The 113,060-nt window shown below is 44.3% G+C and overlaps 5 protein-coding genes across 8 annotated transcripts; 3 read left to right on the top strand and 2 right to left on the bottom strand.

The window, feature by feature from the left end:
* The first annotated feature begins 6,303 nt into the window (after positions 1–6,303).
* On the top strand, positions 6,304–40,074 carry LOC131264190 (sodium/hydrogen exchanger 3). Its single transcript, XM_058266478.1, has 21 exons — positions 6,304–6,840; positions 10,496–10,802; positions 19,034–19,491; positions 19,576–19,696; positions 19,826–19,964; positions 20,363–20,580; positions 20,668–20,751; positions 20,822–21,030; positions 21,124–21,249; positions 21,361–21,542; positions 22,191–22,326; positions 23,498–23,512; positions 25,199–25,255; positions 25,325–25,402; positions 25,499–25,571; positions 26,934–27,041; positions 27,985–28,044; positions 29,762–29,824; positions 29,903–30,064; positions 32,222–32,558; positions 39,732–40,074. The coding sequence occupies exons 1-21, from the start codon at positions 6,304–6,306 to the stop codon at positions 40,072–40,074; spliced, it is 3,813 nt and encodes a 1,270-aa protein (XP_058122461.1).
* A 4,883-nt stretch (positions 40,075–44,957) lies between these two features.
* LOC131266999 (intersectin-1) lies at positions 44,958–57,909 on the bottom strand. Of its 4 annotated transcripts, XM_058269724.1 has the most exons (15): positions 57,794–57,909; positions 56,096–56,682; positions 54,020–54,754; positions 53,145–53,557; positions 52,975–53,072; positions 52,725–52,900; positions 52,254–52,638; positions 52,015–52,188; positions 51,706–51,954; positions 50,482–50,699; positions 50,218–50,407; positions 49,707–50,144; positions 49,482–49,611; positions 49,220–49,393; positions 44,958–48,342 (listed from the first exon to the last, which is right to left on the bottom strand). In XM_058269724.1, exons 2-15 carry the CDS (start codon positions 56,254–56,256, stop codon positions 48,332–48,334), a joined length of 3,552 nt encoding a protein of 1,183 aa, XP_058125707.1. In that variant the 5' UTR covers positions 56,257–56,682; positions 57,794–57,909; the 3' UTR covers positions 44,958–48,331. The 4 variants fall into 4 exon arrangements, with proteins under 4 accessions (XP_058125707.1, XP_058125704.1, XP_058125705.1 ...); XM_058269721.1 differs by lacking the exon at positions 44,958–48,342 and having other exon boundaries at positions 48,572–49,393; XM_058269722.1 differs by lacking the exon at positions 44,958–48,342 and having other exon boundaries at positions 48,572–49,393; positions 57,798–57,858.
* A 1,374-nt stretch (positions 57,910–59,283) lies between these two features.
* On the top strand, positions 59,284–98,380 carry LOC131264189 (uncharacterized; the record flags this gene model as incomplete). Its single annotated transcript, XM_058266477.1, has 8 exons — positions 59,284–59,386; positions 60,422–60,890; positions 71,134–71,185; positions 97,093–97,151; positions 97,237–97,393; positions 97,462–97,642; positions 97,712–98,020; positions 98,159–98,380. Coding segments are annotated over exons 2-8 (1,107 nt in total), but the record flags the coding sequence as incomplete, so codon positions are not given.
* A 2,267-nt stretch (positions 98,381–100,647) lies between these two features.
* On the top strand, positions 100,648–103,431 carry LOC131267519 (putative SERF-like protein). Its single transcript, XM_058270417.1, has 3 exons — positions 100,648–100,880; positions 101,625–101,727; positions 102,034–103,431. The coding sequence occupies exons 1-3, from the start codon at positions 100,874–100,876 to the stop codon at positions 102,104–102,106; spliced, it is 183 nt and encodes a 60-aa protein (XP_058126400.1). The 5' UTR covers positions 100,648–100,873; the 3' UTR covers positions 102,107–103,431.
* A 49-nt stretch (positions 103,432–103,480) lies between these two features.
* On the bottom strand, positions 103,481–111,155 carry LOC131264188 (centrosome-associated protein 350-like). The gene is made up of 4 exons (XM_058266476.1): positions 107,489–111,155; positions 107,199–107,425; positions 106,756–107,076; positions 103,481–106,685 (listed from the first exon to the last, which is right to left on the bottom strand). Exons 1-4 carry the CDS (start codon positions 110,936–110,938, stop codon positions 103,805–103,807), a joined length of 6,879 nt encoding a protein of 2,292 aa, XP_058122459.1. The 5' UTR covers positions 110,939–111,155; the 3' UTR covers positions 103,481–103,804.
* Between the last annotated feature and the right edge of the window lie 1,905 nt (positions 111,156–113,060).

Below are 113,060 nucleotides of genomic sequence, written 5' to 3'. Positions count from 1 at the left end.
ATAATTCCAGAAAGGCCCGGGAAGGAATGTGGCGCTTTTTTTATCTCCCTGTACAAGTCATTAGTTCGACTGAGACGCGTTTTATTTCTGCTTTTCTTGACACTCCTACGATTTTGTTGTTGTTGTTGTAGCAACACGACAATCAATTTGTTCCCATCAAGAACTACGTCTTGTGTGTGTGTGTACGTGTTTGGTGATTCGAAAAACCACTCGCGACCGTTATCAACTTCCGGGCGCGTCCTCCCGAGACGCGAGATGTGGCACGGGTTTTTTTGTGAGTCTTATCACGCGATCTGCAAAACCGAACTGAAACTACAACGTTGTTTGCATCCCGCCGTGTTTGTTTGTGATTTTTGTTTCCTCTTCTCTGTCGTATCAACAAGCCTCTACTACTTTGTATTCCAACACCAGCACCGAGCTCTTTGAAGTTCGGAGTACAACCGGTTCTAGACGGGGTGATGACAAACCTGTTACGACTCCAAAAACACGACCTCGAAAACAACACTCGGTGTATTCCGTTCGTCCCTATCTCTGGCTTGACACTGTCCCTTCGATGGTTTTGCGATCGGCCCTGACCTTGATCTTGGAACGCCGTAACCGAGGTGGGAGTTCCCGGGCGCATCCCGTGGCCTCCTCCAGCCGAGCACGACCGCTCGAATTTATCAAGCTTCCAATCGGAGGGGAATGCATTCAGCATTCTGGCAGTACCCTCCCTCTCGAAAACACCCTCCAAGGAGGCAGCATTTTAGGCTCACCACATCCGAGCTATGCATGTCTGACGGCGAGGAATTCGCCAACGACGAAGAAGCTTCGCTCGTGACGTGCACCGGAATGGTGAGGAACTAGTATCGTTTGCACAGGGGGTGCGGGTCAGCGAAAGGGCAGAGGGGCGAACGTCGATGTTCTCCGTGATGTTAGTTTGCACAGATGCGCCATTAGTGGCACGGGCACGTTCTCCCACCCCACTGGGAGATGTGCGCCCTCCGGAATGCAAGGATTTTCGAGAAGCTGGAGATACGGTTGTTGCTTAGACGAGTTAACATTCCTTGCATTTACGGTTATTGGACTATATATACTGCGATGCAGATAGATAGAATTGTTGCACTACGATCACCCTTTTAATCCAAATGGTTTGTTCGTTCGCCGTTCGAACAATGTATGTATCTACTAGATACTATCTAGAACCATTTTGTTTTGCAAGACAACCCTTCTAACATCTCAGAAGAGATGCCTTTCTATCGAGTTTTTCGATGGCCTTTAATCCATCCCATGTGGCGAACAATGCGGCTATAAATCAGTCAAGTTTCAATCACCCACGTGACCTGCATTCCACCATGTTGCAGTCTTGAACTTTACCCTCTCCGTCGTTTGAACCTTTCGCGATAAAATGGTTCTCCTGTCGTTGGCGTTCCGCTCACGTTTAATTATCAGATAGTCGATAATGATCGATTTCAAACGAAGGGGAGGCGCGTGATTTAGCCGGCAATTCTTCAAACCCAACTCTGTTTATTTAATGCATGCAAGAAAGGCGATATTGATCAATCATTTTAACGCAATCGGTGTGATTATTCGCGTATCGACGTGAAAAGAAATGTTCTCACGCTCCGTTAGGCCATCAGCGCTTATCGGTGTACTTTCGTTTCTCATACATTATACCTGCGTCGAAAATCGACACCCAAACCGGCGAAGAGAGGTTTTTTCCCTCCTGCTCCTCGTATAGAGTGCTAAAATGTTTCCGATTCGCTAATGAGTTTCGGATATAGATCGATGCGAAGAACCGTGACGCTCCACCGAACAACCGGTAGCAATTAATAAACGATGGAAATGGGGAAAAATACCGAATCCGACCAGACACACCGACACCTGTCCCGCCCCCGGTGGCCTGCGCTTTGCTCTGTGCCCGTCAGGCAAAAACGTCCCACTTCGATCCTTATCGTCATCGGATGGCCCTTTTTCGGAGCGCACGTACGGACGTCATTGAGGAGTATTCTTCCCTTTTGCCGGGTTTTATAAATAATCGAATGGCAAAGGAAGCAAAGGAGTGGGTGCGAGCCGGAACACTGTGCAGCATCGTGAAGATTGGTTTTATCGTTCGTCATCGACGTTGCCCCGCGTCGTTAAATCCGCTTACATACCGGGTGCACGCTGGCGTTGGTAGCCGTCAAACCGATTCCCGGTTCATAGTGTGGTGACAAATGGAGACCGGAGGTCTCATCAAAACGATGCCTGCCGGCGATGAAGCGCCGTGGAGGAGGAGGAGTACTCTGGAAAGACGTCAGGAAGCCTATGGCATTCACCTTTCCTGTCCCACGGCCATTGTGTGTATGTGTGTATCTGATGCGTGGCGTAAAAGGGTATTGTCTTTTGGGAAAGGTTTTCCCCTGCGAGGATAGCCTTTTTTCGACCGCTTTTGGAGGAATCTCTGATGTGGCGAAATTAAAAGCTCATTACCTCGAAACGATTCACGGACCTACGGGTCTTCCGTGGAGGAAATCGATAAGGGTTCGGTGAATGTGAAGTAATGTCTACTACACATCAATTCGAGGATAATATACAATTCAAAAATAACTATAAATGGCTGTACATTTAATAGAAAAAAATCTAGAATTCGGTTCTATATTTGAGTTCATTCCGAGTTTTGTCGACATCAATCACCTTTTGCTCGAAAGTTGAAAGTTTGTTTGCATTTTCGGCTCCATCTAAATGAAGCAATCTAAGCTATCGGCAGGTCGTAGAATAATTATATAGTCTATTTGCCCTATTGGTCCAACGTATTTAAAAGCATATTCTAATAAATTCTGGTCCTTTCCAGAACTTCTTTGATCCGATCAGCTGATCAGAAGTTAATGATTTCATATTAATCGGTGCTCCGTACCGATACTCGTAGTATGTCTCAGAAACCAAATTCTGGACAGTATAGCAAGGACATATGCTCCAGAATGATCATGGACCGCATCATTTTATCAACCTTTCACTTTTTTATTTTTATCAATTTGTTGTTTTCTTCTTGTGTGCGTTTTTGACAAGCCGCGTCAAGAAAAACGTCCTTCACTCAGAATTACCCAAAACGTTCGTTTATGTTTTGCCACTGCCTCAAAACTACCACTCATCCAAATTGCCACCAGGGATGTGTCCCCATTTCCTACCGCTTTAGTATTTCATTTTTTCCCCTTGTCGTAGTAAAATGATTTATATTGTTTTCAGTGAAGAATGATGGGTTTTAAATGAAAAATAGAGGCGCACCAAACGAAGCCATCCCGGTATGGTGAATCTATTTCAAGTACTCTGGTCCCTGTTTGCCTCAAGGTTGCGGTTACAAACAATATGGCAGGGCGAACGATGGGAGGAAATAGAGCCACATGCCCGCAATCCTACCCGGGGCCCCACCCCCGGGAGGCGAACGGGCGTAATGCAATTGCAAATTGAATTGCATTCTCTTTACCGTCGGCCAATCGGCGCCCGCGCCCGCTTTCATATGCACCTCCAATATTGACTCGACGGAATGGGCGCGCGGATGATGATGCCGGCAGGTTCCGCCAAGACGCCGGTGGTGAGAATAAATTGAAAAATTATCATCATCCCCCGTTAAGGGTGGCGGATGGGTGGGTGTAGCGCGGTTCGCTTTATGTTTCTACTTTTTTCGAAGGCACCCTGGGAGAAACAAATGCCGGAAAGCAGGGAGCGGGTAGTGTGTTTCCCAGCAGGAACAAAGTGGCACCCAACTCCCAAGCGAACCAGCAGTTGAAGGACCAAGCATGGCGTTAGGAAGTGGCAGCAGATGGTGGCCATCGTTAGTCCGGAGGCGAAGTGGGTGACCAGATGGACTGTCTATTGTGGCACAATGAAGTCGTTTATGTCGTCCGCTTGTCTGGTTTATTCGTTTCCCTTTGGGCCGCACGTGAGGCACGAGTTTCGAAAAAAAGGCTTCGGAGACGCAAGATGCGGCACAGAAAATAAACAACTGGGAGAAAGAAGCGGCACACAATTTCCTAGCGCATTACGTCGCCGGTGATTTATTGAGCGAAACAATGGGCAGGGAGAGAAAGATAAAGCGAACCTAAGGCCAATGTAGTTCCCGACTTGGGCAACTATCTGCGCTCCATCTGTCAGTGACAGTTCGGTGCAACGGATGCATTTGACGGGGCGCTTTAGTGACGGAAGGGAAAAAGGGGTGAGAAAGTGGGTTGATGCAATTGCACCTCCAACTTCGTCCTCTCCACCGTGGCACGTGTGTTTGCATCCGTCCATGCAATCCTCATCCAGGTTTTGCGTGGAATACGACCTAAACAAACGCAATCTGGGGCAGGTGGACTCGGCGGCTTAACAGTTGTACTACATTGTTGTCGAACGCCTTCAGGCGCCAAACCGAGGAGAGGGTGAGTTACTCACCCGCGAGCGATTATACCGGCAGCACCTTCTCGCTGATTATCCGCAAGCCTAAGTGTCATAACTAAACACTTCAACGCGAATTGGTTGGCGTGAAGAAAATTGTCTAGCAAGTGTGGATTAATGTTCCGCCGTTGGCTTTCACGGTTGCATCAGTTGTTATTCTCGGTGGCGCATGCCTGATAACGAAATAGTCAAGATCTTGTCACTTAACATTTCCCTTAGTGATGGTATAACGAAGAGTATTTTAATTAGTAGCATTCAGTTGAGAGTGTTTGCTGTAGTGATGAGGATAACACATCTTTTTAGAGATTTGAATCAGACTGAACAATCATCAAGGTGATCTTTTAGTTACTCTTTTGTGACATAAGACGTGAAAAATGAGTTATTAGTCAATACAGAGATTTCAATCCCAAGAGTGAGTAAAAGAGTTACTAGGCCAGAAACTCTTAGTCCAGGAAGAATCTCCAAGCGTGGATCTAGTGACCATAAAAAGGTGTCTCTTCCCTTTTTTTAATGGCTTTAGTTTTTTATTCTTTGAACATTAATGAATCACTGAGATTCATGAGCCTCTCATTAAATGATTCATGGACCTCGAAAACGATGGAAAGAAATCGCAGATTTTTCGGAAATACACAATACCAATTACTAAACTTTTGCTTAGCAAAACATTATTAACACACATCCTCTCTAGTTTATTTTCTCCTTTAATTACTCTTATTATTATTACGATTCCTTAATTGGGAATCGATTCCTTTGTATGAATATAAATCTCCACAGTGACTAGTAACTGTTTTACTTACTCTTGGGATTCGAATCTCTGCTACGGATCTTTTACTCACTTATTCACTTGTTTGAGATTCGAATCGCCATTAAGGATTCAGATAATTTCCTTCACAAAAACTGTCTGTGAGGATTTAAATCAATCAATTTAATAGTAAAATTCTACTCAGTACACATATTCTTAGTTTTTCATATATATTTTTATTCTTACTCAATTCAACAAACCTGTCCTTTGAATGCAGCGTTAACATCTACAAGATTTTCAATAAGCACTACCTAAACCCATTAATTCCAACTGCAACGGACGATTGCCAAAGTACTGGTACATCCTTCAGATCTGCAACCATCGACATCAAATGCTTGACTTGAAGTACGAGAACTTCATACGGATACAATTCACAAAAGAAAACTGTAACATATACGTTTCGCTCCCGCTAGGGCACAATCCGTTTCGAAGTGTTATTCCCCCATTCCCTGATGAAAGCTTTCGACGCCTAGAGTATTCCATTAACGGTGGTTCTAATAAGCTCTCTTCCATTCCGTTTCCTTTTCGCAGGACTCAAAAAGGCACTCGGACATATACACATCTTACGCCAGCAGCCGTACTTCAGCGGTGAAGGATAAGCAGCTCCTCATCGACGCTCTTTGTCGTTGTCGACGCCAACGGTGACACACGAAGCATTCGACAGGAAACCAACCCTTCACCAAGCCGAGAGGAAAGGGGAAGGATTATTGGTGGTGCGTTCGAGAGATCAAGCAAAGGTAGCACAAGGACGAGCTCCTCATTTGCTTGGTGAAGCCGTTTCGGTGTGTGTGTGTGTGAGTGTGTATTTGCCGGAGTGTGTGCCATCGGCTAGGATCCGAACAGGACGTTGGCACGGAACGGTGCACATGCAGTGGCGCAGTGTTTTACCACTTTTAGGTCCGCCTGAGATCGTTTGTTGTGTGTATTTTGCTTGCCGAGTTGTTGTTCCGTCGTGAAGAACGCTCGAGGGCGTTTCCGGAGCCCCGGTGCCACTAGCACTAGAAGTGTGAGTGTGTGTGCGTGTGTTGTACGTACTTACCAGTGGCACTACACACTCGTGCGGTCAGCACGGTGAGTGGTGAACGTCGTCCCGATTCCCGACGACGACGATGGCTGTGACGTTGAAGCAGGAGGTTAATTTATCTCGTCGGGCCTGCAGGCTCGACCGGTACGAGCAGCAGGCGGACGGTTCCGGCCGGAACCGAATGTCGACGCACAAAATGACGCTGGAATACCCGCGGCGAAGGCCGTGCAGTAGCAGCAGCTGTTGCCCCGTGAACCTCCTCCACCGAAGCAACACCGACCAGAGCGCTTATCCGGAGCTTGCGAAGAGTAGTCAACCAGGTGCTAATAACTACGTGCCGACCATGCCGCCAACGAGGGCGAATGTATGTTGTGATCGACCCGTCTACCGGAGGGACAGCCACCGGAACGGGGCCGAGGAAGCTGCTACCGTGATGGCGTCCCTGCTGGCGACGCTCACCGTCGGCGTGTTGGCCACGCTGCGCAAGGGCTCCGAACTGGGCCAGCGCTGTCAGCTCGGCAAGCTGTGTATATACGTAGTGCTGTGCAGTGCCCTGCTGTCCAACGATGCGTTCGTGCTGGCGAGGCCAAATCTGAGTGCACCGGTCGACGGCGAGAAGGTGGTCGCGGTGGTAAGTGTTAATTTCGACGCTCGCTGGCGGCGGCAACGAAGCAAAGAAGCTTTAATGATGATCTAATGTGGGGCTGGGACTTGCTTGGAACGCTTCTAACCAAATACACGGTGCGCAAAGGTGGAAAAAGGGCAATAGGGCGATAAGGACAGTTTAAGATAGTTTTGCGTTCGTAAATGGTTTTATATAGATAGGATAGTAAAAACAAGAAAAGGAATAATTTTAAGAACGGTTTTGTGCTTTTTTACCCTTCACACAGTTTAGTATGATACTGATCACTTATGTTTTATTTCCTCAAACTCTATTTTGCGAGCGTTAAACATTTACGTTAAACTTTATCAATTAAGCATTTAAAAGCAGACAAGAGATTAAATAAATTAAATGAAAAAATAAATTTTCAAAACAACAGTTTTTCCTTAAACGTACTAAAAAATAAAGAATAATGTAAGTTAAATGACATATGTATTTATGTATCAGTTTTTCGTTTTGATCATTATTCGCATTGCATCGAGATTGCTCTCAGTTCGATCGCCATCTACGATGCTATGCGAATAATGACAAAAACAAAAAACTGATACATAAATACATATGTCATTTAACTTACATTATTCTTTATTTTTTAGTACGTTTAAGGAAAAACTGTTGTTTTGAAAATTTATTTTTTCATTTAATTTATTTTATACTTTTACGTATTACATTAACAGAGAAAACAGGATTTATTCTTTTATATGAAAATTGTCATTAAGTTAGTTGAGTCGGAGTGTACTTAAGGAAGGAGTAGAAATCCACTGCCTGTTACTGCAGGATCTGGCGCAACTCGTTTTGCTTTGCAGTGAACAGAATCGCGATGTCCGAGTACCAATTTGATAATCCTTGATAGGAGTAAGAGTAGGGCTGCATTCTGTTTTAACGTTTGCTATGAGCACTGAGGAAGTGCTCTCGTTCTTCAGCACTGCTGCGAGTGAACACAACATGCGATCTCTCAATGTCACACAGCGCTCTCCCGGGAGAGCTGCTGAAGGAGACCAGCACGCTATCTGTTCAAGTGGGCCAGAACGGGATCGCCAACGCACAGTCATAATCTGGGAGCGAAATATGCGGGTGTTGCTGACACACTCTTTCATTACTGATCTCCTGTCTTTTATCTCTGTCCGATTCAATTTTTGCGACATCCGGGAAGGTGAATGCAAGAAAACTGTTTAAAAAGAGATTTGCGGAGATGAAAGTTGTTATCGTTCAAAATGGACTTAAGATCCAAAATTATACACTAGCAATTGTTGGTTTCATCTTTCTACTATTTTAATATTTTTAACTGAACTCAAGACAACAGTTGTAACAACAAAACTGTTGAGATGTAATGTTTGTTTAAAAGTTTCTGTTTGACAAATGTCTTTTGAAATACCTGCCCAATGCGTATGAATTAAATTTGTTAATTTTTGAGATCTCAATTTAGTCAAAACGTTTTCTATCCATGCATTAGAAACCGTAAACTATTCCTCATGTTATTTGCAAAGAACTCTAAATGGAAAATGACGGTTTTATTTTTGAAACCCGTTATCTTGTGGTAAACATAAATTGATGTTCCTTTACCAGACAAGGGAAAACGATATTTGTGGGCAGTAAATAATGCCTTCGATAGCGCCATCAAGTTTAATCGCAATTCGGTGTACTGCAACAGCTGTTATCAACCGGCCAGAAATGTCACCCGCTCCTTCCCCTTCCCGGGGGAATATTTGTGCTATGTTCTGCGCCATCCTCGCATCCCTTTTTCACGAAGGGGGAAAGATGTTGTTGATCTATCCGACCGACCTACTTCTAGGCGATATCTCACCCAATTGGACACTTCAGGGGAAGAACCTATTGACGTCCGGCGTCATCATCATTTTACGGCACGATTATGCAATTTACCGAACGAGCTCGTGCTGTGTTGACAGACGCTCGGTGCGAGGCTGTTAATTATCAGCCACCCAGATCGTGACGCCTCGCCGAGGTGGACAATCGTCCCGCCAGAGAACCCGCGCTCTAATTGAAATGATTAGTTTGGGTTCCGTTGTCCCGCAATCGCCATGGAAGATCACACCATCCGGTCATGAGCCGCTTTAAAGAGAGGGCGAACATGTTTCCAATCAGTGACGGCAAATGAAACACTGTTTTGGACTCTCACGCATTTTTTTTTTTACGGTGGTGCAATCCGACCCCAAAGCAGATTCCATCGCAGCGAATGATAACTGGGAGTCATATGGAAGGCGCCTAGATTCGCTGACGAAAGCGGCACATGATAAGACGGCACCCCGATTGACTCATGTCAGCCCGTTATGGCCCAAATTCGGCGAATGGACGGATACATTGCCCGAATATCAACGGCGTACGATAACATTCCGCGCGGCATCTCACCGCAAACCGCTTTGAAGGGGGCGGAAATTGTTCCAATGATACCCAGGGTCTGATGCACGTGATGATGTCGAGGCGAAATTGTTCGCCCCCATCGACGAGACGGTATCTGCAACCCACTCAAAGATCTTGGCTCATATTTCCAAGCTTTTCTCTCACTCTCTCTCTCTTTCTCGGATGGGGGTGTACTTAAGAAGGGTTAATAAGGGCTTCGAAGAAGATGGCACCATACCACACGGGACAAACATGCTTAGTCGGCATTTTTTCCAAGATGCGCAAGGAATGAAGCGTAGGGTCACGGATACCCGTTGTTCACAAACGAACCTCACAAGGATGAGAAAAGCTTGCAGGAAAATTCTGCACAGTTCATCGAATGTTTGTCCTACCGAGAAATGCTCCCGCTAATGAAACGGTTTTATATAGTCATTCTTTTAATAGCTATCAAATTCTTTGAATTTCATGGCTAATGCGTCAGATGATGGTGAAAAATTATCACTGAATAGCACTAATTAACCGGTTTTTATTATCTGTTATATTGCAATATTATGGTAAATGTAGGAGAAAGATGAACCATTTAGGTGAAGTAAAACGCTTCTGAATGTACCGAATTATGCAAATATAGAAGAACAATTTCTTTATTAGATACATTTTATAGATAAAGGTAAAGGCATTCATTTTATTCTTCGTGAACTTATTGGTTCTTTACTAAACTATAAAATGAGATTTTTTATGATTTTTGTTTTAAATTGTATTATTTTTTTACTATTACAATCTACAAGCAACAGTCATTTAACAAACATTTGAAATTTAATGATACCAATATACAGAAAATATTTCTTGCTTTCCCTTATTGTAAACAAACGATAAAACGTTATCAATTTGTGCAATATGCACCGGGTGACGCAGAATGCATCTCCACAATTTTAAGGGACTGGTTGAAAAACAAATCATTTTTGATAAGTTGAGTGTTTTAACGTTGCCATGAAAGATTTGCACTGTGCAAATAAACTGTGTCCTTGTTTTTTTTTTCTGTAGATTGTATATTTTTGTTTCTTTTAGATGGTGCATATTGTCCCACCTTCCCCTATTTAGAATAGGTACTCATAATTAGTAACTGTAAGAAAATCATCGATATTAGAGATCCTTCTTCCAACGCCCAACGTTTTTAATTGCTAACCCTTCGATCGCCACTGATTAACCATGTTGTCCGCTACTTTCCTCGTTCTATGTGTTTCATCGCACTTCCATCCGGCAGCCGGTCGGTCAATTATCATCACTGGGCCTGGCGTTCGACACCAACGGCGGCGGCAGCGGCCCGCTAACGAGCGCCAGTCAATTAAAGCGTTCCGCCGAAGCAGCGCCCATCCTTGCGTCGACCGTGCCATCCCTAGACGCCGCCGCCGCCGGAGGCCACGGAGCAGCTCACGCTGGGCGGGCCGGCGAGGAGGGAGGGGACGATCATGGCCACAAGCGGTATCCCGTGTCGCAGGTGGACTTTTCCCGCGTCGAAACCCCGTTCGTTATCGGTGTCTGGATTCTGTCGGCCAGTATCGCCAAGATCGGTAAGTACTTGCCCGGGACGGATTTGTTTAGTCGTGTCAATAGCGTGTAGCGGATTACTGAGAAGAAGTAAAAAACCCCACTCGAACGTCATAACCCGGGGAGGGGTGGGTCGCGGAGGGTGGCTGACTTATGTTTCCATCTGTTTATGTGCCGCAATTCTTTTGCGAATTCGAATCAGACAGACCACACGTCTCCGTCTGAACATCGTGTTCGGTTTCTGGCCAGGTCAGCAAAAAAAAAAATTATGGCGTTTGCTGTGACTAACTCCAACCCACTGCGGGTGGGCGGGCGTATATCTGGTGTTTAGCAAGGTTTGTTGTTTTTTTTTCTCCTCTGCCAACTCTGGGATAACCTAAACAAACAGTCCGCGGGTATCAATCGCAAAATCAACGACCCCGCAGCAACGTTCGCATCCAGACACTCGATCGGCACCAAGAGCGATAAACCCGAGCGCACAAAACGCTACTCGAAAATGGGGGGCAATTTATTAACCCTTCAGTGATCAGTGCTTACGATATAATCGAAAATAATCGAATTAATCTTGACCATCAAATTACATCAACCAAGATGAGGATATCATTGGCGCACGAAGGCATCACGAATGGTCATGTTTACCTTTTTGTGTCGCTCTGAAATGTTCGAGACGTTCGAATTACTTTTTGGTTAACGTGACGGGCGGAATGTGGGCGGTTCTGCACGGCTGCACATTCGAATGCATTGAAGCACGCGCTCATCCCGGTTGACACGATCCAACGACCTGGCTGAGTTGTGGAACACGTTGTGCCGCATGTTGGCACCACGCTCCACGACTAAAACGTGCACGCTACATGGATATTCCTTTCGTGAGTCCACCCCACCACCTCTCCACCAAACCATTGCCTTTGGGCAAAAACGTCAACCCCATTCTCGGGTCCCCGGGAGTAAAAATAGCTCCCGTTTGAAGATTTTCGGGTGACATTTCTGTGCCCATCTCGTCTCCATGTCTGACGAGACGTGGAGCAGTACATACCCCCAGGGGGTTGGTGAGGGGCTGGGGGTTGATGTCCCTTAACCGCGTGTATATTTTTGTAAGACACGTTTCTCGTCGTCGCCATCGTTCGCCATCCTTTCGTTTTCTTCGAGTTTTCCATGTGACCATATAGGCAAATCTCACAACACCTACAAACGAACCTCGGTCCAGGGTGCGCGCGCGCGGGGGCCCTTTTATTTTGCTTACCCTCGCCGCCGGTCGGTTTGCTGCTGAATTGCAAAAGTTTGTCGGAATTCGGCGGGGCATAAATTTAAATCCTCCCTCGGGGCGGCGGGTTGGCGGATGGTTTCCATATTTGCATATAACCTCTGGATGCCCGCACCGAGCGGTTCCGACCATGGGCGGAAGCTTTTCGGGTAGATTTTATTTATCACATGGAGATTTAAAGTGCCTTCCGCTCGTCGATGGTTAAAAGGATTTGTGTTTTTTTTTTTAATTTTTATTCTTTTGTTGACACTTGGGGGTTAAGCGAAAATTCAAATCAATTCATGCGATCGTTACACGTGCGCACTTTGTTGGCCTGTGTTTGGTCTGTATCGGGGAGGTTTTTGAATTGTAAATAACTTTGCCCAAGTACTAACGACAAAAGTCTCAAAACGTTACCCTAATTGGATTAGGCTTTTCATGGTTTTGTCTCGTAAAGTTGCAGCGGCTGAGAAGTGAATTCATTTCATCGGTTGTTGTTAAAACCATGTTTGTCCCTCATCTTGGAGTCTTTGTAAAATCATCTTTTAATCGGTTGATGGTTTTATTTGCTCCAATTTTATGAGTTTTTAAGCCATTGCTCCATCTCGCCGCTCTTCCCACGCAACAAGATCAAAAGAAGGCGCAAAAGTCCGATAGGGATAACAGCGCGAACAGCGTATATTATAAATTGCTGAGCAGCTGCGTCCGACGAAAGATTGTTTTGACGCTTCACTGAGTCGGAAAATGCTCGTGTTCGTGCCAAAGGCAGACAAATTGAACGGTGCGCCGTTCGGTCACGTCAGGCCAAGCCGATACCGGGCCCACTAGGCCAGATGGTTCTGACGGAGAAGCGTCATAACAATTCCTCCAATCAATTAAAATGCGATCCCTCAATTGAGGCCACTGACCGAACGGGGTACCCCGCGCCCCGCCCAACCCGTTCCGGTTCGATGGCCATACATCATTCTTTATTAATATTGAATCAAACCCAACGTCGTCGGCCCCACGGTTGCTGTAGCGCTTCGTGATGATTCCTATTAATCGGAAGCTGTCGCGTGGCTGCCCCGGTATCTTGGCGCAGGAAAAGGCCCCACCTCGCACGCAGTGGAAATGCATTTTTAAATTCCATTTGCACGCGCAATCAGTGCCATCGATTCCACACTCTGGTTGGACTTTTGCAAGATGCAACCGACACGATGCTGCTGGCGCTGACCGCAGCGGATCGTTTATTGGAGCATAAATGCACTCGTGAGGTTGCTCCAAATGATCGCCACGTGTAGATTGCATTTTGATCCGGGTTGATTGGAAAAATTGTGGCAAAATAATTGTCACATACAGGCATCATGATTATAGATAATTGAATCCGTTTCAGTGTTGCAGTCGTAGTACGAAATAATACTTGTCCTGTATTGATAGCGTACAACGTATATCTTCTTCTTCTTCTACTTGGCGTATCGACCTCTTGGTCATGCCTGCCCGTTAAGGGCTTACGAGACTTGTTTCCCTGTTGTACGTGGATAGTCAGTCCTCTCGTACAGGGGAGGGGGTCCGGTCTCGGTTGGGATTCGAACCCACGCCGTCGAGGTGGTGAGCCCCGGCGCTCATGGGCCGATTTTCTAACCGGCGCTACCGCTCGGCTGTCGCGGACCCCCCAAACAACGTATATAAAAGATAAATATATTCATCAATTCATTCCAGGCGGCAATGATGTCCATATAAAGTGTATAGAATTAACCAAAACCTGATAACGTTATGAATAATATTTATTAATAAATTTAATATTGCTTCATGTACATTTTATAAATTTTAGATAAACAGTTTCGCATTAATCATTGAGTAGAAATGAAATCATATGCCCACATTCGTTTCAGAAACGGAAAAGGTTTTTAACTTAAATGTATTAGTATATCACGGCAATCTTTAGCAAAAAAATGTTTTACGTATGGGTTGTGGATTGAGTTATAACTTCGCTGGTGTTTTAAAGGATTTGTTTCTTTATGTTTCATCATTATAAAGAAATGTGTTGAACATAGTTTTAGTTTTGAAAAACACTATTGTTACAAACGCACATGATTTAAATTTTCATTCTTCAAGAGCTGTCCCTTGACAGGCTCACATGCTGAATATGACATTTTTAATTTCATATTCAGCTGGTAAAATCACTCAATTGTTTGATGTTCTCCATGGAACATGGCTTTGAAAGGAAACTTCCTTACAAAGAGAAAAGTTTATTCATCATATTGTGGCTTCCTATTCATTAATGAACCGCTATTCATTCCTACCGGGACAGATTCATAGATTTGGTGTTTGATTTCCTATTCTAAGGCTAAACCAACATCAGGCATCCGGAACAGGAAAGTGTTCCCACGCCTTACTCTAGCGTAAGGTTAAAAGTTTTCCAATCACCAACCTTCCGATTGCCACAAAAGTTCACTATTCACTTTCTCATATCTTCTCAATCATATCTCGATGTCGCTTGCGTTTGTTTGTCTGTGGAATTCGTCTACCAATTAGCGTCCTCGCGCGGTGACGTTAGTTGGACTGTTAATGAATAATTTCTGCCTTGCGATCGAATACCGAGCTGATGGTTAATATTTCATCGAACGCGACGAGAGAGATTTGCCATGAAGATTTCTCGTTGGATAAGATTGGTATGGCCGCTGCCATCCGCCTAGGAACAATCCGCAAAGGCGACCAGCGCGGTAGACGGTAGATCATCGCACGATTTCCCAGCCTGTCATCATCATTCTATGCACGTTTCGTTACGACGCGGGAGAAGCGTTGTGTAACGTTGCTGGCAGGAAAAATTGAACGAAAAAAAAAAATGATTATGTAAAGTACCATGTTGATGTCGTTGTTTTTATTTTTTTTTAATGTTTTGTGCTCTTCTGGTTATCGTCAAGGGCCGCCAAACACCTGATTCCTTGCCCGAACGCCTGCGCCCAAGCGAATGCCAGCGCTAGCTCGCGATGATAATTGTTTGATGGACCATAATTACCACACCTTGGTCGCGTTTGGGGTATTTTCTTTTTCGTTTTTTTTTATTTGTATTTTTATCCTCACCGATCGTTAATGGGCGGTAATGGGAGGCGAACACAATCACTCAGTAGAAAAACACCTACCCGGGGAGGAGGGTCACATTAAAGGCGACCGAAGTTGGTGTTAGAAACGTTGGTTATTTGGCTTGCCAAAACCAAACATGGGTGGATTTCTTTTTTTTCGAACCTGATGTGGACAGAAAAGATGAATCATTCGAGGAAGCAAAAGACACCCTGTGAAGGTCGGTATGGATTGGTACGGACTATCATGTAAGAAATTGGGATTGCTTCCTTCACTTTTTTGTCGTTTGGCTCGCTCGCTCTGTGTTAAATTCTTCGAAATCAATCCGATGGGATGATTTTTTGTGCACGAGCCAAAATTTTAATCAGCAAAACGACTACGGTAAAGTTCTGTTAACATGGCAGAGGCTTACAGCTTTTCTTCCCACACAAAAACCGCTTGTTTTGCAGGTGTTGATGGTTTTTGGCAGTAATTGGGGGAGCCCTAATGTTTTCGCAGCTTACGCCGCCATGGCTCTTTTCGTTTATTTTGTACGTTTTCTTTTTTTGTGAAATCGTGCTATAGAGTAGTTTTTTATGGCGTTAATTAGATCCTTATTTTTTATCTGTTTTTTTTTTGTTTAAAACTGCTAAAAGACAATATCGAATCAAACACCTTTAACTTCATCGACCTTTTTTGCATATTCTTTATGCCATGAAGTATGTCGTTAATTTTGGTTTAGATGTTTCATTCGCGTTAACGAAGCTATAAGCATCATTTAAATTGAAAAACGATCCGCAGTCCAATCTATTTTTCACGCTATTAAAAAGAACACACCACCGAGTCACTTATGTCTCCGAAACGTCGCTCAAACGTCGAATTCCCCGAAACAGTTTTGCGATAATTTATGATCATTGAGGTTTTGAAAACAAATGTGTTGAATCAATGACCACAACAAAATACAAACTCAATGGTGGTAATGCTTTCGTCAGAGCGCCCTCAAACGTTGCAAAGCACCACCCTGGCCTTAATCGGATTTCAATCAACACCAATCAATAACGATCGCTGCCCCCATAAAAAGGGGTTCGTCCGCGCAAAATGGCGCAAGTGAGGCGCGTTAAGAAATTACATTATTCATCCGATGATCGTAAATTGTGTATCAGCCACTGTTTCCAACATCGGACGCCATCGCAATCGAGTGCCCGCCGGCAAAAATGGCCCTCCCCCGGCAGCGCGAAGTGGGCAGAAGAAAGCTTCGAATTGGTTCTCGCCGTGTCGTGTCCCTGTTTTATGTCATCCGTGGGTGATGATTATTGAGATTGAAATTGGTAACGGGCACGCGGGCATCAAGAATCAAGGCACACACTCTCATGTACACTGCCCGCCGAGGACAGCAATTTCACGCCATTTGCTTCTGGAGTGACGGGTTCGTGGTCCGCCAATCACGGCCGGTGCGTGTGGTGCTGTGTTGGAAAACTGTCCACAGGCTGTGCCAGACGACGGACCTGACAGGGTGACTACCGTTCAACAACAACGACAACACTCAGCAGCAATAGCAGCAGCAGTACCACATGTTCCCTGACGAGCTGAGTGAGCTTTGGGTAGATTGTTTTAATTGCTTCCAGAGTGGACTAGCTTGTCCGCTTCTCTTGTTTTCAGCGTACAGGACGCTGCCCACAATGTGCCCACGGAGACGCAATTAGGAGTCATGATGCCAGGTCTCGTGTTTGCCTTGTCGGTCCTATCCTTATCGTTCGATGGTCAGTTTTTGCACCGCAGAAGGAGGAAGGCACGCTTATGGCTGGATTTTTCCATGGCATGCAATTAAAATGATGTCAAGAAAAAGTGGTACAACGGTTTTCCTTGCACCGGTGGCGCGTGCCACCATTTTAATGAAATTGTAACAACTCACCTGGTAAATTGATGGAGCGATTGTACAACGACATGGAACAATTATTCACAGGTAATGGTCTTTGTGACGACCATATTAAATTGTTCACTGAAGATAAAATTCCTTCCCGTTTTTTACGAAGAACATTAAATGGAAGATGTTTTCGATTTTCTCGCAGTTTGTTTGTTTTATACAAGCCTCTTAAATTCAAATACTACTAGGGATGGTATTGTTAATTTTATTGCCAAGTTCATTCTAAAATCATCTCTACCGCCAAGTTTTTGTCATTAATTGATGAATCATTGATGATGAATCATTGATGTTGACTGTTGATATCCCATGTTCATTCCTTATCCCTAGAGACGGCTTGGAAGAACCATTCCTAATGAAACACATTAATTGATTGTAATGTATGCAAATGTTCTTCCATTTTTCACCTGAAAGCACGCCTCTCCGATGTCCGATTCGGTCGTGACAGTGGTTTGCGGCGAACGGGGAAACGTTACCCATTTGCGGCTGCTTTGAATAACAGATCACCAATCAGAAAGCGGAGGCACGTGATCATCTACGAAGGTCGGTCCAAACGGCACACGGGTAGCAGGGAAACCTGATGAAGCTGCGTGTCAAATAACCGTCCAGACAAACATCCCACGTTCCGCCAAAGCTCGGCCTGTTTGTTTCGTTTTCTTTACGGCGCGTTTCCACTGGAAAGTAACTGCAGGTCGCTTTTTCAAACCGACCGAGTGTGACTGTTAAGTAAGGGAATTTTCACGGTCACACTCCGGAGGCGGTTTGTTTTTCACCTGCCTCTCGGTTTGTTTATGGAGAAAACATGGGTGAGAAAATTTGCATCTTGATTTGCCGGCGCACATCTGCAACCTCCCGGGGACGATTGGTGTCGTAGGGTGGGGGGGGGGGGGGGGGGGGGGGGGGACGCCATTAGTTTCGCGCCGTTTGGCGTGTCGTGCTTTCGCATAATGCAAGGGTTGCGATGGCCGATTCTGTGTCGGCATCATTTTAATAAATGCCCCCCGTTAAGTAGTGCTGTGTTTGCCTTTCCCGTGTTTATCTCTACGTGGAAAATGATACGAGTAAGATAAACCGAAAAGGATATCCTTTAAAACCCCGTCCTGCTATTATCGTACCACGGCGAGTGTTGTTCTTCGCTTGAAACTTTCTACGAACCATATCAACGTCAATATGGCCTCATGGTGTGGGAAAATCTGCTTTCTGCTTGGGGTTAGTTCTTTTCCGCCATTTTCTCACTCACAAGCCATTTTCAACGTCCCCATGAACGTTAAGTAAAAAGTGCTGTCAGTACCCTCCAGGCGAAGAACCCTCCCCCCGCGGGACCGCGATAGTCGATAGTCGTTCAGCTCGATAAAGTTAGGAGACGAAAAACGCATACCTCCCATTTCGATGCACCGCGCAATCGAGTGGAATGGAGAGAGGGTCAACCACGCGAAAGAAGGTCAAGGATGCTTGAAGGATAGTTTAAGGACGGGTTAAGAAATGGATAGAGTGGATTACGCTCTTCACCGGAGGGAGGAAAACAGCTTTCACGGCATATCCTGAACATTAGTAAGATGTTTGAAGGAGTTTCACGACGTGGTAAATGTATATTGTTTATATGAAAAAAAATGTATTGTGTAAGTTTTCTTCTCAAAATTTATGTTCTCGATTACATTCTCCAAAAGGATGCAAAATTAAAAAGCTCTTCTCTGAGTCTTTAATAAGGTAGTCATCCGAAAGGCGAAAGTCTTTCTTTTTTAATTGTTTATTAATGTCTCTTAGTCTTTTGTTCCCCAAAAAGAGAATATTTCGAGCGAATAACATGAAAATAAAAAAAGGTCTGCTAAAATTACGCAAATATCGACAGAGTTTGCGTTTTTCGATAGACATTGTTTTTTATGTTTCGCAAGCTTTTGTGGGAAGAAATCAGATCCAATCTATTTGCATTTTGCAAATATTATTTGTTATTTATATTTTTTTAAAGCTTTGAAATTACCATTTAAATGAAATTGACTGAGCATAGAAGTGTGGAAATGTATAATCATGTTGTATCGTTTTTCACTCGCGTGTAGGTTTCCACATGACACCGAAGCTTAGCCGCGTATTCCCCGAGTCCTGCTTGCTGATCGTGGTCGGTGTCATCATCGGGGTGCTGCTGCGGTACGGCACCAACCTGCACATGTCGCCGCTGACGCCGAACACCTTCTTCTTCTACATGCTGCCGCCGATCATCCTCGACGCCGGCTACTTCATGCCGAACCGCATGTTCTTCGACAACATCGGCACCATTCTCCTGATGGCTGTGATAGGCACGATATTCAATATCGCCACCATCGGCACCTCGCTGTGGGCGTGCGGGCAGACCGGCATCTTCGGCGTCGACCTGCCGTTCCTGCACATCTTCCTGTTCTCGTCGCTGATCGCGGCCGTCGATCCGGTGGCGGTGCTGGCCGTGTTCGAGGAGATTCACGTCAACGAGGTGCTGTACATCGTCGTGTTCGGCGAGTCGCTGCTCAACGATGCCGTTACGGTACGTAGGTGGGCCCCACTTCCGGTGGCCTTGAATCCCCTTGTTTTGGAAGCTCCCATTACTTATCCTTCGTTCACTTCGCAGGTCGTAATGTACCACATGTTCGAGGTGTACAACCAAATCGGCACCAGCGAAATCATCGCCACCGATATCGTGTCGGGCATTGCGTCGTTCTTCGTGGTTGCTCTTGGCGGTACCATTATCGGTGAGTCAATAAAACGGGCTTGGTTGTACTACTACTATTTGTTGAACCTCTTGAAACTCGCCCCGAAAACGGCTAGAAATTGTGGTCACGTGCGGTGGTAACGTTCCCATCATTTCCATTTCCATCCAGGTGTCATCTGGGGCTTCCTCACCGGTCTGGTGACACGATTCACCGATCACGTGCGCGTCATCGAGCCGATCTTCATCTTCGTGATGGCGTACCTGGCGTACTTGAATGCGGAAATTTTCCACATGAGCGGCATCCTGTCGTAAGTACTCGTCCTTGCTCGTCATTACAGGGAATGTTTGTTTTTCTTCCCAAGCGATGATGATGATGATGGTGCATCGGTAGAAAATGCTGCATCGAACAACTGCAATCGACATTTCCGCAATCAAATGTAGTTGGAAGTTGGGGGCAGAAGCGTGTTTGATTCGTTAGTGATGATCAAACATAAGGAAAATGTATTGCAATTTCCTACACTGCATCGCAATCATGTTACTTGCGCTGTCGTCAAACAGAAACACCATTAGCATTACAAACATCAAATGACTAAAGTATCTGTTGTAGCGGTCCATTGAAGCAATTTTACTTGAATGGAAAGCATACACTTTGTTATTTCTAGTTTGTGCATAGTAATACGAAGCTGTTTATTTTCTCTTCCATTAGCATTACCTTCTGCGGCATAACGATGAAGAACTACGTCGAGCAAAACGTGTCGCACAAATCACACACCACCATCAAGTACGCGTTGAAAATGTTGTCGTCCTCGGCGGAAACGATCATCTTCATGTTCCTCGGTGTGGCCACCGTAAACAATAAGCACGTGTGGAACACCTGGTTCGTGCTGTTGACGATACTGTTCTGCTCCGTGTATCGAATCTTTGGTAAGCTATTTCCCGAGCACTTGTTACGTGACGATTTACTGATGTTATACGTTTTTCCTTTTCCCCATTCAAAATGGTTCTCCCCAGGTGTTTTGATACTGTCGGCGTTGGCGAATCGTTTTAGAATACACAAGCTTACCAAAGTAGATCAATTTGTTATGTCCTATGGAGGTACGTATGGCGTGTAAAGCGTAGAGTAGTTAGGAAGGTTTTTGCTAATTGTCCAACCGCTTGTTCGCAGGCCTTCGTGGAGCTGTTGCATTCGCTTTAGTATTACTGATTGAGGTGGATCACATCCCGCTGCAGCCGATGTTCTTGACGACGACGATCGCGGTCGTCTACTTTACGGTGTTCCTGCAGGGCATCACCATCAAACCGCTAGTCAAAATTCTTAACGTGAAGCGCTCGAGCAAGCGTAAACCGACCATGAACGAGCGTATCCACGAACGGGTGAGAGTTGCTTCTGGGATTATTAAATATTTATTTGCCTTTCCTTGCCACCTTTTCCTGCATTCATTCAAAATCGTCCACCTCTGTTTCCAGTTTATGGACCACATGATGGCCGGTATTGAGGACATCGTCGGCAAGACGGGCAACTACAACATACGCGATAAGTTTAAGAGATTCGACAATAGGTTCATTCGTCCATACTTGATCAAGAATTTACAGGTACGCCCGGTATATCGCCCAGGTGCAATGGGCACCGTACTCCACGCAAAATAAACTTCAAACATGCTTTGTTTCTCCTCTTTCTCCCTCTCGCCTCCTTCTCCCTTATAGGGTCCGGAGCCGAAGATTTTGGAAACCTACTCTAAGCTAACGATGCGAGACGCCATGGACTACATGCGCCGAAACCCATCCACCATCGGACAAATGTCTGGAACTGAATCAATGAGTGCATTATTTAGAAACTACACGTCCTACTTCGGCGGAAGGTGCGGCGCGACAATGCTCGGCACATGGTAACGGGAAATTAATAGATCGATGCATGCCTTCCTCCTTCTACACCGTGTGGTTGTGGTTACCCTTTGGTTTACGATTCTGTATGATTTACTTTTATTATTTGTTGTTGCTCTGGATCTTTTTACACGCCTCTATCGGAACTCAAACTATGGTTTCACTATGGTAAAGGAGAATTGTGACACAGCGTTCTAATCGGGGATTAGTATTGCTAAACATTAATTCAACAGTGATGTTGTTTCCAGCTGCTCTGCTGTTTTTAACAAGCCTTCTCAACCAATTGGCTGCTGCTGAACAACGCAAGAAAAGTGTTTCTTTACAATTAAGCTAACCATGGTGCAAAGCAAGCCTCCCTAACAAATGCTTGGTTCCTAAAAGTGCTGCACAAGCTCCTAACTTGAACTCAAAACAAAGCCTACTATACTGTAGTGTAACACGATTTAAAATATTTTCTTCTCTCAGTAAGCTGTGATTCGTGTGCGGCACCATAGTAGCTGAAGTACATGCATCCATTTATTAGTTCCTTAGCATTGAAGTAGACTGTGCCAGTGTTGAATCTATCATTGCCCATTCACGCTCCTCGTTCTTTTACTGACGTATCACCTTTTTTTGTTTCCTTTTTCACACCCGGTAATAATTCTTTACTACAGCCCTAGTTTTACGAATCTTGAAAATTCGACGCGCAACCTGGACATGCAGGAGTTGGACTACAATCCGTCGAAGAAAGATCTGACGGATGCCAAGATACATCATCTGCTGTCGGAGGAGCTTAAACCGTACCGCCGGGTAAGTGACCAGCGTCGGCCCCCAAATCGTCCCGCGGATCCACCCCAGACGTTTGGATCGACTGCCCTTGCACTAAGTCATACCTTGCACACGGTCAAACCCATTTTGGCCTCCGTTCGCCGTATCCCTATCAGTTTGCTATACACAAGCTCTGACCATTGTCTAGAATTAAAAAAATCAACCACATTCTACAGTAATTGGTTGCCACCAGGAGGATACACAACATGCCAGAGACACACTCTATTTGCCCACTTACAGACTGCGTAGATGCTTTTCTTGATATCATGCTAGTGAATGTGTGTGAAGTTGAACACTGACACCGTCCCCGAACGGATTGCTCTACACCACAAACAAACCACAACGTCCCGCTACTCCACGTAGGAAGAATACCGATGTTACACAGTCGCTCACCGCTTTATATTAGATATCATGTCAAATGTATTTTTTCTCCCATTCGGTTTGTGCTGATGAACAAACTTGGAGCAGCCAGCCAATCCTTTTGTACAATTTCCACCCATTTCTCATCAAACCTGTAGTTTTAAAATCGCACAACAAAACATGTTATCGGTTTACCAAAAAATTTACATAATGAAAAATGTTTTTTCTCTTCTTTTTTCCTCTCTTTCACCATGGTCAACAAAAATTTGTTCCAAATTCCTAATTGAAACACAACAAACTACCGAAACGAAAACTGAACGAAACAATTTGAAACATTAAAAATTAATATTTCGGATCAAATTTAAACATCTCGCTACCGTTCGGCGCATTCAAACATTATACAATGTATTTATCATCTGGTGCGCTTATCATGCCTCAACGACATGTCGTTCGCATACGAATCGTATTTTGTGCCTCAACTTTGCTTTAACTTGTTGGTGTTACCGACCGGACGCTCGGAAAATTTATCAAACATAAATTTGGAAAAATCAATCCATCGACACAACGGGCCGAAAAAACAAACAAACCAACAAAAAAAATATTTCGTCCCATGTTCCGATCTTGCCAACTTGCCCAATTAAATAATGCTTCGGTTTACCTCATGGTCTGTGACGAAAACATTACGATTCACACTCCCGTACGACGAAAATGTGTTCCCTGAACCTCAAAAACTGTCCCTTCCTGTGAATTATCCACTATGTCAAACGAACTTATCAATCGAATCAAACCGAAGGCTTCACTACATACGGTACGAAAACATTACAATTTTATTCTACTGATCTACCTTTATGTTTAATACCTTTCGTTGTTTCACTTTCACGCAAACTACTCTTTCGGATTTACCTTTCCACACTTGCGTTCGTTTTTTGTACCGACTAATCGTTCGATTCGTACCATGTTTTCAAATTATGTTCAATAACTCATTCGTTCAAACACTCGTTTTGTTGTCTGTTCATTGGAAACCCATCTGCATTACCTTGTGACTTTTATTGTTTGTGTTGAGCGTCTGAAAACAAAAATATTTACACTAATCCTATATTTCTATCCACGTGTTCCACTGTTCTTCCGCATCCTGTAATTGATGTCCGTGCCGCATTCCTTTCTGTGTATCGTTGCGTAAATCCAAAATTTGCGTGTCCGTTTGTGTGTGTGTGTGCTCTGTATTCACTGTTAACATTTCACCACGTGATCGCGATCGACTGCTGAACGATCGTGTTGTTCGGAAACAAACGTGATTGGCGATCACACCGGCAACTACTGTAGCAAGTGAAGGTGCGATTTGAACAACGAAATGTTATCCTTCTTTTCAGACCTTTTAGATCTGTACATTGTAGAGGATTTTCCATGCCTAAGACAGTTGCACGTTTGTTCTAGCTTGTACTTGAGGGTTTCATGGATGCATCCGTGAGACCAACTTTCTTTTGTACATATATTATTTCGAAGTTTGATTTCCTCTTTTTTTGTGGCCATGCCACAACTGTACATATGTGATACACACTGAGTGTATTGTTCGTTGATTTCGTTCTTTATACCGTCTGTTCACACGCTGTTTCAAAAATCAAATTTGCATGTACTTATTTCACCCCAATGTTTGAGAATGTATGTGATATAATACTTTTATGAGATAATTATCCGTAATATCATGTTTTGTCATTGACCAATAAAAACACGAAAACACAAGTCCTTCAGAATATTCTCTCAGAAGATTATAATTCTATATATTTTTTTTTCTACCAGCTGTGAATTATTAAAAGATCCTACCGAATAAAACTTAATATAATGTTATTAATTCAAGTCCTTTTCTTAGTTAACCCGTCGTTGCTTTCAAATAGTATCAAGTATCAAATAGAAGATAACATTTACATCTGTACATTATTCATTTCTCTCGTAGATAATAAGAAAAGAAAATCAAACATGCTGATCGGAAAACTATCCCTAAACAAGCATCTCCTTTCGAAATCATAATGCTTCTTTCCGTGCGCTATCCCGTCTAACTCCTTATAATCATGCTTATGGTAGCACTTCAATATTGAACAACAACTAATAATTAACCGAGGCTATGATACATTTCGTATTACTAAATAATATAATAGTAAGCTTTTTTTTTAAGACAAGTTAAACGCACAGTATCTTTTTGGGTTTGAGTTCTTCTAAGTAACGTTACCAGATACTACTTCAAATGGTCAACGGAATTGCCTTGCAAAACGGCAACAAGACAAGCAAAATTAACAACCAACACAATCCTTTTCGTGTTCTATAGAGACGTTTGTCGTTTTGTGTTTGGTTTGTATCTGTTCGTACGTGTTTTTCTTTTCTTCAAAATTTAACTATTTGGAGTGTCTATGTGAACCACGAATAAGGGTTGTTTAGTATTTAATGTTTTTACATCATAAGCCAGGGATCTTTACTAAAATCGGTATGTTTTCTTCCGCAGGCTCGGAGACTCAGCTACAGCCGTCACGCTGTTGATGACCGAGACCTCTCGACACAGGTAATCGCCACATGCCCCGCGTCCCCATGCGACCGTTGTTATTAACATTGTGTTTTTCTTTGATTTTAGGTCAACTACAAAATGCAGATGAACATACGGCGTATGATCAGCGAAAAGAAACACCACAAGCGCAGCAAACGAGTAAAGGTATGGGGACGTCCAAGCGTAGTGTTGCGTTACGGGTGACGCTTTTTTTATTTTGAGATTTTAATTGTCCACCTCCGTGACCATTCGTTTCGACAGGATGGCAAGCAGCAGAATCACGTCTCGTTCCCGGAGTTCGTGCAGAACGGATCCGCGAAACAGTTTGCGAACGGTACGAATGATATCGTTATGACTAATGATACAATTACGATTACTACCGACTACCATCCACCACCACAACCACTAGAACCACCACCACTAACCGATCAAGAAAATCGCAAAAAAAGTAAACGAAAACATTCTCACAGTCTTAACAAGTACCGTAGATTAGAAATAGGTAAAAAAGAAGTTCATTCCTATGTCATATACAATTTTTGATCGTGTGTCGTGTACTTTGCCCGTTACTCGTGTATCTTGCGCAACTTCTAGTATCTATCCTCATATCTCCCTTTTTCTCTTCTTAGTAGTAGAATTATTATATCGCACTCCTTGAGATAAATCTGTGTTCATTTATCCCTTGAGATAAATCTGTGTATTGTCAGTTCTGCACTTAAAAATACCTAGTTAATCTTTAATTTGAGTTAGTGAACGCTTTTTAGAGTACAAACTGTTTGTGAGTATTTTTTGGATGCAATGAAATTTACCCTAGCTTTAACAAACAAATGCTGATTATCAGTTTGTCTCTGAAAAAGTTGTTGTAGCTGTTTTCTTTGTAGTAGATTTTTTTTTGACTTTCGATACAGATATTTAATCATAACAACATTCGATACAGATATTTAATCAGTGTTATTTCAATGATGTACGATGGTGTGTCGTATAGTATATATCTGAGTTACATGTTGTTTACCATTGGAGGATTAAATTATTGCCTTCAAACTTTTGTTTATGCTGTATAACAAGATGTTTATCATTATTTTTTACTAGGAGTTCTTCTTGTTGTATTTGACAACTATTTTTTTTTTAAATTATCCAGTAGTATTATCTTGTTTTTTATTTCATGTGAAATGATCAGTTCTGAACTGAATTCGCTAAAAACCCTTGTGTTAGTATGTCACGAATTTTTGTCTATCTCTAAAGTTGTTATGGTACGTCTTGTTTACTGCACTGTTTCTATCCAATCACTTTCTAAAGAAATGTTTTACTTTTTTTGTGATACAAAATCTATTCATCCATAAATGATCAACTCTTTCATTTTACACCTTTCTGTCAGTGGTATAGTGTATTCGTCAGTATTTCACCAAAGTATTTTTCTACACATTATTTTGCCCATCCTATTGTTGAGTATATATTTTTCTTTTGCGCGCATTGCAATATTTGTTAGTTTCATTTAATGGCTTTATCTTTTGGTTGTTTTAATTTTATATTTTTATGTGATTATTCTAAGTACTTACTTACATTATCATCGGACAGAATTATTCTATTTTCGGTTTGCTGTGCGCTCCAGTAGACATTAATTCACCATTTTCTTATTCTATCCTGCATTCGAAAACCCACCCACCTCCTCACGCACCCAATGAATACGACCCGACCACAGATTATATCAACGAAGTCCTGCACGAGGATAACGAGGACGAGGAGAGACAAGCCGGACCGGCGGAAGACTGGGACGGGGGTGGCCTAACCTTTACCGCCAAGTCATCGCGTAAGTGTTGAGCAACAGCAGCAGCAGAGGGCCTCAGTGGCCCTTTGTCCGCGAAATGCCGTTTTATCTTCGTTTGTCTATCGGGTCCGCCTACGAGTCCTTCCATCTCTTCTATCACTTTTTTAAAACTCGTCTACTTAAGCGACCATGGGGGGTATCGTGTGTAAACAGACAAACACATGTCCGAATGTTCGCAGCCGTGGATCGATTGCTTGATGTAAATGCATTCAGTTATGGTCGATTCGCACGCAGCAAATCCGTTTGCATCTGTTGCATCTTTTTGAGTTTTCTTCTCGACTACTGTCTTCTAATCTCTTCTGCTTGATATCTTTTATCTTTCTCTGGATCTTTCCGTTTTCCCAGTTACGGTCTCTATATCTATTTTCAACTCTGTGAGCTTTCTGTTTTGTCATTTTTTTGTGGTACTTCTCGTGTGCGTGTGTATTGAAACTGGTTGAAACTGGTTATTAGGTTTTGGTTTGAATCTTTTGACTACTTGAGCAGGAACTTTTCCTGTCTTTGATGTGCTGTTAATATCTCGTCTCCTGTTGAAAGGGCGAACAATTTAGTGATTCACTTTGGAAAATAACGCCAATTTAGTGTTGCATGTAGTAATTGGAACACTAAATTAATTGTTGTTCAATCAATGAGTTTTTCTTTTCGGTTTGATTGTGTTCATTTCTCTCTTGATGTGACGACGTGCTAGGAAAAATGTTTGATTTGTATTGTTAGACAGTTATCGTCTACCATCGTCCTTACGCCCTTATCTAAATGTTTTGATTTGTGTTATTAGAGACTTGTCGTTTTCACAATATCAATTTTTCATCATTGGAGCCAGAACCCCGTTTTCCATCTTCCTTCTATCTTCCCGCACCGGGAATTCTTTTTTCGGTTTGTGTTCGTTCCGTTTTCTTTCTATCAATCTGTCTATCTCTTTTTCTAGCCGAATCGCCGGCTGTAAGTCTAAAACAATCCCTTGCGTCCGGAGGAGACCGTGGTGCAAGTAAGGCAACCGCCACTGCTGGCGCTACTACTACTACTTCTTCTACTCCTTCTACTACTACTACTACTACTACTAACAACAACAACAGCTCTCTGATCGCACATATCGCAAGCCTGCCCGGGTTCGATCCCACAAAGGCACGCATTGTGAAGCACTACACGAGCAAGTTCACCTCCTCCTCCTCCTCTTCCTCCGCCGCCGCCGCCATCCCGTCCACCTCTAGCATTATGGGCCCGGGCAGCAGCAATCCCTCCCAGCTCAAACCCAATAGAAACACCCTCACCCTCACCACCTACAACAGCAACAGTAACTTCAGCATCAGTTCCGCCTCCGACAGGGAACGGATCACGCCGACGGCGGCCGAATCGTTCCTTCCGTGGCGCAGGGACCGATCCTATCAGAACTTCGGTATGTGTGTCCCAGGCCTAGCAGCCGCATTTCCCCCCACTCTACATACCTTTCGCTCGCTCGCTCGCTCGCTCTCTCTCTATCTTTCTCTGTGTTCCTATTGCAAGCTCTCGCTGTATCGTTCGCGCGATATTTGATTTGTGTTTGCCAGTTCTTTGCAAGCATTTGCTGCGAGTTTTTGGTCGCCGTGCAAGCTTTTTCTGGTTACGTTGAGTTCTTGGTTCGGTATGGTTTCTTTTGCCTTTCACTCGGGTAACGCAGAGAAGTAGAGCGAAGTGTGCGACCGAGTAAATCCGGTCTACAATGCCGTTCCGGTTTAGCAATGTTTAGCTCGGCGGGTTTATGTCGCCGGTGGCACTAACCTGTTCGGATTAACGTTAATCCTTCTTGCGATGGAACCAGTTTTAGCTCACTAGGAGAAGTTTGCAAGCAAGTTTGTTTAGCTGTTGATTGTTGTTAATTTCTTGAACTTTAGTCATTTCATATACTCTTGTTTTCTCTCGTCAGACTTGTTTGTATACTTGTTGACACATACAGTTCATTGCATGAAAATTGGAACATTTGGCATATTTTTTCATAACTTTTGTTTCCTTGATCTGAAAATCTGTACAAAATATGACAACACTACACTGATTACAAACGATTTATTTGAGCTTACGTATAAGTTTGAAAATATGTCATTAGTGGGCTCCGAAGCCTAGCCCCCACCCCCCCCACCTCAAGCAAAGTTCGTGGAGGCGCCTAGTCACGCAACTGAGTGTGTGTGTGTTTGTGTGTATGTGGGGAATGGAATGAATTCCGATAGCGCCCTCTAGGACACTATAGCACCGCAAATGTCCGATGGACGGACGACACTGAACTCACTGTTGTATGTTGCGGCGGACTGTTTCACTTTCCTACACTCATGTTTTAGTACTTCTTCCGTATGCGTGTAGTAGCCATTAATGCACAAATTATACCACGCTGCAAATGCGTTTCCGCTGGGTAATGCTAAACCCATAGCATAACATTGTTTGTTTTCTTTCGTTCGGTTCGTATTATCCGTTTTGTTGTGAAGTTTAGCTGCTGCAATGGTTTTTTTCTTTTATTGTTTTCCTATGTGTCAACCAGTTCGCATGTTTCGATGTTATTTTTGTCACCCATTTTTAGCACCGGAAAACAAAAAGCGCCACACATCGGATGCTTTATGTGTTTTTCCACATTATTCTGTTCTGTTTAACGGAGAAAAGCATACACTATGGTGTAGAATTCATTTTGTCATTCCTCATCTTTTTTACATCTTATTATCATTTATCTTTTCGTTCATCAGTCGATGAAAGAGGTGCCGAAAAGGAGGACAAACGTTTCTCGCGAGAATCACGAGTGTTCGAAGGTGAGTGGCGAAAACGGACTGATGCAAAAGAGGTTTAATTTTATGTAATTTATCTATTTCATTCTCGCTTTGTTTTAGCGGAACAACGTGTTGCAACACCGACGGCCATCGAAGCCGTCCTACCATGGAAGCGCGTGGACGAGAATGACGAAAATGGTGCTATCAAACAGAACGAATTCCCATCGTGGGCTTCGAACAAGGAGTATTTAGCTTATAATTCACCAAGTGCAACGTTTTTGGGTAAGTCTTGGAACTAAATTGTCCCGCTGGCGCATGGCCAGCGGGGAAGTGGATATCATAGAAGAAAGAATCTTTCAACGAATCTCGACGACGACGGAATGGAAAAAAGGGGCCCACCATCCTGATACCCTCTCCGACCTTTCTCGGTGGTGACACACACTACCACAGCAGCCTTACTGGTGGTATAGGCATGGCCCCTGGTCAGTTTGGACAGAGGGAAAGGGATTATTATCAGTTCGATTTCTTCTTTCTGCGTACACCAACACCTTCGATTTCTCGTTAGTGCCCACCCAGCCCCGCTATCATCTGTTCCATTGCCAAGCCGAAACAGTTATGCAACGCATCAGGCGTTAGGAATTTCGAACCACGTACCCAATTGGCGCAACTGCAGCATTTATAGCCGAGCGATTTTGGGATTTGTGCATGTTCCCGTATCACGGAAGATACACATCAGTTTAAATTCTTCCATGCTTTGGTTGATTGATTATATTTTTTGTTCTTGTTTGACTTTTGTTGTATTTTTAGAATTTTTATTCACACCCTTTCCGATCACACAGTATGAGAACCAACCTACCGACCCTAGAAAAACATAAAACACAGTACAACAATCAGAAACATTGGAACAGTACCGCAAACAGAGGGAGAAAATTCATCTGATGAAACAATTCATTTGAACTCAGCACTTGGTCTCGTACGGCAAAAGAGCTTAGCTTTGTTAAAAATTAAACATTTATTAGAAAAGAAGCAAATTTCGTTGATGTACGATGCGCACTGCTTGAATATTACATAGTGTCCTTCTTTTTGTTTTTTATATTTTGGACCTATTTTAAGCTTCCTCAACCTTTTATGGCACCTGCGTGTTGCCATGACGACGGTATTTACGACTTTGTGTGGACTTTGCATCCATTGCGAGTCCTTCGGCTTTTCCTTCGTGCTGGGAGTGTTTTTAGTGAGTTTTCTTTCTGAACGTATTCTGCACAACGGGGCCGCTGGAAAAGCGACGTATGCTCCTTTGAATCGTTTAGCTATTTCATTTGTTCTCTAGTTTTTCACTAGCTTCCTATCCCTGCGTCTATTGTTTGTTTAAAAATCTTGAAATATTGATTTTCTTATTCTTCGTGCTGTTTTCCCAAGTGCCACGATCAATTCGGTGTCTTAATTGTGTATATACGTGCATGACGAATGAATCGATATCGATGTAATGTCCGTTGGAAAATATGTGTAGGCTGAACTAAACGAAAGCATCATCTGCTAATGCTGCTGCAGCTGTCGCCGCCAGCACCAAGCGCTATAGTTGTACTAATGCTAATGTATTTCACTGTTGTCGATCATTCTTCGACCAGTCTTACCCGGTCGGCTTGTAAAGGTCCCTCGTGTTACTTCAGTACGCAGTACCCACTCATCACTCTTTCCGTAAGCAACTTGCACCAGCGCGAGTGCAGTTTATGTTCATTATTGAGGTCCAAGATCGTTTATTTACTTTCATGTTAGTTGTTTGGTTTTCACCTTTTCTCTGTTGGTTAAATCACAACGACGTGTGGTCACGAACAGACACTCGTTTGTAACGAAATCTGATACTAGCTGAAGTGTCAAAATTTCCATAAAAACTTTACGCCTATACGCAAAGGAAAGTGTACTCTCCGGTTACACTTTCGTAAGCGCACCCCGTCCCCCGTGGCTGCCTACCAGTGTTCCATTTTCCGTTTCCGTTCAGTTGATTCTACATTTTAGTTTCATATAATTTTCTGCATCCGCGCATTAGCTTGCACCTAACCGCATTTTTATCATCTATCCGTGCCTTCCCCGTATGGTTTCTCTTTTCTCTTTCTCTCTTTCTCTCTCTACGACACCACACTGCAACTACCGCATCGAAAACCACCGACGAACCACTATCACACCACACACACACGCATATGAAAATATTTTTTAAACAATCACAAATCTTCTTTCTAACGACGTGTGTTGTGTGACCCGAACCTGTTGTCCTTCCCGTCCAAACAAAATCCCCAAACGTGCCTCAATGCACCACGCTCGTTTGTGTGTGTGTGGGTGTTCGTGTGTGCGTGCGTGCGTGTGTGTCGCTGCCACTCCACGGCACGCCTGTGTGTGTGGTCCCTCCTTTGAACAAAAAAAAAAAACAATAATATAAAACCACAGGTGGCCTAACGCAACCTAAACAGGCTAAGTCCGTAATAGGTCTGTTCCGGCGCGAGAGTTCCGGTTCCGGCGGTGTCGTCATCGGCGGAGTGACGGATTCCGAGACATCGACGCCGGTGGCGGCCACGACGCCCGTCGGCCGGGGGGCGGCCGTCCCCAAGGACAAACGGTCGGCCTCGATCGCCGGCTACATCACGCTCGATGGCGGTGACCCGTCGGCCAACCAGGTCCTGGACCCGCTCGGTATCTCCCGGGCCGTGCCGCATGCGAATGCGTTCCCGGTGACCGCCAGCCATCGGCGCAATAACCGCCGGGGATCGATGTTGGAGCTGAGCGGGTAAGTTCGAACCAAACGAAACCCCCTTCTTTATTCCCTGTTTTTCATTACGGCAAGGACGTAATGCTCCCGAAGACTCCGAAGAATAATCTTTGTTTTTAGATCTTATTTCAAAATTTATGAAAACGGTTTTACTGTCAAACGTTTTGACCAAATTTTAACTAAACAAGCGATACGCGAAATATGTTGACAGCTGTCACCAATATCGACAGTAGTCAAGATATAGGATTCGAACACTGAACGTAATTTTAAATTGGATTTCCATTTGGTAGCATTTGGTATGGTAGACAAAATGTGAAAGGGCATTGATGATGCGGATGGTGCCATCTTGTCCCACCGTATTTTAACCGTGCTAAGCACATTTTTACTCGTACGTTTAATGATACCTTCAAATTCTTCAAATATTCGTTGCATGAGTAATTTATGTAAAAGTAGAATTGCTTTATCGTCGTTTAATATCGAACCGTAAACAGTATATTCGTGTATTCGTTGTGTGTGTGTTATTTGTGTAGTACCCTAAGCGTAGTAGATGTATTCAATATATCTTAGTTGTTAAGCACATACTCTAATGTACTATTTTAAAAACTGACTAACAACAATTCATTCACGTTGACCCACTCACATCGTACACCCGTATTATACGCACTTCCAAACAGTCCTCAACCTTTGTTGGGTTAAAACAGTTAAACAGCCTAAGCCCAACGGTACATCAACAACCCACGCACTCATTATTTACCGTAAAATACACATCACCGTAAAACACACGACTACCGTAAACTAACACAAACATATTACAGCTGAAGGGAAAAACTAACACTCACACATAATTCTCACTAAACTCTACACATCCGATCCTTCAAAATTTCCTCGATCCTGGAAAACCAAGTTTTGTTTGTTTTTGCCTCATTTTTGGGGCAAAATAAACGTTTTACGTTTCAATATTTGTTCCTGTAAGCAGCACTTCTATTGATCATTTCGGTTTGTTGGGTTCTACCTTATTTTTTTCCTTTTTTTTCCCAAACACATGCTAGTGTAATTTATTTTTCCAAATAAACCTCGTAGTTTGAAATTCTAGTTATAAACTTTCATAGCTATGAATTTTTGGTTTTGAAAACGGTTTGTTTTTTAAGACACTTATGTTGCCACTGATATCAAAGTGATACATCCAGGACGGTCTCTCCCGCAAGTGGCTCGTGTGTGTGCCTTGGAAGTATTTTCCATCCATGGCCGTCTTCTAAGCGACGAAGATCGAACGCTCGTTTCAGAGAAGTGACGGGAAAAGCCGGAAAAATGTGTCTCTCTAGCGGTAGAGTGAGTGGCCCGTTTAAAATCATTTTTTTCTCTCTTTCTCTCTCTTTCTCTACATTTCTTCCTTGCAGATAATGTGGCCTTAGCGAACAGTTTTCAGCGGTAAATGTGTGCTCCTTTTCAATTCATAGACTTGCACCAGACCACAAAATATGAAACCCACGCTTTTAAATGCGCCTTTTCTTTCGATACCGATAGCCGCCCGGGGGGTTTTTTGTTGTTTTGTTTGGCGGGCGCCACTTTTTCACGCCAATTGCCAAAGCATCTAGAACTATTGCAATTAAATTTTCTTAGGCATTTTTTTTCTACTTCTCTCATTTGTTTTTCAACACACAAAACGCAACGAAAGAGCGGTTTGTGGTAGTTAAAGTTTCTAGAAGCCTAGCCCCTGTGCCCAAATGCTGCTTACTACTGTAGATTTCTGTTTTCCTTTTTTTCCTCTCAACCTCTTGGATGTTGCTTCGAACACCAAATAAGTAGTTATCTTGTTTGTTGTCCAATTTCTGCGTTCAACTTTCAATCGTTTATCACTTGAACACATTTTGCAAATGAAATTCCATTTCGTTCCGTGCAATTCCACTACTACATGTCATAAGTTTTTTGTCGTTTTACGCGTACAATACAATTCCAATCAGGCTTTTTTAGTGGTTTTGTTTTTAACATTTCATGTATCGTTTTGCGCTCTTGCTGTTCTCTCGTTTGATTTAATCTATTCAGTTGTGGCGTCACCTGAATGTACCGCGAACTCACCAAACCCGATGCAACGAAAGCAACGAATATTTCTCTCTGCACCGGTCTCAGCTTTCGAGCTCAGCAAAGCCCTCGAAGAAATCTGTCATGGCCGGCACTTCCATTTATTTAATGAAACCCTGTTGTATTGCAAATCGGTAGTGAAATTCGATTTTTATCTTCACCAAGGATCACAAACAAATTCAAATCGAACACCATTCTCTCTAGTACAACAAATCATAGAAAAGAAAGCTTGTAATTATAAAAATTTTAAAAATGAAATCAGGATATCCGTTGAATATTAAAAAAAAGTTTTAAACAAAGCATTGGAGTAGAAGAGAAACAAAATACAAAAAAAAAACAAACAAATACAATAACAAGCAAAACAAACTGCAAAACAACATCCACCTCAGGCCTCAGAGACACAATACTCTACCCACAAACGCATGCGTCAGTTTGTCAGCCGTTTTTCGTTTTATAAATGTTCGTTGTTGTTCCCATCTCCGCAGGCTGCTAGTGCCCGGACGTCGACCAAGCCGGTACACCCTCGAGCCCTTCCCCGCTCCACCGCTCGAGGCGGATGACGAAACGCCTTCGTCGTCAAAGTAGAAAAGCTAGAGACAAACCGAGCGGCTGCTCCATTTGCTAGAGCCAAAAGCCAATAGCAAAACGAAAACAATGATTGAATTTTTTATCCAGACAAAGGAAACCCAGAAGGGACTTAGAAAAGAGGATCCTCGAGCAAGTGGACAGTTTGAGTCCTTCGCTCCTTCCTTTTGCGAACAGTTGCTTTTCCAAATCGTTCCCAACGATCATCCCTTACCATAGAGAAGTTCCCACCATCACAACCCCTTCAAAATACAAAGGCGGCTAACCTAACCTAACCTCAAACCGGTCGAACAAACGGTGCGACCTCCATCAACAAGACGGATGGAAAGGTTGGTGAGGCTGACTGCGGCAGGAGACGACGTTCCCGAGCCTACACCACCATCGGCGTCGAAGATCGCGTAGTGAACATGGGCTGTCTAACAACTCCTCTGGTGTATGGGTGTGTGTATGGTATGGTTAGTCGGACGGAAGGGCCGGGTGTAGTGCATGGTAAACACTCCAACAGTGAACGACGACATCGACTCACCGATCCCGGTGCTAATGGTGTAGGACTAAGAAAAGGAGGAGGTGCTACTCTATATCCTCGCTATCATTCTGTTGCATGTTGCATGTTGCGTATAGGTGTGTTGCGATAAGAAAAAAACCCCTCAAGAAACAGGGGATCTATTCTACCTATTGATTGTGCCTTGTAGAACACTCTGTTGATAGGTTTGTAGAGAGCGTCGCGCTCGTCCGGTTACCATGCGTTACGTTGCGTTACGTTTACTTTGTAAGGTAGGTCCATCACCATTAAACCAATTAAACCCCGTAAAGCTTAATAGTAATGTTGTAGTCACCAGTGAGCTGGATAGAACAAAGTAGTCCCAAAGGCCATTATGAACAAGATAACCGAATATGTATACCTAGATGTAAGGTTAGCGTAGTCGGTAGCCATACTTAAAGCATTGTAGACTCTAGTCTAACCGGCCAACAATGATACCAACGGTATACGCAACTAGTCTTGCGCGATTCCACAGCGGATCAATCTCCTATCGCTTGTGCCCAATTTTATCACTATCTTCTAACGTTTCTGTTACTTGCCTTTCTTAAACTATACCTTCCTGTAACTCCAGTAACTTAAGCTAGACTCGTGAAGTGAGTGGCACCGTGAGCCGTTGCGGTTTCTACAATGCATTTTTCCTATTTTCTTCCCTCCACAACAGGTACAATACGACCGATTTTGACTTTAACATTGTGTCCCATCGTCGCTTGTCGATGAAATGCTGGTATTTAACTGAATATTTCACTTTAATTCTCTACGTTAAACTCGTTTGTTAGTCTCTCCATCCGTTTTGCTGCAACCATCGTGTTTTAATCTTTGCTATCCCATTAAAGTAAACACTCACATACACACACAAGGTCCCAAAATCACACGGTTCAATATTTGATCTTGTTTGTTCTACGCCACTACTGTTAGTGCAAACAAATTGTTTAATTTGGTCGCAAGCGTTTCGTGAAACTGTGTCCTGTTAAATTCTTCTTTTTTCCTCACCTTTTTCAATCCTGTTTCTAGTGCAACTTTAGTGCAATTTTACAATTCGGATGCAAACTTGCCAACAAAACAAGACACACTTTCGAGGAATGTTGTTTTCTATCCTTCACAAAATTCTACAGCCGAATCATAGCCGGCAATCTAGTTTTCTTTCTGATTTTCCTCCTTCGCTATCTCTCCACTAACACTCCTTAGTTCCTTCTCGTTTCCACACAAGCAACGACAAAATTCCTGTTGTGCATTGGAAAAGTATCGGATCGGCAAACGGATGACGATGTGTACTTAGCATTGTCGATGGAAGAGTCGGATTTTTCTTCTCAACTCTCACCAACGACTTTTCCGTCAGATTGTGACATAAACTGTGTGTAGGGGATAAAACCGAATTTATGGTTCCGTAAAAATTAACCGATTCAATTGGCCCACCAACTCACTCCTCCACTAGAAGACCTTGCCTCTTACTTCCTTTCTTATCTACGCAATCTATTAACTCGCTCTATCTCACAAGTAAACGTTAACTAAACTTATTCTTAAACAATATAGTAGAGTTAATCTTTTAAGCATTTTAATTTGTGGCATGTATTACCAGCTGAAAGTATTGAACAAATTCATTTTTATCGTTTTACCCTAAACGTGCTATCCCTTTATCGTTGTTTGTAGCATTATTTGTTTTAGCATTCGCCCCTTTGCTTGCATTCTATTAGGAAATAAGCGTAGCTAAATGTTGTAGAAAAGAAAACTGTACAAACCAGGGATGATGGCCTGCTAAACTTCTCCACTGCATCGAGATATGTTATTATAGGCTTCCATTTCAATGGTGGAGTTCAATAGGAAAACAACAAAAAAAATACACCTCCCGCTTCCCAACGGCCGGAGGCTACATTTGGTTCCGATTTCGATGGTGTTGTGGATAGTAGAATAAGTAGTTCGTTAACGATTTCTAAACAAATCAAACGGTTAAGTAAAGCACACCGGTGGGCTTTTGGAGCGTGTGGTGCAAGTTTTATTCTAACATATATTTTAACAATAGACACTGAAACCAGGCGTTAAATATATACCATAATCTATTGCATAGACGAATGTTGCTTGTTTCAACTTTTGGTAGAAGGTGCAAGAAAAAAAAAACAAAACAAAACCGGAAAGAAACCAAGTTTCCATTAGAAGATTTTCCCTTGCAATGGCAGTTAAAAATATTCGTTCAGTAGTTGTAGTATTCTCACCCACACACGTACATTATCAGTATCGCTGGTGATCTGCACATTTGCAAAGTTCGCACATGCTTAACCATACCTAAATTTTAATTAACGTTAGCTTTGTATGTTGTACAAAATTGCATGAAACATTTTGAGGATGTATTACTATTAGGTGTATTGCAAAATTATGTTAATCTGGTTGATTTTGCTGTAGTATTCTTTATCCGGGGATTAAGACTTATCTTTAATCTATCTTTAGATTGAACTAGATTTTTTATTTCGTTTTTCCTATTCCAATTCACCAAAATCGCCTTCTCAAACTGTTTAAGTAGATGTAGATGTAGATTTTTGAAGAAACTCCGCATAAAATTCTAAAAGTTATCACATGCCTTCTTTTTCTTGTATGTTGTTACCAAATTTAAAAATAACCGGGCGCCTCCATTTATTCCGCCACAAACAATTTGAAATCTACCAGGCGCCTCCTTCTGGTTAAATCTGAAAACCACCAGGCGCCTCCATTTGGCTAAATCTGTAAACTACCAGGCGCCTCCATCTGTCTAAATCTGAAAACTACCATGCGCCTCCTTTTTGGTGCAAACAATCGAAAGCAGTGGCGCTCCTCCACTTATTTAAAATTTTGATTTGTCCCAATCGATAATTTTATGTTTGAGCTTTCCTAAACAGTTTAATTTTTATTTTCAGTCAAGTGTCGTGACTTTATTTACTGGGTAGTGGGTTAGATTTCCATTGCTTTAAAGATCTTCTAAGTAAGAAGGTTTCTTTTTTTTGTGGGCTCTAAATTGGCATTAACATGTTAACCGCCATCATCGGCTCCATATTCCATACCATTTTTTACTAACATAACTCTTCATTTAGAATACATTGACATTGTGGCATATTGGGGTTCTTCGTTTTCTTATACTTCCGTTGGGTATTGGATTTATACGAATCGTCTATTCGGCCTGTTACGTGGCTTACGTTAGTTAGTGTTGGTTCTTAGATGTAGAAAAGGATAGTTGATATTCGCCTTCCCTCGGGTATCCAGTTCGTCCGTTGGTGCGCATTTAACGCTGGGTGGCGTGTTTAAGGAAACAAGTTGCCCATTTTATGCTCGGTAGTGGTGGTTTCCTTCGCCAGTTGCGGTAGTTTGTCCTCCTATACTTAGTGCAGTTTGCATTGTAGCCCGTATCGTATTTGAAACTGCTTCATCTTCGGTGGAAGTTCGTTTGCATTGTTCGGTTGTTCATTTACGTTACGTTCAATTTTCACGTTCAATCCGCTCGTTTCACACACGAATATCCGCTGGCCATCGAATCGTCCGCAGTGCTTGCAGCATAATCGTCGTAAAATAAAGAAAATCACAATGGCCAGTTAGGGTCATCAGCCGTGAACATATGTATATCTTACGCCAGCATCATGCAGTAGAGCAATGCATTATGCAATACACACTTTAGTGAATGGGTTAGCTGAGAGGGGGGAAAATACAATACCACACACACCCCCACACAACCACAATCGTTGCATTTAGCTCAAATTGTCTCACCATCGCAACGTAGATCGCCATCAAAAGTGTAAAAATTCCAATCTGTCATATTCGTATACCGTTTCTCTTCCCTTTCTCTCTCTCTTTCTCTCTGTTTCTTTCTCTTCCCTTTTCTCAAAACCTTTGGCCCGTTGTCCCTGATTCCCGCATTGTTTGATGATGTCATTGACTGAATTTTCCTACTCACGCAAACACATCATAAACACTCCATCGTGAAAAACCAAACACAATCGAACCCCTCTTAATCCTTCCCAAATCTGCAGCGAGGCAATCCCAGAAGAGAACTACACCAAATCCCTGCCCGAGCGAGACAAGTACGGAGCCCGCCGAGGACCGGGTCTAATCAAGGCGTCATCCATCAACACGCCCAAATCGGCCAGCCGACGCCCGGGCGGTGGTCCCGTGAACCCGCAAACGACGGCCCTTCTTTCGGCCAGCTCAACCGACGAGGATGATGACGACGACGACGGTGCCGATGACGATCGGAGAGGTGACACTCGGACTGGGAGTGCCGGCCGGCGGCTGAACGGCGCTACCGAAGACCCGGACGAGGACGAGGACGACGACGAGGATGAGGACTGTGCGGACGAGCAGCACCCCATTTGAGAGATAATCATCTAGGGTAGCCGTTGCCGGTGTTACACTCTGCTGCATGCAGCAGCAGCAGCAGCATTAACGGGCTTCTCTTCCGGACGCTTCACGTCACCGTGGTTGGCCGACCATACCAAAACCGGCCGCACACTATGCACAATTCCTAGCGCATTCAGCGGGAGTCCCTCGGGGGGCTGAAGGAGGGAGGGGGCGTGCCAGAGCGCCAGGCGACGCAACAATTAGCGCTTTCTTCCAACTCGTTCTCTTACATTCGAGTATCCGATGCCTTAGCGAAATCGCAGCGCCACCGTTCGAATGTTGGTCGTGACATGATAACGTGTGCGTAACGTTATGTAACGCGTAACACTATCATCGCTCTCAAGCTTACTTTGATGTCCAATTTTCGATCAAGTCTGCATTATTGGTTAAAGCTCGGATTATCTACATGCGGTGCTTGCATTTACCCTTTTCGAAATTTTTTTTTTTACCAACAATCGCAACCACAATCACGTACGAAAGTTACGCTTTTTATTCAATGAAAAATTACTAAACTCAATGAATTTTATACTACTTGACAAATTGGCTTCCTAGATCTTGTTCCAGCATCCAGTTTGTCCATGGTCGATTTGGATTTTTTTTATCGCATCAGTTCGATATTCTTTCATCGTTAATTTAAAAATTTCACTGAGTGATACAAATCAAAGAGAGCTTATAAGAACATGTGTGTTTAAACATGAATTTTACCTTCTCTGAAAAATATCAATTCCAGACATAAAATTGAATCCATCGAAGTAAGCACGACGTGACATAGCGACGCGGGAGATCATATTCGAACAACGTAACCAAACGTTACCACGTTACACCACGATCGTAGGCGCTGGCGTTTACTGCGTTTATAAGTATTCGATATCATTCCGTTTGCGCGTGAGTGTGACACGCAAAGCAGTAACATTAAGTTGTAGTAGAGGAGTCGGGGTCGGACCGTACTTAGATGGGCAACATTATGAGGCGAATCGGAACGTGGTAAGGAAATCAAGTAGCTTAATTTTTTTTCACTAGGTTAAAACAATACAACAACCTGTAACAATCGTACGTTAGCTATATTACTAGGCGACAGTGTGTTGTGCCGATGTAGTCTCCGCAGAACGAGGGGCATTGAAATGCACTGAAACACATACACACACATAATCTGGTGCTAAACAAAACAAAAAACTTAACGATGGTAGTATTTTGGTTGAGCATTTTTTGTGTCTAGAACAAATGGCCCCCGTTTCACACTATCTTAGGCATCAGGATCACAGACATAACACAGAGACAGTTGTGGTGAAGTGCCCTCTTCAGTAGCATAATGGTTATAAGCGCATAACTACACCGCTTTCATGAAGCTAGCACATTGTTAACGGCTGAAAACTAAATAAAAGGACGAAATAGTGAACGATTTTACCAACAACCCAAGCCCCAACCCAATAGCCAATGAATTAGGAATAATTGTTAAATCGCATCCATCCCGCTTGGGACGACCAGAGGCCGCAAATCGTAAGATTCCATAGCTAAACATCCAAAGCTCAACCGTTACGAGTAGCGATAATACATTCATATCTCGCCTAACGAGCCCCATTGATTTTATTAGGCGTTATTTTCCCGTGTGCAACATTTGTTTCGAGCAAAATATTTTGTCTATCAGCGAGATATGAGCGTACGACATAAACTAAAGACAACCAATAACGTTACCAGTTTCCGTCTAGCTTAACATCCGTCGTTAAGGATGGTTCTCTAATCGAATAGCTCAACATAAGCACACACTTACACACAAGCCGCAGAAACGAACCGTGCATTTAGATCCTTCTTTTTTTTTCTGTAGCTATAGACCTTCTTTAGGATATTATGATTGTGATTTGTGAATGGATATTATTTAAATTGTGTAAAGCATTGCGTTTAAATGTCCTTGATGTTTCGGTTGGTCCATTGTAAAATTGTTCTAGTGTGTTGTATTTCGTTTAAGTTTGCTATGAAAAAGGAAAAAGTCTAATGCAACCTGAACGGAAGGTGGGAAGGAAATTTTATGGGTTTTCAGTTTTTCGGAGCACCCGTTCACAAATCACCAAAAATGCCAAAATTAACACGCACCGTAACGCTTCCAGTCTTCGAGGGGGGCGCTAGTTCTCTTTCTGTAGTGCCGGAAACGATTTTGCACAAACGATAGGGCTGACGCTTTCATACATGAACAAACAATGGCGCCTCGTAGGGCAAGCAGCAGTTCTTAAAACCAGCGGCAACAGTAGGTAGGAAGAAGGGTACTTTTAGGCATTAAGTTACACGACTAGTGTTGGGCTTTATTTCACCCGAAACCCGGGTCGATGGCACACAAAACACAGAGGTATTATTACTTAACAGTATCGATTAAGCTAGGCGTTACTGACTTAGGCACACATACGACCGCATCCGCACTGGATGGCAATGTGCATCGATAAGGATGCGGCAAGGTACGCCACAACAAGTGCAGTTAATTCGTTAGTTCACAGGTAGTGAAAACAAAAATACAAGAGAAGAAAAAAAACCATAACGGCAAGATATATGTTTAGTGGTTAAGCGCCTTCTGTTGTTGGTTGGTGCAGAAAACAATAGTCTAATTCTTACTTTGCTTCTATGTTTTCGTTTCGGCGATTTATGATATTTTTATGGCACTATTCTTAAAATAATAAACTGATCGATTTATTTGTTTTTCTTCCATTTCCTTTCTTTTCTTTAGTTGTTTTACTTTTTTTACAAAGGCATAGGATGATACGGATAAAGAAAAGTCTCTAGGGTGGAACATTTTTAGACGCCATCAACTTTTTCATTTCCGAAACAGTCCACTCACACACACACACACACACACACATAACATACCGAAGAACATGCTGTGAATTGGGGGTTACCAAAATCCGACCGGGATTCGGTTGGGCGCACTTTCGCAGGGAAAGGAAGCTGGCGGATTGGCGAAACCCCGCGATAGTACGTGGCCAAAATTAATTCGGTGCACAGCGGGGAGGGGAACAGGATAACCAAAATGCGATAAACAGAGTTATATATTGTTAAATAAAGCAGAACTTTAAAGACTCTAGGTCCACAGAGTAACAGGAAACAAGTCCCACAGAACCTTAAAGAAACACAGCGCGCCAGAGGGAATGGGCACATTCGTCCATCCCGAGTTGCACAACGTAAACAAAAAGAAAACAAAAAAAAAACACTTAAGCGAACTGTTGCTAAAACCCCACAACCCTAAACCACGCCGGGAACTCGGCATCGCAGCACGGTGGAAATTCAATGCTTCATTCCCATTACCCTAGCAGTAGGAGAGAAAGAGAGTACACTTTAAAGGGAACTGGGAGGACCGGAGTAAGCGAACAATTATTTACAGTTGATACGCTGGCGGGTGGATAAACGAACTGAACTGACAATGAATGGGTGTGAAACGGGAAACGATAGGAACTGAAGAAAGAAGCAGTGGCCGATGGGAGGAAGAAACTTGCACTGCAGCGCCAACCGAAAGGATAAATACGGAAGAAGCGAACACCACCAAAACTTGGAACTCTTTAAACAGATGCAAATTTGAAAAAAAAGTTGTGGTATGAAAGTACATAAACGATTTAAGGAGAAGACAAATAAAGCACAACAATAGACGGGTGGGGACAATTTCTTATGCAACACACTGCAGCGAGAACCGTACGGAAAAAAGGGTACGGATTACGAACAGTGGTGAACAACAGGAAACAATACCGTACGGGAGACGATACGAGCGAACCCGTAGAAAAACTCGAAACCTAATGGATCAAGATTAGATAAGGCAAATAGCAACAAAGAAGAAAACGAAAAGATTGTGAGTGAATGAAGAATGTAAAGGAGAGAGAGCGAGGAAGAAAAAAAATAATGAAACGATAAAATATAAGATAACAAAGCGTTATAAAAAAAAAAGTAAAAGAAGCTTGAGAGAGTAGTCATCAAAATATCACAATCCGATAGCAATGTATTTAAGACACAGTGTTTTTCATTGCTCATGGTAAACTAACGACGTTTTGGTTGATTTTGTTTTTATTTCTTCCCATACTTTCAATTTTATTATTCCTTGATCTCTTCGTTGGATGTTGTGCAAGTACTACTTATGGAGGAAGCCTTTCTTGTTCATTTCCTCTCACATGGCAAACATCAAACCCTTGGCTGGATGTTTTGCATATCATGTGTTCCGCTTTCATTTGTTCATTTTTGGATACACATGCAAAATCGAGTAATTTTAATCAGATCGATACACTAAACTCCCGATTTTGTCTTATTACTTTGCACGCAACGATGGTTATGATTATTTGTCTCGTTTGGTATTCCAATAGTTTCTGCTGCGTTCACTCCATGGTTCGTGTTTGTGGTATCTGGGTTTTTCCGATTTTTTTATTATTTGGTTTCCCTCGTTTTCATCTCCTTTTCATCGCCTCCTCACCCTATCGTGAAAATAGTAGACAGTAAATAATGGCTTTTTGTTTGTTTTTAGTATTTTTCATCAATCAAACAACATACACATTTTACATTCAGTGTTACACTTTACGATTCGAAATGATGGATGATTTATTTTGACATCTTGTTTTTTATTCTCTTTCTCTTCTGTTCTGTTGTTATGAATTCATTTCATACTTTACTCAAGTGTGTTTAATTATCTCCTCTCGAAGGGTTGTGTTTGCGAAATTTACGTTCCAGCTCTGTGGACCAGTGGTAGTTGTGGCGTTAGTTACAAGCTTGAAGAAGTAAGCAGCTGTGTATTCCTGGTTTTGGGGTTTTCCCTTTCCACATCCATTCTTTTCTACATTTAGTGGTTATGTCTATTGATGCATTTAATTGTCTTTTTCCAGTGGTATTGGTTGTAGTTACAATTTGTCTCCTCTCGTTCCCTCCTTCATACATTATTTGTTCGCCTGGTCACACTTAATTGTGTTTGATTAATTATCTACCTGCTATTGCATGTTCATATGTTTTTTTTTTTTTATACAACGTTCCTTTAAAACGGGACCCTCCTGTCCGACCGTCGCATCTTTCCCGACACCAATTGAAGAGTTTAATTTTCAGTTAGCCCATTTTGAAGAATTACTACACTCAACAGCGAACGGTATTGAAGTATCAATGGCATAACTGTACATAAGGGTATCCCATTGAGAACAGAAGAAAATAACAAAATTTAAGGAACCTTTCATTGGAAAACGAAAAAAACAGACACTACCGAAATCAGCAAACCGGCAGAACCGTTCATCCGAACTCGATCTCGTTTCCCAAAAGCTTACAAGAGGGGAGTTGTTTTATGCTTCTTTCTTTCCAGCAGTACTGTTGCCAGCTCCAGCGATTTAGTATTGTTTGTTAATTGCGTTTTAATTCATACAACTTTACTGTCTCTAATATGCTCATGTTTATTTTTCAAATTTCAATGAATTTTGTTCGTGCTCTCCTGCTTTCTCGTTTCATTACATTTACACCTTTATTTGTATTCATTTTCCAGTGCTGTTTTTTTTTGCTTGTTTTGTTTCGTGTTGTCTTTGCTACCGAAGAATGCACAATTTACACAGTAATGGATCATTTTTGTTTTTGTTTTATTTTGCGCCGTATGGGAAACGCGAAGCTTTTGCTAGTAGGTGCCACAAATTTGTCTCTTTCATCGTGTCGTGCTCTTAGTCCACCCTGCACTAACAACAGCCTTTTGTCGCTCGAACCACGCTCCTAGGAGGATAGAACTCCGGAACCAGTACAAGATATGGAGAGAAACGCCGCCCAAAACTCGACACAGTGCGCGACCGATCGCGATTTCGATCACACTACCAGCTACTAAATTCATGTAACGCTTGCAATAGCATAATAAATAACACTTTTCTGAGAAGAAATAACTTTGTTTTTTTTTTCACTTTCAACCGCGTCCCTCGTCCCCCGTCTTTGCGATAGCATGTAAGGAGGTTTGCCTTTTTGGGGGAAAATGTAGCGGGCGACAGCTCGTCCTGTCCTGTTGTTCTTCGTAGTAATAGTGGATAGGGCACGTAATTATTCTTCTAAATATATGTATATATGTATATGTATATATTTATATATGCCTTTGTTTCATTATTAGGTTTACCAGCATTTTGCTTAACGTGTGTTTGTTTTGCTTTCTTTTCGCCATCCTTAAAACCGTCGACTTATTGTGAATTGATATTTGGTATTGAATCCGCATTGAATTGATATTGAATCCGCATGAATATGGCTCGAAGTAAAGTAAGGTTAGGCAAAACGGAACAAGAACACGCAATTTCTAACGTTCGTTCACAATGCTCGAACTAACAAGAACCACCCGAACCTTTTCCTGTGCCTTCTAATGTATGCAACAATGATCATGGAAGGAACGTAGAGGATAATTACAATAAATCAAACTTAACGAAGCCACAGACCCTGCGGTATCTCTGGTTTCTTAACTAGCTCTTTATCCCGACCGTGTTTTTTTTTATGAGAGAAATTCAAAACAAAAAATGACAAAACCTCAGAGGTTATGACGATGCACACTTTTGTCTTAAACGATAACAGTGATACCGATGAAACAATAGACACATGAAGCTAGAAAGAAACCGAATCTTTCATGTGCCAGATCCTTGAACATAGCACGGGGGGATTTTTTTTGCAAATCAACTGCAAACAATCTTGGAACGCAGAAACGCGCAGAACCAATTTCTTTCGCCTGCTATAATACTAGAGTTCCGCTATTTCGCTTTTTCATAGGGTCGATCTTTTTACGATAAGATTCTTGATATATTGCCTACGGTGAAAGATTGAACGAGCTGCTAATCGGATAAATCTCTAGGCTAGGTGATCTTTTCCTTTACGATACAGTAAATGCAGGAAACAGCTTAGATAACTGAGATAAATACCTTCACGGGCGGGGGGGTCACGATTCGAACCTTGCTTCATACGGTTAATGTCACAACGTTTAACCATGTCTAACGATAATCAGGGTGTGTTTTTTGTTTTGTTTGTGAGTTTGTAAACGCTATTCTTAGTATTAATAACTATAAATAATTCCAACTAAATACCGACACGACCTAACTTATCGATAGTAAAGCCTACAACGGATGATTGTTGAACTTTTGCCCCATTGCTTACGGTCAGCGCGTGAACCAAACGTGTTGCGATCCACCTTTGTTGAATGGTTCGTAAATATCTACATCATCTAATTATAGCCTACTTTGCTTACTTTCATTACTTTCTTCCTCCATTGCTGGCGGGTATTTTATTTTGCTTAATTCGCTCTTGTTTTTAAACTATAATACTCTCAATTGGTTCACCAAGCATGACGTACCGATAAGATGTTACTTATAGAGGAGGGAAAAAGGAAAACGATAATAAATATTAGAAAAAGATGAGTTCAAACAATAGATAGCCAAACAAAAATACCCGTTTTTGCTAATAGCATCGAAGCTACAACAAAGTAAGCTACCTTAACGCCCCCTTGTTTCGTGTGGGATAGTTTCTTGGATTGCTTGGATTTTCGAACCGAACGATTGCTAGTAAGTAGGCTTTGTAGTACCTTCCTGCCACAGCGTGTAATTTGTGGGTTGCTGTGTGGTTTCTTTAGCTTGCGACTGATCCTGCCACTCATCCTTAATCTAACACAAATCGTTCTTCCCTTTCTCTCTCTCTGCTTTTAATTTCAATTTCAAACGAACAGAAACATCCCGCAATTACTACAATACTGTGTCTCGTTGATTTACTTGTGTGTGTTTTAACGTGGTACACCTATAACAGTGGGTGATTTTTTAAATCGCTCTCATGCTTCTCTTCCTCCCTCTATCTGTATGCTAAGGGTGCGTCATACTGCCGGAGCTGGCTAGTGATGGCGGCCGCTCGCGTTGTGTTGTAAGAATGCTCGCATTAGTAGCTGATTATTATTGCATGGATTAATATCGTTACCATTACTCAGAGTATATTCGTTACCGTTATTGTTATCAGTAGTTTTATAATTATTGATGATTTTATTGTTGCAGTATCCGTTATTGTTGTTGTTGTTGTGTAGATCCTCATCATCAGTATCATCATCATCGTTAGCGTCCTCTTCGGCACCATAGTCACCGGTGCGCCAGGACATGTTACGTTTAACGATGCTCTTGGTGGTGCTGCTGGTGGCGTTGTTTGCGGTGGTGGAGTGGCAGCTCCAAGCGTCCCCATCGCAGCCATCGTCTCGATCCTGCTGAGTGTCATTCCGGGCTCTGTTGACGGTTGCAGAAAGCCCTGTTGCCCGTTATACGTTGCCTAAACGGGGTTGCAGAGGCAGCGTAAGGTGAAGGAATGTGAAAGAGGAACATTCAGTAACAGAGTACAACTGAAACCATGCCGATTTATGTTTCGCAAAGTGTGTTCAAAACATAAACAACTGCTACAAACGAAAACAAAAACGAAAAACAAGGACTTTTTCTTTCTACTACGATCCAAATCAACCTTCCCGCTACTAAAACAAAAACAACTGAGATTTATAAGATAAATAATTGTTGCATTTTTTTTTCGTTCAACGTTCGTTTTCGTCGCAGTCGGAAAGCAAGATATACAAATACTTCTTGCATTTTGCAACGACTTAATGTGTTGTACAAAAGACGTCGCAATGGAATAACACAAGAATCTGAGACTTTACAATGCACAGAGAAGAGGTTCCTGTTGGAAGCGCTATTACTAATAAATCACATTAAATAGAAGAGAACGTGTAACAGTACGAGGGTAATATATGGAACTCGAGCAGTTGCTTGGACAATTATTAAATTAACTTAATGGTTTGCAGGACACACTAACAAAAGAACAATGGAACGTGGCGAGGCGGAATTCTTGGTAGTTAATTTTCCATTTACCACCAAAGGATACCGCTCAATTCGAGCTTCGGCACTGGTATGGTCCTACCGATATTATCAATGCAAAACAAAACCAAAAGTAACCGCTCGGAAACACTCATGGAAAAAAAGCGTCCCGTTGTTCAATCGCCTACGTATGTAAATTCTGCTCCCCTATGCTTTAGCAGGGAGCACTACTGGACAGAATTTGGGGATAATGGAAATAAAAATAAACGGTGGGAACTGAAGGATACAGGTGTGTTAACTAGTGGCGGCAGTGATGGTAGCTGCAGGAGATTTGCCCTTCTTACCGGACGACACGAACGGACCGACGTAATTGCTCGGAAACAGGCCGGTGGTACCGTTCAGTTCGCCGCGCCACCATTCCGGCTCGTCCCGGCCCAGCACGGCGATGATGTCGTCCTTCTCGAAGGACAGCTCGTCGTCGTTCAGTGCTTTGTACGGATACAGTGCGATGACTTTGTCTACGAAAGAATAAACCGAGGTGCCGAGATAGTTGGTATAATACACCAGGGGAAAAAAACACACACAACAGAAACGCCATCGCCTTACCGAGAATCGTCTCCGTCAGCTCGACCTTGCTCGCCGAGACGGGCGTATTGCGGCCACTGTTGCGACCGCCCTGGAGTATCTTCACGTACGTCGCCGGGAACCAACCGATCTGCCGACGCCGTCCTTTAGCCTAAGCGGGAAAGCGAAGCAGGCATTAGGGCATACTGACAGGGGGAACACTCGCCATGATGATGTTATTTACGGTTGGCTGCATCAACACCTTACCTGTAGCTCGCCCTCCCACCAACCGGAGTCGGTCTTCTTTCGGATCATGATCAGCTGGCCGCGCTGAAGCGAGAGCTGTTCGGAACTGGTCGCCTCGTACGGAGCGATCACCTGCGCTACCTCACCCTTCCGCCGGAGGCTCGGTGTGGCCGAGGTCATCGACATTGACGAGTAGCGGATGTTATCCTCGTTGACGGCAGGGGCCTGCGGGGGCTGCGTGTTGATCTGCGACACCTCCGAGTCCAGCTCGGCCTGATTCCGGGCATCCTCCGCGTCCTGAGTATTACTAGGGGTGGTGGTGGTGGTGGTGGTAGTGGTGGCGGGGGTGGACTGTTTCCGTTTCGTCTCCATCTCGTACGTCTGGGCCGTGGTCTGCGAATGTTCGATCTGCGCGCTCGGTTGCTCGTCGTAGGATGTTTGATTTCCGTTCATTGCCTCCTACAAAAGATCGCACATTCGGAAATGAATCTTTACGTCACCATAAGCCCAAACCTTGCCACTCATTACTGACCGCTTCTTGCTTCTGCACATAGTTCGAGGGGAAAATACCAGTCCGGTTGCCAATCGTACCCGTCCACCAGTCACCTTCCTTCTTCGATACGGCGATCGTTTCGCCCGCATCAAACACCAGGTCACCGACTTCCGCCGATTGGTACGCGTAGCATGCCACAAAATACTCCACATCGCCATTACAGGTAGCCCTTTGGGAAAGAGAGAGAGGGAAAAGATCACGTTTGCATCTCGGATCGTGCCAGTGTTCGTCCATCGCACTCACTCTGCATTGTTGGGGGCCGCGTATTCGGTTGCCGCCGGAGCGCTGATGGCGGTACTATAGTCTTCCACCGGTTCAGTGTACGCTATCGTTTCCGGTGCCGTTTCCACCACGTTCAGGTTGGTGTCCACCTTCTCCACGTACGTCTCTGGGAACCAACCGGTGTGACCGTTAATCTCACCTGCCAGCCAGCCCGGTTCGGCATTCTGTTCCAGCGGTACCTGTAATGGAAAAGTATCATTCCGTATCATCATTCGACCCATGGTTGCGTGCCCTGCGTGCCTTCAATGCCGTGAGTGATCGGTTTGACTACAACATGTCCCTTGCCAGCTTTCGCTCCCACCTTGTGTCCCATACGTCATGATCCTTCTTCGTCTCTTTCTCCGCTACGTTATCCTTCCTTGTTCCCCGCTTTTGTTCCAATTGTATAGCCCTCGGGGCAAACAATTTATGTACAATAAAATGTAAAATGTAAAATGTAAATGTCAAATGTAAATTCCTTTCTTATTTTATCTGTATTCTCGATATGCTACCCATTTTTATACAAAACATTAATTCGTCTTCTTTCATCCAACGAGCTGGTTCAATAATTCGTTTTCTTGAGCTTTTAATGGCTTTGTATTATTCCTGCAACCTAAATATTTAATGCCTGTCTAACGAGACAACAAAAAATCAACAACCTGAATAAAAATCAACAATCCGGTTCCAAATTTCTTCCTCCAGGATGAGGGGTGAACTAAAATTTGTAAACGGGAGATTTGAAGGTGTTGAGGAAAAACATCCGGAAGAAAACGACGGATCTGTGGCGGGACAGGTTCTTCCACGGGACTGGGACCACGACAACGCACCTGCCCACAAATCATTGCTCGTAAGGCAATTTTTGACCGAAAATGGCATGATACCGTTTCCTCCATCCTGGAGGAACAAATTTTGAACAAGTTCTTGAAATGGGGAGGCTCCAAGAGCGAGGTTGGCCTTAAATTCCACTCGGAATCGCCGATACGGAAAAAAACGTTACGCTGAAAAAAATCACAAATGTGAGCGGACGCCCGCAGAGCAACAAAACTTTGCATACTGATCAAAGAAAGGCTAAGCTTCAAAAATAACATGTCGAACCCGACTCTCTATTCCACCTCCCGCATTGTCCACAGAGATCAGGCTGCTGGACAGCTATCGTAAGAAGGGAGAAGCGTTTCTAACGGTTTGAAAAAAAAACAAAACGCTTACCATCACAATATCACCCGGTTGGAAGGAAATCTCATCACCGTTCCGCGCACTGAACTCATAAATGGCCCGATATTTCACGTAGCCCGGTGGCGTCTGTAGGTTTTCTCCGGCCAGGGACGTCACAGCCGCCGGTTCACTGGTGACCGCCGTCGTGTGTGCCACCGTCGCAGTTTCCGTTGGCCACGAGCTGCCCGTGTCCCAAGCGCTGCTGTACGACTCGTTTTTGCGATTGTTCTTCATCTCCAGGATCTGCAAGAGAAGTGTTATTAATCGTTGTTGTCAACGGGGAAAGCGCATGCTTTCACGTACCTGAATTCGCTGCAAATCGTACTCGCCGTAGAGCTTCTCGCACGAGTCGATCAGGTTGGTCAGCTGGGATTTCAGTTCGGTCAGCTGCTCCCGATTCAGGCTGATGTCGGTCGTCTTGTTCTCGATCTGTTGCTTCGTGTTCTCGAGCTTATCCTTCAGCTGCTGTATGACGATCTATTGGCAAGACGTGGTTTGATTATTCGTTCCTAACCCGTCGGACCTCACTGTGTAACACCTACCTGTTTGTTCGTAAACTGTAACTGACTCTCCGTCTCGCCCGACTTGTTCTTTGCGTCCAGCTTCGCCTTCTCCTGGCTCAACTGGACCAGCCGTTGGTTCTGCTCCTTGACCTGCGCCTTCAACTGCGCCATCTCGGACATTTGTGTGTCGCGCGTCGAGCGCATTCCATCGATCGTCGTCTTCACGTTCGTCACGCCAACGCGCGTGTCGCAAATCTTCTGCGACAGCTCCTTGATGCGCTCGTTGAACGTGCTGAGCTCGACACTGAGCGACTGGTTCTGGGCCTTCAGCTTGAGTACGTTCTCCTGCTCGCGCTGTCGATGTTGCTGCATTTCGGCAATCTTTTGAGCTTCCCATTCCTGCTGGCGTTGTTTTTCCATTTCCCTACAACGACAGAAATGCATAGTAATGCAGTTAATATTAATAAAAACGCTCCAGACACACTGCATAAAACATCTTTTCTCACTCACTTGCGTGCGAGTTCCTTCTTTTCGAGCTCCCGTTTGCGCTGCTCTTCTCGCTCCTGTTCGAGCTCGCGCTGGCGCTGCAGTTCCTTCTCCAGCTCCTGCTGCTTCTTCAGTTCCGCCTCCAGCTTAGCCTTGCGAATCTTTTCCTGCTCTTCACGCTCCTTGCGCTCGCGTTCCTCCTGCAAACCGAAAATAGCCCGTGCCGTTTGAACTTTGCCCAAAACGTTAACCCAATGCCCCACAAAACACATACTTGTTCCTTTTTCTGAATATCCATCAACGCTTTGCGGCGCCTTTCGAGCTCGGCTTGACCTTTGTCGAAGTTTTCCTTCCGTTTGTCTTCGAACGAGGCTATAAATGTAAAAATACGATTAGTGTCAACATTGCCCCCCGGGAACGGTCGATTCCAGTCCAGGTTCTTACTCTGTGGCAGCCCGGAAAGTGGGTCCAGCTCGACGGGCGCGTGCACCGGTGCACCCTGCGACGAAACGGACCCATGGCGTGAACTGACCACCGAACCGTGCCGTGACGATGTCTTCCGGAACGACGGAGGGACTAGATCGGGAGGAAGGGTGGTCGGAACTTTCTCGCCGGCCGCCGCCATATCGCACAGATACATGGCTAGCACGAACTCCTCGCAACCGAGCCGCCCATCAGCATCCATGTCGGCCAGGGCCCAGATTTGGGCGAGTAGCGCTTGCGGTAGCTTCGTCTGGACCATAATGTTGCGCGCCTGCGGGCCGGTCAGGAAACCGCTGCGGTTGCGATCGGTTGTGTTGAACAGCTGTGTGTACTTCAGCTTCGCCGGGCCCTTGATTGCCCATTCGACTTGTCCGCTGGAAGGGAGAAATGCACGTTAATCAAACCATACATAAATCGGTTTCTTTGTGCGACGATCCGCACACGACGTTCGTCCAATCAGCATTCTATTGTTAGCAACCGTTTGAAAAATGTTTTTAAATTCCCCTTCTTTACTTTTCTTATGACGGAGTCAAATTATATCCAAGCTCCATAGTTATTAAACCGGATATTACTTTTATTTTGTTTGTGAAACGTTGATCGTTGTTTTATCAATTTAAAAATGCTGGCGCGGATATAAAGCGTGATTCACTCAAAAGTTGTTCATTTATGCTATGAGTCGTTGCGTTAAGTCATCCCTGGGTATTTTTTTTTTTTTTATACAAAACAGAATAACTTTTCCAGTGTGAGTACCCGAATATTGGAACGCAAAGATCAATAGGACAGGAGATTGTTTTGCGTCCTGGAATTATTCTGAAACCCTTGAAAAATAAACTTACGGCGATTCGATGGATGGTGCCCGTTCCGAGATTGACATCGAGCGCGCCGGAGTACCACCGCCAGAATGGGGAGGTGTTGGAGGTGCCGGTACTGCTCCTGCCACGGCACCGATGGGTGGAACTCCTGCCACCAGCGGTGCCTGACCAAGGCTACCGAGCGGATCAATCAGTGGCTTTACGGTGGCCGTCGGCGGAATACCAGCCGGTCCCATCAGTCCTCCGATCAAGGGCTGCTGCATAACAACCTGCGGTGCTGGTGGCATGACCGGTGCCGCGGACATCAGCGACTGTCCCATCGGTATCAGTGGAGCCTGCTGTGCTGCGGTCGCAATCAACGGCTGCGGAGGAAGGGCCGGTTTCGGCGGGGCAACACCGGCCATTACTCCCGGCACTACGGGTACCTGCGGTGGCACCATTTGAGTGGCCATCAGCGGAGGCACGATGGCGTGCGGTACCATGGCAGGGTGCGTCGGAGCCATCATGGGCTGTGGCTGCGGTGGGACGACCGGGGCCGACCCGATGGAACCGGCCAGAGACTTGAGTGGATCGAGCGGGCTGAGACCGGATGTCGGGGTGAGGATCGGCGTACCACCGACGGCAGTGAGCGATGCGATGAGTGTCGGCGGCAGTATCTTAGGGGTCTCGAAACCGCGCAGTTTCAGGTTGATCAACTTGCAGGCGATGCTGAACTCACCCAGCGTCATGCGACCATCGGCGTCCGTGTCGGCAAGGGCCCTAAAAAGGTGAAAGAAAAACACGATTATTGTACATGCGAGGTAGTGCCTAGCCCACCCAAAATGCACATTTCTCTTTAACTCTGATATAATTCCATCCTGTAGTGCCATTAAACAGCATCGAATGCCACCCTACCATCCGATGACTCATAGGTAAACAACTCGCCTCGCACCAATGCCCTTGGAAAGGCAACTCCGGTTGAACATTTATCAGAAAAGGAACAACCAAACCACACATGACACACTATAACCCAGTACGAAACGAAGCCTCCACTTTAGCTCTGGCCAACTCCCCCTTGACCTTTCCTTTCAATTAATTAACGTGCTTACACACAGGAGTGTATTATCGCCAGTGGTAGGTGTCTATATGCTCTCACCGTCCCACAAGGTGTCAAAGTTAATGGCGAGTTAATTTGGAAGTGCTTACCACCCTAACAAACTCCTCCTACGAGGAACATCTTGTCGAGGACCCTAATATAATTCGGAAGCCATTTCTTGGTATGGGAAATCGTTGAACAGCTCACTGTGATTGGTTTTGGGATGGGATGTTTCATCGATTTCTGCCAAGTTTAATGCAATTACAGCCGATCAACGAAACAATTCTAGTGGCCAAGAAGGCTCTCCCGGAGAAAATACTAGTCCCCGAATGACTGATTTCCGTAGCCCGAATGTATAAGAATTGTAGAACAATTATAAACACCGAAAAAGCTCGCAACGTTCGTTGGTCCAGTGTTGGAGAAAATCAATGCGCCCTCAGTCCCTGCGGTGACGTCGACATCGTCCTTTTCAAGAACACATCTTGATGGGGTATGAAGGGAAAATAAGGAGCGAGAAAAAAAAACACAAATCATGAAAACGCACACCACCCACAGAGTCTGGGGGTGGAGGGAGTTTGCGAGAGTAGAATATTCCTCGCCCGCGTTTGCTTGTGCGCGAAACCGGGCCACCGAAAGGCTCCTCACGTGGGCCTACGGAAAAACGTTTTCGCCATTCGAAAAAGTGAAGGAACGGTCGCTGAAACGTTAGCTGCAAGGACCGCTGCTGACGGTTGCGGGTTCAAATCGTCTACTTCCGATAAAACTCCTTCCATTGCGGAAGCATCGAAGGGCCTGAAATAGTGGCGACGAGCGCTCGCCAGTTATGTAAGCTAAAAAAAGAACCGGAAACCAGTAATGCACAGCAACAAGAAAACACGGGGCACAAGTGAAAAACATGAACTTGCGGGTAGGTTGTAGAATTTCCCAGCCGTTCTTTCAACACTCGACAACCTTATGACACTACGTAAAACAATTGTTTTTCCTCCCAAAGGCTACTCGATTGCCACTTGCAGCCTTTTGCTTACCATATCTGACCGAGTATCTGCGGGGGCAGCTGACTCTGCAGGAAGAATCCTTTGGCCTGCCCGCCCGTCACCACGCCGTTGACCGGCTGAAGCGACTTGAACTGCTCCTCGTACTTGAGCCTCTCGCGGGAGGTTATCACGAACGGGTCGGATGCATTCATCGTCGTTGATGTGCGGCTGTGTTTGGTGATAGCAACTGACTGCAGCAACCTCTACCGAAGCGCTGGTTCTAGCAAGTCGGGCCAGATGCCACAGCAGTGGAACTTCTCAAACGCTGGCAAACGCCTCCGCTCCCTTCTCCTACGTGCCTATCTACGGGGGGCTACAGTCGGACACTTCCCTGGGCAGCAGGCACACACACAAATATCCATACACTATCGGAGCAACCCTTGACAAGGGCGAGAAGTTCTAGTAGGCGTTGAGTATTCACTTATCGTTCACTTGCGCGTCAACAGGGGGTTTTGCATCACTTCTTGCCAGCGCTGTTATGTTTTATTCTATTTCTGTGTTATTCACACCACACTGACTCCTCGCTTAGAATGGCGCTGGTTGTGTTATCACTTCATTCGGACATTGGGAAAAACTTGCTACAAAAAAAGGGAGATAAGGAAATGAAATCACACGAAAAGATGAATGAATGAAGGAGATTTGAATAAGCGTAGGGGGTCAATGGAATTGGGGGTGTTCTGGTGTATCCTTTTCCCTGCACCTTCAGGACACTGATGCAGCACACACGGAGGCAGGAAACGCACACGCACAGACACACACAGAACGGATGGAACGCTCCGTTGAGTATCGATTTCTCAACCTGAACCGTTGGTGGTGACCGATTCTCGGTCAGCAGGGAAAAAGGATCAAGAACACAGGACATTTAAAAACTCCTTTAACCTGTTCTAAAGCGGTGTTGGTTGAAACTAGTCACAACACAGCCTTATGTTGACCGACAATTCTAGCGATGCACAGTCTACGGGAACGGGTTTCTTACGCGAGTTTTACAACTAGTACGAGGTACTAGGTAAAAGGGCCCTAAAACCGTGGAGCCTTTTCAGATGGCTTTTCCTTCACAAACTTTCTTCAGCTCGTGCTCTCTTTTTTCCTCCCACTCTCTAGCTCTCTAGCAGGCTCTCGCATACTCGCGAGATCGGGCCTCACTTTCGCACTCGCTTAGCAGCCCACACTTCGCTTCTCTTTCACGAGCGCATTCTTAAGCACACCTAAGAGCGCTTTCTCTTTCTTCCCCAGATCAGAGCATCTCGCTTGTTCGCGCTTGTGTTGTGAGAGATAGCGATTTGTACTCCACTGTTTTATTTTTCTTTACTCCTGGCTTATAGAATTATTGATTATTTTTCAACACCGAGAAGAGAAATCGAAACAACTTTGGACGGCTCGTCGCGAAAATTCTTACGCGCTGCAACGAAACACCGATCTGGGACGGGCTTTTTTGCAAACTTTGCGATGATGCGATGTGTTTTGACAACGTAAATTCCGATGCTCTATCAGCGGTTATCTGTCTCGGCTATTTAGATTCTGCCACAGGGGAAATTGATCGAAGATGACTACGCTGCACTGGGTTGCACAAGGAAAACAGGGATCTCTTCTTGCGCGACACGGCGAGCTTGTTCCGGGCGAGGTTTTCGTGAAAGCCGAGACGAAATGGTTTCATTTGTGCCTCACTTCCGGATCTTTTGCAACACTGACCGACCTGCTACTACTGGCCACACCTCCTCCGTCCTCCGGTGCAGAGGATGCTGCGTTGTATCCTCTTGAAACAACAGTTATCAAATGCACTCGCGAATAACTACTGCAAACTCTCGCAATCGTTCGACGAAGGATGAATGGGTCAATTTATAGCAGGTGAAATCGATCGACTCTGTTTGACAACACTACTTGACCTGGTTCCTACCGTGTTCCGAAAGAGTAACCTACAGCAGAAGAAAGGGAACGACGAGGCGATCCAACTCTTCGAAGCTTTCAAATCAACAGTTATGACAAATTAGATGTTTGTAGCGATAGTATGCGTATATCTGCCGATCATTTTGTCATAAATTTCTGCAAAAGTCTTTAGCTTTGATTTGAAAGTTGTTTAATCCATGAGTTCATGAGAAATTTAAATAGATCTGTACTCTAGAACCCTTCCCAAACTAGTCTCTGGGAATCTACCCAAGAAGCCTTTTTCACATTAATACTCCATTCTAAATTGCTTTATGTAGTAGCATTATCCCATGGTAGAACTTATAAACTGATGTATTCAGTGTTCCTTCAGTTCCAACAAACGTTTCTATTCTTAATTAATTGATGCAACTGATGGAAACTCAACTTTCACCAATCAGTCGATTGGTTTGGTTTATTAGAAGTGTATTTAGTGGAAAATTCGATTGAAATAAGTATGGCAATCTATGGACGGACTCACAGTTCCGCCGATCTCTAGGTACCTGATCCGAACCTGATGTTAGTGTGCCCACCACTATAAAGCAGCAGTGAAGCGAGATGGATAGAGTTGTAAAAACGCTGAATATTTGCTGAATTTTTGAATTGGCCAGTATGGAAAGTATTAATTACTATGCGTAGTGCCAGTAATCACCCCTTTCTTTAGGTGTTAAGGCATAAAAAACACAAATGGAAAAAATTACGCCATACCTTACAAACAACCTTAGAGTTTATTATCTTCCCGCATATTGAACGTCAAAAAAGTTGAAATAAAAAAAGAACAAAGTTAAATAAAGTTAGGATATCAAATTCTTCTTCTTCTAAATTATCGGAAAAATTTCATATTTTGTTTATCATGTTCTTTGATCATAGGCAACATTATAAAAAAGTTTCTTCTTTTGCTAGATTCTTTGCTGAATGGAGTTGATCATTGTTAAGATTGTTTTTAAAACGTTTTTTTTTGCTTTCAATTGAAGAAGAGTAAACAATTGGATTTTCGTTACAGTGTTTCACATTTCTTTGTAAAAGTGAACAACAAGATAAAAACAGGAAATAACAAAATTTTGACTGGGCATTTAATAGTACCCTAGATCAAATAATAAATTAATCAATAAATCAACAAAACTTAAGATCGCCAGCATCGTCTTTACCGCCGACGATGTAATTGTGAAGAAGTGTGCGGTACATTCGTTGAACACGAAGCGGAGATCGCTTTGCGCCCAAGAGAGTTGGAGCGCTCGACTCTTTTATCGCCATCAGTCACACGACAGCCGTGTTCCGGTGCAGACGTGCAACCTGTTCGTTCAGAGCTCCCCGCGTCCGTGTTCAGTGCGTGTGTGGTGCGCGGCGTTCGTCTCCATGCGGGTACGGCTACGTTTGAAGTTGTGGTTTTTTTATTCGAAAGAAACGCGGAAATGCCCGCCGCTTTCCACGCCATCCGAAGTAGAGGAGGATTTTGTTGCACTCTCGCGAACCGAACTATTTTTTATTCGTCTTCATTTTTTTCCTCATAATTTACACACAGGCGAGGTTTAGAAAACTGCAGTAGGCTACCCCTTTTAGTATCTTACCTCTTTTAAGTAAGCACAAAACCAAAACATATCTGAGAATATGTAATACAAATGTGGGATAGATTCTTTAAAATCAAGCTTAAGTTCCTCTAGTTTCAAAAAAAGGTCAACACTCTAGAGAATAGGATTGTTGAAATAAAACTCCCAATTTTTCCGTTACCATCTTTCGGCACAACGCACCCAAGCGCGCCCTTGATCGATACTTCAGCTTCCGGTGACCGTTGTATCCGGTGGCGCGGGTTTTCGAAAAGTTTCCCCGAAGATGGAAAGCGCCGGATTTTTCAACTCATCAGTGCATTTAAATGAGGGAGAAAAAATCGCGAAAGGTGCTGTTGGTAAAAGTTGATAGAAAAAGGAACCCTTCCGAGATGGGCTTGGTTTGTTCGGTGCCGGGTGAACTCCTTGGCAACGAAGGTTTTTTTTGTTTTTTTTTTCCGTTTCATCTTGCCTGTGCGAATCATCTTTTTTTTTCTCTATCCGCGCTCCACTTTTGCCACGTCCTTTCTTGGCTCAGGCCGGCATTGTGTGCTCAGTAAATTGAGTGAGCTGTAAATTAAGGAGCGAAAAAAACTTTCCCTATCCGAACGGAAAGTGTGCCCGCCTAGCTGTGTGTCGCCCGAGTTTTTCGTCCTGGGGCCGTGATTTCCCGATTTCGAATCAAAAGTCCTCACCTTACCGCTCGTTTCCGGGCATTCCGGGATGGGATTTGATTTTAATTGCTTTAAGAAGGTGGATGAAGCAAAACTGTTCGCCCTCGGGTGGGGTAGGGGTTTGTGTTTTGGTTTCTTTTCTTTTACGATTTTTTTCTTCTGTTCTTTCTCATCCGCAGAGTGTGCCAACAAAAGGGGGGAAGGAGTGCAAATAGAAAAGAAAAATCTGTCGAAAGAAGAAAAGAAAAGCGAAACGCGATACAACAGTCAAAACGCGAAAGTGAAAGTGCACCTGGTTCGGTTCAGGGAAAATCCTTCCCGGAAAATTCGCGGTGGTATTCTCCCTTTCGCATCGATACTTCCGAGTGCTTTCCCGTCGTGAGTTTTCGTCGCGGGTGTTTTAGTTTTCCGCTCGGGGAAAAGAGGATTTCCGTTACGGTTGCGCCCGCCCGCCAGCGCACGGGTTCATTTTTCCCAACCCTTTTTTCCCACGTGGCAATCGGCAAAGCAAAACAGTGCACATGTGTGACCAGGGGGGCAAGCGGAAGAAAAAGGAGAAGTTCCAGTACAACAAATCGATCATGGCCGCCACGAGCGTGGTGGTGCTGGACCGGGGCAACAACACGACCTGCACCATCAATTTGCACGGTGAGTTAACGCTTCGTCCCGGTTTCCTTTTGTCCGTTGGAGTCATTGGAGTGGTATTCGCAAACGCAACATAAAACGGGAACACGTGCTTGGAAGATGGGCCAGCAAACAAATTCATTCACAATTCTTGCGGTGACATAAGATCACATCTGGTTTTGAGTTCGGCAAAAGTGAAGCTGATTCAGCGAGAATGGAAAAAGAAATGAAAACATTATGACCCTTTCAAGCCGTCGTTTCAGTGCTTCCATGTTTTGTCGGCCTGCAAATGGCCTTTCTGTTTATTTGGATCATGAGGAGCTTTTTTTATGCTAACATCAGACACTGCCGATGGATCCTCAACTATCGGTTAATAGAGGATGAATGTTCTAGGAAACATACGGTTAGTTAGACAAATGATTTAATCTACTTCCGGTTTATTTTGTGATAATAGAAGTGTGCTTAATCGGATGCCGTTTAACATTTTGAGAAAGATTTGTTAATATTTTTTAAATTTACCGCTATATAAACTTTTTTTGTCACAGAATGATGATTTCTTTTATTAAACTTCCTTTCATGGTCCATTTTGCCTTTCTTTCAATTTCTATTGCCTTTCTTTATCAAATTTAGATTTTCTTCCAAAAAGCATTAAAAATGTATTCTGGTAGCAAAATGCAAGAAGTAATTTTCTGATGAAAAATGGCCTCGACTTATAGGATAATATGTTCAACGTAACATAAACTAATAATGTTATTTTTGGGTGTAAAATAGGTGAACAAAACGTCAAATTAAGATTTGGAAAAATATGGAAATGGAAAAATTACCTCATTTACTAGAAGTTGCAGATCGGACTCCTGTATAATGTTTTTACCTTTGTCATTCAATACATGATGCTTCCATCCTCTCTTTTTCGAAGCTACACAAAATTAAGCTACTATTTAACCAAGCACTAAGCTCTTCGCCACTTTTCAGCCACCAAATGGTTGTGCAAAGCGTTGTTCAACTGGAGGCCCGGCTGTGTTCAACTTTTGGGCGCCACGCTTTTTCGTCAAGCTCCAGCGACCTGGAGCGTCCGTTCGAGGGCATCAATTTGGGGTGGCCCTTGGCGTGGTGCAAACCCGAACGCCATTCACTCACGACCGCCATCGCGACGCTCGCGGTGGGGTCAACCTTGGTGGCGCATAGGAAGGAATGGCAGGTTTAAGCCACCGTTTGAAGAGCTAGACCTGTTATACGCGGCATGGTGGCGTTCGAGTGCGAGTTAGAAGTGAGCAAAAGTTTGAAATACGTTCGAATGGTAGTGGGGCTAGAGAAAAAAGGCACACGATCGTTCCCAATTGCTGGACACAACAAGCACGCACACATGCAGGGTGGGTTTGTAGACCGCGGCCGATTCCGAAACCGTGGGTTGATGCATTAGTCTGGCTGGCGACCCTGAGACGACATCCGTCAACGGATGCGGGGCACCATGCTCGGAAGCATGGAAAGAATGCACGAGGAGAGGGCACCCGTGGGGTGGAAGCACCAGCCGTTTGGCGTTAGTGTGCGGATCGTCACGTGTGCAGCAGAATCTGCACAGACGTTAGAACTGCTGGTTGCCGTTGGAAGTTGTTTTTTTTTTCAAACTAATTATGACGCTAATTTTTTATTATTTTATTGAAGTTAAAGTTCACTTCGATAAAAACAAACATTAAGAAGAAAGCATGATATTCAAACAGGTTTTTATGTTTTAAAACGAGAACCATAACCAAAGAGATATTCGACCAAGGAAGTATAAAACTAGTTTAACTTAAATTGATTTTGGAAAGCAACTTATACTTCATCTATCGATAAAAGATCGATTTCCTTTCTGCATGCTCGCTTACATTCCAAAAGAAGATCAGTTATCGTTTTGTTCGACATGTTTCCATCTTCTGCTACAATAATATGCCACCGACGCATTTAGCATACATCCGGTTGCTAATTCAGCACCTAGCAGCTGACCAAAAACCAAGACGGTAATTTTCGATGGTGACAAATGCGGCTGTAGGTTTTTTAGTTTGTTTCTTTATGGGTCGAGGAACTTTTTCCTGCTCTGTGTTTGACTTGTCTTATTTTAATTTGCAGCAATCAGTTCACGATCGATCGTTTGTTGATTTTTCCCTCTGATTCTGTTTAACGTGCACACGCTGTCGGAGCGATTTTGGAACAGATCGGCAAGTTTGTGGGAGCAAAAGGTAAACAAAAAAATGGACAATAATCAACATGCCACCGGAGCGTACCTTGCACCTTGTGCCCCTAAAGCTGATGCGTTATTCTCGCATTTTTTAGGATATTTTTAGAATTCATTGACAGTTTTTTTTGTCCTCTGATTGCCACCAACATTTGAAATGTACTACATTCATGTTTGCTGACAAACATTAATTGCTCGTACGAAACAAAACGATAGCGCTTTTGGCAGTTTTATTGCTTGCAAACCGTCCGAATGCGCATAATCGGCTTCTTTTATGGTAGTTTTTTTTTCGTGAGCTTCTTATGCTCACCTTGGTTGTGCTCCCTGCCTGGGTGCGTTAGCAACTAGGAAGAGGACATTCAATCCGATTTTCGGGAAACCTGACCCCATGAATGGGTCGCGTGTGCATTAAACTTGCTGACCGTTTCTGGAAGGCAGAAAAATGTGTTCAACACCACTTTTGCCATCGAGATTGGTGTAAAGTACTCTTTATCGATAGGAGTGTTTTATTTTTCTTCCTCTACAATGCCCTGGTGCCACCCGAGAAGAATCGCACGCACAATTAACCCATAGTGTTTGTTTGTTTTTCAATCGACTCTACCGTTGACCGACATTTGCTTGCGCAAGCATCAGTGCGAAATGATTTGAGGGAAGACCCTGTTGAGCTCCCGTTGAAATCGATTGAATGAAAGCGCGAAGTAGTTAGATGCCAGGGATGCCACCGCTCCACGTACGAAGCGGCTTGTCTTATCTTGCTTTCGTGCAGCGAACTGTCCACCCGATCGTGGCGTTATCAGTGGGCTTCTTGGCCGGGGCACTGATAACGGTAATAATTACAGCGTGGCGAGTGCACTTGGCATGAAAACGTGAGCGCAGATTATCGCTTTTAGCGGTGGAAGAAAATGAGGTTGAACTGAATTTTTAGTCAAATTTTTCCCCTTCAACTCTACAGCATCTTTTCATTACTTTCAAGTTATTAAAGAAGTGTTGGGGGTTATGCTACTTTTTAATATTTTTAAAAGTCGTTTAGTTAATACTTTCCAATTGCTTAATTTAAATTCACTCAAAGAGTGGTAAAAAAAAATTATCTGAATAATGTATTACCACGTTATATTTAATAATTCTAGCATTGTGCCCATTATGCGATTGAGTTCCGAAGAAATTGTGTTCTGGCTTCAAAATCTGCATTTGTGATTTTCAGGAAAAAAAAAGAACTGTTGCTTATTTGCAATCGGTTTCGCCTCATTTGGGGCCGAAATTACTGAAACCATAATCTACATTCAGCCAGCTGGTTGGTAGCGCCCGTCTGAGATTATACCAGCGGATGGAACTGTTGTGACTGCATCTCTTGATCACTCCCTGCTCCTGCCCCACGCCTTATCGTGACGCGAGTTATGCGATGAATTATGGGAAACGAAATTGCTTCCGATTTTTATTTACGACGCCAGCGTACTTTTAATGTGCAGCGTATGCTGTCGACTCTGGAGGGCATATGTTTTCTTTTCTTTCCCCTCCTGGCTGGGATGGCTCCTCCGACTTCCTATCAGTGCCTCGACCACCAAGCGTGTGTCCGTGCACGGGGCGTGTGGAGTTGGAAAAAGGGCAACGGGAGCGAAAAGCGCTAATTGGCCACTCGATTGACATATGCTAAATTTGTTTCAAATTTTCCATTCACTTGGCTGTGGCCAGTGCAAAAAATGACGGACAAAATTAAATAACATGTGACTTGTCCGTTTGCTTTGCCACATGTTTCCTGAGCAGCACCCGGATCGGGCAATATCCTTATCAGTCGTTCCCGTGTGTTCTAACTCCATCTTCTAGAACTATGGAGATGTTTCATGAATTGTGAAATACACCAGCTGAAGATCGGGATCGTGTCGGCTTGTTGTCGGTGTTTAGTTTAATCCTAAAAATAAAAATAGACCTACCTCCTAATCAAAGTGGAAAAGGTCAGTGCAATTAGATAATCATGGTTTTTACGCGGCGTTTATTGAAAATTGGCTTGCTGTTTGCGTTAAAATGTGTCCCCTTAACAGCTCGGGATTAACCTATCAAGCCGCCAACTGGGAACTTGTTTCGAAAATTGTGAAATAATTATCAATTGGTTTGTTGTGGCATGTTCGACTGGAAAAGATTTGGATTTTTTCATTTTTCCTGCTGCCGTCTGTTGAAGGTTGCCGCGATTACTCAATGCAGTGGACAATTTGACAGACGTTGTGAAATAGGTGAAAAGATAACCGAAGAAAGAATCTTCCCCCGTCCATCCTAGCCTCTTGTTCGTCTAGTTTGTTCGATAGGAAAAATTGTGTTAATACCGAAAACCGATTAATCTTGGACTGAGCTAGGCGACGTTCTTTTGTGTTTTAGATGCATCACGGCTTGTGGCACGTTAAGGGACAATCTTGCACGCTCGTGTGCCGTTTGTTCTGGAAGGATTTTAATCTCACTAAATATAGGCACTTGTAAGCAGATACGCTTTCGTCAGTGAGTGGAAAACAAATTTGTGGCATGTGCTTTGTGGTAAGTGGTCGATTTTCTAACATGTAGCGATTCCATTCAAGAGCACAGGCGAAAGCAAATTCATCAGTGATTCGGAGAATTGTTTGAACAAATAATTCGCAGAATTGTGAGCTTCCACCAACGAGTATGTACGCCGAAGAAAAAGGATGAATTATCGTGGGTTGGTTTTTAAAGACTACATAAAAACGGATCCATTATCTGTTGAAACGAAGTATAACATAGAGTTTTTCCTCCTATCGATAAACTCATTCGATTGAATAATCGAGATAGGATAAATCGACGAATCAATCGTTATGAAGTGTAGTAACAATCTTGTAGATCTTTTAAAAAATATTGTTGTTGAAACGAAAAAATGCCCCTGAATTCAAATCTTCCTGACAGCAAGGGATGACGAATCATTTCCATTCGCCAATGGTCATGCATCAAGCTGCACTAAACGACCTACAAGGGCAAACGCTGGGGAGGGCAGGCTGTGTAAAAGTGCAATAATGCCTTGTAATTAGCTCCTGCGTACAATTGTGCACTCGTAGGTTGTTTGATGTGAGCGTTTTTCTTCTTCTACCGTCGCCGTCCAGCACGCTTGATTCGCTTCCAAAACGCTGGAAAACGGGCGCTTGGCCGCTGTTGCTCTCCTATGTTGTTAGGTCTACTGCATGCATTACACTGCACTATTTTGTCTTTGCTTCTTTTTCTTTCTTTGCATTGCGTTTCCTGAGCCTCATCAAAAATCCAACGAAAAAGACATTACGCCGTGCGACATTAGTGAGAAGCGATTAGCAACGATGTCTTGGTTTTTCTGCCGTTTTCTCGAGTCATTTCTGGCAGGTCATGCATTTCATGATGTGCAGAATCGCATATGATTTAGGTTGCCATTTACACTGCAAAATAAGATATCATACCGTGAATAAAAAATATTTTTGATTCCCCTGAGATTTTTGAACCTGAAACTAATTCCCAATTTTATGTTACGAAATTTTTAAATGAAATGCTTTAAAACATATCCAGTTTTACTTAATTTATTCGCTGCTATTGCTTCGTGACCTCCGTAATAACCTATTTTACTGTTTTTTTAGGTGGTTTTTCTAATGTATCTTATACTAATTGCAACTCTGTTATAATTTCGCCACCCTTGCTAAAATGCCTATTTTCTATCCTGGTGCAAACTTTCCAATTCTGCTTGTTTTTTTTTTCGAAACTGTTGTATATTTTCTATCCTCTCCAGCTCGTTCCTTGTTCGTGTCCCGCATTTAACCGATTTTTCTATGTCGATTTTTTTCTTAATATCTTTTCTTAAACATTTTCAAAGCGCACCCTTTCGTAGCTCAACCGCCTCGGGGGAAGGAATTCAGGGGGCGGGTTGAATAGGCCGGCGGTGTCCAAAACGGTTTGTTCCTTTTTTCCTACCCTTGTCCCCGTTTTTTTTTATGTTTTGCTTTTATTTCTTGAGGGGCCCGAAAAGCGGTCCGCCGTCGCTGGTGATCTGCTCCGGGAAGAGAAGAGCAAGTAAAATTCACGGAAGACTCCTCGCCCGTTGCAAGTGGTTCCTCCAAGTTTGTCCCGCTCGCTGCCTTCGCTATCCGTACTTCCAAAACCGAACCGGGAGTTGTGCCCGGTGGCGGTGCTTTTGTGGTCGCCAATAATTTCGCCAACTTTCACGCAGATCACGAGCCAGTTTGGCATCGGCTATCGTTCGCATCGAAAGCGTGGTCAGAGCGCGAAGGAAGTGATGCAAGAATAAAATTTAAACTTGTATACAAATTTCGCAAAGAACCAACGCAACGCAGCCTCCGGGGCACAGGTGAAGGAGGGTGCCTTTCATCGGAGGGGTGGCCGGGATGCAAAGGCAAAGGCAACCCGAAAAGTTAAGTTTTTTTTCTTCTTTCTATCGCTCACTCTTTCCTCAAGCTGCCAAAAAACTAGATTCGCCAAATCAATCCCTAGCCGAAGTTGTTTAGCTCTAGGCCACAAAGGAAAATGGGCGGAAGACAGCGTGATTGGGGACGGAAGAAGGCACCAGCAACCTACCGATCAGGTTTTGTTTTTGGCAAAGCTTAATCTTGACCTGCTGCTGCTGTGGTTGTGTTTGGTTTTCTCCTTCCGCCTGCATTTGCTATTCGCGATTTTTTGCAAACGGGTTGACAAAGATCGAGTTTTGCGAGCACCGTTAGAAATGGGGACAAGACCGATCGCATCGCATCCAGCACCCGTGAAGAAAAGTTTTTAGTTTAAAATCCATCTATTGGCGGTTTCTCAATACAGCAATTAGCAGCTTTTTCTTTGGGGCGAGTGGTTTATAAAGAAAATTTTGATAGCTTATATTAACCTAGAACGACTAGTAGACATTCTTTGATTTGTGCAACACAAATAAAGATTTTGTGCATTGTTATGATGTGCTGCTTTTTTCAAGAAGTGTACAGTTCGTACATGCTCAATGTGTTTGTGTTACAGTAAAACAGAGTTTCAAATGTAAAATTTAGATGACTTCGTTTTAAAAACCAAGAATCAAATACATCTTCAACAACATCTGCATTGCTTAAACTTAATGTGTTAAAACTCTGAAAAGCGACGGCTCAGCATTGGTCGGGTTGTTGGTGTACGCAAAAAAAGTTAAAATATGTAATCAATGATTGATGCTGATAAGTTTACATCTTTTACTCGTTGATACATTCGTAGAAAACATGATTTTTGATAAGTTAAAAAATACCTCTGTTGCGAAAACGTAATTTAATCCAGTAGGGGATAGAGTATCAAGCAAAAAATCATGTTTTGGTTGTTGAACGGTAACCATATCAACCAATGATGAAACTTGGAAAATCCTAAGTGGTAGCCTTCGTAGAAGAAAGGTGCTCGTTGGTTGTTTAAAACTTGTACAAGCACATATTTTCCAAAACTCTCCTGAAGGTAGGACACGTATCAAATTATGTTCGATAGTTTTTTTTAACTGCTGCAAACTTGATTTACCTAGAAGCTCAACATTCGATGGATTTTTTTCAAATGGGAATTTTCAGTGTTTTCTTAGCTGAGGGCGAAGATACGGTTTAGTTCAGCTGGATGTTGCTATGTACTCTTCATTTAGCGAGTACAGTTCTCGACGATCCCTGCTCGCCATTCATTGCTTCAACCCGACTGTTTGGTTATTGTTGTGGGCCTGTCGCCTTTTGAAGATGCTGTGTCCACGCAACACGTACCTATATGTTTACCAACGTGCGGCTAAATTTACACAAACAACATGATGCGCTGGCAGCAAAACGAAAGTTAAAAAATAAGAGAAAAAAAGGCAAACTCCCATCCCAAACATGCGCGATCGAGATCGTCACTGCGGGTTTAGGTTCGGCTTTGAAAAAGCGTCTCTTTGAAAAATCGCCCAAAAGGCCAAACTATCTATTTGTTTGCTGTTTGTTGGGCCACCGTTTTGCGCCGGGTGACGATGACACGAACACTATCAGGCCTGGTGACGTTACGGTTCGCTGGATGTGAGCTGGTGCGTTCTAGCGTCGTCTCGCGGCTTAGTTAGGATGGCGTTCGCGAGCGGGGTGTTAGAGGCAAACGCTTGACTCGATGTGACGTTCGCTAGGTCCGCAATCTTGCTGATACTTGTGGTGGTGGTGGCGAATTGGACAAACAATTGCCACTGGAGTAAGTGTTTGCCCACGGTGTGATCGTGCAATGCGGTGTAGTCGAGTACAACACAGAAGGCAACGGGAAAAGATTAGAAAAATGTTTCGTTAAGTCACAAACTTTCCAGTCAGCAGTTAACCTAGTGCTGAAGCGCTTGTTATCGAACCCTTATCGATCTGTCTTCTCGCAAGGGGTCGAACTGTAAACATTGCGTTGCAAATATGGATGCACTGAAGTGTGGATTCTCGCCAGTGTAATCTGCGCCAGTGGCAATTAACCATTACGAATGTCATTGTGGTGTGTTACCTCCACCATTGCCACCCTGAACACCTCATTACGGACCGCTTGCCGATATGAGTATAGTGACGGGCTTAATGCACATTTTACGGATGAGTAAAAAGTGCTTTGAAGGTCGTTTCAAACGACACCGTTTCCTCTGCGTCGCACGATTCACGCTGCCTTTCGCTCATTACTTCCAGCGGAGACGTCTGCGAGCTCCGAGTGGCCGGTGGAAGAAGCCGCGGACCATGCTCTTCGCCGAGGGGAAGGTAACGTGGGGTTGTCTTTGAAAAAGTGCGCAACTTTAAGCGGAACGAATGATGCTTGAGGCCGGCTTACCCTTCAACTTTACCAAACTGCGGCTATTTTGTGGGTAACAGGTTGCCTCGTCAGCGCCTCAGCTTTTGTTAAACAATCTTTTCGTTTTGGATTTTATTGAATTTTACGTAATTTCGACATAAAATCCTACTGAAATGTAGTAAACGAATATGTAACTATGTTAAACATCTAAGGAAATTAAGACTGAAGAATCAAACACACCCAAAGGTAGACAATTTAATTTAAATGCATGGGATCATTTTTTCTTCTTCACTTTGCACGAAATTCCCTTTAAAATCATACCGCATTTGTTGAAGCAATTTTCATCCATTCCCAGTAGCAGAAGGATTTTATTTGTTCTGGTCATTATTGATTTACAGCTCAAGCTTCTTATCACACGCCCAATTGACTATGCTTAACAGGCAGACAAAAAAGATGATGTCACATGCAGCAATTGGCCGTGATAATTGCTAAGACAATATTTGCAGAACCTCCCACGTAGAAATCAGCAACGCGTTCGGCTATGTTTAGCAGTCCGGTCAAGCAAGAAATTCCTTCCATAAAATGCCCAAAATTAACGAGAATGGGTAGTTTCGCTAAGAATGATTTTTTCTGGAAACACATTGAAATTAGAAAACTATTTAGTTATCAAATGATCATGTTTTTAATTTAACTGTTTAAATACATCAAATATTTCTGAATTGAATTTTTACGAAAAAAAAACGCGTGATGGAAAATATTTTGAAACCTACATTTCGGCATGTCTTGATGGCTCAATTATTTCACACTTTGTTGGTGCTACATCTTCACCGAACCGGTCTTCGGTGCATCCGCAAATGCGTTGGCTGGGGTGCATTGATGTTTTACTTGTCTTACCGCCGCCCATTGCGTCCGGCATTTGAAGAATTCGCTTCCCGCGTGGCCCGCACGCCTTGGTCGCATTAATGAATTAATTGTTGGGTGTCTTGCCGTGCTGTTGGAGCTGTGTTTCCGTGTTTGTATTTATGTCTGGTGTACGAGTTTTACTTTCATATGCTGCAGTAGCAAGAGCTACCGCCAAGGCGTTGAAAATATTCCCACGTGATAAAGACGCGAAAGGGATGGGAAAACGGTTGCCCACGAAGTCTTTATCCGATTCCGCCCATACTGAGCGTTTTGCTGTTGGTAGATTTTTCGTCTAACAGAGATGAGGTGGATAAATTGGGTCACCGGAATTGAATGTTTTATTTTTCCCACTCGCCCCCCATTTCAATGATATTCGTGTTTAGGCATCATATGAAATAATAAATTTCTAACGATTTTTACATTCTTTTTCTTCAGGTGCAACCGTAGTATCTTGGCGGGTCAACAACCAAGAGCAATTATTTGTCAGGTAGGTGTTAAATTGAGTATGCTATATTCTACGAAGATCTTATTCTAAATCGAGCACAGTAAATAATTAGATAGAAAATACATTTTGATTCGTAAATAATTTGATCATTTTACTCTTCACATGAATATGACTCACTGCATCGTGCTAGAAGTTTTGTTAGTATTTTTTTCTAACTCGTAAAAGAATTCCACGAGTTTTTGCTTCTCGAGATTCATGTTTACGAAAGCCTTTTCTCGTAGCGTCAGACGGTTTTAACGGTTTTAATTATACTAATGGGTTCAGCATGTCCTCCGTATGCGACAGTCCGAATCGTGTTCAAACCTTATATTTTATGTTGCAGATAGTTCCTTTTTATCACTTTTAACTCGCCCAATATGCTCTTCTTGGTATGATAATTTTATTTACTGTCCTTCATATGTGCGTGCAAGGAAATTGTTCGTGTTGTGCGCATGTTTGCCTTTCGGTTTCTTTCAATGGGAAATTGCGCGGATTTCACAAAATTTTAATTGTTGTGAGCCACTGTATCTGATTAGATTGTGAATTTAATTCGTTGGTAAAGATGAATTTCTGGCACACCATCGATGTCAGTTCAAATAGATTTTAATAATAATAATCACTGGAAACATATTAACAGAGAAATCCGTCATTCAAGTCCGATATCCCTTTGCAGAAGGCTTCATAGACTTATTCTGATGCATCCGCCGATAGTGGTATCGCTCGTATTTTATGCATTTTTATAGCTTCTAACAGTGATGCGCTGCCAACGCATCCATCACACCTGCTCCACAAAAGTGACATAACACATGAATATTTAGTTGCAATGGAAAAAAAACCTAGTTATAACATAAACGCGTTAAAAAACAGTTAGATCCCGCGCAGAACTAACAATAATGTTGACGAGAACAAAGTAGAAAACGTGATTAAATTTATTATGTTTCCTGTGGCCGCACCATGCGGGGCTTTGCATCGCAAGCCGCTCGTATGATTTCAAATTGTGAAAAAATGTGGGTAAAGCGGGATTTTTTCCCTGAATGTATTAATATCCAGCCTGTAAGCCCCTGTCGCGTTTTTCTAGTTGCATTAGTCCGTGTTTGAGGCGCCAACCCGAACAAAAAAAAAAGGGAACCGCCACTCCATGTTCCACGCTCGTTGTGCTTTGCAATTTGTGCCTCCATTGCTTTACACAATCACCGCCAGTACCGACACCAGGACAACCCGTTCGACGACGCACAGGAAGGACACGCACTAAAACTGGCCTCCCTTCGTCACCAGCCCGTGTCCTTCCCACGCTGGTCCACCGTTTGCGATTTAATGGCAGCCAGAGGATTTGTGGTGGCGTGATTTTTTTTATTCTGTAGTGTGCAGGATTTGCCAGTTGTTCGTGTCCTTCGTCCTTCGACTGTCCGTACGATTGGGAGGCACATCGAAAGAGGTGCGTTCCGCTTTGGTTCAGTGGGGGAGGTGGTGGAAGCGCTAGTATTTGATACGTTATGAAGCGCCACACACCAACACAGGCAACCGATCGGGTTGGCAAAGGCGAGGAAGAAGGACGAACGCCGCCGTGGTCCTGTGGTCATCCTTCTGTTGCGTTGCGTTCCGTTAGGCAGCTTACTCGTTGGGTTTTTTTTCTCATTTTGTTTAGCTGTTTTAAATCCACCCCATGTGAAAACCATGTGGAAAGTCGGGAAATAAAAAGAGGTTCGCAGCCAGCTCTCGGTCGGCTCGGTTTTGCGGCCGGGTTATGAATTGTGATAGGATCGGTGTCCGCGGAGTGCATGCGCTTCGACGTGTTTGAGGTTTTGCACGACTCCGCACACATTTGCGCGTATGTAAACTTTACGGAATCATTTGGCGAACGGCGGCGGAGTTGTGTGATTTGTTTTGCAACTTTGAAGAGCCATCTATTAGCTTGGCACTTTTTATCCGTTTGCTGATCTTCGTTTAATGAATCTATCGCCATCCGCATCGTAATCAATCTTTCCAAGGGTCTTCAGCGCTTCACCTCCATTACTCCATTCGTGACGTAAAGGATTCTAGAAAAACAAAATATGGTTGAACTATTTGCAATCTGATTTCCAAAACTGGGATTCTTTCGCGAATGGATGCCACTCGGAAACGATGAAACGAATTCATCTCACGTTTTGTGGTACGGACACCGAGATTTTGTATGATTTGGGAAAAAGGGACACTAGGTTTAAGTGTTTCAGTCGTCGTTGTGGGAAATTTTATTCTTGTGTACTTTTAGATCTTTTTTGTGGCTGGTGAAATTGCGGAATTTTTTCTTCGTTTGTTAATTCACAAAAATCATTAAACACCGCAAACATGATTTGATCTCAATCGAACTTATTGAAATAATCGTTAAACCGATTGAGCACCAGAATTTATGGTTTCTGGATGGAAAGGATTTAAATGTCATTTAGTCTGTAATATTTGCTACCTATCACTTGGTGACGAGGAAAAGCATGAAGTAAAACGCGGGTCGCAGGTTGGAGCTGGTTTAAATTTATGGGGATATAGTTTGTTCCCTTCACCAAGGAACGTTTTTCATTCGGGGCTTATATTATTAGTCTCGTTTTTTGTTGCATAATAATCATCAGCGCCGATTTTTTTTATGTTATACCTTTCACTACATTACTTCAAACACTATGACCACGCCCGAATTGTCCTGCGGGTGACCGCAAGTGCGTAGCATGATTTATGTATTGTTCCTCTTTTTTTTAAATCTGGTTATCATTTTTTCTTTTTCAATTTAAACACATTCAAATGCTAGCCCGCCGCGATTTGCGGGAAAACGGTAGGAAATGCAGACTGGAGGAAGGTGATGCGAACAAAGGTGCGGAAAGCTAGTTTCAACGTTTCCGCGCTGTGCGTGCTGATTAAATAGGTTTCGTTTATTGTGGTTGACATATTTACTAACGCTAGTCTATGGTTGGCACATGTTTTTCGTCTGCATCCGGCGGTGACCGACGCGATTGCAATAAATAAACATTTTTTTGCGAATATTAAAACAGAATTTGTGCAACCATTTTGCACACAGGCTATGCAATATTCTGTGAAACCCGATAGATGATCATAGAGTTTTTTTTTTCTTTTCGATATTAGCATGCAACAAAAACAAGACCATTGTCACAATATTACTGTGGAAGAGCAAGGGTTGAAATTTCATAATTGATTTTGAACTGTACTATGTGTTAAAATCAGGAATTTTACAACTCAACACGGGTTGATTTGTATAAATATTATGTTTTTGATCAAATATGAGTGTATAGCATTTTCGAGAGATTAGTCTCGATACCTCTTAAATGTTTTATAATTTTAAAGAACAAACATAATTTACTAATGCAAGCTATAAGGATGCAAAAGTTAAGCTGAAAGCGTTTCTCCTGTGACAGTTTCAATCCCCATTGCCTTCAGCATCTTTCGCTTTTATATCCGTTCCAGAACTCCATGCTGCCTAAGTCCTCGAAGCGCGATTACTGGAATCCATTGCCTTTCCTTCGTTGGTACTATTTCTCGGCCATCCAATGTTAACCCGTGACCGTGGCAACCGTTTGGTGTGAGTCGGTATACGACCGCATCCCGTCTCTAGATGGAACGCTGGCGTCCTTTCAAATGGACAGTTCGCTCGATGGAACACTGCTGGAAGGATCTGCTAGAGCACTCCGGCCGGGCGCCATTTTGTCGAGCCCTTGCCATTCATTACCTGGACAGCGAATGCTGTAAGAGCCAAGTCAAAAAAAGAATCACATCCCCCTTTCGCTCCACCCCTGGGTCCATACTTTCACCCAACGTCGATTGAAAAGTTCATTTGGCCAGTTTCTCAGATGCCTGCGGGGGATTTTTTCGGAGTTGTTCCCGGATCCTTTCCGTAGCACGCGGAACTGTACGGTTCTCGGGCGACCTGCCCGAACACAGAGAAGCAGAGTGAATAGTGGGGGGAAAGAACGAAAAAAAACATCGTACCCAAAACAGGGCAGAAAAAACATGGTGCACAAAAATTAGTAAAGTTTGGAACAAAGGAACGAACGAGAATCCGCGCGCTTTTCGGGGGATTTCTGCGTCCAATCCGCGGGTATCCGGATCCCCGTTTAATCGTCCCTTTGCCAGCACCCCTTTTTCGGCCCCCTCCCACCCTCTAGGGTTATTATAATTTCGGCTTTCTATCTTTCTCCTTGAAGTTGGCCTCTCGAATCGCTGTCGCTTCATGTGTCCCCGTTTTGTGGGTATCCTTTTCTCTGCGATCGTGTCACTACACAAACTTTCATTCCGCTCCAGTTCGTTCGTTCCTTGTGTCAGCTTTTGGAAGCGTATGCGTTCGATGGGCCCTGGTAAAAATTTTCCGAACCGTTCGAGCAAACTGATAACTCAAGGGAAAACAACACGCACCGAAATGGGATAAAGTTCAAGCTACAAAACGGTGCATGCTTACGCTGAAAGCGGTGTTCAGTTGCTTGTACTGATGCTCAAAGTATCCCCTAAGCGTGGCAAGGTGCAATAATGAATACATTAAATTATAAAAATAGCTAAAAAAAAGTCACCATTAGGATATAACGGGGATTTTGTTTTAAAACTTCCTCTGATACGATGACGAGAATTGCATCGCGAAACGGCCTCTGCAATGAGCAATTCCGCTGCATCGTAGCAGGAAAGCTGGGAAAAAGTGCTTCTTGCACGCCAAAGTGAGAATGAAATTGGAGGAGAGTGCGATAGCGTTTGAAAACAAAAAAAAACGGAAAACTTTCCCATCCTTGTTTCTGGCTCTTCATAGCGCAACGCAATCCCAATCTGCCTCCGAGCCGCCATGGTGTAGAAGCTGCGATGCGGAGCAAAAGAAAAAAAAGGAAGATTGTTGCAAAAGCGGCAAAATGGCTGCTGCCAACGGCGCGCTGCACGTTCTGCTCCTTTTTTTGCCAGGTTTGTGTTTTTTGAAATTCTTTTCCTATGCGTTCGGCCTCGGCCCCGCCACCGGAGGTGAGGGGTGAGGGGACGATGGGTCCTGCAGGTGAAGGCTCGTTGGTAGTTAGCTTCGGGGCACATCAGGGACTAGCGTTATAACGCGGATTTAAAAAAGCGCCTTTGACCGAAAATGGGTGAGGACGCGGTGTGGTGCCGGAGGATAAAGTATGCGTTCCAGCTTTGTGGGCGGGCTTTGCGGTGGGAGCAATGCACCGGCGTCAAGGGGGAAGTGGGTAGGGGGGCAGCTAGTTTTTATGCTAGCCTATGCTAGCGCTCACGAATGGCTCCCGATGGGAACCGGGGCTTTGACTCCGACAAACATTTTGAGGCGATGCAGCACGGACCGAAGCGGAGACCACACCGTCGAAAGCGAGACACGCGGATGACACGGGAAGCTGGACACTCCCGTTTCCGCCAGGTTCTGTCATCGCCGATGGCGGGGTGGTTTTTTTTTCTACCTCCCACCCAAGTCGCCTGTTTCACCCACAAGCTGCTGCGTCAAGTTTGGGTGCCATTTAAGTTTCCGCACTTTCCCACCATCACTCTCTCTCTCTCACACACACACATACACATACATATCGACTGGTGGAAAAACTTGCAGGAAACTTGGACGAGAGCAAGGCCTCTTCCCTGTCTCGTGGAAAAAAACACCGGGCAAAAGCGACGCGTTTCCTCAATCCTTTCTATGGCAAAAGAAGCAGAGAAGCATATAGAACAAGGCAGAACAGCGGTCCTCCCAAAATTGTGAAAAAAAGTGTAACTTTCCTCCCGTTTCGGCGGAAAATTGGGGAACGCTGCATAGGTGCATAAAAATGAAAGCCTAAAAAAAGAAGTTTTGATGATTTTCTAGGAAAAATGCAACGTAATTAGTCACGGGTGAAAAAATGGAACGGCGCGAACAACTGGAGCTGGAAAACGAAACGAGGGAATTGAGAAAGGATGCTGTATATGACTGAGCTTTGACTGAAATATTACGCAAAGTGGAATAGAGTAATTGAAATGATGTTTACGATGAAAATTTATTTAATTATGAGTACCCAACTGGTAATGGTATTTGTTCAATTAATTTCAACTAGTATGACTCCAAAAAAGTATTTAATTCCTTTGAACGCCGTTTCCACAACGATTGACCTGCTTGCTCACGCTTTTATCCCCACTCGTGGGCGTCGACATACATATCTTTGTCTAATGCATCTTCTCCGACAGGTGGCGTAGTCCCGGTGCGTTTCCCGTCCCAATTTGGCTCATAGTAAAAGAAAATAAATTTCCCTTTGGCCGCCCATAAAGGACGTCGAACCGCTCGGATGGCTTGAGCTGTCAAACCCCGCCGAATGGGCGTTAAATGCGGGGGAAAAATAATATCGCAAGTTGCGCGGAGGGAAAAAAAGTTAAAATTGATTTTGCTCGTTCTTTCACCCGCCGCCCGCCTGCCCGCCCGTGCGCTGCAAACAACGCCAACTTCTTGCGAGCCGCTGGAAATATGGCTGAAATCGAATAACACCAGCATCAGCATCACCGTCACCCGTTGTTGTCGCGACAGAAGCCCGATCCGACGTGGTGCGCGTCTGATAAGAGGACTGGCGAACTTTCGAGCCCTGTTCGAGAGCGGCCAATGCATGACGTCTGACGACAGTATCTTTTTCTTCGCTGCCCAAAGGTACAGAGAAGAGTTAAAAAATAATAATTTGAGATTGAGAAAGTACGTTCACATATTTGACATACTATATTTCAAACAAATATAATTGCTGGAACATCTTTGTTATGCTTTGTTTTTGAAGGTATGCATTTTCTTTTGCAATGGAGCCACCTGGTGCCTCATGCGGTTTTTGTGAACATATCATGGGGAGCATCTCTTTTTCACGTGATTATTCCGCTTGTTACTGCGGGAATGCGTGGCCAGATAAAAATAAACTTAAAGCTCGCTGGTGGCTCAGCTGTGTGTCTTTTTTTTCCTCCGGTTCTGCTCAGAAAAGCGTAAAGCTACTTTCAATCCGGCGTATGTTGGTCCTTGAGTCAGCAGAAAAAGGCCGAGTACAAACCGGGACGTTGCCCGGAAGGGATCTTTAACGAGACAAAACTTTGCCAAACGCGTGTTCTTTCGATGCCCAGCTCCGATGACGAGGCAAACGGAAACTTTTGACAGATGACGCTTGACGTTGACAGACGATTTCGATGATGCCTGCTGATTGTTTTTCTTCGTTTGAACGTAAATGTTCATCCTTTGTTAATTTTTTTTATTCCTTGCGAACGATCAAATTGTCGATAAATCAAACACGATTTTCGACTTAATCGATGTGGCTTCTGAAAAAGCCGTTGATCTTGCTTCGTTCGCGGATGCTTTGAGCATATTTTCCCAATTTGCTATGGTATTCAAATGGAAACAAATTTGCTGCGTTAAAATGAGTAAACTAATGAGTATTTCTTTATTTATTACCTTGACTTGGTGACATAGTAATCGTTTAGCTGGATGGATAATCGGCTTATTTCCTTAACTTCCTCCTTAACTGTTGTGGTCACTTTACGTGAGGGAACGAAACCACGAACGAGCAATGAACCATATTGCATCCGGGAGCATCTCAGGAAAGTAGATCTTTTTCTTCTCCGCGAACAGCCTCTATCTACGTCTGTCGAATCACGATCAATGCACGAAAAGTTGCCGCTGGGTCGTGTTTTGTTAATCGTCCTAGCGTTTTAATTTTCTCTTTTGTGTCAAACATTGGCGCAGGGTTTTTCCCAAAAATGGCCGGCCGAAAAATGCACCAAAGATCGGATGCGAAAAGCCAGAATCTCAACTTGATCTCGACACGGCGTGTCGGTTCTCGATGTCTTGGTTGAGGAAGAACTCGGGACCGAGCTGGTGAGTAGCTTCCGTTGTGCATCGTGAGGTCAAGGTGGGCGAGATGAACAAGCAGTTAGGTAGGAAAGTCGTTGGGAGTGGAAACAGGCAGCAGCCGATGCGAAAATGGCGAACGAAAGGACGAAGAATGCCTGGCACGAAAAAGCTCCCATTCGTTTACGAACTTTCGAAACAGTTTGTGGAAGAGTTGAGAGCAGGCAGGAAGGAAGGCCGAAAAAACTGTCTCATTCGACAAATGAATAAACGAAGTGGCCACGGAAAGGCGCGCCAGTTCCGTGTGTGTGGTGGCAAAAAGTAAAAAGGATACTCCATTCTTTTTTGGTCCGGCCCGGGCGATGGAAAAACTCAGCTCGGTTCTAGACACACGGAGTGAATTCAAATATGGCGATGCCGGTAAGCTGGCTGTATGCGTTACGACGACGATGCTGTGGTAGTTCGGCACGTTCGTCTGAAAAGACGGTCGCTCCTTTCGTTGGCGGTGTGTCGCGTAAATAAAAACTGGAGCAAAAACGCGAGCAGATTTAGTCTGCCGTTTTTCGGGACGTTGGCAAATCGTCGCACAATGGGGAACCGGGTGGCGAAGCGGGTGGTGAGTGTAATTTCTCGCATCCTTGTATTCCCGCTCGAATATCTCCTCTTTCTTCCGTCGTTCGTCTGGCGGTTGCCTTTTCTTCTCCTTCGAGAGTTTTTGAAGCACATTTTGTTGCACACAACTATCCTACCCTGGGCTTGCAAGGAATGGCAAACTTTTTGGCTTGGTTTGTTTGTTTCTCCACCCTTTTTTTGGGGTTCGGTCGACTAGGCTGCTGCTGCGGTCTCGAAATCGGCGAGAATTTTGAGCCAAAGGCCAGATCCACACCTCGCCAGTGCGGGGTTGGATTTGTTGGGTTATCGTTTCGCTCCCTCCCTCGAGAAGATGGATAGAGATCAGGCGAAGACAACAGACCCGAAGCATCCCATCTAGAGGGTGAGAATCGTTTTTGGTCCGAAATGTGTCCACACGGGGAAAAACGGATGCTTCTTCCCGCCAAAATCGATCGCCGACTCCGTTTCAGGGCCTCGGTCGACCATGTGGTGCCGGAATGCCCAGCCGCAATCGGGGCTTTTTACACCGTAGGTCGTAAATAATATTTTCAACGTCACCGGGCGTTTGTGTGTGTGTGTTTGTTGGGGTGGTTTAATTTTTTTTTAAACGGTACAAAGAATAACAAGATGTAAAAAGTGTGTTTTAAAATACATCCCTTCGTCACTTGATAGTTCATTCTTTATTCCGCTCCCGATGATGTAATTCATGGCGCAAAACGGTGTACAAAAAATTATCAAAGAACTCATTTTGAAATTAATTACTTACCTGTTGCAACGAGAAATTAATTCTCGGGAGCTGTTCGGTAAAAACTATTGGAATAAAACACACACAAAAAAAAACACCCAATGTTCTCCCAGTTACACGCAGCGACGACAACTTTATTCAATCGATAAGCATCTAAGGTAAACATAATTGCTGCGTAGGCACTTCGGAGGGCTGGCGTTTGGCGCCATCGTTTCGTCCGAGTGTATTTAGCTTTTGCTTCTATCGATATTTTCTATGGCCGCTCGCTGCGGATTCCGAGTGCAGTCCCCAAAGGTCCGTGCCAAAAGGCGAGCGGAAAATGGTTGTGCTATATTTCCGTGAGCGCACCGTTTTCTTGGAGATCGAAACCCCTGTTGGCAAGGAAGGGGGAGGAAGAGGGGTGCACTCGCTGCCCTTTGAAGACACGGCGGACCATGATTAATGCTGCATTGACGATGAAAGCGTGGACGAAACTAAAAAAAGGCAGTCTGCACCGAACCGAAAGGAAGATCCCTTTGAAGACAGTGCGGCGAAAGAGCGAAACATATACAGGCACACTAAGCAAAAAAAAATCACAAAGTACGTTAATTAAATATTAAACATTAACATTTTCCTACCCCCACACGATGGGAGGACGCGTTTGTAAACCGGCGTTTCTTGCCCTTTTTAAAATTTATTTTCATGTTATACTTTTTCGTGCTTTAAAATTGACTAGAGGAGAATATTTGCGTCTTTTTGTTTTTTTGTTACTTTCAATGCCACCGGAGGCGGTTTCAGTGCGGATCTGTTTGAATAATTACTGGACGGAAAAGGGATTGGTCAGGACAAAAAACAACAGTACCCTGTAAAGGTACCGGACTAATAGCTTGTTGCACACTTTGCGAGAAAAGGTACTTTATGTAAAACCCTCGTAAAGGTTGAGGCATAATGTACAGGACGTCGATTGGAGGCAGTCCTGAAAGGGTCGAGCTAGTTTCAATCGAATGGCACTCAAACACACACGAGCCGCAAATGCAGACCATGGAAGTAACCTTCGCTGTATGATTCAACAAATGGTCAATTACAATATAAATTAAAGATGTCTTCAAACGGTGAACTTACTGGCTTCGCGGTTGTGTCAATGTTCACCTGTCAAACGTTCACCTTACCTCCCTTCCTCCTTACCTCTATGTGACTCGGCTCCGACTGTCTGTCAATCAATCAATGGGAAGCGTTTGTATATTTTTTAAAGAGTGTTTATTGTATGCCTCCACCAACCTCTTGATACCAACGCGGTGGGATCACTCGCCCGCGAAGTATGCGCGTCCGGCATATTTTCGTGCGAATTTTATGCTGCACTTGTATGCTGCAACGCTTGGCGGGTATTCGCTGGTGGCCAATTTTGGCATCGGCTTTCGGTGGTGACAGCTCGAGGGCCCGATATTTCCGAACAACCAAGTCGATCGATCGTTAGAGTTTTGTTTTCCCGCCGAGTTCAAATTCTTTATACTCGACATGGAGTTATATTTTTTCCGCGTCCATTTTGGAAAGAGGATAAAATTTGTGACGATAAGGAGCCACAGACATGGGCGAGGCCAAAAGTATCCGCATTTCGTCTTTCCCAATCCGTAACATTGCGCAAGGCGATGACGACGGTCGAGGGAATTCCGTCTGGGAAGATTTAGAACTGCCAATAGAGCGAGAAAGGGTTCTCTTCGCTTCGGCGAACCGCTTCTTATGCCATCGCTGAGCTACCAAAGTTTTTGTTTTCGCTTTGTCCCTTCACAATATCTTACGTCCATTTGACATTATAATTGGTGTTAGAAGCAGGCGCGCACGAGTTGAAATTGAGGAATCGAAAAATCGAATCCTCTCTCATGCGTACCTGCTTCATTCTTCATCTGTTGCTTCGCGCAATCGACGCTTCAGCTTGAATGAATCTGGCCACACAGACAGCAACACGATTGGCACAGAAGGTGTCAAGGCTCATGAGTGTGTATAAATGAATTGGTAAAATTGTTCCTGCCGGTGTGAATGCGTGGGAATATTTAATTGGAAACATTCACATGCTGTCCGCACGCACCATCGTAACAAGAAGAGGCGGTGGTTTAGGTAGGAATCGACCTGGCAATAGTTTGAGAATTTCGTTGGAAGGCGTTTAAGGTTTAATTATGGAAAAGTTGAACTCCCAAGAGCATGAGAACTTGATCGCTGTTACTTATGGAGGCGCCTAATACTTGATGCTAAGGATGTTTCTATTTAGTATACTGTATCCTTTGATATCATACAATATCACTCTAAAATAAAAATTGTTTATTGCAACACAAGATGGCGCACATTTTGTTTAGTGTTTTCCATTTTCAAGCTGATATGTTTGCTTCGTACACAAATGTTGGACAAATATTTTGCACATTTTCGCCGAATTGCTTACCCGATCCGTCGTCGGCAAGGTTAAAAAAGCTACACCGGTATTATGTTTGACTTCAATCCAATATTGCAAGGTTAATCCTTCTTGCCACCGACGGATCCATCCACCCGCCCGGCGGCGTGAAAATATGTTTTCGCTGAAATACACACGCACTTGCGAGAAACGGTTGTTTGTCGTCGGGGCGCACCTTCGCCATCCTGCTGCATCTCACCTGGGAACTTTTGAGAAGAAAATTCGAGGCTTTGCCGATTCGCGGGAAAAAAACAGTCACACACTGAGCACGTGGTACACGTAAGCGACAGGTCCTCGCGCTAGGTACCTTTCAATCGAGGGTTGGACCGAATGAAATCGTCCGCACATTAACAGACGTCTTAAATTCATATCTATGCCGTTGGCGTTTATATTGATGTTTTGTTAAAAATCTGCATAACATTTGGATTAGTATATGCCTTATTGAGTGAATGCTTCCAACCGCATGTAGATGGCGTGTTTTATTTGAAACAATCATGTTCTAACGAACGAACAGACACTTGACGCGAAGTAAGATAAAACGACTTCATTCATCCAGTGCTTTTTTCCGCTCCATTTCGAAGCAACTCGGCAGAAGTGCTTTCCACGAAAGGCGCGTCCATTGCCCCATTTCCACGTTATACTTCGTGCGTTTGCTAGAATCTCCTTGCAGCATCATCTGTGTCACTTTCTGTCCACCGCAATACCAGGGTTCGTCAGCCAACGCTCCAGTTCTTCCACTTCGTGGGTCATTGTTTGTCACTCGTCATTGTTTACGGTAAAGAAAACCCTATCGATTGGTGACGAGAGGTAACGGTGTTGCCCATCGTGTGGCACGTGTATTGCCACAGGATAAATGTAGGAAAACAAAACGAAACTCACGATTTAAAACGGGAAGCGGAAGAACGACGGTTCTGTAGATTTTTTCTATCGCTTTGAGAAGGTCCCCGATGGGACGATTTATTTCCCAGAAGCGAAAATCATCTTCGAAGAACAATTTCTTGTGGTGCCTATTTTTCTTTTATTTTGTTAAAATATGTAACTTTTGATTGCGCTTCCCCCGTTTCATTACTCGAGATACCGACGAGTTCCTTGCGAAATTTATTGTGGTACAAACAAAAAAAAGAGGGAGGAAAAATCCTCCATAAATCGAAACAGGGATCGCACGGGTGAAAATCCCGAATGCGTTTCGCGAGGGTGGAAAGTACGTTTTGTTTATTTTTGCCAACTCTTCCACCGGCTGCCCAGCCTTTGCATAACCATGCGGACAATCGCGTTCCAATCGAAATTCGTCCGCTTGGCAAAACCCGGGCGAGGGAGCAACATTTTGCAATGGATGCGTGGAAAAATGGGTTGTTGATGTGAATGGAACCGAACGCCATCCCACGTTCAAGGTCGGACGCATAAACAGATGCTTGGTTGAATTTGGCAAGAACGACGACCCAGATTCGTCGGGGGTCGTTTGTCGATATCGTGGAGTCCTGTAGTGGAGCAGCATTTTCGCTTGTCAAAAACACTCATCGAAGAGTTGGTCGACAGGAAAAGCGACCGTTCGATTGGTGAGAAAATGAACACAAAAATAAAGTGCGTGAAATTGAAGGATCACAGTTTTGAAAACTCGGATGAATCCTCCATTCGCTTCGATTTGCAATAAACCGGCCAAATATTTCTTCACTCAAACGTCCAACCCGAAGCACCGTTAGATCGAGGCAACTATTTGCCAGCGAAGCAGACACGCTGGGAACATCCCGTTGATGATGATCCGAAGGGTTTTTTCGTGTTTTTGTTCTCCTCATCCGATCCCTTTTTGTTTCTCGCTCGTCGCTTTCGCTTTGGGTCCTTCTCGGCCGGCGGCAAGAAATTCGGCATACAATGAATCATCGCCAGTCATCCTTCGTGGTTTTGCGCTGTGCCATTTTTCGCTGGCATCTGCCGTCGCTTTCCGTCACCTCTCCTCCCACCCGCAGGGTCCTGTATAAACACAAAGTGTCCGCATTTTTTCGCCCATGTATTTATATTCCTTTAAAAACGCCCGACTGCGACGAGCGAATCCGGCGGCCTGAACAGGATGTTCTATCGTTGCGTTCCATTCCCCGTGGCAGACAAGGGTCTGGGATGCTTGGGGAAAGGTGGTGAGGATTTTTTTAAAAAAAGATACCCATTGGTACCCCGGTTGGCAGTTTCCGTTTTCCCTCCGACTTTTTTTTCTTTATTTTCCTCCCGCCCGTTGCAACAATCACGGAACATGCTGGCGCCGGAATGTAGGTGTGTATTTCTAGCTTGTGCTCGTTGCCTGTGTGCGAGGGTGCGTGTTCCGACGGGATGGTTCTCTATCTTCCGGAAAGCCTTGCCTTTGTTTTCCAGTCCCTCCCTCCTCACACCCTTTCCCTGCTGGCCGCACCAGCATCCTCCCCACCCGTTTCCACTCCATTGTTATATGGCGTCGAGGTTTTTCTCGTTTTGCTTGCGCTCCGTTGTTTTGTTTCAAACTGACAGTTGCTGGTTGTTTTTATACGCTCCAAATTGAAGTTTAAACCCGAATCAAACGAGCACGTTCGTGGCCGGAGGAAAGGGGCGGGATAGGAGGCTGGAAGGAGAAAACAGTGGGAAGGTCGGGAATGTGACCTAAAAAAAATGAACCTGGGATAAAAAAACGGCCAAAGCCCGACGACGAACGCGGAGATATATCGCATTCGGCCCCGGAGATGAGCTCGGAGAGTTCGGAGCGGGAGTCTGGCCGACGCATTCCCAAAAGGCCACGAGGGAAAGGATGCTGTCGGGTGGGCGGGCACGGCCCGGGGTGAAGGGTGTGGAAAAAGTGAGCCTTTTTTTTCTCCCCCCATCCTCGCCTCTTTCGCCTCGTTTCGGCCACCGTTCCAGCCGTTCGTTCATCCGGCAGCTCGCGTCGCGTACTCGCGGCATCGTCATCGTTTGGCGTGCGTTTTTGTTTACGGTCCCGGTGTGCTTGGCTGAAGATCGGTTCTCCACCGATGCCACTCCCCCCCCCCCTCTCCCTCTCCTCTGTCTCTTACACTTCCGAAGCCCCGATGCTTTGTCCCTCCACTCACTCACTCACTCACTCCGCTGCGTGCATTCGAAAATTGAACACTTTTTTCGCGCGCAGTTTCAGCCCCAAAAGCACCACCACCTACTCCCCCCCGTTCCGGTCCGTACCCTTCCGGGTACGGGGATGAAGCTTTTTGCTTACGGGATTTCCCGAGCGCGAGAACAGCAGGCCGGTCGTCGTCGTCGCAGCAGACGCGGGCGAGCATGGCGATGATTACGAATGGGAGATACATGCTGCCGGTTCGAAAATGTTATCCCAGCGCGCGCGTTATCGTCGTCGTGGCTTTGCTACCGTTTTCGTTCGCTCTCGGCATCGTCATCAGCATCATCTTCATCATCGGGCTCGGGAGGTTGGTTGTGTTTGAATGTTGGCCCCATGGATTGGATCATCGTTGAAGGGAAAAAAATCATATGAACCACACGAACACGCCATGGAAAATCTGCAGAGGAGAATGGCAATCGCACTATGAGCCAAGGGGTAAACTTATCTCCAATTTGGTTCATTTTTTTAAAAACTCATGTTTGTATAAGACTGCAACCTCTTGTGTCTTTACCAAGACCTAAAAATTTCCATTTACGTTTGCGATTTGACTAATATTATTTAGAGTGATACTTTTCCATCTACTTTTAATCAAGTACTTTACACTCTGTTTTTGAATTTAAAATTTTTATCAAGACTTGAAACAGTAGATATTTTCTGTGAAGACTCTTATCGTCATTCGTTGGGGCAAGTTACAATTACGTTTTTATTGATTTATTTAAACAACTGGAGAAGATTTACGAAAAGATATTGTTGAAAAAAACTTCTAGTACAAACAATTTTTTTTCCAGTTTCATCCATAAATTTCGTCCTTTCACCAACGCACAACAATCTCACAATGCTGGTGCTTTTTTTTATCTATTTACATTCGGATCGTTTCTCTTCTTTCCTTCCCCTTCCGAAGGGGGTCAAACCACGGGGCCCTCGTACCCCGAGTCGACCTACATACATACAAACTCAAGTATCTTCGGCGGTCTTTCGCTCAACACACTCTCCCAATATTGCAGCGCACCAGCAAGGGCCATGAATTTCCCCAGTTTTTCCACGGCGCTTTTGGCCGGAGGAAAAAGCTTTTCCTCGCTACGGATGAAAAACTTCTCCCTCCGCGCAAGCACGTTCCGGCCGGTATGTGTTGGTGCGACGCGCGTCGTTGTGTTGAGCCGGCGTCGTCAACGTTTGTTTGGTTTTTCATGCTGCCGCTTTCCCATTTATTTTCTCCACAATGGCACAACACACGCAGCACGCTGGTGTGTGTGCCTGTTTGTGCAAGGCGGGTTTTCGTGTTTTTGTGTGCCCCTCCCCCTCCCCCTCTCCCTTAACAACCGTTCGGATGACAGTATCCTTTTGCCCTTCACCCCGGACATTCGCTATCGTTGGTTGTTAGATGCTGTAGTTTGCTGTGAGTTTCGCTATTTCCAATTGTGCGATAAGTTTTTGTAACAGTCAACATGTGATTCAATTATGAAAATTAAAGGGCAATACTAACATTATCTTAGCGATTTTATTAACTGAAATAATTTAGTATCCCTTTTATTTAGGGATTTATAGATATGGTACGTATAACTTTGAATTACTTTTCTAGTGTTTCATTTCTCTATTTGATGTAAACAACGGCTTGTTTGCACATTTTAAGAACATATATTTAATTATTCAACTACGCTATTGATTTCTTTAGGATAAATTTAAATTAGAAAACCAAAGTCAATCCACTTCAATGATTCCTTCTACTTCAACACTGTTCATCTTTCACACCAATTTAAACGAGCTTGACACATCTTTGTGGGGATATGAATAGCGTATTTTTACAAACCACTAACATAGTTTCCAACTGACGAAGAATTGATAACCATATAGAACAACCTAAACAAACCTACCGTCAGTTTTGATGTTCTTTCAATACGTTTTGTATCGTTTTGGTTTATTTATTTATTTACAGGGTGGCATCGTAGAAGTGATACACTTATTCGAGCGGTTACTGCCAAACTTCTGTACCCAGTGTGTTAAACAAATGGGTATATTTCGACAGATTTACTTGTTTACTATTTATGTCCAAAACGTACACTCAGTGTTCAGTTCAGTTTTCTAGTAACTACTATGAATTCAAGTCGCGAGCAAGTTAAAATTTTGCATATGCAAGGTTTGACAAACATTCAGATTTGGCAGAAACTGTCTCATCTCAATTTAAGTCGATTATTTGTCTACCGGACCATCAAGCGATACGAGGAGACAGGGACAGTTGTTCCAAAGAAGAAACCGGGTAAAAAACGGAGTGTCCGGATTCTAGCGGTGATTAAAGCGGTAAAGGAACGTGTCCGGCGGAATCCAGCTCGCTCGGGAAAAAAATGGCGCGTGACATGAACATGAGTCACTTTGCCATGCAATGCATTTTGAAAATGGACCTTGGTTACGAAGCCTTTAAAAAGCAGAAAATTCACGGCTTAACCTCCAACAATATTGCCGACAGGGTTACCAGATCTCGCTTGCTACTGAAGACGCACGCAGGCCACAACATCATCTTTTCGGATGAAAAACTGTTCACTCTGGAGGCTCCCTTAAATAAGCAGAATGATCGAGTCTATGGAGCATCTATTCGGGATATACCAGCCGATAAAAGAGCAGTCGAGCGGTATCAAAATACGTCAGCGGTTATGGTTTGGAGAGCTATCTCCACCAAAGGGAAGTTGCCGTTGTTATTTATCGACAAAGGCGTGAAGATAAACAAGGAGTATTATTTAGAACACGTTCTCCAAGGCCACTTGAAACCATACGCTATGCAGCTTTTTGGCAAAGACAGCTTTTGCTTCCAACAGGATTCAGCTCCATCCCATAAAGCTTCAATCGTTCAGGAGTGGTGCAAGGAACATTTGCCATGTTTCATCAACGCATCGGAATATCCTGCTGCCTCTCCAGATTTGAATCCGTTGGACTTTAGCATATGGGGACACATGCTTGGGAAGTTAGGCGACGTCAAACGTTTGAATTTGGCCGGAATCAAGAGACGGTTGCTAAAGATATGGGAAGAAATGTCGGATGAAGTTGTGCGTGCGGCCTTCAACGACTTCCAAAAGCGTCTACGGGCCGTTATCAAGTTCATAGGTGAAAGATTTGAAATAAATTGAGTCAAATGCAAGTTAAGTAGTAATAGAAGTTATTTAAATCAATTTCGAAGAGATATCGTACCTGGTTTCAATTTTATCACATAAACAAAGTGTATCACTTCTACGATGCCACCCTGTACAGAGTTAAACTTTCATATGCAGACGCGGCCTTAGACACAATATTGCCAAAACCTGAGATTTAAGGCTCAAATAAATAGCCTCTTGCTATGTTATCTGAACTAAGTTGTGCTGCTGCAGGACTCGGAGCTTGTTAGATTTTAGTTTTGTATTTTTGGTTATGTTCATGTTCTTTTTCATGAAAAATTACGATAATCAAGATTTGTGTTACAATTATTTGACTTCACAAAAGCACCCATACAAGTTGACATACAATGTTTCAAATTTAAACTTACGCTGCCATTCGTTAAACTTATCATTTCGAACGGTACCTTTTCGTGAGCCCTCTCCTTCGCAGTCTCCCGTCGATAGACGACGGTCGGCTCGTTTTTCTACCCAGTCCCAACAGGGATTGCATTGTGGTGAGGAATGGTTGGATACCGCCCCCTTCCATCTCCTCCTCCTCACGCCGTCAAGGGGACGGAATGGACGAACCGGAGGGTAACGAACACGGGACGAACATTAGACATCGTCGAGTTCTGGCATCAACCGTCCCCAAACCACGGGGACTGTTGCGTGCAGAAAAAAGGATCCGCCGTTTCGTCTCCACAGGTTTTGCTCTCGCACTTCGCCATTTTGCTCTTCCTTTTGCTGCATTTTTTGCACTCTCTGCTTCTCTCTATCTCTCTCGCCGTGGTCGTGTCACTCTCTGTTTTGGTTTTTATGCACGTGTCCAGGCTGTCTCGTCGTAAATAAACGCTGGCCCGTGTTAGCCCTGTGCTGCCCGCACCTCTAAGCTTTCTGCATCGTCCCCCCCGTTCGGAATCATCCCCCTCTACACTCAACCTAGCCCTCGCCTACCCCGACGGGGAGTGCCCGGGGCGGACGGTCAAACCCAACAATCTCTTCGTCTCGATCGGAGCCACGGAACAGAGATGCCCTTTCACTGCGTCTTGTTCTCTCGTTCAGCCACACTGAATGATCTCCCAGTCTTCCCCCCAGCCCTTCCCGTTTCCGGGACGGGGGTTTTCCGGTCGAACGGTATGCCATTAGCGTTTTTCACCACGTGCTTTTTCTGCACACTTTCTATACAAAACCAACACCAACGACGACGACGACGACGACGTCCATCACTGCGTACATACATGGGACCGGTGCTGTTGTGGGACAGGGTGGCCGACGGAGGGTGGCAAAAGGTATGCGATGGAGAAGAAGACAAATAACCACCACAACGCTAGCGTTTCCCGAGCGCGTACATAAACAGTTCTTGCCTGTCCTCCGGAAAGGACACGAACGTCCATCGCCGTTGAAGGGTAACTATTGGGGGGGGGGGACCTAAGCGCAGGTCGTGGGAGGATGCGAAACAGGAGAGAAGGGTGCACCCATCGACGCGAGAGAGGTGGAGACGAGGAACCACATGTTTTAGCGTTTGGTTAATTTATGGCGTACGAGTGACTTGATGTTTCGCCGGGCTGACCCTTTGCCGGGGTTGAGCGGGATAAAAACGCGCACTGTAACAAATTCGTAAACGAAACAAAGAAAGGAGGAATAAGCAAATAGGGGGAAAAAAAAATATCTCCGGTTTAGAGACGTCCGAAACTGAAACCCACCGCCCTCCTGCTCCATTGTAAGGGGGCTCTCCGTGTTGGGGCCCGATTTTTGAGTTTGCGTCAACCCCTAGAGCAGGCTATTTTCCTCGGGAAATGTTTGTCAAACCTCATTTCTCCCGAGAACGTTACAATTGATTCATTTCGGACGATTTACACATTTTGAACAGTGAATTTAACATCGACGGGTAGATTTATTGAGCAAACGCATTGTTTGCCGATTTTTACATTGTAACATTTATCAATTCGCCTCTGGGCGGTTGCAAGTGAGGGTAGGTTCAGTTGGTAGCGGGTCGGAAAAATAAAGCTTTCCATTGAATCAATTAGTACTCACGAAGAATAAATGATTGGAAATTAATATTGATTTTCTCGTGCAGGTATAGATTGCGAAATGAATTATGTAATAACATTTCCTTCTGGTCTTTTAGAACCGATGTTGAGAACAGAAGCTAATGAAATCGACTGTTAGAATATCGATTTACTTTTTTAAACTTAAACTATATTCTACTATGATTTCTTATTAAGTACATTATTTAACAACCACACATTTTCCGACACTTCTAAATCGGTGAAAGTTACTTACACGATCGATTATTCCACTTCAGTGAACGCTTGGAGTACAACTGTTGTCACGTGCCACGTTGTTTGCCTGTTGAGCGAACGACCCGAATGCATATTCAATCACGAAAAGATCGCTCTGGCCTTACCGGCTTCGCTGCATTGGCTGCCCTTCCCCATTCACTTGCTTAAGGATACAAAGTTAAACGGTTCCCCACTTCGAAAAGCAGAACCTTGCTCCAGTTTGGTTGTATCTCCTTCTCGCTTTCGGTGGCCACGCAAATTTAGCCAGCAAGGTGGTGGAGAACCTGCTCGCACATTTGAAAAATGGAGCCGTTGATCGCACGGCCGTTAGAGGTTAGAGTGGACACGACCCGATGACTAGCGAGTGATTGGTCTAACGCTCATTAACGTGGTAAGGCGTGATATTGTATTTATTCAATGATTGTGTGTGATTTACACTATGTGAGTCATATTTGTAAATCGTAAACAAATTTGGGTTTTATACTTTTGTTTCCAAAGTAATTTTTGATTGGAGCATTTTTTCGAACTATCAGCAGCATCTTCATAAATTTTATTGTGAAAAATTATTGAAAATCAAACTACATTCCCGCAAATTACATGCCATAGGGTTTAAGCGTTGGATTAGCTTGTTATCGAGAGGTTTTACACTCTAGCAAGAACTTCTTCATACTTCAAAATCGAATTGTTTATCTTCAATACAATCGCATCCGAATATTACCACCCGTTTTGGACGATTCTGGCCAGCCTCCTTCCACGATCCGGTGTTGGTTTAAGGTGAACGAAATGGCGCTGACCCTAATGAGTTGTTCGTTTAGTCGTTGTTTTGCTTCTCGGTGGCATTCGATGCAAAAAACCACGATGCTTGCCGGCGTCGCCATTAGAGAGTGTGGTCCTCTTACCAAAAGCGAACACATTATTCATCTACTCAGACTCCTGGGATCGTACGCATTAAGAGCGATGGTTTAGTTGTAAAATAAAATGGAAAAAAGGCTTCAACATTAAAACGAAACATTACAGAGAAAGTGGAAGTGTTTTTATCGTCGAGCAGCTTTGAATTCCTTGCGGTCACGGTCGGGTAGAGCAATGGTGAAATGGGCGGGAAAAACTCCATCGGAAGCAATCCGCAATCGGAAAGTAAACCGTTCCATATTCTGGATCCGTTTACGTATTACGGTTATTTTATTAACAAATATAATAAGTAATTTACATAAAAAATGTCGATCGTCACTCGTAGGCATGGGGATTGTCTTATTTTTGATGAGCGAACGTTGTGTTATCTTATATGCCATATTGTCATATCGTATCTCTTGTTCCAAAACAAAACAAATAATATTCCCGGTTAAAGGAAATTTAATACAAATAAAAAACAAGCAAAAAAACAACTAAACTGTTGTTTAGCGTTTGTCCACCATTTATTACTGGCTATCTAAGAGACACAAACAGCAGTTTGCTGCTGTTTTATCCATATATTACATTTTTGAATCGCCGTTTTTGTGGTCCGTTTCGTTTTCTTCTATTGGTTACACCTTCGTAGGTATAGCATGTTGATTTTGTTCACATTTTTTCACCCCCACCAGGTGCTTAGATAATTAAATATCTGTAAACTGCTCGGAACGGTGCGGCCGGCAACCGTTAAACGAAGTTGTTCGTGAACTCGAGATGCTCCGCTCCTCCGGCATCCAACCCACACTCACATATCCACCGTGGCATGCGCGAGAGCTGCTGCTCTCAAGTGACCACTTCCATTTAATCTTGATGATCGACAGCATCATCTATGACTACGACAGAACCACCCTTAAACCACAGAGACAGTAGTGTATGATGAGTTAAAGTTTCTCCTTGATTCTCATTAGCCTCGGGGTCGTAATGTACAAGTTTGGTTGCCTGTTTTTTTCTTCTATCTAATGTGAGTACATGTTTTTTTTTATGTTGAACTTGGGTTTTTTGTGTGCGCGAATGATAGAATGATAAATACGTTACCATACATTAGGCACAAAAAGAGAGTTTAATGCTTCGTTTCATTTCACCTTAACTGTTGTTTGTTACCGAGACGAGTGTAATACATATTTTTTTGTGTCACTTACGGCTAGGTCTTACACCTAGACGTTAACGACGTTTCCAGTGAAATTTACGTACCATCCTAATAGAAAAGAAAGTTTAGTTTCGTGCGATTAAACGTATGGCATCTTATACCCACTAGGTCATCCCAAGTACAGTGCTTAACACTAGAATGCGCGACTTTAACCAACCCAATGATGCTGAAATATGATCAACTAGACACTTATATTTGAGGCTCTAAGGTTTACACTCTTCAACAACATGTGAAACATTACTGATGAAAAATATTTCAACTGATTTAAATAATTATAAGCAAGTCAAGGAAATAATTATTTAATTATATTTTATTGAATTTCTTGCCTGCATGCAGTCAAAATTTCACATAATTTTAGTAAGAGTTTAAACTCTTACTTATCACTAAACAATGTCAATCTTAAAAGATTCGTTAAAAATAAAAACCTATTTAGGTGAATTGAGAATTTAAGTGCATCATTCTGTTAAGGAGTTCACTTGTCAATTTTTAAGGTATCGTATTTTCTTTTGTGACGATAACACAAATTTTCTTGTTTTTTTAATTTACTTTTTTGATAGAGGAACAACACGGTGCTGCTTTTAATCGTTAACCCATTTTTTTCAATGTATTCCTCTCATTAAAATACACCTCGGCACTTTTCTTTAGTCTCAAATGTCCCTATACTGCGTGTCAAAATAAATGAATGCCCATTCATTACGAAATGCTCGTCTAATTTCCACCAGCCGTTGGCAGGATAATTGCAAAACCCGTTAGATCGAAACACCCATGTCACAAAGAACTTCCTGAAATAAAGAAAAATACTTCGATTAAATTAAATTATGCACCAAGTTACAATTTGCGTTGCCCAACGACATTTTTAACGTTTTCCGCTCGGTTCGTAGCGCCAAAATTTCTATCACGAACGAAGACGAACCATTATATTTGGTGTGTTTAAATATTTTTTTGGTCAACCTCTTCGGTCCGGTGCAGAGGGGTTGTTTCTGGTCTATTTTTTTGGTTTGATTGACGCCCTGGCGGTGAACTAACGGTAGCTTCCTGCTATCGGAAATACATGAATTTCTGATGCGCTTTTCCGACCGCTGGTGAGTTCGCTCGATTCGTTGTTGATGTTTTTTTGTCGGTGTAATTTTTCTTCAGCTCCATCGCGCTCCGTTGCTAATTTGAACTTTCTTCCAAATGACGGTTTGAAGGAGAGAAAAAAAGCAACCAAATCACCGATCTGACCCACGGGGTCCCAAAAACGGGATAACGACGATCTTCCAGCGTGGATGCGGGCCGGGGCTCAGGAAGGGTGAAAATTAATGAACTAAAAAATAATATACATGTATTAAGATCGCGCGCAAATGGGGAGCCAACCTGACAAAGAGATGAAAGAGTCAAGAAAAAAAAACAGGCTCTACCCTTCACCCAGAAATGAAGCGGCACAAAATGGAACGGTTCGGGAAGGGTTAAGGGATGATTGTGGTCAGCCTGAAAGAAGAAAAGGCATAAAAAGCAGGGTTTGGGCGAGGGAGAAAAAAAAACAACAACAACCGCGACGCACGGCGGAAGCAGACGTCTCCGCCAGAACACACGTACATGCAGACTCACACACAGAGGAAACAGCAGCAGCAGGCGTCAAACAACGACGGACCCGCGTTAAACGGTAACTCGATAATTGATTGCTGAAAAAAAGTAATTAACTATCCAGCACCATTCATTACCATACGCGATCGATGGGTATGGAGGGAGGGTGAAGCGGATGGGGGTGAATGCTGACAGCGGCCCCAAAAGGTCGTCTTCCGCCGGGAGCCTTCATCAAGCCGGTCGTTTGGTGGTCAGATGTTGGCCGGTCGCACAAAGCAATCGTTACGCGTGATTCGTAACGCCGGTGGGCGCCTCCCTCCGCGGTTGCTGGGGGAGAAGGAGGGGACGGAGGAGGAGAATACGGGGCTAATGATCGTGAGTAAGCTGCGGTCCAAACGGCTGTGTATGTGTGCGTGTGCAATCGAATATGGTGTTGATGATCCCGGGGGTCACGCTGGTGGATCGTGACGGCGCCAATTTTGAATTCTCCCGGCACGCGCCTTGGCCGCGGGCTCCCGCACTTTCGCCGGCGGCCCGGAGGCAGCTGACCGGAGGCGGCGGGTTGGTGGGCTATAATTTCGTGTTCGTCTCCCAAACCCAGGCCGGCGCGGCTGCTACCGTCCGTTATCACATCCGGTGATTTCTCCGCGCGCGCGTGCAGATGCCGAACACCAGCCTTGAACGATCGATGCACAGGTGATCGATGCGAGTCGATGAATGAATCCTGCACCGGCATCGACAGGCGGTTGTGGATGCATTTCCGGTCGGAGATCACTTTCTACCCTACGATGGTGGCGTGAAAGGCGAGCGCGTTGGATGGCCAGCTGTGGTGCCGGGCTGCGTCGTGGGACAGTTTAATTGATAAGCAGACGATTTTCATTCATCAACAGGATGCGTGTGTCGGTTGTCTGTTTCCATTCAATAATGATCAACTGCAATTTTTGTAACTTACATTGTATCCGCTTACGTAATTGTTCGGAATGAATGAAATTCATCTTGAGCGGGTAATGCTTGAGCTGATGTTTCAAGAATAGGAGAAAAATTATATTAAATTTATTTACCTAATTTTATCGACTGAAACACTGTGCTAAAAATAACTTTCCAGTAGTTCCAAGCAGGCAAAAGTAAAGCAAATTCTCATTGAAGCAATTACACGATATGAGCATGTACGTATAGCGCGATCGAATTCAATGCAAACGATTTTTTCCTATCCGGGAGTAACAACTAAACAAATTATTTGTAGAAAATTGGTTACTTCTTATGTTTTGCTTTCGCGAAGAACCAAGATTCGTTACATCGTTGTATTGTATACGTAAAATAAAATCTTAAAAGAGATTTATTGGAGTAATGTACTTGAAGCTTCAACTTGAATTCAACATTACTACTACTTTCAGACGTGGTAGTTGAACTAGAAGTTTTTCATGAGATAAAATTATTGGGTATTCAACGAATCAGTGAAAACGTAGCCTACTTTGAATTAGATGTCTAATTTATTCGTGTTTAATAGATTTCTTTCCATATTTTTTACTTCCATATTTTTCAAATTTCTTTTCCAAAGCACATTTTTTTTTTCGAATGGCTATTCTTATATCGAAGCTAAGAAAAAAACAACTACAACAGAGGTCAAATAAATATTGCTGAAATTTATATGTACTTTCGAGCTCTTCTAACTCTAAACATCTCCAATCATCTCTCTTTTCTTTGGGCAGAAGTGTTATTTTCGGCCATAATAGCAATGACTTCTGGATCGCACGTGCTCGCTCGTTGATTAGGTACAGATTAAGTGTAAAAGCATGCCTGGCCCGAACCACAGTGCACCTGTTTTAGCTACTTGGCCATCATTGAAGCGTTCCGCTAATTTTATACTTCGAAATTAATCGCTCTGGCCGAGCCGGCAACAAACCCTAATAACCTATTGGATTCCGTTTGGGTCAAAGGGGTTTCTAATAAATAGGTAGAACTATGCTGCCGATTATTCGCTTTGGCTTCCGCCGCTTTCCGGAAGAGCGGTGAATAGTTTAGGCAACTTCTGAAACGATCGTTGATCGATCGCTATTTGATCGATTACTCTTCAAGTATTTGGTTTAGATCAAGACTATTTCATATGTCTGTTTAACTTAATATATTTATTTATATTTTCTTCCATTAAAACTTTATCCATGCCTTGTTTCTCTTTACAGTAAACTAGCTGTATTTGATGGCAAAAAAGCGATTCGCGGCGGAATTCCATTCGTTTTTCGTAAGTATTTTGAGACATTGCTTGTTTTCATCAATTTCTGTTCCTATCGCCAATGTTTTCTGTTCTTTTTTTTTTATCACAACAGCACAATTCGGACCATGGAATTTTGGCCCGCAACATGGGTTTGGCCGTGTGGTTCGGTGGACACTGGAACGCGCCCCGGAACGATTGCCAAGCGGCGACGTGGAGGCCGTCTTTAGCTTAATGGACAACGAAATAACCCGCTCGATGTGGAACTACCCGTAAGAATTCGTTTCTGGTGATCGATTTAAAAGATGTAAAAATATTGAAGCCAGCCATTTTCCTACAGCTTCCGCATCACGTACCGATTGATCCTGCGCGAGAAGGAGCTGCACTTTCACATCGGCGTGTACAACCCGAGCAAAGAGATGACCTTCTCCTTCAACCTGTTGCTGCACACGTACCTGAAGGTGCCGGATGTGCGCCGGTGTCAAATTACGGGACTGCACGGTTGCACCTTTATCGATAAGGTGAGTCGCAAAGCAATCCCAGGGAAAGGGTGTACGCTAAATTTACTGATGGTTTTTGGTTGTTTGCAGACACGGGACGGTGCCATCTACCAGGAAGGCCGGGACGCGGTGACAATCAACGAATGGACGGACCGGATCTACCAGCACACGCCGCAGGAGCACATCATCACGAATGTGGTGTCCGGGCGCAAGATGCGGCTGCAGAAGTACAACTTCCCCGACACGGTCGTGTGGAACCCGTGGATGGAGAAGGCCCGCGAGTGCCAGGACTTTGGCGACGACGAGTACCCGAACATGATCTGCGTCGAGGCGGGCCACGTCTCGACACCGGTCATCCTGCTGCCCGGCACCGCGTTCGAGGCGTCGCAAATTCTTCAGGTAAATGGGGAACACCTCACGACTGGCTGCGATCCCTTGGTTAAACATTTTCATTTTCTTCTCCAGGTCATGTGAGTGGAAACACCGGGAGGTGCTGTGACCCGCAGTAAAGGTTCCTCCCGAGCGAAATCCAAAAAGAATCAACAACAGCAGCAACAACAGCAACAGCAGCAGCAGCAGCAGCAACAGCAACAACCACAGTCCACACCAAATCAGCAACCGAGTAGCCAACAGCAGGCTCCGCAAACTCAGCAGGCGCAGCAGCAACAACAGCAAGCGGCTCAGGCGGCGGTAGCAGCAGCTCAGCAGCAGGCTCAGCAACAGGCTCAGCAACAGCAGCAACAGCAGCAGCAACAGCAGCAACAGCAGCAACAGCAGCTGCAGCAGCAACAGCTCGCAACGAATGCTGCCGCCCTGTGGCAAGTTCCGGCGGCGGCCGCCGCAGCAGCGGCCTGCTGGAACAACTACGCCAACTTCCAGACGGCTGGCGTGCTGGCCTTCAAGATGCCACCGTCCTGTGGCGGACTGTGCGGTCCGCAGAACAACTGCGAGCTGTGCTCGCTAAACTCGAACTGATTCCGTTCTGCTGTGCGCTGTGTGTAGGTTGTGATTCTTTTTGTACGCGCAAATCGCAACGATTTGCGGTCGCCCCCGGCTATGGTCACGGAGTTCTGGGATCTGCTCCTTGGTGGTGAACGCACCTTGGTAGCCGGTCGATTGAACGCGGCTTAGAGATCGCCGTCTCCATTCACCTATGTTACATGTAACGAGACGCGTCGGTTTCTCCCAGCCAACCGGGCCGTGCTGTGGGGAAGGATTTTGCTCAAGAAAGTGTCAATCAAAGGGTTTTGTTTTATTTAAAGGGATTAGATAAGCTTAATTTTTATACATGCTACCATACTTCATACGTTAAATGCGTCCACAGATGCGCCCATTGGCGACTGGAATGGAACTTCACACGTCCTTAGCGGTGCAGACGTGGGGTAGCGTTCTGGAGAGAAAGAGTTTTAAACTTTTTTAACATTAAATATTACGAATCATGCAAATGAAATCAAAATAATTACGATAAGTCCCGGCACGGTGTAGCTAGAAGACGATTGAGGGATATACCAGAAAGTCGGGCAAGTGTAGGATAACAATTGATCCGAGCATACGAAATAGGAAAGAGAAGCTTAATAGGGAAAAAGTTAAAATTTAAACAACAAAACTACATCCATTGCTCGACAAAGAAAATAAGGAAAGGCGAGTAAATGGGCGTAACACAGTTCAGAGGTTAGATTATGTAACTCGTACGTGGGGAAGATAGAACAAGAAAATGAAAAGAATTAGCTTTGAGAATCGATCCGTCGGAAACGAATCCACTATCGAAGTTGTGAATTAAGAGAACGTAATGTAAGTAAGCATAACAAAATACAAACTAGGTGCAAAGGGCAATGGGAGGCTGGTGTTAGTTAGTAGATAGATTTTTTTTATAAATTTCCTTTTTCCCTTCTTTGGCATCCCTCACTTCAATTCTTTTACTATCTCTTTCATCCAGACAGTAATATCTGGGCTGTTAATCAGGCAATTTTGTTAAGTTAAGCAAACCAACTCATTGGAACTATATATTGGTAAAAACATTCATTGGCTTACCAATTTGAGTAGGATCACTTCATTGGAATTCGTTAATTTTGAACAGCTAGAGATAACTAGGACACTGAAAATCTGCCAATCGATCAAAGGTTTAGTCAAATAATCCTTTCGGACTTGAATGAAAAGAACGCAGAAGCAGAAGTGCTATTGAACATAAAGTGTGATACATTAAAGGAAACAGAGACCGTTATCGATCCTGGTAGCACTTTTTAATTAAAAAAAATAATTTCCTTACGTCCATATAATTGGCTTGAACTCGGATTTTCCTAAATCCAACGAAAAAAAGAAATACGAAATCAACCAAATCATTTATGTTTCCATCGTTGCGTTTCGTATGTTTGTTTCTTGTAGTAGTTACACTGTTTTAACGGAAGCAGCATAGAATGTGTGGGAGAAATAATAAAGGTACTAAATCAAAAATAAAGTATACGGAATAATTGTGAAATCATTTCACTATCGGTTTGTAAATACGATAACGTTCGCACAACGATCGCATGAACCCGGCAGCAAGACGTGTTGTTCTGCAAATTGATTTCATTTCTTTATATCTGTTTTTAATAAAATGAGCGCGTCTCCTAGCTGTAAATTGGGACACGTTAAAACAAGTGTGGTGTATCCTTTTTTTCAAAATCAAAAATTAAACCGAAATAAATGCATTATCTTTATCATAAAATGTAACACGTGTCAAAAATGTTTCCGTTATTTAAAATTCGTAAAGTTATCACGAGTTCCCCATTGTGAACCTATCGTTCCATTTTGGTGAATCTATCTAGGTTCAGTTCTTGGAAACAAAGGAACGGTGGTAGTGTTGTGTAGTGATGGGAAATTGAATCCCCCGAATCAAATCCATTCTAAGATCCGGATCTGCGAATCCGAATCCCGATTGTGCCAACACTAGGTGTTGTGTCAATTGGCAGAGTTTTCTAGAAGCATCAAAAACAGAGCTGTCGCTGCGACTGTACAAGTTCAGTTTTTTCGTCCGTCGCTTACGGGTCACAAAATCGTCGTTGTGGCAATTACCGAATTGTACATCATTCTCTCGACTAGGGACTTCATAAAACTGCAAACCGTCAGATAAGCGTTGTGTGTTCCGTTTCCGGAAGAAGCGAAGATTTCTACGTCGTCAAATCCCCGTGTGACCTAGTTGGTGCTTCGAGGAGCGGAAGCTTGTGAACATCCTGAGTTGTTTTTGGCGTATTCTTACTCATCTCGAAATAGAAAATGACCCGTAAGTAGGCAACAATACTGTGGAATTCCACTAGCAGCATTAATTATAGGCCTAGTTGTATATTAAATCGATGCAGTGAAAAAGTGCATGCTCTAGGAATGTGTCGGAGCTGCCGCATCCATCCTTTCGAGATGCTACGTAATTGATGTGCTCATCATTTATTGAGGCCATCGTCTTCGTAGTCGCAGATGATGTATTCACCGCCTGTCGTTTGATAGTAGTGACAAGCAGTCGAAAAGATGCTCTGTTCACAAAACACAAAAACAACAAACCGGAATTGATCACAGCAGCCAAAGCAGCGAGAAAGTAAACCAAAAGATACGCTTGACGCCAATCGCTAATGTTATTCGAAATTTAATTTCCACTATATATAGCTATAGATAAGTTGTCTTTTTTCGTTGGTTCATCATGGATTTTGTCGAAAGCAAGTTTTCTAGTAGGTTCGATGCTATTTCAGTAGCGTTGATTTGTTTTTGGATTTGTTGACAACAACAACAACAACAGCGAAGAAAACAAGCGCTAGGAAAAGATGCATTTCTGTCTTGGAAATCTACCCGGTGTGCGCACCTTTGCCTTTTTCCCCTTCTTAACGACTTACTTAAGCATATTCATGGATGTTTTTACGGAGTTGGCTGACGCGTTTGTTTACAACAAAATCCTCAAAACAATTGCCTACCGTGCGTACTTTCACTCTCGGTTTGGTCTGCGATATTAAAACGATGTGTTTCTTTTTCATGTTTTTAGGAGGAAACCAGCGTGAACTCGCCCGCGCGAAGAACCAGAAAAAGAACTCGGACAAACCGAAGCAACGGGAGGATGGGCTGACCCACGAACAGCGAAAACAGCGGTACGTAAACGGACACTGCTTGTTTTTCCTTTTTTTTCTTATAAGTTACAGTTCCTTATCGCCCGACGAACATCAATTTATCGTTTCTGTTAATTGCAATTGGTTCGATGTCGATAAGAATGAACGAAGAACATTCAACATTATAGACAGGACAAGTGGTGGCTTACGGAAAATGTTTCGTGGCACCAACGTTGCAGGAAAGGTGCTACGGACTAAAAATATTACTACAAGTTAATTGCAACATCGTAGCGCAGCACTTGTCCTTTTTAATATATCTAACGCTGGGATCTTCTCTTCCACTTACAGTGATGCCGATATTATGCGACAAAAACAGATGAAAAAAGAACAAGCGGCCGGTGGACAAGCGATCCAGAGTTAATGAACGTAGCAGGTAACGCCTACCACAACCACCACCACCATCACCCCTCGTTTCAATCCCAACTGGAATCTTGGCTCGCATGCCAGCAACAATTCCCGTCAGCTCCCAACGTAATCGATCGCCCACCTTACTGTAATGCAAGAAAAGGAAAGATAATGCATCCTCTTACGTACAGATGACAGCACAATTGGGTCACGTTTGAGATTCATCTGTTCGATTATTAACAAATATGGTAAAATTTACCTGAACGCCCTCTGTTCGTTTCCGGTGCGCTAAATCATTGAAATTCTTATTTTGAACGGTATGCAATGCTAGCGATGACAAAACGCCATGTTCTATTGTTGTTCAGTTGATCCGTTACCGTGCGTAGGAATAAACGGATTCTCCGCCAAGCAAATAGCAATAACACAAACTAACAATTACACATACAATATGTAATAGCTAGCAGTTAGGTATGAAAAACGGCGTGCTTTGGCTTTATCATGGTCAAGATAATTTAGATACAGGTGAGCATAAACCACGAAACATGGACATGTGGTCAATGTGAATCTTTATCGAACACAGTTAGCAGCAAATAGTCATGCAGTTGACGTTGAAAGGAAAGAAGTATTGTTAAATTTACGAAGCGAGACAAATAGAGTTGATCAAGCAGCAAGTTGGGGCAGAACGCGATTTGAAGACACAGATGTTGGTGAACGTTATTACGATTGATGCTAGTTCCGTTTTAGGGGATGTTCTATGATTTGCTGTTTCATATAAATATGAAAACACAGTTCGTCTCTCGTAACCCTGATGCCATTTCTCCATAAACCGAAAAACGGAACATCTCAATCAGTTGTAAAATCGGAACCCGGAACTGAAGACACAATGATTAAGTTGCAATGCATTTGGGGCATTCGAAGAGAGAGGGAAAAGGTGCTGGATGTTGTACCGGCAACGGAAGGGGTGGTAGATGGCAGGTGGTTCTGCGTTGAAAAAACGGGAGCGTACAAGTAAAAGTTATAGTTAAGTTAAATTTTAAAATCGCTCTAGCTACACCTTTCTTTCTTTTAATAATGATTATACTTAATTAAACACAGAAATCTGCCTCAAGCTTGTGCTAGTAGGACGGGGGGAAGAATGCCGGAATGCGACAAAAATGTCGAGAAAACTTTACCGCGTGTGCGTTTTGGAGCTCTCAGGTTCCAGCATCCGCCACCCAGGACGCAGCAAATGTATAGAAGAACTTGATTGATGCGAAAAGTGTACTGTAAAAGTGGATAGTGCGAGTTATAAAAAAAAGTATGCAAATACACAACCATGATGTAACATTTGAAAAACCGAAACAGTGACGTGATTTTAGCTCTGATCAATCAAACACCCAAACGATTATGTTTTGTTTGCTTTCCCCTCCCCGTAGTGAGGGCGATTTTCTTTATTTTCCAGCTGTGAATTTTAGTTAAGCGCAGTAAAAGCTGATAACAATCATATGGAAAATTGAGCAAAGTGTGCGCTGGTACGCGAACGCTGCGCGTAACAAAAAATCGTTAAAATTCTCACTAATTCTCAGTCAAAGTAAATGCAACTTGTTTAAACGTAATCTCACAATAACACTACAAAAGTGGAAAAAATATCCTAATGCACACAATTTATACTTGCTATCACATACGATTGTTCCGTCGTGCTCCTGTCCCGTTAAGTACATTGTTCTGGGTTTGTTCACATGGCACTCTCCTGTGGCACCACGGCCATCACTTTACCTCCCCCCTTTGCCTTGCATCGGTACGCTTCGGCCATGTCGTGCAGTGCCTCGGTGAGCAGCGATTTCAGCAGCACGTCCGTGATGCGATCCTTCACCTCGATCTCCTCCCGATCGAAGTTGGTCCAGCGTGCGTCATCATCGTGCATCTCTTGGGCGAGAATTTCGTCGACCTGATCGCGCTTCCGTCGGCTCGCATTTCCACCGTTCGCGAACAGGAATGGCATCGTGGCGCAATGGTGCAGCAGTTGATGATGCTGCTGCAGCTGTACGTGCGGTTGTTGTGGCTGCTGTTGCTGCTGCTGCTGCTGCTGCTGGAGCTGGTGATGATGGAGGAGAAGTTGCTGATGTTGATGGTGCTGATGCTGATGCTGTTGCTGAAGGGCCAATTGTTCTTCGTTCAGTATGCGTCGGACTTTCGCCCGCAGGTAGTCCTTCATGCAGCGGAGGGCATCGGGTGGGTTGTAGAAAACGAGCGGCCGCTTATCGTGGGTGATCGTGCGGAAGGAAACGGTTGGGTCGGCCGGTCGCAGCTCCCGGTAAAGCTCCTTGCACATGTCGAGGATCAACTTTTCGTACACGTTAGTGACATGATCGGAACGTAGCCGTTCTGGAGGAATGCGATCGCGGTGCAATTCCTCGACACGACCATCGATCAGTTCGTTGATCCGCGCCTCAGTCGGGAAGAGCAGCGCCAGTGGGCTCCCGTTGGCCGGAGGAATGTACGGAGGAGGCGGTTTGTTGGGGATCTCCCGGAAAAAGCCCACCTGCTGTTCGAGCTCTTTTATTTCCTGCTCGATCTGGAGCTGCTGACGGCGCAACACTTCCGCCTCGTTTATGATGTCCGGCATGCGCACCACGGCCGGAGGAGATAGTGGAGCTTCGCCCGCTGTTGGGGTGTACCCTTGGTGCGGTGAGACAGCAGGATAATCTCGGTTGCTCGTGACCGCCGACGCGGAAGGGATTCCCATCGATCCATCAACAAAAGAGGACGATGCCTTGGGAAGGACCTTAACTTCCATTTTGACTACGCTCGGTGGATCCACTGGGGTAAGGGTGGTGGTCAGGTTTGCCACAACAACGGCCACCGATGAGCTGGATTCCTTTTCTTTCGTTCCCGACACGGACGATCCTTCGTCCACGAACGTGTTCGTCTCATCCTCGGAGGTGCTTGTTGTTCGTTCCGGTTTTGTTTTGGGCATTGTGGGGGACTTCATCAACGGTGTCCGCTCGAACGTTTCGCTCAGCTCCTCTAGCTCATCTTGAAGCGTGGCTAGTCGCTTCTCCAGCTCGGAAGCGCAAGAACTCGGCGAATCGGTTCGGGAAGATACGCGGGAAGATCTCAGCTGAAAGATGTCCTCTTCTTCCACCTCAAAGTCGCTTCCAACGTCTTCCGTATCATCCACGGTTGGCTGTTCCACGGGGGAAATCATCATTTCGCCCATACTTTCCTTCTGATTGCCTTTGCCATCACTCGCGTCGACATTCTCCTCGTGAACCTTAGGAATGTTCTCATCAATCGCTTCGACGGACATCGATGTTGGTGTGACGGTCGCTCCGGTGCTATCGCTTGCTTCCTCAAGTGATTGCACAATAGAGTCACTTCCGTCGCTAGCAATGATTTCCTCCTTGATGTTCTTCGCGCTACTTCCCTCGTCCCCATCCTTTCGCTCAACCAAAGGAACCGAAAGTTCCACCGTTATACTACTCTCGCAGCTACTGCTGGAAGCCGTCTCTTCCGTTTCGTTAAGCCAACCAGAGGTATTATTGAGCAACGCTGACGGTAGGGACATGTCCTCAATCATCGGTTGGGACTCTTCGCCCACCACCAGTCCAGGACCGTCGGAAGCGTCAGGATCGTTGGAGCGACCGATGACCGAGTGTTCCTCGAACGTCATAGAGTAGCTTTCACTTCTACCCGGGGGTTCCTCCTCAATCGAAGTAGTAGCTTCCGGAATGGACTGTGAATGAGTACCCGTTTCTTCGAGTGTATGAAACTCGACCGATTCGATACTTCTTCTACTCTCCGGTGACCACCCGTTGACAACGGTCGAAGATAGGAGCATGTAACCACGGTCATCGTTGCCTCCGTGTAGTTCCAAGGGGTCCGTTTTACTCGATTCCTCCTGCTCCGATGGTTCGCTGATTTGCTGGGTTTCCATGTCAACCGCCCCATCAGGTGTTTCCTTCCGTTCCTCCACAGTAGGCACTGTTTTCTCACTCTCGATCATGGTGTGCTGGGATAAACTTCCTCCGACTACGCTTTCTGCGCTCATCGTCGTTGTGTTCGTTTCCCCGAGTTCACTATTACTCCGCATCTCTCCTGCTCCGATCGACTGCTCGAACAGGCCCTCCTCTAGCCGCCCTTCGTTGCGCTGGAAGCCTTCCAGGACGCATCGCTTCGCCTGCTCGTATAGTGCTTCCAGGTGTGGCCGGGTGATTGGATAGTTTCGACCCGGTTCGTACCGCTGCTCCTTGATGCCGGTCAGCCGGTACCAGAGCCGATTGAGCTTGCTGCCACCCATTTTAACCACTTCCTCCACACCTTCGTCGCCGTGCTCGATGCTTCCATTGACGCTCGCGCCTCCGGACACCGACGCAGGGATACTTTGAAGCGTTTTAAGACTTCGCTCAATGCTTCGTACCCGGGCCTCAATTGTCGGATCGTCGGCTTTCGGGGCTGCGGTGTTTTCCTCCAGCTTGCGACTGTTGTAAGCCAACAGTTTACCTTCTACCGCCAGTAGTTCCTCTTCTTCGCGCTCCAACTTTCGATGCCATTGGAGCAAACGCTGCACGTGCTCTTTGCGTTTGCGTAGTTCCGCTTCCCGGCGGAGGAGAATGCTAAAATGGATCAAAATGGAGTTTTCTATCATTATTTAAATCCTCCCTTCCAAACGATCGCGATCCTTACTCTTCCAACCGATCGTTCGGTTCTAACTCGCGGCCACGGATAGCAATTTGTATGGAGTTACTTGTCGTTGTCGTTGTCGTGGCGGTAACGGTCGAACCAGCAACTGTTCTACGTTGCCGCTGATGGTGTGGAGTTTCCGGCGTACGTGGTTGGCGATGTCCCGAACGGATGCTGCTAGACGTTTTACGAAGTGTTAGCGATCCGACCGTGTTGCCCGTCGGCGAGGAACAGTAGGAACTAAGCTTGCTATCAACATTTTTCGCCGTCAGCGGCGTTCTGGCAGTGGTCGTCGCTGAAGAGTCGGTGGAGTTTTTAATTGTTCTATAGACAAATTGGAAAGGTTAATGTAGGATGGTTTACTAAAATATCATTAAAATTCATATAAAGGGCCATAGGCCAATTTGTTTTGTTGTGTTGTTCCCGGTTCAACTCGGATCACTTACCGGTTCAACTCGGCCCGATCCTTCTCGAGGCGCAACAGTATCGCCCGTTGCTTCTTCTTGATAGCCGAAATGTGCTCTGTCATGCCTTTCTCGCGGTACCGTTGCTTCTGCAGCTCCAACCAGGCTAGTTGGCCCTTGGCACGGTTCAGTAGGGCTTTCTGTTTCGCTTGCACACGTGATACGAGCTGTTCTTCGCGACTTTTTTCACCGTTAATCATTTGATCGAACTGAAATAGACCAAAATGAGATCTTTGCAACTTGATTTAGGCAGCACTACGCGCTTTCCTTACCATTCCGATCGAAGAGTAGCTAAGATTCGTTTCCGAAACGGTCGCCGAAAGGATGGAGACTTCCAAGTCCGTACGGTTGAACATGGCCGCCAGCAGTTCGCTGTTGATGGTTGTGTCGGCCGCATTAGTGCATTGTCCTTTGCTACCGGATTCACCCTTGAGCGTGCTCCTGTCGAAGCTAGTGTCATCAGTGTCAGTGGCCAGGGGTAACGATGCCGCTTTCACCGGCAAATCGTTGGCCTCCTCCGAGTGCCTCAAGCTAAACGATCGTTCTTCGTTAGTTCGATCGATACGCTCGCTAATGGTGCTGGTGCCATCTCGGGAAGTTTCTTGTGCCCGAGGATGCCGTTTGTCCAACTCGTCGCTGACTGGCGCTTGTTTGCTACGACGCAGACTCTCCTCGAACGATGGGAGATATTCATCCGGCATCGGCGGATGGTTGTTCCTGGTGTTGTTGTGCGAATCCGAAAGGCTAAACGATCGGGAATCGAAATCACTCGAGTGTGCCGTGGTGGTGTTACTCGCCGTACGCGTTTTCTTTCTCTCGCCTGTGGTGCTCGCTTGGTCTGCCATCTGATGATGCCGTTCCGACTGGGCGTTATGCGGTCCAATGCCTTCATTGGACGAAGAGGACGCCGATGAGGATGAGCTATTGTCACTGGTTCTGGATTCGCTGCTTTCGCTGGAGCTTCCATGATCGGACGACGATGACGAAGAAGATGAGCCGGAAGATTCTGTCGAAGAGGTCGCAGGCGATCCGACGGAATGCAGGGACGCTTTTCGTTCGGGCGTTCCGGGAGCATCCACCGTTTGGCTTTGGTGCTCGAAATCATCGCTGTAATTCGAAGCGGTTGTCGTACTACCACCAGCTCTGGAAGCAGCCGGTTCGATAAGTTTAGGCACTTGGTCCCTTGGATTTTGTGCTTCTTGGACTGCCTCTTTTGGAATCACCATCACTGGCTGCGAAGTTTGTGTCATCTCGTCGCGAATTCTTAATATCTCCTGCGGTACGGCTGCGGGTGCCGGGACATTCTTGAGGGCGGAATACAACTGCTGATTAACTTCGATGACATGCGTAAGGCTTCGATTGAACGATTCCAGCAAACGCTGATATTCCAGTTCCTTCAGCGACCGATCGTTCGGCTCGGATACACGATTGTTGTTCGCAGAATTAATTCGAGGAGACGCCAGTGATTCATTCTTTCGGCTTCCGTGTTGTATCGAACTATCAGCCTCTCTCTCCCGATCGATTGGACGTGGTAACCTGGAGGCAGTTGGTTGTGGATTTGCTATATTCATCTGCGATATTCGTTCGACCGAAAGGGGACTTATTGGACCACTGCTTGCGGCCCTTGGGGACAGCGATTTAATGGTGATTTGATTCGGTACCTCAACTCTCGTACTACAAAGCAGTGGAGGCATTGGAGGTGGAATGTCCGACTTGATGGAGCTTATCTCTGACGTGGTATTGGACGAGGCGTACGATGAGATGTTCGTCATGATTATAGATCCATCCATAACGACATCGCTCGCCTGGCGTTGCCTCGACGGAACCACCGCTTTATTATTCGGTTGCTCTGCCTTCCTAATGAACGGAACACTTTCAATTGCATCCAAGTAGGTGTGACTCTTTGCGTTACGAATCGGTGTCTCGACGTTGGTGTCTTTTCCTTGGACTTCCGCAGTTCTCTTATTGTCTCCTTCTTCGTCGCGGACGTTGCGGACGGCTTCTAGTTTCTTCCGTACCGCCACTATGAACGGATACGGGTCAGGTTGTCGTAGTGATTGCTTTAACCAGGATGGAATCGTTTTTATCGGTTCTGGCGCATGATCTTCAACTGGGTTTGCTACCGGAAGTTTGTCAGGAATTTGTGAAGCGGCACTACTCGGTACAAGTGATACATTCGGCACGTCCAGTTTCAGCTCCTTTTCCGCTTCGGCAATCGATTGATCATCGTACTTTTCGGCATTAATAACTATCAACTGTGCATTGACCATTGACGAGGACGGACCTTGCTGTGTGGGTTTCAGTTTCACCGAAGAAGGCTGTGAAAGAGAGTCACGCTTCAGGGGACTGAACGGAACGATATCTTCCAGCGCCAGATCATCCGGTTTACGGAGAATTCCAATTTTTGACCCCACTGTTGACGGCAGCTTGTCGGAACTCGTTGACGCGGGCCCGGAAGGGGTATTTACGATCGAACGTTGTGGTTTCCGTGGAGCATGAACTGGACCGTCAGAGGCTGAGTTTAAAGGTTTAAGAGGATTATTCTGTTTCGTACCATCAGCAGCTGGATGTTTAATCAGTTTGAGCGAAGGCGTAGAGGAAAACTTGCGCAAGTTTGTCACCGCAGGCCTTGCAGTCGATGGACGTGTGCGTTGATGCTCACTTGGAGCAGTGTCCTTGCGAGCGCATTCTTCTACCTTCGGTGCGCAGGATTGCGATCGCGTACGAGCATTTTGTACGCTTTTCGACACCAATTGCTTTCTCTGCCGAATGGGGACACTTTTTCGGGGTGGTTCCATCGGTTCGACGTTTGCTTGAGATTCTAAGTTTTCAGGTAACGGTGGTGGTATAAAAATTACTGGTTCCTTTGATATATCGGCCAGTGCCAATGTAGCTGGCTTTTGAACAACATCTGGTGGGATTTCCGTTGCTACGAGTAACGAACGACGGGCAGCTGGGACCGGTGGTGATACATTCAAGGGTTGCTGCACTGATTGATCTTCTTTAGCTGGAGGATTTATCTGGGGAACCACTTCCATTGGATCAGGTTTTACGCAAGACGATTTTGTCACATTATGCACATGTGATTTACTTTCAGAACCCGAACTTGTCATTGCACTATTGTGGGTAATTTCAACCGCTTTACTTGTGGCAAGAACCGGTGGAGGTGGTGGAGTGGACGGAGGTGTTTTATTTTCCTTGAAGCTTTCCCGCAGAAAATCCTGAAATTCGTTACTCGATCGTTCGCGTTCTGCGCGGCGTGCTTCGAAATCCTTCCGAATGGACTTCGGGTCGACGATCGGGACGATCCGATAGGGAACAGTTTCATCGTGAACATTTTGTCCATTGTCCATCAGTACACTGGGCTTTTGTTTGACCGTAGCATGATCCTGATGGTCAACGCAACCGATCAATCCCGGGCCGCCTACGGTTTGGATCGATCTTATGATGATCCCGGGGACCTTAGGTTGACGTTTCGGGCTGCCGGGTGGAGTTTTCAGCACCAACTTCGTGATCTGCATGGTTCCGGTGGCACTAGCAGTGGACGGTTTTTTCAACTGCCGGCGAGGTGAGATCGGTTGGGAGACTATTTGTATCGCGCTCCGCCGTACTGTTGGAAGGATAACATCATCTATTGAAATGTTCTTGCCACTAGTTGGTTGGCTGGGCTCCGATTCGATGGAGTACGTCGCCGAATCACGATCTTCCATTGCGGCATCCATTGTGCAGTTGGGCAGTTGTGTTGACCTCAAGAAATTCTTAGCAATGGAAATTAAGGACTTTGGGCCTAGCTATAAGCAAAACGAAGCTTAGAGCAACATCATAAAAGAAATCTTGCGATTTTTCTTGTTTTTCACTGTTTCCATGTTTTCCCGGCCTTATGTTAAAAGGTCGTTGTCCGTAGTGGCGTCGTGGCGATGTTTGGACCTCATTTAAAGCAGTTGTTTCAACGTTTTTTCTAATGTCTAGTCGCTAACTCGTTTATTTCGCCATATACAACATACTGTTGTACACACACAGATAATTTTTTCAAAGAAAAATGGTGTAAATCTACAACTTCAATCACTTTTGTTACAGTTTTATGAAAAACACCACAAACAGCGCGTTATGTTGTTCTGTTTGGAATTTTGGTCGTTAAGTGTTGGCAGAATCGGGATTCGGAAGATTCGAAGATTCGAAGATTCGCTCTCTTGACCGGTCGGATCGGATTGGGACTCGATTTGATTCGAAAGAGCTAAATCTGTTTTGATGCAATTTAAATCAATTTCGAACGCTGTATGGACTGGATTGGAAGTGTATAGAACATTTTGAATGATTTCATTTTTTTTAAATTTAGTTTGAGACTCAATGAAATCTTTTTTAGACAAAGTTCGATTTCCCCATCACTACTTGCACAAGCTACATCAAGTTAACGTTACATGCCGACTCCAAAACGGTTTTTGGTAACGCATCGTAACGCGATACTTTTTAAACAACCGTTTGCGAACCGATTCGTAACGTACCGATCGTGGAATCGATCGATCGTTTTGATAATCGTTTTTGAACTTTTATATTTACTCCGAAGTATTTTTTCCAGTTTAGTTACATTTTTAAAACTGCAGATTTGAACATTCAGGTTGCACGAATTCTCTAAGCAGATTCTTAACCCTCTACTCCTGGCCTACGAAGAACTAAAATTTGTGGATTCTTACATATGGTGGTTAACACGTGCTTGATCCCTAATCCAATATTCTATGAGAATGCATTTAAATTGCCAAATCGTGTTTCACTTTGGATAATTTGCCTCGGTTCAGGGCAGATCACAGAACTTGGTTTTTAATTACAAACTCAGCATTAAGAAAAACCCTTCTTGGTACGTGTCGCCGTTTTGCACAATCCAAAAAGATTTTGAGATTACAGAATCAATGGGCTTATTCAATCTGACAGCTGTTGGCGATTTCCCGTGCACCATCGCAAATCGGTTTCACAATACAGAGCGTTAAACAGCTCGTCAAAGCTGCCCTAGAAACGCAGTCGCTCGACAAACTAGCTCAAGATTAGAGAGTAACAAACGGTGGGTCTGGTTTGGTTTATCATAAAGATTAGCGAGGGAAGATTGAGAAATATAAGTGCATGGCCAGCGGGACCCCTTCCTTCATGCCCTCTTCTTGCGCACTTGGGCCCGGGACGAATCTCTTCGATAATTAGTATTGAGCATTACTTTTCACTCGCCTGCGATCCGTTTCGCCACATTTTCGCCAGCCATGCCCGCAAACGTCTAATTTTCGTTCACCATACGGTCGCGTGCTCGGGCGCCGTTCGGACGCTCGGAGAGGTCGATCGACGGCTGGCTGTTTTTGCTACTAATTACTACAGCTTCCGCCGTAGCACGCACTGCATCACAAGTTCATGTGTGCGCTGCATTCGACGTTCGGTGCACTTGGACAGCCCTTGCCAAAGCTTGTCATCGAACATCGATACCATGTCAACAACTGGTCGTCGGGGTCCGTCAACGGCTAGCGCCATATTGCGACGCCAACGTCCCCGGCTGAACTATATGGACAGGTTCCTTCGGCGAACAAAATGTCATTCCATCTGTCTTCCACCGTACCCCAACTCCCCCCGCTCTGGTGTCACGTGTGCCCACCCGAACGGTCACTGATCGGACGTGAATGATTTGTGTCGCGCCGGCAAAATGGCACCCGATCACGCCTGGCAGCTCGAGCGCACGAACTGACAGAAAGGATCAATCCCAGCCGGTCACGTACTATCTTCATTATGCGCAAAATGCGAATTTTGCTGCAATCTGGTCGGGAGGAACGACGCGATCCATTTCTCTTAACCCCCCTGCCCGGCATCAGCCCC

Source organism: Anopheles coustani, chromosome 2 (genome assembly GCF_943734705.1).
Source record: "Anopheles coustani chromosome 2, idAnoCousDA_361_x.2, whole genome shotgun sequence".
In the NCBI taxonomy this organism is placed as follows: Eukaryota; Metazoa; Arthropoda; class Insecta; order Diptera; family Culicidae; genus Anopheles; species Anopheles coustani.
This window is presented reverse-complemented; position numbering and strand designations above follow the sequence as displayed.

Excerpts from the sequence above, each read along its gene's own strand:
- LOC131264190 (XM_058266478.1), top strand. The coding sequence starts at position 6,304 with ATGGCTGTGACGTTGAAGCAGGAGGTTAATTTATCTCGTCGGGCCTGC. Across the intron at positions 20,752-20,821 it reads ATTTGTTATGTCCTATGGAG|GCCTTCGTGGAGCTGTTGCA; the intron begins GTACGTATGGCG and ends GCTTGTTCGCAG. Across the intron at positions 30,065-32,221 it reads ACCAAGTGCAACGTTTTTGG|GTGGCCTAACGCAACCTAAA; the intron begins GTAAGTCTTGGA and ends ATAAAACCACAG.
- LOC131266999 (XM_058269721.1), bottom strand. The coding sequence starts at position 56,256 with ATGAATGCATCCGACCCGTTCGTGATAACCTCCCGCGAGAGGCTCAAG. Across the intron at positions 52,901-52,974 it reads ATATTCAGAAAAAGGAACAA|GAGGAACGCGAGCGCAAGGA; the intron begins GTATGTGTTTTG and ends TTCGGTTTGCAG. Across the intron at positions 49,612-49,706 it reads GGTGGGAGGGCGAGCTACAG|GCTAAAGGACGGCGTCGGCA; the intron begins GTAAGGTGTTGA and ends TTTCCCGCTTAG.
- LOC131267519 (XM_058270417.1), top strand. Across the intron at positions 101,728-102,033 it reads CACGAACAGCGAAAACAGCG|TGATGCCGATATTATGCGAC; the intron begins GTACGTAAACGG and ends TTCCACTTACAG.
- LOC131264188 (XM_058266476.1), bottom strand. The coding sequence starts at position 110,938 with ATGGATGCCGCAATGGAAGATCGTGATTCGGCGACGTACTCCATCGAA. Across the intron at positions 107,426-107,488 it reads GCTACTCTTCGATCGGAATG|TTCGATCAAATGATTAACGG; the intron begins GTAAGGAAAGCG and ends GGTCTATTTCAG. Across the intron at positions 106,686-106,755 it reads CCGAACGATCGGTTGGAAGA|CATTCTCCTCCGCCGGGAAG; the intron begins GTAAGGATCGCG and ends GATCCATTTTAG.